General features: G+C 37.6%; 4 protein-coding genes, 1 non-coding gene and 1 pseudogene across 8 annotated transcripts; 4 read left to right on the top strand and 2 right to left on the bottom strand.

The window, feature by feature from the left end:
* The first annotated feature begins 11,300 nt into the window (after positions 1-11,300).
* CTBS (chitobiase) lies at positions 11,301-31,242 on the top strand. The gene is made up of 7 exons (XM_053919960.1): positions 11,301-11,532; positions 14,372-14,510; positions 15,025-15,233; positions 24,352-24,523; positions 26,305-26,402; positions 26,762-26,923; positions 30,575-31,242. The coding sequence occupies exons 1-7, from the start codon at positions 11,356-11,358 to the stop codon at positions 30,764-30,766; spliced, it is 1,149 nt and encodes a 382-aa protein (XP_053775935.1). The 5' UTR covers positions 11,301-11,355; the 3' UTR covers positions 30,767-31,242.
* Positions 21,767-21,870, top strand: LOC112309465 (U6 spliceosomal RNA). Its single transcript, XR_002975259.2, has one exon. It is a non-coding gene; the product is annotated as a U6 spliceosomal RNA (small nuclear RNA).
* Positions 24,156-85,432, bottom strand: SPATA1 (spermatogenesis associated 1). 4 transcript variants are annotated; one of them, XM_024565556.4, is made up of 14 exons: positions 85,162-85,432; positions 74,221-74,390; positions 71,447-71,553; positions 60,195-60,312; positions 57,376-57,429; positions 57,039-57,267; positions 53,460-53,574; positions 52,732-52,792; positions 45,747-45,858; positions 44,940-45,062; positions 41,214-41,392; positions 34,663-34,761; positions 32,407-32,494; positions 24,156-24,503 (listed from the first exon to the last, which is right to left on the bottom strand). In XM_024565556.4, the coding sequence occupies exons 2-14, from the start codon at positions 74,320-74,322 to the stop codon at positions 24,475-24,477; spliced, it is 1,416 nt and encodes a 471-aa protein (XP_024421324.3). In that variant the 5' UTR covers positions 74,323-74,390; positions 85,162-85,432; the 3' UTR covers positions 24,156-24,474. The 4 variants fall into 4 exon arrangements, with proteins under 4 accessions (XP_024421324.3, XP_045055534.2, XP_045055535.2 ...); XM_045199599.3 differs by having other exon boundaries at positions 85,273-85,432; XM_045199600.3 differs by having other exon boundaries at positions 85,325-85,411.
* LOC112309351 (elongin-B pseudogene) lies at positions 74,400-77,542 on the top strand (annotated as a pseudogene).
* Positions 85,432-93,233, top strand: GNG5 (G protein subunit gamma 5). Its single transcript, XM_024565555.3, has 3 exons — positions 85,432-85,719; positions 89,385-89,528; positions 93,010-93,233. The coding sequence occupies exons 1-2, from the start codon at positions 85,639-85,641 to the stop codon at positions 89,508-89,510; spliced, it is 207 nt and encodes a 68-aa protein (XP_024421323.2). The 5' UTR covers positions 85,432-85,638; the 3' UTR covers positions 89,511-89,528; positions 93,010-93,233.
* Positions 93,234-93,948: 715 nt separating this feature from the next.
* Positions 93,949-110,689, bottom strand: RPF1 (ribosome production factor 1 homolog). Its single transcript, XM_024565554.3, has 9 exons — positions 110,434-110,689; positions 108,972-109,028; positions 107,414-107,494; positions 97,581-97,676; positions 96,848-97,001; positions 95,615-95,697; positions 95,067-95,248; positions 94,762-94,888; positions 93,949-94,181 (listed from the first exon to the last, which is right to left on the bottom strand). The coding sequence occupies exons 1-9, from the start codon at positions 110,647-110,649 to the stop codon at positions 94,140-94,142; spliced, it is 1,038 nt and encodes a 345-aa protein (XP_024421322.2). The 5' UTR covers positions 110,650-110,689; the 3' UTR covers positions 93,949-94,139.
* Between the last annotated feature and the right edge of the window lie 8,513 nt (positions 110,690-119,202).

The following is a 119,202-nucleotide window of genomic DNA, read 5'->3' as shown; positions in this document are numbered from 1 at the left end:
CTGCCATCTTGCGTGGTCCGTTGCATTGTCCGTGTTCCCAGGACCTTGACCAAGAACACTGCAGTTGAACACTGCAGTTGATATAATGATCACAAATATTTTATTAGTAATTCAAAGTGTCAAACTTTCAAATCTGTATTAGGGAGGCTTTTGGTCATTTGGCTAGATTATGAATTTGAAATGTAGTTTGAACTTAGTGAGCTGGGTAGGTTTTCCTAAGCTTTTAGGTCTCTTTCTCTCCCTCTCTTAAAAAAAAAAATATCTTCTAAGGATATGCTTATTGATTTTAGAGAGAGGAGGAGGAGAGAAAGAGAAACATTGATGTGAGAAAAACATCGATCAATTGCCTCCAGTATACACCGACTGGGAATCAAACCCCCAACCTTTTTGGTGTAGTGGACAATGCTCAAAGCTACTGAGCCACCCAACCAAGGTTAGGCCTCTCTTGACTAGGATGTGGTTAGTTCCACAGATGAGACAGGAAGGAAGAAAAGTGGTAGTAACGGTATGTATCCCTCTCTTTCTTTTCCCTCCCTCCCTCTATCTTTCCCCCTTCCTTCCTCCTTCTTCCTCTCCCTCTCCCTCTCTTTCTCCCTCTCTCTCTCTCTCTTTCTCTCTCTCTGTTTTACTGATTATGCTATTACAGTTGTCCAGGTACTTTTTTCCCCTTACACTGGAAAGGAATATGAGGAAGAAAAAAAAGCTATGAACCAGAATTGGATAACTTACTATTTTACACACAATTTTCAAGTATTGAAATTGGTTTTGAAACCAAAACAGTATGTTATAGCCATGTAAACTATTTTTATTGCCTAGTAAAGGCAAACCATAAATTACAAATAACCTGTCTTCTAAAGGTTTGACATTATATCAGGTAAAAACTCAATTATTTTGAAGTGTGTCTTCATTGCAAATAAGACGTTACACTCTCAAAGCTTTAAAACCACCAGCCCCCTCCCCAGCTGCCAGAGAAATATTTGTAGACTGTTAGAGGTGGTCCCGTAAATTGTATACAAAGGTTTTTGTGTCCTTTTGTGTTTTGAAATTTATTCTGGTTGTTTGAGAATTCAAAAAGAAAAGATGCGGGGAGCAAAGTGATTGGTAAAAGCAGGAGTATCGGGAGCAGCCCCAGCAGCAGCAGCTACAGCGACACCCAGAGCTGGGACTCTGGCAGCAGCAGAAGCCACGCCCACAGCAGCCCCCAGGGCCTGAAAGGCGCGCCCTGCGCGGCAGCATAGGAAAAGCAGGTTCTTCCAGGGGCAGGAAAGTAGGCAAAGCTCAGGCCTTACCTTTGTCAACGTGTCTGCCAGTTTTTTAGAGCAAAAGACCATGCAGCAAAATCACGAGTTAAAAGATAGTTGGTCAAAGCAGGGGGGTCGCCGTGATTTTCAAATTTTATTTTTCAATCAGTGAAAGCATTTTATAATAGCCAATATATGTTAACATAATACAGACAAAATAGGGGATATTAGAATCCAAATTTTCTACTTGAACTTTTTTGCTTCTTTATTATAGAGTCCAATGTGCTGTTTGAGCATGAGAAAAATGGTCTCACTCTATGATTATGACACTGAACACTTTTTATTACGGAAAAACATGCAAGCTAATTCTTCTGTTACTATTACCATTAACATTATGATTACGTATTATCATTTTTATGGCTGTCTACTTATTAAAAATACATAATTATCTTTCTTTTTTGTCCTCTTTTAAAAATAAAGATCCAACATTCTTTTTAGATGACTGGAAAAGTCTGTATGTATGTGGAAAGTGATGATAAAAAAATTGGAATTCCAAATGCCCCATAGCTACGGAGCTAAAGGTGCAGTGAGCGTTGATCAGTCTTCATCGACTCCTGCAGAGTGAATGCAGAAATGTCTGCTGTATAATCTGAAATGCCAATTTCTTACCATCTTTTTACTTTTCATGAACCAAACAATATCGCTAGGACCAAACAGCGGTAAAGACACGAACCTGGGGCTAGAATCCAGGTCCTTGGATTTCATCCAGATGTTTTGGCCCACCCTGGACCTACTGAATCACAAATTCTAAGGGTGGCCGAGCAGTCTGTTTAACAAGTTCTGCAGGTGATTCTAACACATGCTGAAATTGAGAGAGTTCTTAATTCAGCATATCTGGACTGAGGTCTGGAATGTGCATTTCTGACTAGTTCCCAGGTGGTGCTGGTTGGATACCACACGTTGCCAACCACTGCTCTCCAGGCTCTGAGTGTCTTTGATGGGAAGGTGAGACTGACACACGGACACAATTATTGATCGCTGAGTCGCCAAAACTGTGTGGTGATACCTGAGTGCAGCAGAGGAGGAAGCAAAGATGACGGGAACTAGGGTGAGAACAGGAGGCTGACTGGAGAGGGTGTCCTGTAGCAAAGGCTCACAGGCAGGACAGAAGGTTGTCACCTGGCTGGACAGAAGGGCAGACATGGAGAAAACATTGGCTAATGCAGATTAGACCAGGTCATGGAGAAATTTGGTAGTCAGGCAGAAGAATACGGACTTGATGCAGGAGTTCCTGCTGCTCTGGAGCAGGAAAATGACAAGAAGGTGCAGGATATCGGAAAGGTTAGTCTGGGTGGACTTCAGGAGGAAGAGAGGAGAATGGCGGCTGCAGCTGGAAAGTTGGGAGGCAGCAGGACGTGGCACAAGAACTCGCTGCAATCGGATGGTGGCACAGCCAGGGATTGAATGCTGGCTTCGCTCTTTATAAGGAATGGGCTTCCTGGGCAAGTCAACCCATGTGCCTTAGTTATGTTATCTATGACATCTTGGGAAAGTCAACCTGTGTGCCTTAGCCTTAGTACCTGTAAAATGGAGCTGAGAATCACCTAAGATCTATGATTTAAGAACAAGGATTTGAATTGGTAGCAGCTAATAAAGAGGAAATGTTCCAAAATGGAAACAAACAAGCTCCTCCCAAAGTTCTGAAAGAATGAAAGAATGGTGGAAGCAAGAGTGACAAAGCAGACTTGAAGATGAGGAAAATAACCTGACTCCCTGTGAGAAACAATATTTCAAACTAAGCTTGACTCCAACCTATGAAAAGCAGAAACATATTAATTTATTTGTGTTTCTAGTTAAAAAGTATTGTCTTTTTCTGAGAGGACCAAAACAAGATCTTTATTTTGATAATATTTTAGTTCTGGAAAAAGAATTTACATTGTTTAAAATTTTATTGGTGTTTAGGGGGTTTAATATAAGTGTAACCTTGTGGAGGTCATGGTCAAAAAAAGTACAGCGTAGGTCACGTGTATTCGAGAGATACATACACGTATAATAACCAAACTGACAGCTTAAATGTTATGGCTTAACATTTGTCATGTACAAACATGTAGCTAGTCATGACCTTGAACCTATGTACCCAATATATGTTACAATATTTAACTCATATGCTGTAATTAGTATCTTAATTTTTATTTTTTCATGAGGCCTATAGTATTCAATTTCCATTATAGTCATCAAGAGAATTTCTAAAGACACAAATCACTTTGAAAACGTTCTTTTCTTCTAGAATCCACCGGTGTTGATGAGCAGCAGGATTTGGTGGAAACGGTCGATGCTCTCGCCGCACGTTCCTGTAATGCAATGCAGCGCTGCGTATGGAGCTGTAGTCCACAAGGTTAGACCATGGGACAACTCATCTTAGATTTATTTTTTACTGGGAGATCACCAATACTATTTAAGTGGATATTTGGTGATGTAAAAAAATATTATTCCATCTACTTTATGGTTTTTTAACAACTTGTTTTGAGACTTGGAAAAGAATGTCCTTAAGTGTATCATAGCCAATAAATTCTGATTTTTAAAAAGAAAATGTGACTGTATAGAAAGCAACGGACTTTTGTGTGGTGATTTTTGGATCCTACAACTTTACTGAATTTGTTTATAAGCTCTAACAGTTCTTTCGAACCCTCAGGGTTTTCTGTGGATGCAATCGTGTCCTCTGCTAACGGAGACAATTTTGCTTCTTCCTTTCTGATATGGATGCTCTTTATTTCTGTCTTTCGATTTACTTAGATGTTTTAACATTTCTTTCAATCATTTTTACACTTTTCTACCCAGAGGTCTTGCACCTTGCACATGTTTTCGTTCAATTGAATCCCAGAGGTTTGATGTTTTATGTTGCTACTGCAATTTTTCTTTGTGTTTTTGCTCTACGGCATGCTACTACGGGGTCTGCAATGCTGGAATTATGCATGGCTCTATTTGAATAAAATATTTCATTAGATTGAAGTTGCCAAAAATAAATTTAAATTTATTCTTTGTTCAAAAATGTTATAACGTGACAATCTGCACAAGAATGTTTATAGAAGCCTTGTTCATCATAGTTGCCAAGTTGAAAGCGATTAATTATGTCCCTCAGGAAGTGAGTGGATAAACTGTGGTACATCCAGACAATAAATGTTATTCTGTACTAAAAGCAAATGAGCTATCAAGCCATGAAAAGACACGGAGGAAATATAAATGCATATTACTGAGTGAAAAAAGCCAATCTGAACAGGCTGCGTACTATCGGGTTCCAAACATGCGGAATTCGGGAAGAGGCAACACTGTGGAGACATTGAAAAGATGAGTGGTTGGCAGCGGTGAGGGGGCTGGAGGGAGGGCTGGCAGAGCACAGAGCATTGTTAGGGCAGTGGGACTGTTCTGTCCGATATCACACTGGTGGGGACATGTCACTACACACCTGCTGAAGCCCAGGAAATGCACACACCAAGAATGACCCCAGTGAAAACCGAGGACGCTGGGTGACGGTGGCGCGCCCAGGCAGGTTCACGGTAGCACAGGCGCCGCCCCGGGGCGGGGCGCTGACGACAGCGCTGTGAACCCAAACTGCGGTAAAAAAGTTATAATCATTCATTATTTTGTATGTTGCCTATTCTAGAATAAAAATAACTTTTTGGAAACATAAACATTTTGTTTTACATTTACTTTAATCTACTTTTTAAAATGAAATGTATTAAAATTTCATGTTTTAAACACAACTAGCATTTAAAAATACAGCTAACTACACTTTACTTTTGAATCCTTAAGATGATTACTTTTAAGAGAATACAAATTGTGTGAAAATCTTGATTATTATAGTATAATTAGTGACTTTGTTGAATCAAAGACATGAAAAATAAATCTTTGGAATAAGTCAAACAAACGAACCATGAACATCTATGTAATAATAATTAAATGTTCTCATCTTAACAGTTCATTGCTTTCAGTCATAAAAACAATAGGTTTACAAAACACACACTCTCATATGTAGATTATTTATTTAGTCATTATAAACTATATTTTTCAAGGTAGAGGATAGTTTGTTGGCTTGGTCATAACTTGAAAATATTCAGTGTTCAGGTGTGTGAACTTCCCCGTGTGCCCTTGCCCTGGGCAGCACATGTTAAGGGCCACTCTAGTGATGCTGGGAAGGCCGGGCCGTTGGCAATCGTTTTTACTGTAAGGGGAAAGCCTGCCTGAGAATGGAGCCCATTCCGAGAAAAGCAGAGACGAGAAGTGGAGAATGAGACTGAGAACTGCGGATATTATTGGAGTCATCAGGTCCTGAAGATTTATACATAAACTTTTAATTTTTGAAACTAATAAATTCCCTCTTTTCCACTCAACCCAAATTGAGTTTTCTGTCATCTGTATTGGGCATCATAAGTTATATGGAATCCTGATTTTTGGTTCAGAAAATGTGATACTTTTACATGTTAGCAGCGGGAATGATAAGATAGCAGTGGGCAAGAAGAATGAGAAGGAGCCGAATCTCGGAAGTTTTGGAAAAATGGGGCATGAGTGAACTGTGGCTGTAAAGTAAATATTTTTTAAAAATATATTTTATTGGTCATGTGCCATTTCCCCCACTTTATTCCCCTCTGCCTCGCACACCTTCTCCCACCTGCATTCCCCCCGCCTTTAGTTCATGTCCATGGGTTGTACATATAAATTCTTTAGCGTTGACATTTCCTATACTATTCTTACCCTCCCTCTCTCTGTCTATTTTCTACCTACCATTTATCCTACTTATTCTCTGTACCTTTTCTCCCTCTCGCCCTCTCACAGTCCCCTGCTGATACCCTCCATGTGATCTCCATTTCTGTGGTTCTGTTGCTGTTCTGGTTGTTTGCTTAGGTTGCCTTTGTTCTTGTTTTAGGTGTGGTTGTTAATAACTGTGAGTTTGCTGTCATTCTTACTGTTCATATTTTTTATCTTCTTTTTCTTAGATAAGTCCCTTTAACATTTCCTCTAAGGGCTTGGCGATGATGAACTCCTTTAACTTGATCTTATCTGAGAAACACTTTATCTGCCCTTCCATTCTAAATGATAGCTTTGCTGGGTACAGTAATCTTGGATGTAGGTCCTTGCTTTTTATAACTTGGAATACTTCTTTCCAGCCTTCTTGCCTGTAAGGTCTCTTTTGAGAAATTAGCTGACAGTCTTATGGGAACTCCTTTGTAGGTAACTGTCTCCTTCCTCTTGCTGCTTTTAAGATTCTCTCCTTATCTTTAATATTGTGTAATGTGATTATGATGTGCTTTGGTGTGTGCTTCCTTGGGTCCCACTTCTTTGGGACTCTCTGAGCTTCCTGGACTTCCTGGAAGTCTATATCCTTTGCCAGACTGGGGAAGTTCTCCTTCATTATTTTTTCAAATAAGTTTTCAATTTCTTGCTCTTCCTTTTCTCTTTCTGGCACCCCTAAGATTCAGATGTTGGAATATTTAAAGTTGTTCTGGAGGTTCCTAAGCCTCTCCTCATTTTTTTGAATTCTTGTTTCTTCATTGTGTTTTGGTTAAATGTCTCTTTCTTCTTTCTGGTCCAAACCGTTGAGTCCTGGTTTCCTTTCTGTCACTGTTGGTTCCATGTTCATTTTCCTTTATTTCATTTTTCAACCAAATTAGAGGAAAAAATGAAGGCTTCACTCATAGCCTTCATTTTTCCCTCTAATTTGCAACCATATTCAACCAATTCTGTGAGCATCCTGATTACCAGTGTTTTGAACTCTGCATCTGATAGGTTGGCTATCTCTTTGTTGCTTAGTTGTATTTTTTCTGAAGCTTTGATCTGTTCTTTCATTTGGGTCTTTTTTTTTTTTTGTCCTGGCACGCCTGTTACATAGTAAGGGGTGGAGCCTTGGGTGTTCACCCATGGGCAGGGCAACCCACTCACTGCATTGTGACACTGTATGTGGGGAAGGGGTCTGGCAGGGAACAGTGCTGCTTGCTCAGCTCTTTGCCGGATTTCAGTCACTTCCCCCACTACGCACAAGCAAATTGGGCCCTTCTGGTGCTGATTCCTGAGTGGGTGGGCTTGTGTACACTCTAGGCCCCTGTGGGTCTCTCCAACAAACTCTCCTGTGAGGCTGGGAGTTTCTCCCACTGCTGCCTCAACCCCCACAGGTGTTTTCAGTCAGAGGTTTTGAGGCTTTATTTCCCTGGGCTGGAACCCTGGGTTGCGTGGTCTGTCTTGCTCCCCAGTTGTTCCTCCTGGTTTATCCCCATGCAAACGTGGGACCACCTGGTCTGCCAGCTGCCTTGCCATGGTCCTCTCCTCCCAGCTGCCCATCTCTGCCCCTCCTACCAGTCTGGATGAATGTTTCTTCTTTAACTCCTTGGTTGTCGGACTTCCATACAGTTCAATTTTCTGGCAGTTCTGGTTGTTTTTTGTTTTTAAATTTGTTGTTGTCCTTCTTTTGGTTGTGTGAGGAGGCACAGTGTGTGTACCTATGCCCTCATCTTGGCCTGAGCAATAAAATAAATATTATGAATGCCACTTGAGGGCTCTATCTGTGAATGATCACTTCTTAGCATTATACCTAAGATCAAGACCCTAGTAGTCCATAGAAGAACTTAAAGACTGCTTACAAAATTTGCATCAATATGTATATGCACTTTTCTAGAGAGAGTGGTCATAGCTATTTTTAGTTCCTCAGAAGGAATTGTGAACTACTGTACATTTAAGAAACTCTGCTGTACTAAATGAGGAAAGAGTTTTGAAAAGGTGGTAGGATGTAAAAAAGAAGAAAAACAAGCAAACAACAAACAAACACCCCCCCCCCCCCGTACTTTAGAAAGACTACGAAAGCATTAATTAGGGTGTCTCTCCACTTATGCACCACAACCGCCTGCAGGACCACTCCCTGGGGCTCTGGTTTCAAACTGATGTTCATGGTCCCATACAGACCCATTGAATCAGAATCTCTGGGGGGAGAGCCTAGGACTCTGCGTTTTGAGCCTTGTAGGTAATTATCATCAAGGCTAAGGTTTGAAAACCATAGAGTTATTGCTTGTATTAAAGGAGGGGAAGATTGGACTTCAGAAAAGTAGAAGATCACAATAAGCCACATGAAAAAATCTGAGTGTTCTCATCATCTGAATGTGTTACTTATTGGTAACGAGGCTACTTGCAGGTTTCAAAGCAATTTTATTGGAAATATTCAAGTCTTTGTTTTTTCACCGCATAGTGATTAAAAACTACAGAAAATACTGCTTGAGGCTTTGGATGTTAAACTTTGCTAGATGCACGTTCCACACAGACCTATACACGCCCTTGGAGGAGTTTTTTTTTACACTAAGAAACAGTTTGGGGCAAGTTGTGGGGTATTTTGTTGGGCTCACATCTACAGAAATAATAAAAATTTGATAAAGGTATGTAAAGTTATAGTTCTTTAAATATTGCTCTGATGATGTGTACCTATGAGTTTCAAAAGGACCAAGGGAGTAAACAGTGAGAAGCAAGTTTCCCTCATCCCATTTTCTCTCAGGTACAGTTTTCTCTCCTCAGAGACAAACACCGTACTAGCTCTTGTGCACCCACAGCATACACATGTCCTATGCATAGGCAAATATATAACGATTCCTCATTTGGGGAGTAAGTGGAAAAGAGAGTAACAGGCCTGCGAGTGCCACCCTCAGAAAGGCCTGTTTGCAAGGCTGGCCCTTCGCTGGCCTCAGGGAACTTGGATTTTGGTTGGTTTCTACCATTTCCTGAGTCTCTAATGAGTTTCCATGGTGGACAACATTTCACACATGTCACAATTTGATGCTGCAGTGACTAAGCCTGTCCTATGTGACTCCATGGGGAGTGAACTCTTACAAGCTTCTGCTTGGTTTCCTCCAGCCTGTGCCCCACGTGCCTTTTCCTGTTGCCAATTTTGCTTTGTATCCTTCTGCTGTAATAAATCTTACCTGCGAGTACAGCTTTTGCTGAGTCTTGTGAGTCCTTCTAGTGAATTACCGAACCTGGGAGAAGTCTTGGGAACCTCCAGCACAGGGAGATACACATTTTCTTCTGTATCACAGAGTAGTCTGACACTATAGGAATCAGAAGGCTCTTTCCTTGTTCGTTACAAGATAACTAGATTCAGTGACACCATTCCCTTAAGAATGTACAATTTTATTGAGTTTATCAATCAGTCTCATTCCTACACCATCATTATTGTATATCTCAGTAACAAAAAGATGTTTTCCTTGACTTTCATCTTGACTGTCTGTTTGCTCTGGAGAGAGGATGCCTACTGATAAGTGGCTCTACATGTCATTACAAATTCTCTAGCATGATTTAATCTGACCTTGATGTTCTGTGATGCTTAGCAGTTATGGGATTTACCATCTTTTGGGGGTGGGCGGGGGTTGGGTTATTTACATTTCTCTCCTGTTTCCTGTATCTCTTTTATTCCTCTTTCATTCTTTCTTTGTTTTGGTGAAACACATTCTCTAGTAGTTTCTTAAGAAAGCATGTATAATAGGTAACACTTTGAAAATTTGCATGACTTTCCACTTGACTGATATTTTGGCAGGAATTTATGTGGAATTATATTCTTTCAGAATTTCAAATACATTGCTTCATTGTCTTTGAGCTTCAGGTGTTGATGTTGAGAAAGCTGATGACATTCTGATTCTCCTACATGACTTTTTTTCTCTTAGGAAGCTTTTAGGATCTATTCTTTGCTCTTTCATTCTGAAAACTTGTGTCTTTCAGTCCTGAAAGTTATTCTTCAATTACTTAATTGACTTCTTCCTCTCTGGACTGCTCTTTCAATTTTCTTTTCTTTCTCATCGAAGAGTATTTTTGCTCTATTTTCCTCAAATTGTCTTCAATCCCCCCCTTTTTGCTATCTTCTTTCTAATTTCCAAGAACTCTATGTATCCACCCACTCCCATTTTTTGTTGTTGCATCCTATAGAGGCTACATTTTCTCTTAAAGTTTCCCAAAAGGGAGTATTTCTGAGAGGTTTTTAAAAGTGTTCGCCCTGCAGTGTCTTTCTTCCATATTCATTTTTTAATCGTTGTTGTTTAGGCCTCTTCCTTTTATATTATTGGATTTTCTTGTTTGCCATCTGTGACTTAAAAAAATAAGAAGTAAAAAGGGAGAAAGCTGCGAGTGGGCCAGGCTCTTGACCTCGAATTCCAGTACAGAGCAGTCTGGCGCAGTCTGTGGAGACCCCGATGTCGGTACCGGTGGTCAGGCACGAAGTCACCGAGCTCCCCTTTCAGGTGCAGTACCTGAGCACTTCAGAGATTTTACTCCCTCCAGAGAATTAAACCTCAGAACTTCAGCCTCGGTGGGAAAGGGGCAGCTGCCTAGAGACACAACACTGGAAGGAAAAAAATGTAGCGATCTAACTGCTTCTCAAGCAGCTTTCACTAATTCCCCCTTATTTTCAGAAATCCACTCCACCACTCTTAAATCCTATTTTCTCAGTCACTTCTTGCAGCTCCAGAACCTTTCCAGGTGTCTACTTTAAACTGAGCTCTCAGCTTTCCCCACTGTTGGAGCTGGGGCACTTACTGTACCTCTCATACTTGTGCTTTCCAGCTTCCAAAATATCGTAGCTGTCATCTCCTCCTCCCTGTGGGCTTGGGGTTCCCTGCCCCCCCCGCCCCCCTCCCGAGGAAGTGGAATTGGATGACCATATTCAATCAGCCATCTTAACTCAGAACGTTTGTCTCTACCTTAAAAAAATCTTTTGGCCATTCCAACTCTATCACTCTTCCTTCCTTTTCAAGGACACCTACTTCTCCACTTGGAGGCAACCCTGCACCTGCAGACTCCACAAGGAGTACACTGGCAGCCAAGAGCTGCAGAGTGTTTGGTGGGGATACGAAAGGTACAGATGATACTTGATGAGTCACCTGGTGGGCAGAGGCCCTGGCTCACAGCAGTCGCCTTTCAGAGAGTCCCTACTTCTCTATCCAACCCTGAGGCACCCAGGCTTGGCTAACGCCCAGCCCTTCCCCTTCTGAGCTCAAGAGCACCGCCCACGCCCGCCCCCTTCGGTAGAGCTGCAGGCTCCGCCCCTCCCAGCCTGGCGGGAGGAACCCACTCGGCCACTCGCTGACCCACCAGCATGCCCAGACTATCGCTCAGACTCCGACGCGTGCTACCGCAGCGTTGGAGCAGCACCCCTGGGATCGCTCCGCTGCTACTGCTGCTGCTGCTGCTGCTGCCGCTCCAGGCTGGGGCCAACTGCCCGTGCCAGGATCCAGCGCTGTGCCAGCCCATCCGCAACCGCCCCAATTTCGAGGTAAGCGCCTCTCGAGTGCCCCCGGCCCCCTCCCCCGCCCCGGTCTGGTCCTGCAAGCCCGAAGAGAAGTTGGAGTAGAACCTCTAGAAAACGGGGGTTGCAGCTGCTGAAACCCATTTGACCACTCCCCCGGGCTTTTCTATTTATAAATTTCCTTTATCTGGTAGATTAAGAAATTCTGGCTCGGAGAGGTTGAGTAACTCCTCCCACGTCTGACAACAAGTGATTGTCTGGAAGAGGCAGGCCAGTGTTCAAACCCAGATCTGACTCCAAACACAAGCTTCTCTCATTACACAGCAGTGTCTCTGCCGTTCGCTCCAGGCTTACAAGCAAGGGGCTAGGATGATGAGCCGTTCCCTGGACTGGAAGACCCACTGGTTTTGAAGGGAACGAGGATTCCATTTGAAAGAATCTCTGCGCTCCAGCAACGCACTGGAGGGCAGAATGTTTTGCTTTTCTATACTCACCACCCCTTTCCTTCAGGCACCTCAAAAATCATCCTCGAAGGTGGATAAAAATAGGTCAATAAATTTTCCTTCTACACCTAACAATTGGTAAGGTATTTGCAACTTTAATCAAACGGTTTTGGGGGCAACATGAAAACTAACTGACCGCTAGCTTTTGATGACTGCAGCAGGAATGGACCTCAGAGAGGTGTAAAGGCTTAGTCCAAAGAGTATTATTGTGTAATGTAGGGACACTTGCCAGTTCTTAATCTAGCAGATAAGTTTGATGCTGCCGCATTTCAATGCCAATAAAAACACATACACATTGTTTAGGAGAAAAAATAAAAGTGGTGAGGGGTTTATGATGGAGAACACTCAGCAGGTCAGACAGGGTCTGTGGGCATTTGGGAAGTGAGTTATGCAAACAAGCAAAACTGTTCGTTGTGTGTTCATGGTAAATGGTCTTTTTCCCTACTGACCGTTTCTGTATTTTTCAAACCCCATGACTAGACTACACAGCTTTTTTCTCTTGTATTTTCAATTAGTTCATCCAGCTATGTTTCAGGATTTCTATTATATCACAGACTCTCAGTAGTTTTTTTTTTTTTAACAAATTCAATTTTAATTATCAGAATTAAAATAGTGGTTAAGGTTTATGATGGAGATATGTGTCTAAAAACAATGAGCTGTTCAATCCCACATTTTGTACTTTTTATCATTTCAATGGAAAACTGCTTAGGAGAAAAATGAGTTATGCACAGTGAATTCTGAAAAGTGAAACAAAACATAAATCCAGAAACTAGAAAATTGGGAAATGTCGTTTAACTTTAATAGCCAGCTCTCCCCACCAACCTTCCCCATCTGTTCTGCTCACAGTGGACCAATAATCCCCCACCCCAACTTCTTTTATTTCTTAATGCAAATCTTAAGCTACACCCCTGCTTAAAATACTCTTAAAGACTTCTCATTGATCTCAGGATAAAATACCAAGTCCTCCCTGGCCTACAAAACCTTACTGATCTTGCCCTGACCTGCCTTACTAGTTTTACCTGATCCCATGTACTTACAGGGTTGTGTTCTAGCCACATGGACTTTCTTTTGGCTCCATAAAATCCGAAGTCTCTTGAGGGATTGAAACCTTTGCACTTTTTGTTCTCTTTGCTGAAAATGCCTTTTTTTTTTTTGGTTCACAGGTATGTCTCTTCCATTCTGTCCAGATTGTTCCCCAGATTTCAGTCCTTTCCTGAAAGTGTGTGGTCCACAGGGAAGTCTTCCTGCTCCACTAGGGAAGCAGCTCCCCTTCGCATGCTGTCATGGTCCCTGCGCTCCCACGCAGCCCTGAACATCACTGTCCTTGGACAATGGACCTGTTCTCTTTTTCACCTCTCTGCCACTGATGCCTAGCAACATCCTTTCCCTGTTCCTTGCTGGAGTTCAATAACTATTTGCTGAATTAATTAACACCTTACTTGGGATAAAAATAATAATGACCAGTGAGCCTTCTGTGCTTCTAGAATTATCTGTGTGGTAAAAATACTGGAAAAACATAACATCACCTGTTTTAGAATTTAACTTGAGTACTATTCTAAGAAGTCAGGTTCACCAAAATAATTCATAGAAATACAGTATCTATGGCTCTGTCTACAGCAGCCAGAAGGTGGATTATCAACTTCCTCTTCTTCTTTTGCCTTACTCATTCAAATAGTCACAATAGTCACAAACTTTGACTCCTTAGCATCTTTCAGATCTGTGTATTAATCTCACCTGTGTCTGCTGCTCCACAGCATCAGTTGAGGTCACCATCATCTTTTGTTAGGATTCTTCCAACAGCTTCCCTATTAGATATTCTACCTCCAGGTTTGGACTCAAGAGAGGCCATCTCTTGAATCCATTTCCACTTCAGCTGAAGGGATTGTTCTAAAATGCATACATAAATGCAGACCTAAAATGCCAATGTGTGAATTCTCCTTTAAAACCCTTTCCTTCAGGATAAAATATTACTAATTTCTCAAGAGGGCTCTCAAATCCTTTATGATTATGATTTATAATTCTCAAATCCTTAGTTGCTACTCTGGTTCTTCCCTGCTGTTGCAATCCAGTTCTAGGGGTGAGCCATTCTCAGAATCTAGTTACAACACCACCATGCTCTCTCTGCCTCCAGGCCTTGGCACTTGCCACTCTGTCTTCTTCGCTATCCTTTCCTACTTTCCAGGCTGGCTAATTTCCCCTGCCACCAATTACATTGGGACTCCTACCCCAATGTCTTATTCACTGTTATCCTCTCAGTACCCCCAGTACCTGACATATGTTTGGTATTTCATGTTATTTTGGGGCGGTCAGCATGATATTCTTCTTGGTTTAAGTGATGGTGTTTATCCCTGGTGTCCCGGCAGGTCTTTGTGTTTGATGTTGGTGGCAAAACTTGGAAATCTTATGACTGGTCACAGATTACAACCGTGGCCCTTTTTGGAAAGTATGACTCAGAACTTATGTGCTATGCCCATTCAAACGGAGCCAGAGTAGTGCTAAAAGGTGAGTACGGTTTTTACCAGATGTGTCCAGACAACTGGTAAGTTTACTCGCATCGTTTGCTATTGCTGTTTTCCAAATACTTCCCTTTTCATCTGGCATCTGGCATGTTCATCTGGCATATTTTTTAGCATTCTAAACTCAATCTTGATATTGTTTAGTTCATTTTACAAATGCAAATATTATTAAAGAATTAAACCATGGCACCATCTTGAGCCAAATGTGACTCCTAATTAGCATGATGACCTTTAGCTAGTCATAGTCCACCATTTCTGCTTCTACTTTGGGAATGATTTTACTAATTACTCGTAACAGTTATTTTGGAGGTGCATAAGTAATGACTTCTGATTATTTTAGTATATTATTTCTTCATTCGGAAGACAAAGTGGGAGCTTAGTATTCCAAAATAATGAGATGTTTAAAGGACATTTTGATTTCTTTGGAAGGGGTTTGTGAAGTAAATGTCATTAAACGGTGAAAAGCATATATGCACGAAAGATGTGTTTTTCTCTCACAGGAGACGTATCATTAAAGGATATCATTGACCCTAAATTCAGAACATCCTGGATAGCTCAACAAGTTAACTTGGCCAAAACACAATATATGGATGGAATTAATATAGACATAGAGCAAGAAGTTAATTGTTCAACACCTGAATATGACGCATTGACTGCTTTAGTCCAAGAAACTGCAGACGCTTTCCATCGTGAAATTGAAGGATCACAGGTAAAAAATTCCTTTGGTGTATTTAGGAACCCCTTAAATTTCCTTATCAAAATGTATTCTTGAATGTATAACTAATAGAATCTAGGATAAAAGTTCAGCACTTATATCTTAGAAAATATTTCTGGAACTCTGACAGTTTTATTAAATAAATTTTATAGACTTTTAAAAAAAGATTTTATTTATTTATTTTTAGAGAGTGGGGAAGGGAAGAAGAGGGGAGAAACATCAATGTGTGGTTGCCTCTTGCACGCCCCCTACTGGGGACCTGGCCCAGCAACCCAGGCGTGTGCACTAGACTGGGAATCCAACCAAGACCCTTTGGTTCACAAGCCTGTGCTCAATTCACTTAGCTACATCAGCCATAGCAAAATTTTATAGACTTTTAACATGCTAAATCTGATCTCTGTGGACATCAAGACACAACATGGATTCCCCCACCTTCTAGCCTTGCAACAGGACTAGAAATATGGATAGGCAAAGGGATCAGCAAGAATCGGGAACGGCTATGTTGTTCAGGCCCTGTTTTCACCAGTGAAGGACAGACAGCTCTTGCCTCAGAGTAGAGGCACTTCTCGGTGTCTCAGCTGCTCCACGGACTTTGAATAGTTGTAAAGCACCCAAGGCCCACTAAGGCTCTAAGAACTAACTCCATAGAACTAGTCAGAGCTATGACAAAAGGCAGTATGCTTCCCCACTGCCATACTGAGCGTGGTTAGAGCAGTAGATCAGATCACAAGGCTTCTTGTCAGGCAATGTATAGGTAACAAAGGACAACGTGGCCCCAGGATTAGTGATTCTGAAACCTGGTCATATATCAAGATAGCAAGACAGTCATAGAAAAAGTACACACACGCACTCACACTGGAACCCACTCCCAGGAATTATTATTCACATGCTTTAAGTGAGCCTAGAATCCATATATTTTTAAGAAAGTTTTATAGGTGATTATGGTTAAGTCGAGGAGATTCTGGACCAAATGGAGACACAGGAAACTCTTGAATTTCTCTCCTCACATGGACACACAGAATGTCCGGTTACAGATGGAACAATTTCCTCAGAGAGAAATGCAGAATCTAGCTACATATATGGCGACTGAGAAAATAACCACATCGAATTTGGTAGGGAAAGCTGAGACACTCTCTGCCATAAACCCCACTCCTAGCACCATGTAATAGGGAGGGAACCCTCAACTCCAGCTTCTGAGGAGTGAGGGGTTTGGAATGCACCTTTAGTGCCCCAGTTTTTAAGGCTCCTATGTGAAGGATGGGTCCCCCAAACACCTAGCTCTGAAAGCCAACAGAGCTTGCATTCCCCAGTCCCACAGGATCGTAGCAAACAAAGAGGAGTTTCCCAAGGCACTCAGGCACTTGCAATGGGTATTTCCCCTAGGGCTCAGCTCAGAAAGCAGGAAAAAAAAAATCCGTGTATTTTCCCAGGAAGGGTTTGACTGCATACATTACAAGTTGCTGCCTAAGAATCTGGCTTCTAATTAGCACAGATTTAGGTAGTGACTGCAGTCCTCCCCAGACCCCAAAGAAAATAACAAGATGAAACATTATAAAAAGATCTTAATGTAACAGAGCTAAGGGATTGACTTGATAGTAAATTCAAAATAATAGTCATAACGTGGCTCACTGAGATCAGGAGAACAAGGTCTGAACAAAATGAGAATTTCACAGAGAGACAGAAAATATTAAAAAGTACTAAACAGAAGTCATAGAAATGAAGAATAACAATAACAGAATTGAAAAATTCAAGAGGGGCTCGACAAAAGACTGAACCAAACAGAAGGATCAGTAAACTTAAAGGCAGAGAAAGTCATCTAGTCAGATCAGTAAAAAAAAAAAAAAAAAGAATGAAAAAGACTGAAGATAGCTTAAGGAACTTATGAAACACATCAAATAGACCTATATGTTGTAAATATTTATGCCCCCAGCATCAGAGCACCCAGATACATGAAGCAGATGCTAACGTATCTGAAGGAAGCAATAGACAGCAATACTGAAGTAATAGAGGAGGACTTCTCTTCTCCACTTTCAGGAGCGCATAGACTATCCAGAAAGATAATCAACAGAGAGACTTTGATAAGGAAGCACATATTAGAACAAAGTGACGTAACAGTCATACAACAGAACTGTCCATCCAATAACAGCAGAATACACATCTTCTCAAGTGCACATAAAACATTTTCCAGGAGAAAGCACATACTAAGCCACAAAATGATGTTTATGATGTCTAACATCAATAATCTTAATGATGTTTATGTCACTGGGGAGACCCGAGTCAGGGGCTGCTTCTCCTCAGTTCTTGTCTTGCTCACAAGAGAAGAATTCAGGCAAGAGACAACACTTACAGTGGAAATGAGACAGCAAGTTTATTTATGAAACACATACGAGCACAAACTGCAAGCAGGTACTGGGCTAGTCTGGATGCCCCATGTATAGAGGACATAAAGTTGTGAGTAAGTTTGTTGTATACTCTTGAGCACCTGGCTACAAGTGAGCACTGAGCTAATCTGAGTGCGCTGGCTCTCAGGAATCCAGGAGTTACATACTTTAGTCAGCTTCTAGGTTCCCCTTCCTCCTTCCCTTCTAGACCTTGGGATCAATACACAGTTTTAAAGATTTTCTTTCCCAGCCAGTGGAGACGAATTTCAAGGGCTCCCCTCCCCCTGAGTTATCATAGTTTTGGCTATTATAGTTTTGCTTGTGATATTCAAAACACCTGGCAATCTTATCGGACCAGGCTCAGGACTGCTGAGTTAATTGGTGAGACATGTCTCCCTTTTGATTCTAGCCTCACGTCTTAAGTTCTCTGTTAGATTGTCATGGCGAAGGCCCTGCTTTATTTCCCCTCTGGCTGCTCATGCCTAGCTGCTACCTAACATTTAGAAGACTAAAATTATATCAAGCACCTGTTCTGACTACAATGATATGAAACTAGAAATCAATTACAAATGGAAACTGGAAAACTCACAGACATATACAAAGTAGACAGTATGCTACTGAACAACCAGTGAGTGGGTCAAAGAAGAAATCAGAATTGAAATAAAGATATCTTGAGTCAAATGAAAACAGAAACACAATGTGCTGAAACATGGGATATGGCAAAAGCAACTCTAAAAGGGAAGTTTATGCTGATAATTGCCTACATTAAGAAGAACGTTCTAGTCCTGGCTGGTGTGACTCAGCGGACTGAATGCTAGCCTGAGAACTAAAAGGTCGCTAATCTGATTCCCAATCAGGGCACATGCCTGGGTTACGGGCCAGGGCCCCAGTTAGGGGAATGTGAGAGGCAACTGATCTATGTTTCTTTCCCACAATGATGTTTCTCTCCCTCCCCTCCCCTCTCTCTAAAAATAAATAAATAAAACCTTAAAAAAAAAAAAGACGAAAGCTCTCGAATACACAAACAAACTTACTTTACACTTCAAGGAAATTAGAAAAAGAACTAATGAAGCCCAAAGTTAGTAGAGGAAGGAAATAACAATGATCGGAGTGGAAACAGATGACTTCTGGCCAAGATGGAGGCATAAATACACTTTGCCTCCTCATATAACCAAAAGGACGACAACAAATTTAGAAACAAAAAATAACCAGAACTGCCAGAAAATCTAACTGTGTGGAAGTCTGACAGTAAGGAGTTAAAGAAGAAACATTCATTCAGACTAGTAGGAGGGGTAGAGACAGGCAGCTGCGGTGGAGAGGACACATGGCAAGGCAGTGGCTGGTATACAGGGCAGTCCCACATTTGTGTGCAGGTAAACCAGGAGGAACAACTGGGGAATGAGACAGACCATGCAACCCAGGGTTCCAGTGTGGGGAAATAAAGCCTCAAAACCTCTGGCTGTAAAAATATGTGGGTCTTGTGGTGGCAGGAGAAACTCCCAGCCTCACAGGAAGTTTGTGGGAGAGACCCACAGGGTTCTAGAATGTACACAAACCCACCCACCCCGGAATCAGCACCAGAAGGACCCATTTGCTTGTGGGTAGCAGGAGAAGTGACTGAAAGCTGGTTGAGAGCCAAGCAAGCAGCATTGTTCCCTCTTGGACCCCTCCCTCACATACAGTAACACACTGCAGCATGGGTCACCCTGCCTTGGTGAATACCTAAGGCTCCGCCCCTTATAACATAACAGGCACATGGAGACAAATATGGCCCAAATGAAAGAATAGATCAAAGCTCCAAAAATAGAACTAAGTCATGAAGAGATAGCCAACCTATCAGATGCACAGTTCAAAACATTAGTAATCAGAATGCTCACAGAAATGGTTGAGTATGGTTGCAAAATGGAAGAAAAAGCGAAGGCTATGCAAAGTGAAATGAAAAGAAATGTACAGGGAATCAACAGTGACGGGAAGGAAACCAGGTCTCAAATCAACGGTTTGGACGAGACGGAAGAAATAAATATTCAACCAGAACAGAACGAAGAAATAAGAATTCAAAAAAATGAGGAGAGGCTCAGGAACCTTCAGAACAACTTTAAATATTCCAACATCCAAATCATAGGGGTGCCAGAAGGAGAAGAGAAAGAGCAAGAAATTGAAAACTTATTTGAGAACTTCCCCAATCTGGCAAAGGAAATAGACTTTCAAGAAGTCCAGGAAGCTCAGAGAGTCCCAAAGAAGTTGGACCCAAGGAAGCACACACCAAGGCACATCATAATTATATTACACAAAATTAAAGATAAGGAGAGAACCTTAAAAGCAGCAAGAGGAAAGGAGACAGTTACCTACAAAGGAGTTCCCATAAGGCTATTAGCTGATTTCTCAAAAGGAACCTTACAGGTAAGCAGGGGCTGGGAAGAAGTATTCAAAGTCATGAAAGGCAACAACCTATATCCAAGATTACTCTGTCCAGCGAAGTTATCATTTAGAATGGAGGGACAGATAAAGTGCTTCCCAGATAAGGTCAAGTTAAGGGAGTTTATCACTACCCAGCCCTTATTATATGAAATGTTAAAGGGACCTATCTAAGAAAAAGGAGAAGATCAAAACTCTGAACAGTAAAATGACAACAAACTCACAACTACCAACAACAGAACCTAAAAAAAAAAACAAAACCAAAAACAAACTAAGCAAACAACAAGAACAGGAACAGAATCACAGAAATGTGGATCATGTGGAAGGTTATTGGGGGGAGGAGTGGGAGAAGAATGGGGGGAAAAGTACAGGGAATAAGAAACATAAATGATAGGTACAAAATAGACAGGGGCAGGTTAAGAATAGCATAGGAAATGGAGAAGCCGAAGAACTTATATGTGCAACCCATGGATATGAACTAAGGGGTGGAGGTGTTGGTGGGAGGAGGGGTGCAGGGCAGAGGGGAATAAATGGAGGAAAAAAATGGGATGACTACAATAGCATAATCAATAAAATATGTTGAAAATAAGAGTGGAAACAAATGAAATGGACTATAAAGACAACAGAAAAGATAAATGAAACAAAGCTGGGTTTTTTTGAAAGAGTTGACAAACTTTTAGCTATGAAAAAAGAAGACTCAAATAATGAAACTCGCTAATGAAAGAAGAGACATTACAACTGATAAAACAGACATCCTAAGGGTCATAAGAAACTAGTATGAACAATTATACACCAATAAATTAGATAACTTAGAAGAAATGGATAAGTTTCGATAAACATATGACCATGTTACTGTTGGTAGGAATGTAAACCGGTTTAACCACTCAGAAAAACAGTTCCTCAAGAAACTTAGAACTAATGTGTAATTCAGGAATCCCACGTCATATATCCAAAGAAAACCAAATCACTATCTCAAAGAGATATCTGTACTCCCATCTTCACTGCAGCATTATTCGTAAGAGCAAAGATCGAAAATAGCCTAAATGTCTGTGAACAGATCAATGGATAAGAAAATGTGATCACACACACACACACAATGGAATATTATCTGAATTTTAAAAAGAAGGAGAAAAGGAAGGAAATCCTGCCATTAATGACTACTCGAATAACCTGGACAGAATTATGCTCAAGGAAATATGCCAGGCAGATAAAGGCAGATACTGCACAGTATCACTTATGTGTGGAATCTAGAAAACAATTTGAACCATTAGAAACAGAGTAGGTGGTTGTCAGGGGCTGGGGGAAATGAGAGGCTAGTAAAAGCATATAAGCATTCAATTAGAAGATGACTAAAGTCTGAGGATTTACCATATAATGTGACTATAGTTGGTAATTCTGTATTGTATAAATGAAATTTGCTTATAAAGTAGAACTTATATGCTATCACCAAGAAAACAGTAAATATGCAATGTGATGGATACATTAATTAACTCGATGGGAATCCTTTCATAATATATATGCATATCAAATCATCACACTGCACACTTTAAATATATTTCAATTTTGTCAATCATAGTTCAATAAAACTAAAAACATAGATTTTAAGCCTAGACCATGACTTTTTTGAAGACAGGGACCAGCTCTTTTAAACATGTCTACACAATGTTTAAGAATTGTTTACTGAATGAATGAATGATAGCTGCCGTTCAAAAATTTAAAATCTAGTTAAGGGTGCTCCTTTCGGCAGCACGTATACTAAAGTTGGAACAACACAGAGAACGGCATGGTCCCTGTGCAAGAATTACATGTAAATTTGTTACGTGTCCCATATTTTTTTTAAAAAAGAAAATCTAGTTAACTAAAAAATTCATATATACATAAAATATATTTTATATTATGTATTATATAAGTAATAAGAACCAGTGATTCTAAACCTATCTAAGAATCTCTTGGCTGTACTTGTTAAAAATATGCCTAGTGATTGATTCAGCAGGTCTGGGATAGAGGCTAGGAACTGTATTTTTATCCAGTTGTGCTAGGTTACCCTGTCCTATTTGGTCAACATGAATTTGAGAATTGTTGACAAATTAATACATGATACAAGGATTTATCTGTGGCTTTATGCAGGCAGGGGAAGTTTGTCAGTGTGGAAATCAGCTTTGCAGATGAGTACAGTGTAGATCAAGAACAGCAAATATCTGGTATGCAGGCTGCCAATACTCTCCTCACATAGTTTGGTCTCAAAATCTCATTCTTTACATTGCTGTTGTTAATAAATTAGAATTGGTATGTGAAAAAGATAACCTATTTGCTAGTGCTTATTAAGCTACAGTGAAAGGCAAGGAGGATGAGATTGAGGAAACTGTTTCCATGTTTGAGGGGCAAGTAGAACAATTTGGGCTTCTATGTCAAGTTCATGTTAAGGAAATTAGTGGTAGGCACAGTTGCCCAGATAGGCCAGATTGTGGAAGATCAAGAATATCAGACTGAAGAGTATGCATTTTATTCTGTAACAGGTTATATGGATAGGAAGTGTTTGGAGAAGAATATTCTATAGCAGTATGTAAAATAGTCTAGAGGAGAAAGGGAGACCAGCAAGGACTAACCCAATGATACAATAATGAATAATGGGATTTATCACTTGGATTGGGATGATGGCATGACCCTAACACTCAGCCAGTGTTCAATAAGTATTTATTGAATTAATTAAATAATGGAAAGGAAGGGGAAGAACAATTATGAGAAGCCATCCAGAAGAAAATGTGAGATTAGTGATGGGGTATAGGAAAGAGGAGTCAGAAAAGGTTCTTAAACTAGTGACCAGGAGTAAAAATGACGGAAATAGAGTCTGGAAGGAGAAGTGTATTTTTGGGAAAAGATGGTAATTTAGGATTACAGAATCGTGGTTATAGAATTAAAGAGCCAGAAATGCTCCTGAAGTGTTCTTTCTACACCCTTGTTTTATAGTTAGGAACACAGATTTAGATATAGTTACACAGACCTAGTTATAACAGAGCCAAGACTAGAACCAAAGACTTTTGATTTGTCTAAAATATTAATGCTGCCTTCTCAAAAATATGAGATTTACTATGACATAAAATCCAGGTGAAAATATTCTTCATGCTCAGGTGAGAGATAAGGGCTTGCAAAATGGGTTTGAAATTTACCTGCTTGGAGGCAATCAGTTACTTTCTCCTTTTCAATAGTATAGCTCCTAGTTTGTAATATGAAGCAGTGATAAAACAGGGTCCAATAGGTAAAAATTGTACTTTATAACCTATAAGCTTTTTTTTTTTTTTTTTTTTTTTTTTTTTTTTTGGTAAAGCAGAGCTTCCTTTAGTGCTACCATTCAGAGAATTAAGAGAAAGAAGTTTGGGAAAGTTTAAAAAAGAGTAACTAGAATAAATTGGCCAAAATGTAAAAATTTTAAGTAAAGTATCTCAATTATTTGTAATAATTAATCAATGGGTTTACTGAGAGTCTAATTAAGAAAAGAACTTTTAATGAAACTTTAGATTATTTGCGCACATATAAAATAAGGCTAATGCCTATTCGGTTAAGAGACTCATGGAAGAGTCTTGTGGAAGAGACTTGTGGAAGACCGGCTTACCATTCAAAATGAAAGATAATTTATCACTCAACTTTTATTAAAATGTCCATAAAATTAGACCGTTGAAGTGACTTGTTCAACATTTCCAGCTGATTACTTGTACCTCTAGTTGTAAAACACCACTATTCTTTAACTGTAATGTTGGAATGAACCTACCATAATAAAGTAATTGTAAATCAGGAGCTCAGATTTCCAACACAGGCCGGTCAGCTTGTGCCAACATATGGCCGGTTTAGCCTGCACAATTTACAAGAAAAACTTTTGTTTTTGAAGTCCTTTAGTGTGCTGCTTTCATTTTCCAGTTGCTTAAAGGCCCCACCACGCCGTACTGTCATTACACCTGTTCCTTTCAATCTGTGAGTTTCCAGTGTAACCTCTGAAGACATTTGAGCTTAAAACTCCCCTTCTACACAGTTCTCTGCTCCTGGTCATCGTATACATCCAAATATGTCTGGGCCCAAATATATTGCCATTATCCAAATATAAATAAAAACACTGTCCAAATACATGTCTGAGTCAGTCCATGTAGGTAAAAAATATATTTCTTGGAACTGTTCTACTTCTACATGAGTTAAACCCAACATTCATATATGAAAGCAGTTCTGTCTTCTTGAGTTGTATCAGGCAGAGAATACGTAATACGTAATCAACAAAACATCTGATATAATATGCATATGTTCAACAAAATGGTATCATTTCTCCACAGGTAACCTTTGATGTAGCTTGGTCTCCAAAGTGCATAGACAGAAGGTGCTACAATTATACTGGAATTGCGGATGCTTGTGACTTTCTCTTTGTGATGTCTTATGATGAACGAAGTCAGGTCTGGTCAGAATGTACTGCGGCAGCCAATGCTCCCTATAATCAGACATTAACTGGTAAGATACACTGAATAATCATTTATTACTGATATTAATTCCATAATCTAAAATACATATTTTAATATTTCTAAGTCATCTGTGTACATTTTCCATCCACAAAACTTTCTTGAAACATTTAAAAAGCACTTAATTTGGAGAGCTTTGAAGTTTACAGTAAGTTTTAATGTTTTCACTTATTCTTCTAAAAATCTTGTGGGATAAGTATGTTATTTATTAACTGTCTAATACAGATGAGATGAAAAGTAAGTTATCTTGATTGCACAGCCATTAAGTGTTACGTAGTTGAAACTCAAGCAAATGTTTTAACTTCAAGTCAACGTACTTCCCTCAAAATCACATGAAGATAGTGGCTTATCTAGAATCTGACAATGTATTTTTGTTGAAATACCCGATGTTAATTTAATAGCGAAGATAGTTATGATGTGAATACTTTGTATACATGATTGATAGGGTTAGCTTTACCTTCTTTGACATTTGCTATTAGTACACATGCTGTACTACAAACTACCTGCATACCCAGGAGATATTGTGGGCTCCATCCTGGACACCGCAATAAAGCCAGTGTCACAGTAAAGCAAGTCGTAGTCATGTTGCAGGCGGACAGTCTGTCTTTAATTTGTAAAACAAGCAACATCTTCTCCATGCAGTAAAGAGGGTATGCCTGTATAGCATTAAAATTAAGAGTACTTCCTCTCATTCATATGATGTGGTCTTTGCTCCAAAGTTTGGATTAGTCTATATTCCATCAGCCAATTGAATAAAAGGTTGCTTGTTGTCTTATGGATTCAAGGGAAATTTTCTGAGGTAGTTGGCACTGATTAAATTGTTGTTTAGTAAATAAATTTAAAAAATCCTTTCTTTTTCATATAGAGGTAAAACCTTAGAACCTGGCCTCCTTTTATCATGTCCTAATTGTTTGGATAGGATAGTCTGATCACAAGCACATACTCTTAAAAATGATGTAACTCTGTTACAATTAGGAAGTAACTATTCTAGTGTTCCCAAACTGTGTTTCATAAAAAAGATAATTGTGTTCTGCCAATAAAAGGTTCACAATCAAATATATTTGGGAAATAATATATACCCCACCCCTCTCTTGGATATTTAATGGTACACAATAACTTCAAAGGCCCTGAAAAGTACCAAATTTACTTAACATTCTACATAGTCTTGAAACTTCTCTTGGCAGGAGAACATATTTTGTAGCATTGGGCATTTAGAAATTGGTAGTACTAGTAGTTTGTTTATTCTTCTTTTGTTTCTGTAACTACAGATCATCTAACACAGAGTAAGAGGGTGACATTTCTCAGCCCCAGCTGTAATTCACCCTTTTAGAATATTTATAAAACATGGACCACTTGTGCTTTCTCTAAGAAATTCTGAGACCTTCCTGGACAGAAATTTTAAGACTTACAGAGCTTTATCAAAACTTTAGAATCTAAAATATTAAATCTATATCTTAGCAGTTAATAGACACAATCAGCAGGCTTTCCTGAAACGTGTCATTCTTCCTAGAATTAAATTTTGTAATTTTTGCATCAATTTGAACTTAATTGTTCTGAATGTTTTTTTAATTCGAAAGAAAGGGTTTAGAAAATGATTTATAGTTTATAGTTCTTAAGGGATGACTTTCAGAATATTAGAGAAACACTGTACTAGTATTTTGCATAAATGTACCTGTTTTTATAAATTTAGATTCTGAGTGGCTGCATAGCTTGTATGAACATATTAATAGACATATGAAGAGAAAAAATACGTTTTTGTCCCTATTTGATTAGCATATGATGACTACATCAAGATGGGCATTAACCCCAAGAAACTCGTAATGGGTCTGCCCTGGTATGGTTATGATTACACCTGCCTGACTCTATCGGAGGTAAGAACAGCTCATTTCTTATGTAAGTTTTCATCTTTCTTTTGTATTATGTGTCTTGTATTCATATATATGTATATACTATACTCTATTTAGAATTTATAAACTATTCTATATAGAGAGTATGTAAACTTTAGAATTTCTGAAATGTTAGAGACCAAAAAGGAGAGTTTATTTTTGATTATTCAATCCCAGAGAAGTTTCTGAGTGTTTTATATCTTCACTTAATAATGAAATTTTATTTTCACACTGTATAGACAGGGTATCTATTTATAGTATGCATTTTTCTAATCGTTTTCTGACTTAGTTTTTAACATATGCTTAATTGACCATCTATAACATGAACATTTTTGTATTTTTAGGATCACGTTTGCACCATTGCAAAAGTCCCTTTCCGGGGAGCTCCTTGTAGTGATGCGGCAGGACATCAGGTGCCCTATAAAGTAATTATGAAGCAAGTAAACAGTTCTATTTCTGGAATCCTGTGGGATGAAAATCAAAAGTCTCCATATTATAACTATAAAGTAAGACTTTTCACAAGTTATGAACATTTATTTCTATTAGTTTTTGAAGTTGCATATTGCATATTTGATATGGAGAATTTTTATCAGTTTTCTTTTAAGATACCACATACTGACTGTTGTTTAAAGATTTTACTTATTTATTTAGAAGGGAAGGGAGAAAGAGAGGGAGAGAAACACTGATTGGTTGCCTCTGGTATACACCCCAGCCGGTTACTGAACCTGCAACCCAGGCATGTGCCCTGACCGGGAATTGAACTGGTGACTTTTTACTTTGTGGGATGGTGCCAGGGCCAGACTGATGCTTACAGTAGTGAACTTGTCTTTAAATATGTGTAAACATTAACTTTACTTCCCTGTGAGCAATTCAAGTTATGGGCATTGTGGCACTGCTCTGCACTGGACGCTTGTCATTGTGGGCGGTGTAATAAAAACATGCCTATCACAAGCGGATTACTGCCCTGCCCAGTGTGGCTCAGTTAGTTGAAGCACTGTCCTGTAACCAAAAGTCGGGGGTTCAATTCCAAGTTGGGGCACGTGCCTCGGTTGCAGGTTTGACCTCTAGTCCATACATGTATGGAAGGCAGCCAAAAGATACTTCTCTCTCACACTGATGTTTCTCTCTCTCCCTTCCTCTTTCTCTGAAAGCAGTGAGAAAATGTCCTCAGGGGAGGATTAAAAAAATAAGATTTCCTTAATAATTGACAAATACGTATAATGACTATGGCTTCTAATAAGCTTTGGTCCAAAACAGGTTGCTAGTTCTGAAAGCCTCCATTTCAAAGTAGATAAAGACACTGAGAAGGCTCCTATTCAGGAAGCCAATGAGGCTGAGAGCAAGAGATGCAGCATCATGGACTTTACAATAGAAAAGGGCATCATTTCAAATTAATTTCACAATTCAGTCAAACTATGTGATATTAGACAAATGAAAGACAATGTTAAAATTAGAGACTGAAAATACTACAAACAGACGAAGAAATGGAGTGGATGATTAGCAGTTCTGTCAGGTGGTGTTTGATGAATAGGAATTGCTAGGGAGGCAAAGAAGTTATATTTTTTGTAATTTACCTTTAGTATAATAAGAACTGTTCAAACCTTACAAATCTAAGTACAGACTATATTTGAATTCACTTTGGATTATGTTACTGTAAAAGGAGCCCTAAAATGATATGACTTAAGTTAATTCTAGTAAGAATATCTATTTTTTAAAAGATTTTATTTATTTATTTTTAGAGAGAGGGGAAGGGAGGGAGAAAGAGAGAGAGAAAGAAACATCTATCAGTTGGCTTTTGCACACACCCAACTGGGGGTCTGTTCCCGCAACCCAGGCAGGTACCCTAACTGGGAACCGAACCGGTGACCTTTTGGTTCGCAGGCCAGTGCTCAATCCACTCAGCCACACCAGCCAGGGCAGAATATTTTTAACAAATTGTTTGGTACTCTAATTAAAAACTGACTGCAAATATACATATTTAATAAATTACAATGGATTTAAATCATACATGCCTGTATATCAATTACATAGAAAGCTTTACTGTAAAGTTTTCTAAATTTTAGAATCTAATGTACATGCCTAGTAATTAAACTATGGCATCTTGTAACCTTGTCTTTGCCAAACAGTATTTGTAGAACTCTATTCTGGGAACTATTAATATCACACACACACACACACACACACACACACACCATGGCCAAATATATCTGGGAAACAGTGCACACTTTCGGTCCCTCTTGGAGATTTAAAATGTACAACATTATATTAAAGGATCTGAGAAGTGCTGCAGTACATAATCCACTGAATTGTTTAACATAGAGACTTGTTTCCCAGCGCTCTTAGAAACACGTAGGGGGAAGAGTGTTTCGTGGGAATCAGTTTTGTAAAGATTGTATGTAACTAATTATGCATAATTTAGAAATATGTAACATAGAATAACAGTTGACACTGTAATGTAGACTCTTTGAATTCCTGACCTATTTTTTTCCTTAGTGAATAAGACGACACATTCTTTAAGGTCTTAGAATTCAGGAAAGATTTTGAGGAGACTTGAAGGCCATTCATTCACAGGCACTTTAGACAACAATCTAGTTATGCCTCTTTTGTTCCTCTTTTTATTCATTGTAAAATTTGTAGCAGGCAAAATTAAGTTTCTGGTGTGAATGAAGAGAATCATTCTGCCTTCTTATGCTGTCTCAGCAATAGTAGCTTCATCTTGGTACTTAATATTCTTGAAGGCATTTATGCCTTAACCAAGCATATATCAATGTTATATATACTCCATTTTTCATCCTTTGATCATTCACTATTTTGAGGCATTTCAAATTTCTTAATGGTGTCAAAAACACTCAAAGTACTAGCTAGAATGATGGCAAATTCAAAGATATAGGTATTTGGGTTTGTTCCTAAATCTTCAAAAAGAAATATTTCTATATTTAGGTACAAGTTCTTCAAGTTGCCTTTAAACGGTGAATTACAATTGTTACTAGAACATACATGGCTTTTAAGTTCTAAATATTTGAAAGAAGAGGATATAAGATATAGTATAGGATATACTTGTATCTAATGAGTCTACTATACTTAAATATGCTATAGCTTATTTATTTACCAAATGACTATTGTCCTTCAGGGCAGTCATGTTGAGGAAACTATTCTAATTCCTGTGGTGCTATCATTAAAAAAAATGTTACTGGCCTTAGTGGAGAACTGCCTTTAAAAATTTTCCGCAGATGTATATAAAAATCAGTAAATTATTTTTAATTATAGGTTATTCTCTTTTTTTACTTCCTATTTTCCCCCTTTCTCTACCCTTTTGCCTAGATCTGCTCATTTCTACTTTCCTTTATCCTTTATCCAATTGATGATATACCTTCTAAAAGGTACTCTTTGTACTAGATGGAGTAACTGTTGGGGAGAAGGACTTTACAGGGTGGAAGGTGAGCATAACAGCATTTTCTAGTTCATGGTTCTTCATCAGCTGTGTGCATAAGGCATCCATGGAGTCCAGATCTGACAGGCTCTTCGATGAGTGCTGTAAGACCTAGAAAAGGAGTTACTTTCCTCATGTATTATCATTACCTCCTTTTGATTAGACTAATTCATCATAAACAAAAGCATCTGTTGAGGTTCTAACTAGAAACTGTAGGGAAATCAAAAAATAGTATAAGTTGGATTCAGAGAACCACAGCAGTGATCCTCCTTAGCCTTGGCTGCATATCCTACTGTTGAACCAGATTCTTAGCCTTGGCTGCATATCCTGCTAACCTAATGGAACATAAGACACAAAACAGACAAGTACCTATCAGAGCACTAGCCCTGGAAAGTTTTGGTTCAGTAGGTATCATGCGGTACAGGTCCCATGAATTTGTACTTTTTAATCATCAGATTAGAGCAAGGAAGGAATTTTAGGTAAGAAAAAGACCTTAAATATAGGACATTAGGAGACTTATTTGCATAGTCTCCATTGTTGTAAAAGTGCCACAAGCAACGATATCTACAAAGTCTCACATGAGAACCAGGGAGTCACAGAGCAGGAAAGTATGTGCCCTTAAATTTTTATTATTTATTGTATCCTTTTTGAATCCTTGAAATTAAGAATTGCTTTCCCTCTTACTGTACTGAATACTTAAAATTTACACTTTCATTTATTTGTACAGGACTCTGCTGGCCGTTTTCATCAAGTGTGGTATGATAACCCGAAGAGCATTTCTTTAAAGGCAACATATACACAAACCCGTGGCTTACGGGGCATTGGCATGTGGAATGCCAACTGCCTTGACTACTCTGGAGATGCTACAGCCAAACAACAAACTGAAGAAATGTGGAAAGTCTTAAAACCAAAGCTGTGACATACATGGACATCTTTTGTCACACTTAAGATTTAGAAAATGATCTAGGTAAACAGATCTGGTTTCTTGAAGAGACAAAAGAATTTATATGTTTTTGTCATGTGTCTATATATATGTTACTTAGCAGGATAATCAAAAACAGGCAAAGAATAAAGAGATACTTTGACTTTTGTATTTGAAAGATACATAGATATCTTAATTGTCCAGCAAAATAAAGGTAAGAAATAAGTCAACATGCTATATTAATTAGTCCTCTATAAGATGTTTTAATACTATAATTAGGAACTACTGCTTTCAAAATTTTATTATGCTAAGTTTTCCCCTTAATATTAACATTTATGCTTACAAATAAATGCTAATTTTTAAATATGTTCAATCGAAGTGAAAACATTTGCTTAGATTTTTTAAATCCTAGTCTTTGAGAAGCAGTTTACTTTGTACTTTTTTTTCAATAAATCTAAACTTAAACCCTGCAATTCAGTCTCCTCTTTACGTTCATCAAACTGCTGTAAATAATTTTCCTGACTCCATATGGTACTCATGTTCTTTGAGGCATTTGAATTAAACTCAAACCTCCAGAGGGGGAGGGGAAAGAATACAAAAGATTAAAATACAAAGTACAAGAAGATAATTTGGTAATATTTTAAATTAATAGGTTAGACCTACCTATTATTTTCCAACTAAATTTTTATATGTAGTTATAGATGACATTTTTTATATGTGGCTATATCTGATATTTTACAATAGGAAAAACTTGCTGTTGAACCTGATTCTACCCCTTGTCATGTACCCTTCATCTGTTATCATTTACCCTTCAAATTACTAATATTCCTTCACTTATGGACATCTACACTTTACTTCTTGGCTAGTTTTCTTTTCATGGTTAAATTTTTATTTTTATGTATCTGCATTTTACTTTAAATTATCTCAGATAGTGTTTTCTCAAGCAGTTTCTAAAAAAGGTATTTTGTACAAAGAACCTTTCTAAATGTTCTTTTTCTCAAGGCAATTAAGAAGAACATTGTGTTGCACTTATTAGTTCCTTTAAATACTTAGGTTAAAAGTCTGTATCCTTGAACTCTGGATTTACATAAATCCTGCATTCCCTGCACATTTCCCCCTCTAAACTGAAATAAATCATTCAGTCATCTGTTACGAGAATATTCCATTTCCTACTTACACAGTTATTATGGCAGAGTAAGAACAACTATTTTCCATACAATTTGCTGAATTTCTAATGTCTTTATATAAATTACTAAAAAATTTAAATTCTTAGATACTAAATTCTGTCATAGCTCTGAATGCTAGTTCAATATCCCTATTCTTTTGTATTTCCAGATTGCTTTCAATTAAAGTACAATGAATAAATTAAATGGTACCTATTTATATGTAAATATATTCCTACTTATTAAGAATATGATTTTAATCATATTTACAGTCATATTAGCTATTACATTTTAAGATTATTTAAAAATAACTAAATGGACAGCATTTTACTTTTATACATCTGTTTCCTGAAATCCTTTGTATTACCAAAGGATTTGGTGAAAAACATAAACCTTGTGATTTACATATAATATTGCCATGGAGAACAAAGGTCAGGCAAATCTGATCAAATAAATGTTTAATATTTTACATACCTAATTGAAGCTGTAAAGATGTATTAATTTTATTCTGGGTCAGTTCAGCTTTCAGTTTGCATACATCTGAAATTGCTTGTTTCCTCATCTATAAAATGAATTATCTTTCATAAATGAACTTCATTTTACCCATCTAAAATTACATAATTGTCATCTGAATGAAGGTTTTTTGTGACTGTTTTAACTGTCTTCCTTCATTTCCCTTTAATGCCTTCACTTGCACTGAATTACTAGGTTAAACTTATAGGTCAAAAGTCCTGCTTATTTACTGGTAGGTAACCTATCAAATAATTTTACTTAATAATATAGTCATAATAAAATTAAATTGTTCTAAAAACCTAAAGTGAAATAATTTTTTATCTTTTGCTAAAGCTTCAAAACTTGTTCTAAAGTGAAAAGAAATAGTTAAAAATAAACCCATAATTACAAAAAACCTTAATTCCAAGCCGTGAGAAACTAAACAGTTAAACATAATACAGTAATGTTATTCCACTCTTCTAAGAGAATTCATCTCTTTAATTCTACCAAAAATGTCATAGAGACAGATACTACTACTTATCCCCATTTTACAGTTGAGCAAACTGAGATGCCCAGAAGTGAAGTAACTCACTCCAGGTATAAAACTAGTAAGTGGCACAGCCAGGATTTAAACTCAAACCAATCTGGTGCCACAGCCCTTACTATTCCATGTGTTGTCTGTGGACCGAAGCATTCATATCACCTAGGAGCGTCTTAGGACTGAAGACTCTCAGGCTTCAGCTCAGAATTGTTAAGGCAGACCCAGGTGATTTCACATTAAACTTTGGGAGCACTGCTATACCAACTTGAATATGGTTGCAACAGACTCAGGCTAGGCTTTTTGCCCCTTAGTTCTGAATCCTATAGGTAAGTTTGAGGTAAATTATTCCAAATTCAATAATAAATAATAATGATGTTTACTATGTGCCAATTAGGCACTATGGTTAAATGTAGAATTTCCCCCCCAATCTGTAAGCTGAAAACTTGTTCTCTTTTTCTTATTAGTCTTTCCTCTTTTTTTTTGCTAGAAATTCTAATATGGGTTAAAACCATTTATACGTCCACAGACAATACATGGAATAGTAAGGGCTATGGCACCAGATTGGTTTGGGTTTAAATCCTGGCTGTGCCACTTACTAGTTTTATGCCTGGAGTGAATTATTTAACCTCTAGGCATCTCAGTTTGCTTATTTATAGTTTGATATTTATAAGGTTAAAATATACAAAGATGGTAAGATCTAAGGTGCATACTTTCCAAAAGAAAAGAACATTGAGACTCTTGAGTGAAGGCTCTGGAGGTATTTCTATTACTTTCTTTCACCCACCCAACTATCATTAAGTGCACAAGTTTCCACACTGGCTTTCTCTATTTTTTTGAATATACAAAGTTTCATTCATTGAACCAATTATTTTTTGAGTACATACTGTATAATAATGCTAAATATTCATGTTTACATAAAAATGCTCCTTTGCACTTTTCCTTTTCTTTATTTCAAGTTTTAAGCTTCTCAATGCTGAGCCAAGGATTAGCCTTGAGAATGCCAGTAGTGAAAAGAATCTAACACTGTGCTGTGCAGGGTAGCAGCCACTTGCCAAATGTAGCCATTTAAATTTAAATCTATTAAAATTAAATGAAATTTGAAACTCAGTTCCTCAGTCATCCAACAAGCTACATTTCAAGTACTCAATACCCTCGTGTGGCTAGAGGCTACCATACTGGACGGTGCGGGTACAGAACTGTCCCACGTCACAGGAAGTGCTCTCGGACAGTGCTGAATCTAGCGAGGGGTCCTTATTCTGTCATCAAGCTATTTCTGATGAAGAGGTGAAGTGAGAGCATTCATACAAGTCTATAAATGAAAACAACCGTCCAGAATGAGATAATTACCCAAGAGAAGGGGTAAATTAAATGAAAATTTAAAAATGTCAGACTTATTCATGAGTGACTCTAGCACATGAAAACTACTTCTTTTAAAATATTTTATTGAGCCTTTGTAGTGATTCACAGGGTCCTTTTCCTTTAATTCTTGTTGGAACTTTTACTAAATTTTACTTTGACCTTGATTAAACATGCATCTTTTCAGGATTTAGTGGTTATTCTTACATTTTTTTCATACGTGCTCTTTGTTAAGGTAACAATATTAAAACAGTCAATCCTTCCTACTTCTATGCTATTAACACCCAAAGTTAAAACACCAGGATAAGTGTTATCATTTTATCAGGAGAAATGCAAATTACCTTAGCTTCTATGATGAGCTTTATTTTCTCAATATCTGATTTTCTCTTAAGTTGGTCAATTGCATGCTGTACCTCAGTGATCTGAAGTATAAGGTTATTCTGTGTGAGATATATTAAGATGTCTTTATTAAGGATAACACCTATACATTTTAATTTTTAATTGCCTTGCTAACATAAACTACGATGTTATTAACAAAAACCAAAAGAGCAAATTGTGAAAAAAAATCATTCCATACAATAAACATCGCTTTGGAGTAAATTACTATTAACCTGTTGATTTTTTCAGTTTAGGGACGGCTTTCTCTTTTGTTCTTCTATCATCATTCATGTATTATAAAAATAAATAGGTATTTGCAAAAATTACCATGAAATTAGTGCCACAAATGCCAACTATTACTGCAAGAGGAATATGCTTGGAGTTCCGGCCAAGATGGAGGTGTAGGTAGAGACACTTCACTTCCTTGCACAACCAAACGGAGGATAACAACCAATCTGAAATCAATCAACAACCAAAAGTGCCAGAAAAATCAAGCTTCATGGAACTCTGACAGCACAGGAATTAAAGAAAAAAAAAATCAACCAGAACTATCAGACCAAGTAAGGCGTTGGACCAGGCAGGCCAACTCAGAAAAACCGCGGACACAGAGGACCTTGAGGGTGGGTCTGGCTGCCCAGCGCCGCTGACTGTGAGGGAGGGGCTGACTTAAGGGGACTCAGTGGTGGCTGTGGGCTACCGCTGTTGCGACGGTAGGAGAAGCTCCCAGTCTCCCAGGAGAGTCAGTTGAAAAGTGCGCTAGAGATGAGCAGGCGAGCTGCACTGTTCTCTCTCTGCCCCCTCCCCCACAGGCAGCACAGCTAGGAGGACTGCCCTGCCCAGGTGAATACCTAAGGCCCCGCCCCCTTACAACCTATCAGCTGCGCCAAGACCAAAGAAATATGGCCCAAATGAAAGAACAGAGCAAAGCCTCAGAAAGAGAGCTAAGCGAGGAGGAGATCGCCAACCTATCTGATGGAGAATTTAAAGCCCTGGTGATTAAAATGCTCACCGACCTGATTGAGCTTGGTCAAAAAATGAAAACAAATGAAGGATACCCAAGGTGAAATAAAGCAGAATGTTCAGGGAACCAACAGTGACAGGAAGGAAACCAGGACTCAATGCAACGATTTGGAGCAAAAGGAAAAAATAAACATCCATCCAGAACAAAATGAAGAAATAAGAATTTGAAAAAGTGAAGAGACTCATACAAACCTCTGGAACGTTCCAATATCCAAGTTATAGGGGTGCCAGAAGGAGAACAGCAGCAAGAAATTAAAAACTTATTTGAACAAATAATGAAGGAAAACTTCCCCAATCTGTCGAAGGAAATAGACTTCCATGAAGTCCAGGAAGCCCAAAGAGTCCCAAGGACGTTGGACCCAAAGAGGAACACACCAAGGCACATCATCATTATGTCACCCAAGATTAAATATAAAGAGAGAACCCTAAAAGAAGCAATAGGAAAGGAGACAGTTACCTACAAAGGAGTTCCCATTAGACTATCAGCTGATTTATCAAAAGAAACCTTATAGGCAAGAAGGGGCTGGAAAGAAGTATTTGAAGTCATGAAAGGCAAGGGCCTACATCCAAGATTACTGTATCCAGCAAAGCTATCACTTAGAATGCAAGGGAAGATAAAGTGCTTCTCAGATAAGGTCAAGTTAAAGGAGTTCATTATCACCAAGCCATTATTATATGAAATGTTAAAGGGACTTATCTAAGAAAAAGAAGAAGATCAAAACTCTGAACAGTAAAATGACAACAAACTCACAACTATCAACAAATGAACCTAAAAGAAAAGAAAAACAAAGGAAACAAAAACTGAGCAAACAACCAGAACAGTAACAGAATCAGAGAAATTGACATCATATGGAGGGATTTCAGTGGGGAGGGGAAGGGAGGAATATGGGGGAAAAGGTACAGGGAAGAAGAAGCATGGTTAGTAGGCATAAAATAGATGGGGAGAGATAAAAAATGGTGTGGGAAACAGAGGACTCAAATAACTTATATGTACAACCCATGGATGTGAACTAAGGGGAGGAATGCTGGATGGTTGGGGGACAGGGCAGATGGGGGACAGAGGGGGAAAATGGGAAAATTGTAATAGCATAATCAATGAAAAATATTTTTTTTAAAAAAGGAATATGCTTAATAAGATTAGCAAAGCTTTAGAAATTGGCATAATGCTTTATTAGCTGAATGAGATTAGAATTACCTTAAAATACTGAATAATAAAATGGTATATTTTATATAAGAAAACTTATTTAGTACAAGTAAACCTATTTAATATAAGAACACTTTTGGTTACTTTTGTTGGAAAAGTTTATGAAGTATATGGTCAACAAAGAAATTATTTAAAATTTTAAGCAGCCTTTATGAAAATAACTGTCATATATTGAATTTGATATAACAGCTAAATAAATACTACCAGGTATGCTAAAAAATTGTATCAGCTAATATGGACAAAGCATTACTGAAGCTTCTTTAGATTTTACATTTCATTTATCTAAAATGGTAAACATTTGCCCTGGCCAAGTGACTTGGTTGACTGGAGCGTCATTCTGTACACCAAAATGTTGCAGGTTCGATTCTTGGTCAGGGCACATACCTAGGTTACAGGTTGCTGGTTCAATCCCAGGTCAGGAGCCTACAGGAGGCAACCGATCAATGTTTCTATCTCACACTGATGACTCTCTCTCTCTCCCCACTCCTCCCTGCCCCCCGTTCCTCTCTTTCTAAAATCAATAAAAACATATCCTCAAGTGAGGATTAAATAATAAAATAAAATAGTCAACTTTTACTCATAGAAACAGAGAACGGATTGGTGGTTGCCAGGGGTGGGGCATTGGGGAATTAGGTGAAGGTGCCAAAAGGTACAAATTTCTAGTTATAAGTTAATTTAATTTCTGATGGTGTAATTATAGCATAATGACTATGGTTAACAATACTGTATTGTATATTTGAAAGTTGCTAAGCAAATAGGTCCTAAAAGCTCTCATTACAAGAAAAAAAATTGTAACTGTGAGGCAACAGATATTAAGTAGACTTATTGCAGTCATCATTTCACAGTATATATATATATCAAATCATTGTGTTGTGCACCTTAAATCAATACACTGTTGAAGTCAATTGTATCTCAATAATACGGGGAAAATATAAATGAGGAAATTTTTAATATTTGTATTATATTTTACTGATTATGCTATTATTGTTGTCCTGATTTTTCCCCTTTGATCCCCTCCAACCCAGCACCCCCACTCCCTCAGGCAATCTCCCCACCATTGTTCATGTCTATGGGTCATGCATATAAATTCTTTGGCTACTCCATTTCTTTGCATCCATCATAATTGGAACTTACTGCACTTCCTGAACTTGCATGTCTATTTCCTTCACCAAATTAGTAAGTTTTCTTTCACTATTTTTTGAGACAGATTTCCAATTTCTTGCTTTTTCTCTTCTTTTGGCACCCCTATGAGGCAAATGTTAGATCTCTTAAAGTTGTCCCAGAGGCTGTTTATAATATCCTCATTTTTTTGGATTCTTTTTTCTTCTTGTTCTGTGTTGTTGTTTTTTGGTTCTGTATGTTCCAAATCATTGATTTGATTATCAGCTTCATCCACTCTACTGTTGTTTCCCTGTAAATTGTTCTTAATTTCAATTAGTGTATCCTTTGTTTCTAACTGGATCTTTTTTATGCTGCTGATGTCCTCATTAAGTTCCTTGAGCATCCTTATAAAGTGTTTTGGACTCTGCATCTGATAGACTGTTTATCTCCATTTCCTTTAGCTCTTTTTCTGGAGTTTTTATCTGTTCTTTCATTCATACCATGTTTCTTTGTCTCCCCATTTTGGCAGCCTCCCTGTGTTTCTTTCTATGTGTTAGGTAGAGATGCTTTGACTCCGTATCTTGGTAGTGTGGTCTAATGTATTAGGTGTCCTTTAAGGTCCAGTGGCACAGCCTCCCCTATCACCCAGGCTGGGTACTCAAGGTGCACCCTTTGTGTGGGCTGGGTACACCCTCTTCTTGTAGTTGAGCCTTGGTTGCTGTTGGCAGATCAATGGAAGGGATTTGCCCAGGCCAGTCAGTGGCAAGGACTAGCTGTTGACCACTGACCACCTATCTCCACCCTCCATGAAGGATCAGCTGTGCAGGTTCAGAGTGATGGTGCTCTGATGTGGTCTGTAGATGTCCACTGGGTGTGTTGGTCCCGGGGTATCCTGGATTGTGCAGACCAAGGTCAGCCCCCACCTGTGTTTTGCCCTGGGCACCCTGCCTGAGCTGTAAAGCAATCTGAGATGGTTGCTACTTATGCTGGGCTTGGAGATTCCCAGGTGAAACCAAGCTGTGACTCTAATCTGGGTGCCACGAGGGCTCACTGAAGCCAGCTGTTGCTTGTTTGATAGGATTTAGGCGCTAAGACCAGACATTCTTATGGAAAAGCAGCTTGGGTGGGCCTGTAAATTAGGTGGGGAGGAGCCTCTGGATTTCCAAAGTAGGTCACACAGTGTTAGCTAGGTTGATGGAGTCTCAGATATGGCACCAGCCTACTGGCTCTGTGAGGGGTAGGCTCAGCAAAGGGACAAATGGCCTCTGCTGACCCTGATGCCAGACACTTCAGTCTCTCTCTGTGTACCACTGGTGCTCTTCAAGCTGCCATCCCAGTGCTGGAGGTCAGAGGGAGCGAGTCTGAGTATGTTAGTCTATGTGTGGGCTCTCCAAGAGGAAATGCTTGGGGCTCTAGCAGCGTCCTCCATCCACTCAATCCCTGCTGGTTTTCGGAGCCCTAGGTTGTGGGGACTTGTCTTCCTGGCACTGGAATCCTGGGCTGAGGGTCGTGGTATAGGTCTGGGACTCCTCACTCCAGAGATATCCCTCCGGAATTTTTATCTACATGGGTGTGGGGCCAGCCCATTCCATGTCTGAGCCCCTCCTATGAGTCTGGATGGATGTGGTTTAGTTGTCAGACTTCCATTCAGCTCCATTACTGACATTCCTGAGTAATTCCTGTTCTATATTTCATTTGTAATTTTGATGTGGTTGTGCAAAGAGGCAAGCCATGTCTGCCTACATCACCATCCTGACCAGAAGCTGAAATTTTTAATATTTCATCATGTCTACAGTTAACTCCATAATCTTAATCATGATTAACATATAAAAACTTTTTTGGGTAAGTGGAATCAAGCAACAAAAATTAAACAGATAAATGGCCCCTGGAATTTGTTTTTTAATTATATAGTAGAATTACTCGATTAAAAAAATAAACTTCATGTCTCTGATTTTTCAATACTCAAGACTATCTTAAGAAAAAATAAGTTGACAGAATTTGATATAATTTAATAATTTCTTTAGAAAATCAATAATTTGAGATTCCATGAATGTTATTAACCTCCCACAGATAAATAAAGAGGAACGTAATGAATAACTGGTTGTCCCCCACTGTATTTTATCATGTGTTCATCTCTTCCCCATAGAATCAGAGAAATGAACCCTGACCTCAGGGACAGAGTTGTTTGCAATTGGTCTAAGTCAGCACATGGCATTCCCTGGCAACTATTATTATTCCAGGGTAGGCCTGGTTGGTTCCCCACCAAGCAAAAGGAAAAGTTTTGTATATTCCATCTGTCTGGAAGAGGTTCTTTCTTGGTTTGGAGGCACATAACCGTACTTGCCTTTGGTAACTCTATTGTTACCATGAGGCAAAGGCATTTTGTAATCAAACCAACACTTGAAAATAATCAGGAAATATTGGGTTGGCCAAAAAGTCCATTATGTTTTTTTCCCATAATACAAAAGACACATTTTTTCATTATCACCAATATCTTTTTCGACTTGGATATTTTCAGTATGTTGGCTATCTCCTGCATGGTATAACATCGATTGTTCTCAATCAATATCTCAATTTGATTGCTATCAACTTCAACTGTTTTACCTGACTGTGTAGCATCATCTAGTAAGAAATCTCCAGCATGAAACTTCACAAACCATTTTTGACAGGCTCAGTCAGTCACAGCACCTTCTGCATACACTGCACAAGTCTTTTTTTTTTGCATTTCAATTGTGTTTTTACCTTTCTTGAAATAATAAAGCATAATATGTCAAGTGTTGCATATTTTCTTCCATCTTCAATATTAAAATGGCTACAGAAAAATCCACCAATTCTGATAAGTTTTAAAAAATGTACTCTGATATGACAGCTGTCATAATACATACAATCTAACAAAATTATTTTGAATGAAGCTAAGACAACTAAGTACTATGAGAGCCATTGTAGGGAAAAAAATCATACAAACACTTTGGCCAACCCAGTACCAGAAGCACCTAGATATTTAAAGACATCATTACACTGGTGATTGTATCTCCTCAGCATCATGAATTTTCGTATTGTTTAAGCCAGGTTAAGTCGAGGTTTATTTTATCTGTAGCCCAAAGCATCCTAAATATAATAACACTAACAATTTAAAGCAAATATTTTAAAGAGAATTTCTCTAATAGAAGTGAACACATTCAGTAGCACCTTAGAGTCTGTGAAGTTTGCCATATTCTTTGGTCTCATCTTGACCTCCCTGGCTTTAAGCTGCATGAGCAGTTTTTTATAGTAGAGTTCTAAATCTTCTTGGAATTTTGCTAAAACGTCCTCCAATGATGCTGTCACTTTCTTTGTTTCAAAGTATTTTTTCTTTGAACTATCACAGGCTATAAAAAAATAAAAAGCAAAGGTTATAGTTTGAGTTTGACTACAAGATTAAACTTTTAAATCTAAAAAGGACCCCAGAGTTAATTTAAACTCTTCTATTCCCTCCTCTCCCTCCCTTATATGCTGAGAAAATTAAAGCTAAGGGAGAAATGTTTCTTAAATAATAAAAGTATTTATCTACAAATATAGTGAAATGGTAATATATCCAAAATCCACAACCAAGTTTTTCTTTAAGCTTATAATTATTTCTGGAAAATATTTATTAAAAATATTATGTATAGCAAAATGCACATAATTTTTATTTTGATTACTATTCCATAATCTGATTTGATTATGGAAAACTTATTTATAATTATGAAAGAAAGTGGTGTAACATACTTTTTCTGATTTTTTCTTAATTTATTCAGCCCTCAAAATAACATGTTTTGTGATATCCAGTGATGCTGATTCATCTCTTATCAAGATTATTCCACCTATATCCCCAAAATTGTGTGGATCAGAATGTCTCAAACCTGAGACCCTTAATTAGAAATTCAACACTACCAGCTAGGGAACTGCTTTGGCACTGGTGAGATTCTAACTACAAACTGAACAGCAGCACCAACTGTATGCTAGCACACCAGATTATGTTCATGTTCATTTTTTTAGATTATCAAAAAAATATGTAAACCCCATATTTAAAAACTCTATATAGTGATTTAAAATTATACAACTACATGGAACTTAACTCAAAATTTTAACTATTGCCTTATATGTAATCTTCATACCATATAAAGTCAGCATTTCTTTCTTTTTTTAAAAAAAAAGATTTTATTTATTTATTTTTAGAGAGAGGGAAAGGAAGGAGAAAGAGAGGGAGAGAAACATCAATGTGTGGTTGCCTCTCCTACACCCCCCATTGGGGACCTGGCCTGCAACCAAGGCTTGTGCCCTGACTGGGAATCGAACTGGTGACCCTCTGGTTTGCAGGCAAGCACTCAGTCCACTTAGCTATACCAGCCAGGGCTGCTTTTTTTTTTTTTTTTTTAAAGATCTTTCTAACTGATCTCTCTGCTTCTGTTCTTGTCCCTCTACAGGCTACCACATAGCAGTCATTCTGAATATTCTAAAATATTTTAAAAATGTAAATCCCTAGCTTAAAAAATCCGCCAGTGGATTCCCACCTTACTTAGAATAAAATCCAACTTCCTAGTATTGGCCTATCTGTTCCTTGCTGGACTTTTATTTTTCAATACCACCTGAGGATATGTTTATTGATTTTTTTAGAGAGAGGCAGGGAGAGAGGGAAAGATTGATGTGAGAGAGAAACATTGACCAGTTGCCTCCCTATGTGCCCCAAGCACAGATTGAACCCACAACCTAGGTATATGCCCTGACCAGGAATCAAACCCACAACCTTTTGGTGTATGTGACAAACAAGCCACCCAGCCAGTGCTTCTTGCTGAACTTTTGATGTTATTTCCCTCTACATTCCTCCTTAGTTGTCCTATTCCAGCCACATTGGCCTTCTTTCAGGTCCTAAGACTGAAAACTCACTCCTATCTTCAGACCTTGACATTTAGTATTCCTTTTGTTCCTACTGTTTCCTCCCTATCTCTTTACATACTTGTCTCCTTAAAAATCAAATCTTAATGGTATTTCCATAGAAATGTTGTTCTTGGAAACCCTAGCTAAAGCATCTCTCTTGCCCATCACTCTTTACTACACTCTTTTCAATTGACTCCTCAGCTCTAATTAGTAGCTGATATTGTCTTATTCGTTAAGCAAGCTCCTTAGAGGAAGGGCCATGTTTGTTTTATTTACTGCTCTATCCTCAGCAGTTAAAAAAATGCTGGAGCCATGGCCAGTGCGGCTCAGTTGGCTGGGCATTGTCCAGCAGGGCATATGCCTGGGTTGCAGGTTCAGTCTCTGTTGGAGAGAGTCTGACATCGATGTTTCTCTCTCTCCCCTTTCCTCCATCTAAAATCAATAAGCATGTCCTCGGGTGAGAATAAAAAAAATTTGCTTTAAATCAATGCTGGAACCCTGGCTGGGTAGCTCAGTTGTTTAGAGCATCATCCTGATACTCCAAAGTTGCAAGTCCAATCCCTGGTCAGGGCACATACAAGAATCAACCAATGAATATTCTCTCTCCCTCCCCCATCCCCTCTCTCTCTAAAATCAATAAATAAAAATTAAAAAAAAAACCATGCTGGAATTGAAGCACATAATAGGCTCAATAAATATCTAGTGGCTAATGCATGCATTTAGTTTGAAATGTTCCTGTTAAAATGGAAAGTGACTGATCGTTCTCATTTTATAAATGGAAAGAGTGAGGCACAAAGAGGAGGAATAACTTGCCTAAGTAAAATATAGATCTGGTATTAGAATCAATCTTTCAATTTCTAGTCTATTCCTTGAATCTCTCTAATAAAATTGCTTGTTTAAAGTGCAACCAGGCTGAGTCACTGCCATCACTTTCAGATAATATTTTAATATTAGGATATAGAACATTCAAAAATATCTTCTGAAGTTGTCTATAACCTTCAGTCAATTCTAGTACTGAAGCAATAATTTTGCTGTAAATTGAGAATCCTAAAATCAGCTAATTCCATATGAACCTGTTACCCTTATAATTCTCAAGTACAACCCAAAACACAGGACTCTAAAATCATTTGACATCTCTCAAACCGTTAGCCTATACCTTCTTCACCCTGGCTCATTTTTTCCACTTCTACCAGTCCTAACAACAATGTTTCTATTTCTGTTTTAAGGAAACTACTTACTTCTCCTACCTAATTCCTATTCATTCGTTCATTCTTTCATTCATTCAGTTTAGCAAAGCAGACAGACACACATCAAAAAATTAAGCACCTTGAGGAGACGAAGGAAACCCAGGCTTCTAGAGTGAGATTTAAGCTGAGCCTGAACGGTTAGTGAGAAAATAACCAGTTGAAACGGGGAGAAGAGGATAAGAGGAGAAGGTAGGACAAGCAGATGTAGATTGCGGAGGGAAAAGCATGCCTGAAGCCTGAATCCAAGAGGAGGCACACTTCAGATGCTGGCACATCTTTTCCTGGATGTGTTTCTTATCTCTTCCATGTAATTTAGGTGTCCTTCCTCTCTATTCCTGCACAGAGTGCTGTAATTCCTTAATCAAAGTACTTATCAGGATGTATCATTACTGCTTCACTTGACTATCGTTTCCCCATTGGACTGTAAACTCCCCAGGGCAGGGACAAGACTGTGCCCACCTATTAGTATCAGCTGCTAGAACAGTGGCCGAATTCAGTAGGCACTTAACACTTATTTAGTAAATGAGTAGAAGAATGAATAAATGAATATTCCTTATGAAAAATATTTGAATTTTAATAAAAAACACTCTACATAAAGCACGTTGCATTTATTGTATTAAATAGAGTTGAACAATGATTTAATGTTTTCTGAATTGAACTCATATCAAGTATACCACTTAAACCATAACAGTAAAATAGTAAATAGTAAAAAGCATAAATTCTATAAAACTTAAGTTTTTTACAGTGATAAAAGATATGTAATAAACTTTACCATGATATTGTTTCAATGTGCTTTGTTCATGCTGCTTTTCAACTTTTATCAGCTCCTCTCTAATTCTTTGTAGATACCTTCTTTCTTCCTTTACTTGTTTCATGTGTTTGATAGCCTTCCTTCCTAAAATACAGCCCATAGTCATCAGAGTCTGAAAGCTAAAAGACAGTTCATTTCCTAAAATACAGTGTGCAGAACTTAAATGTAGTTTAAAATAAGTTCTACCCCAAATTCTATTTTTCTTCCTGCAATGTCGTATTTGCCACTACGGCAAACTCTGAGGAAACTCTTAGAAACCCTTTCTAAGAGTGATACATAAGGGGATTTACATATATGTGAAGAACACAGTATGTCCCATACATGTGTAAAACTAGGTAAAGTTAGGTAAAGTTCAAGTAGTTATATGTCTTGGTTTAATTCTTTTGGTAAATTTAGCTTGGACCCAAAGTTGTTGTACTTAAATCTTACATGAAAAATGTAAATTTTAGAGTGTATTTTTTAAAGCAGAAATCATATTAGTGACTAAACACATGCACTAATTAACATAAAATGTATATACTTTAAAATAATGTAACTTCTTTGTGGCAAAATATACATTAAAAATTATAATTTTAACCATTTTTAGTTCATAGGCATTAAGTTGCTTACAATGTTATGCACCCATCACCACTATCCCTCTTTGGAACCTTTTTTTAATTTCTCAAACTGAAACGCGTTACTCATTATACAATAATTCCCCATTAACATCAAACATCATTTAATTTTATCCCACAGAATCATATATACTTATGGTGTCATCATACTTACTATGAATCTGTAGTAAAGACATTTCAGTTAATCCCAGAAAAGCAGCAGGTTGACAAGGAAGTGAAGGAAAATCAGTAAGATCGGGTAAGGTGATATATTCTTTTTTACCTCTCTGAAAGAAAACACGAAAATCAGTAAGATTTGGTAGGGTGATACATTATTTTCCCCCCACCTGTAAGCATTTGATAATATATAACAGCAATACATTTTTTTTACTTATATGGTTTTTTCTTTTGGCTTATATGTATTTATACTTATAGACTCTTTCTTGTGCTCCAGCTTCTCCATTCCACTATTACTTGGAATGGCTTCAAACGTAAAATTTAAGAAAAAGAATCTATTATTGCTTTCTGAACATGATTTCCTTCTAAGGTTTCTGGTCTTAGTTACTTTTTACGGTAGGTAATGTTTAAATTCTTCTAAGCTGGCTATGATTTCTTTTTCATCTTAAGTCAATTTTGATCATTTAAATTTGCTTAGAAAACTGGATACTCTATCACATTTTCAAATTTTTGCACACACCTTGTTTTCATATATTTTATCTCTTCTATATTTGTTTTATAGCACCTTTATCTCTTCTGATATTTGTGTTTCTGCCTGTTTTTGATAAACCACTACAAGCCTTACCAATGTTGATATTTCTTGCTCTACCACTTTATAGATCTTCAATTGTTTCAATTCTGCTAGTCTTTTTTACTTCTGTAACTTATTAGTCTCTACTTTTTCTTAAGCTCTTACTACTACTTTGTTTTATTATTCTTTTTCAAGTTTATATTATTTTATTTTCTTAACTTATAAAATCAGGTTCTCACAGGATAATGGCAACCTCCTAAATTAAACCTCCGTGTATCCTCCCAACTACTATAAAAAGAAAGCAAATAAAAGCACCCATAATTTATACCTACAGCACAGCTAGGACACAGAATCCTTTAATTTACACATGCTTTAATCTTCATGTAAGTGGGGAACTAAACACACTGGACCAGCAGAGTGTGTTCAGGAGCCAACGACTGAGCAGAGTCATAAGTGACTATGCATTAGAGAGAAGTGTGTTGATCCTGAGAAAGAAGATAACTATGAAAAAGGGCTCCTAGTGGCTAACTGGGCTCAAATTCTACAAAGAGAGTCTAGCAGCCATTTCCATACAGGGGCCTCTTGCATACTGCACTTCACAGAGAAGCCTGCACTGAACTGCTTGCCTGCACTTTCTGAGCCAGCCCTTAGAAAGGAGTTCTTGGAATCCCATTTTAATCCTTAGGACTCATGCTTTCCCCATCCAATTGGAGCTGCTTAGCTGTATCCCCATCAGCATCCTCAGTGACCAATCAGAGAAGCTCTATTCTGACCAATCAGAAAAATGCCATTTGGACCAACCTGCAAGAGAATTTGTAGTCCTCATTTCATGAGAACAGACCAATCAGGACCAGGGGCGGGGACTTCTGTCTCTACAGGCCAGCTCCCCTCTGGATCAGGGAGCATACTTTCCCTTTCCACCGGAGACTGAAAGCTGTTTTTCTGGCTGAGCTGAAACACAGAAGATGTCTCACCAGAGCAGAGTAGAACGGACCAACAAAAGACAGAGCAGAGTGGCACAGAATGGAGCGGACCAGCGCAGTGCAAAGCAGATCATAATGGAACACAACAGAGCAGAGCAGACCATCGAGGAAGCAAAACACAGCTGTCTAGATGGAGAGGGGCCTGGTCCCACATCATAGCCCTGCTGCACCACAATTGAGCTGTTTTGCACTGAATAAAGTTTCTGTCTTCACCATAGACCAAATTGGAGATTTCTGTTGGTGCTGAATTGGTGCCAACAACCATGAATAGACAACTATGAACAGATGATACAGTAAACATCAACCATAGTTTTATCTGAAATAAGAGACCTTCCCATGCAGTGAAGAAATACTGAGAGTAAGAATAAGATCTGGTAAATCAGAGCACTTTCTATGAGGAATCTAAAAGAAAGGGGTTTGTAAAATGTAGGGGGCCAGAGGTAGTAATCATGGGAAGACATAACTTCTGAGAGGAAAATGCTTTGACAATAAGAGGTATTATTCCTTTGGGCCTAGATAGTAAGAGAGAAGAAGAAAGTGGCTAAGATAAGACCTCTGAAGAATTAAATTAGTAGGAAAAGTATCCAAGGAAAACAAACCCCTTCCCCGCCAAACCCCATTTATTTAAAAATAAATAGCTGCATTTTGTTGTACCAACAGAAGAGGGAGCTCCTAACCTAAGAAGCAGAAAAGCCATCAAAATACCGCTCTCTCTTCCTCTACAAGAACACCTGTTTCTTATTACTGATAAAGAAAAATCCAACACAAGTAAACATGAATAATATCTACAAAACAATACAGCATTCACAGTGAGCTTTTTAAAACCCTCAAAATTGAACTCACAAGCAAAATAGAGATAGACTCATAGATAGAAAGCAAGCTGACAGCTCTGAGCAGGGGAGCTGGGAGGGTGTAGGGATCAAACAAACAAAAAAAAAGAGAACTCATGGACAAGGAAACAGTGTGGTGATTGCAGGGGTAGGGGGTTGGATGGAGGTGGGAGAGGGTATGGGGGGATAAGTGGTGATGGACAAAATAAAATAAAAATAAAAAAATTAAAAAATACCCTAGAAAATAAGCAAGTTTTTTGCAGATATTAACAAACACTCTAAATAAAAAATTTAATAACTAAGAATAACAATGAAAACATAACAGGAACATGTGCAATAAAGTTGGCCGAACAGAAGAAATTAAGGAAAAAATAAAATTGGCTCAGAAATGAATAAATCAGCAATTATCCAAGGAAAAGACATGACCAAATATATAGTAAGGATAATGAAGAATATAAATAAAATGGGCAAAGAAAATGAAACATAAAGGTAATAGTAAAATAGATCAGAGAAAAAGTAAAAAATATAAAAGGTAAAGATAACACTAATTGTGGTCCCTGAAAAAGAAAAAAAAAGGGAATGGATCTGCTACTTAAAGAGTTTTCTAATTTTAGAAAATGTTCTTGAAACAAAAGAAGTCCTGATTTTCCTACTGAAGGAGCCCACTGTGTATCTAGTAAAACCTGACCTAGAATTCTCAACTGAGATACAGCCTGGTAAAATTATTACACACTAAAGAAATCCTCTGGCCTTCCAGGCTGAAATACCCAAGGCAGCTTACAAAGAAAAAAAAAAAAATCAGGGCTGTATCATACTTTTTAATAGAAACATATAAAACGAGATGTCAGTAGACCAACATTAAAAAAAAAAAAAAACCTCAAGGGGAAGAAAGTGTAAGCCAAGGATGGTAGAGCCAATCAAGCCATCTTCCAATATCAAGACCCCAGAGCAGGGATTGGCAAACTTCATTGATACAGGGCCACACAGTAATAATTTAGCCTTTGTGGGCCACATGTAATCTTTGTCATAATTCTTTTTTTTACAACTCTTTAAAAATGTAAGAAACAAAAAGCCATAGAGGACAAACCCACAGCTGACATAACACTCAACAGGGAAAAACTAAACCTGTTTCCCTGAAGATAAGGAACAAGACAGGGATGTCTACTTTCATCGCTCTTACTCAGCATGGTACTGGGAAGTCCCTGCCACAGCAATCAGACAAAAAGAAGAAATAAAAGGTATCCAAATTAAAAAGGAATAAATAGAAGTGTCATTATGTGCAAATGACATGATACTATGTATACAGAACCCTAAAGATTCCACCAAAAAACTACTAGAACTGATCAATAAACTCAGTAACGTAGCAGGGCACAAAAGAAATATTCAGAAATTGGTTGCATTTTTATACAACAATAATGAATTATAACAAAGGGAAACTAAGAAAACAAATCCACTTACAATAGCATCAAAAATATAAAATACATAGGAATAAATTTTACCAAGGAAATAAAAGACCTGTACTTGGATAATTATAAGATACTGAAGAAAAAATTAAATAAGATACAAATAAATGGAAGCATATACTATGCTCATACAGAGGGAGAATTAACATCATTAAAATATCCATACTATACAAAGCAATCTATAGATTCAATGTAATTCCTATCAAAATACCTGTGGCTTTTTTCACAGAACTAGAACAGCTAATCCAAAAATTTATATGGAACCACAAAAGACTCTGAATAGCCACCACTATCTTGAGAAAAAAGAACAGTGTCTGTGGTATTATGCTATCAAAGTATATGACAAGGCTACACAATCAAAACAGCATGGTACTGGCATAAAAACAGACTTATTGAACAATATAATAGAGGGGCAAGAAATAAACCCATGACTATATGGTCAACTTATAACTGACAAAGAAGGCAAAAACATACAATGGGGTAAAAACAGTCTATTTAAAAAATGGTGCTGGGAAAACTGGACAGATAAATGCAAAGAAATGAAACTAGACCACTTTCTTACCCCAAATGCAAGAATAAACTCAAAATGGACTAGACTTAAATGTAAGACTTAGAACCATAGAATCCTAGAAGAAAACCTAGGCAGTAAGATCTCTGACATTTCTCTTAGCAATATTTTTTCCTGATGTATCTCCTCAGGCAAGGGAAACAAAAGAAAAACTAAATACATGGGACTACATCAAACTAAATGTATTTGCACAACAAAGAAAAAAATAAACAAAACGAAAGACAACCTACTGACTGGATGAAGATACTAGCCAATGACATCTAATAAGGTATCGATATCCAAAATTTACAACTAAACACCAAAAATAAACAATCCAATTTAAAAATGAGCAGAAGAACTGAACAGACACTTCTCCAAAGAGGACACACAGATGACCAATAAACATAGGAAAAGATGCTCAACGTCACTAATCATCAGAGAGATGCAAATTAAACCCACAATGAGATATTACTACTTCGCACCTGTCAGGATGGCTATCATCAATAAATGAACAAGCAACAAGTGTTGGTGAGGATGTTGAGAAAAGGAATCCCTCGTGCACTGTTGGTAGAAATGCAGATTGGTGGCAGCCACTGTAGAAAACAGTATGGAGGTTCCTAAAAAATTAAAAATGGAACTGCCTATGACAGAGATTACACTTCTGGCTATATATTTGAAGAAACACAAAACACTAATTCAGAAGAATGTGTATGTACCCCTATGTTCATGGCAGCATCATATTACTTACAATAGCCAAGATATGGAAGCAACCCATGTCCATTAATAGACAAGTGGATAAAAAAGCTGCAGTGTGTATATATGTGTATATTTACATATGGTAAAATTTCACTTTTATGGCTGAGTAATATTCCACTGTGTGTGTCGTATATATGTGTGTGCACACATATATACATATATGTAGGGGAGCATATATATGTGTACCTATATATGTATACACACACACACACACACACACACAATGGAGTATTTCTCAGCCATAAAAGTGAAATTTTACCATTTATGAAAGCATGGATGGACCTAAAGGGTTTTATGCTAAATGAATGTCAGGCAGAGAAAGTCAAGTATTATACCATATGATTTTCCTTATATGTGGAATCTCAAGACCAATATAAATGAACAAACAAAATTGAAACAGACTCTTATACACAGGGAACAGACTGAGGTTGCTAGAGGGGAAGGGGGTTGGAGACTGGGTGGAGAGGGTGAAGGGATTCTGAAGTACAGATTGGTAGTTACAAAATAGCCACGGGGATGTACAGTACAGCATAGGGAATATAGTCAGTAACACTGTACTATGTATTGTGCCACACGGGTACTGGAAATACCAGGATGACGCATTGTAAAGTATATAATTGTCTAACCATTATGCTGTACACTGAAACTAATAAAAAATAACACTGAATATAAACTGTAATTGAAAAATTAAAATAATAAAAATATAAAAACATTCTTAAGTCATAGGCCTTACTAAAAGGCTGCAGGCTTAGTTTGCCTACCTCATCTCTAGGCAAAATTTTAAGTGTGGAAGCAGTAAGGGAATATTGTACCAAGGAGCTATTTCTATTATAAATTGAGACTAATCCGCATGATGATTGAAAAAACATAGAAAGAGAATTTGGAAAAAATAATACGTGGAATACTTAAACAATGTATTCAGCAAGGTACATTATAAGGCACAGAATAGAGGAAGACATTTGCAATATACATAAGCATCAGTTTTCAGAGTATATTAAAAATTCCCACTAATCAGCAATCTATGGCAGACAACCCAATAGAAATACTTGAAAAGCTACTTCCAAAAAAAGTTATCAAAATGGAGTCCACAAAATATAAAATCATGATCAATTTTAAGGGTATCCTGGGAAGTTAAAATTCCAACCTGAGTAAAATAGCATTAATCACCCACCAGACTGACAAAAATTTTAAAGCATGAGGATAGCATGCTTTATTAATATCCCAAAACAGCAGAACATTGTTTGTTGAAGATGGCACGCCTTTGCTCCAATACATATTTAACTGTAAATCTGTGGGGGCTCTGAGCTGTGATTCTCCTACCAGTGCTTGTCTCAGACCCCATTCAGTATTCCTTCCAATCCACGACACACGGAGCATCACTGGGTCAGCTGGACGATAAAACACAAGTGGCAGCTCTACTTGCAATACCTCTTGGATCTCCTAGTGAGGTGTCTTTTGCTTTGGGCCCACTCAAAGTTGGCAGTCCTTTAGATTACTTGATTGAAAAAAGAAGATTGGAGCAGCACATCCAAATGTGGTAAATCTCTCTCCAAATTCCAAAGAAGTCCATCAAGTGACTCATTCTTAGTGGTAGCTGGGGCAAGATAAAAACCTAGCTTTCCCTTTAAAGGGCATACCTCAACATGTCCCAGACCGTGGAACTTCCGGAAATTTCACTGAATTATCAGGTCCTGAATTATCTTGATGCCTATCTCCAATCTTCTAACCTCTAAGGCTAGACAATTTGGACATTTTAATCTGCAATTTTATTTTAGTTTCAGTATAAATATTAGGTTTCAATATCACACTTAAACAAACACCTTAAAATCATACCTGACTGTCATCTCTTTTAATGTTATTAACTCCATCACCTTCATTTTTCCAAAGAAACTGACTTAAAAGAAATAGGAGATTTGAAAGTCATGTTAAAAAATGATTCCATGTATATTAGCCTTTCATAGTTTCTTTCATCCTCTAAAACAGATATAACACTAAAATTTTTTAAAGTTAGCCTGAGATCATTATCATAATACCTTTCAATATCTTTAATGATCAATATAAACTATACTTAGTATTAGCAATAAAATTGTGTTTCATTATATTACAGCTAAATTCAAATCATAGCCCAATGTCTATTGCAAGGTAAAATAACTGGCAATTCTATAAACATATTTTGTTTGGAGTTCTTTTGTAAAATATAGTTTTATAAAATTCCTTATTTTTTATATAATTTAAATACTGTAATTTTTTAAGTACTGATTTGAATGAAATAATACCAATGTGAAACTCAAGCATACTGATTAGTTCACCCATAACCAAGAATCAAAGAGAGGCTGAAAAATTAGTTCTAAGAAATGCAAATGAAGACAGAAAGTGTTCTGTAATTAGGTTGGTCCTGATGACAAAAGGATTACAACAGAAATGAGTTGAATTTAAAATATCGCTCATTTAACTCCTGTCTTTGTTCTAGTTAGAAGTCCTTGTAACAGTACTCCGGATATCTCACTCTTCTTCTTACAGTTTAGATTATGAAATATGCACTGAATGTTTATACTAATTACCTCTTTTTGGTGCTAAAACAGTCATTATTTGAATCTTCCAATGATCCTGGCGATTCAGAATTTCTGAATTGATTTTTTGCAGTTTGGTTTTCTTTCGGAGTGTCTTTCCCCCCAGCTGATGTTAATGTTCATCCAGGGCAAACGGAGTTCATAACACATTAGAGTTCATAACATAACAAAGAAAATATTAAAATAAAATTTTGTTTTTATATGAACATACTATTATCTTGTCCTATGATTCAGAATATTCATGAAGTCTGCTATACATAATAAAAGGTAACAATTTCCAAAGTAAATCTTATGAGAGATTTCATGAAAGTGAAAGAATTCTTTGGTCAATTCAGTTCGGGAAAAATTGGATTAAGCAACTCTAACAGAAACACAACTGTGTACACACACTCCTACTGCAAGATTTCTCTGTTTTTATGTACAACATGAATGTTCAAGAGGGAGGTAAGTTGGGTTTTACTCAAACTTAATTGTCAAAGTGTCTTTTTTTTCATGTAGCATTCTGAAGACCCCTCTCTGGAAATTCCTGGTGTAAATATAGAGTATGTATTTTCATTTGTATTTCACATACATTTCCATTTATAACATCTCCCTTTATTTTAACACAATTATGAATCTGGCAGTGATAATGTATATTTTTCTCCTTTGGACAAATCAACTTTTCAATTTAGAAAAAATTAATGAGTCATATTAATATTTGAAAAGTCATTTTGTAAGGACTGTCACAATATTGTGCAACCTGAAAGCCTATTGGTTTAATTTTAGTCTGGCTGCTACCATTTATTTCCCAGCCGGCACTAGAATAATCATTTAAGGACAGCAAACAGACTTTTTCTAAAAAATATATTCAATGCAAAATGAACAAAAAGTGGGTATGACAGCTGTTTAAGAGCTACTGGTAAAATACCACCCACCCAATCCACCGCCCCCAAAAGAAACAATACAGAACTGATTTGATTCTGAGTGACATTTTGATTGGTGTGGGACATGCTCCTCTTATTACTAGTAGCAGTTTGGAGCATGACGCACTGCACTATTTTTAAAAATGGAGGGAGGTGATAACTGTGTTTTTGAACTGTGAAGTGTTTGCCCGGAAAAGAAAAGAGTGAAGAATTTAAGCAAAGAAAATAGCATTCACAGGATACAGAGTAGTAATGTATGTAGCATTTTTGGCAAACATGAAAAATTCTGTATGACTCTATCTAGCTCAACGTTACAAAGCATGGGCTTTAGTCAAACCCTAAGATTTCAAGTCCTGGCACTGTCATAGCAGGTGTGACCTGAGGTTAGTTATTACTGTAACTTCAGTTTTCTTATCTCTAAAATGACACAGTGCATGTAAAGCACCCAGCACAGCACACAATTCTTAGAAATCTCTTCAAGTTCTGATTTCTATTCCACCACATTTCCTAGTTCAGTTATTACCTTGGTCTGTTCTCCATATGGTTGCCTAAGTTGTTTTTCTGGAATTTAAATCCAATCATTCCACTCCTGTTAAAATTTCAGCATGCTTCCCACTGCTTACATAATTCCTTAGCTTTTTGTAAGCAAGGGTCTTAAGGTTCAAATCCCTACCTGCTTCTCCAGTTGTACTTCATGGTACTTGTTCCTCCTCTTCTTACCCTAAACTATAGCCGTAACAGCACTAATAACCATAATAGCTAAAAAACATTGAAAAATTATTGAACCAACTACCTTATTGAGAAAACCCTGAAAGCTCCATTCATATCATCACCTACATGAAGGAAAGGCTTCTGGAGTTGGGCAGTGAACAATCTGCACAGCCCAACGTTTGTAACCCTGGGTTTGCAGCCAGAGTATGAGGGTCCTCTATGCCACCTTAAGGAACTTGGGCTTGAAGTAGTAACCAAGGAATGTTTCAAAGGTTTTTAAGCGGGGAGACAGACAATCCAACTTGTAACAAGAAGAATGATTCTGAGAGGATCTAGAGGATAGACTGGAAAGGAAATTATAAGCAAGGTGGGTAGTTAAGATGGTTTTTAAGGTTCTTTTACCTCAGAATTATTCTGCAATAAAGAAAATTTCAAAGCTTAAAGTCTGAACAACTGGAAGTATGATGAAAGCAAAGAAAGAAGTCAAGAAAATATACTGGTTTGGGGTCAATGATGGAGTCAAGTATTGAACATGTTAAAGTTAAGTTATGTCAAAACTGAGACCTGGCTGGTGTGGCTCAGTGAATTGAGCACTGGCTGGCCTGCGAACCAAAGGGTCGCTAGTTAGATTCCCAGTCAGGGCACACGCCTGGGTTGCCAGCCAGGTCTCCAGTATGGGGTGCGCAAGAGGCAACCACACATTGATGCTTCTCTCCCTCTCTTCTTCCCTCCCTTCCTCTCTCTGAAATAAACAAAACCTTAAGAAAAAAAAAAACCCTTAAAAAATGAGAAGATGTAGTGCACAGACTCGCAGGAAAGAACAGAAGATAACTAATGTAAGGGCATACCCATTTCGATGTGTAAAAATGGGTAAAGCAATACCATACTCCTTTTTTCCTTTATTAAAGGACTTACAAAACATACTGTGCATGTTCTTATCTTATCAGCCATATTTGATAATATCACAATGTCAGGGCTCAGATATTTTGAATTCTCATGCACTACTAAAGGGAAATGTGGCAATTTTAAGAACTACACAACTATCATCAGTGAATGGTAGTATAAATATGGAAAAATACTAAGAAACCCTATGTCACATCACACATAAAAACTAATCCCTGGTAGACTAAGTAATAGTAAATCACATGACAACGGTAAATGTTAAATGTGCCTATGGTTAAAGAAGGTGCTAAATTTGGAAGGTCACTGGGTATAGTGTAAACTTAGAATATAAGAATTGCTTTAATTGCAGATAGAAAACAATGCAACTGTTTAAGATCAAGTGTGCTTGCAGCTGTAATGGCTATTGTTATTAGCCTTGGCTAGGGGGTTCATTTCGCTTATAAATGCTTATTATATTTACTTTTTCATCACCAACAGTTTATTTAGTGTATAAATTAAGGTAAAAAAAATAAAAGTGTAGTACCAACTTTATTTATATAAGTTTAACTTTGATTTTTTTAAAATTACCAGTTTTTAAGAACTGAATTATTAGTAAATTGATGGGTATAGTAAGATTAAAAGTTTAAAATTTTTAAAAATACAAATGTCTACCAAGATTAAAGTTGTTTTGCATTGGTTTAAAATACTGTTCTGCTAACTAAGAGCCTTCTGGATTTAAAATAATACCAAGGTTTTATGCAGTAATCACTTCCTTCTTTTCTCATTTAGCCTTAACTTTATCTGAAACTATAATATTATGAAAGAAGTAAAGGTGGTAGAGTTAATTTAAGCACAGTAAGTTTTTGATTTTGTTTCTATTTTAGCATAGTACTTAAATTGTTTTTTTTTCTTCCACCTGGTGAAACTATTTTAATATCCCCAAATTGAACTGGAGTTTTCCCTTTTATGGTGCCTATATTTGTAAGGCTAGATTGGCCCAGAATTTCCTTACAGACCTGAATGCTAAAATATACTATAATAACCTCTTTGTCTCTCCCATTGCAGTTGAAATCACCTTCTTCCTTATTTTTGTTAAGAGGCTTTTTCAAAGTATTTTCTAAAAAACTTGGATCTGTTCCAGGTTCTTCCTTTGACAGAGTTGCACTAACTGGTCTGTGAATTATTTCGACAGCCTCAGCGACACCATTGTTAGTCTGCCGCCCATCTAAAGAAATTGTTGATGCAGAGTAAGTATTTCCAAAATGATCCATTATAGGAAGCAAATATAATTCTGATTGAAGAGCCTAAAACACATAGGAAATATTAAATAATTAGAAACTTAAGAAACAGTAAGTTAAAAAATTAGCCAATAAGATAAAATTAGCATAGATTTAAAATGTCATGTTACATACATATGGAGGAACAAATGATTTGAGTTTCAGTTCTGATTCTTGTTTTGCCTTCACCTAGAAATAAATGAGAAAAATATTAATGCTTTTGTAAGATTTTTCAATTATTTTGCCTCTACTTTTTTTCCCCTTAAAGGCACATACCTATGCTATAGAAATCTAACCTGAAAGCTGGTAACTAAGGCTAGATTCTAGAAAATGTAGAATATAATCCTATTTCTATTTTCTGTACTAAACATAATAGAAATTCTTTGTTATTTAATAATAACTATGACCATCATTTGCATGAACTTACTGTGTGCCAGGCACTATTCTAAGTGTTTTTCATATATTATCTCAGTTAATACTCAAAATTTCAAGCAATAGGCACACATATTGTCTATAGTTCACAGGCAAGATCGAGGCAAAGAGAAATTAAGTAAATTCCCATGATTTTTAACTAGGAAGTTTCCAAGTTGGGATTCAAAACCAGGTAATCTGGCTCCATAGTCTAACATTGTACTCTTTACTTCGTAAATATTCATTCATCCTCCATTCATTCAACAAATATTGAGGGCATACTATGTTTCAGGCAGTGTTATATATAGTAGGGGTACAATGGTAAACAGGGCTGAGTTCTTGCTCTAATATAGCTTAACATTCTACTTTGGGAGAACAGATGTTAAGTAAACATGATTTAATATAAGGATTTGTGAAAATAAAATAGAATGGTGTAATGGAGTGTACCTTAGAGAAAGAATATCTAAAAACTAGGTGGTCAGAGAAGGCCATTTTAAAAAGATAATACTTGAGCTGAGACCTGAATCATGAATAGGCAAGCTATTAGAAAATCAGGGGTAAGTGATTTCTAGGCAAGTACAACTATATTATAAATCAGAAGTGAGTTTGCTGTTGGGGACCAAAGGAAGATTTTTGTGTCTGAAGTATAGAGCTAAGTAGAAAATAATAGTAGATGAAATCTGAAAATCAGCCCATTCTTTAAGACCTCCTTATTGCTTGCCTAACTTTTGTAAAAGTTTCCTGGTTACAATCCCTGCCTGTAGTCTCTTAAGGCTTTCATCATGGCATCTTTTGCTCAAAAACTCCAAAATTTCAGAAAAGAAATCTAAACTCATTAATCTGGCATTCAAGACATTCAACAAACTACTTTTACAACTTACCTACTATTCCCTTTCACACGATCAAAAATGAACCACTTACTCTTTCTTAGCTGTCTGCTTCTCCACTCTTGTGCTCATTCTATTTTCTCTGCTCAGAAAGCTTTTCCCACCCAACATCTTTGCAAAATCAGATATTTATGTTTCAAAATCCAAAATGAGTATCACTTCTCCCTTGAAGTTCTCCATCTCCCCTCTTCTCCTGCTGGAAGTACTCTCTTTTTCTTCTGAACATACAAAATATGCCATTTTATTTATTAATGTATTTTATCTTCACAACACTGAATATTCCTTAAGGGCAGAAACATTATCTAATTCTTTTTTTCTCACTTTATACACAGAAAAAAACATCAATAAATATTTGTTGAAAATAATAAAATATTAGAAGAATTTTAGACGTTGACTTAAATTATCTTTAAGATTCCTTCCAACCTAGGATTCTATGGTTAATATTTTGTAACTTTAATAGCATGAAAAAAAGTTATGAGAGTTCATTTTTTTTCTTCATTGAGGAAAACTAACCTAAAAATCAGTAATTTAATATCCTGGCAGATTAAATGCAACTGTGATGACAAAAAACATCAAATCTAGCTGCTGATTCTAAAAATTCCACATAGCAAATTCCTCTACAGTACTACTTTGGGGGAAAATGTTTAATGGAAAATGTTTTTTCCATTAAGAGTCATAACTTAATTTGTTCAATTAACATTTAAATGTCTCTTGTTAGGTACTGATTATAAATATAATAATGAATAAAATAAACTCCCTCCTCATAGGGAACTAGAGTCTAATGACAGAGTTAGATGTTAAATAAGTAATCACATAAATGAATATATAACAATGATACATTGTGTTAACTATAGTAGAATAGGAATATACTGAAAGTTTACATATGAAAAATCTTGACTAAACAAATAAACCTTATATACATATGAGAAACCAGAAAATTTGAGATCTGATGGATTCCTGGATTGAGAATTTCAGCTAGGAAGCTCTCTCCTTAGAAAATCCTGGCACTAAATCATAGAAATTACAAATAGGAGCGATCAATAGAAAAAAGCTGATACAAAAAAAGTATGTAGGAGTTACATCATTTCACACCAACCAAGGCTAGTGTGGCATAAGCAATGAGAACCCATTTTTCTTCAGAACACATGTACGTTTAAAAAGCTTTTAAACACTATCATTTAAATTTAAAGATATGGCCCTGACTGGTGTGACTCAGTGGGTTGGGCATAGTCCCACCAATCAAAAGGTCACCAGTTAGGTTCCTGCCTGGGTTGCAGGCCAGGTCCCTGGTTGGAGGAATGCAAAGTGCAACCTATTGATGTTTCTCTCCTTCTCTTTCTTTCCCTCGCTTTCTTCCTCCCTTCCACTCTCTCTAAAAATAAATAAATTAAAAAAGACATGTTACTTATATGATTACATTTTAAATTTGTCTTCATTTTCTTCCCAGGGAAATTCACACATAAAAAAAATACCCCCTTCAATTTAGTGCCTGATAATATGCCAGTAAGATCCATCTGTTCTTGATGATCTGCGTGTTTAGTGATACTTTCATTGTGATGGAGTAGTTGAGGAGCTGAGTTGATGAACATTTAAAAAACATTATTTGTTAAGATATACTTTTCTTTAATCAAAAGGAAACAAAATTTAAAAACTTACCACAGCTAGATTATTTCCAATGTATTTCAGAAATAAAAATTTTTCTGCAGCAGCGTCTTCACCAAGGAATTCACCAAGACACTCCCTCAGGGCTTGTAAAGTAAGGTGAGGAGACACTCTGAAATATCATGATATTGCCTTATAATGTAAAGCAAAGTAAGTTTCAGCTGTATTAAAGATTGATAACTTGCCCTGGCTGGGTGCTTCAGTTGGCTGGAGCATCATCTCATGCACCAAAAGGTTTCAGGTTGATTCCCAGTGAGGGCCCATACCTAGGTTGCAGGTTTGATCCCCAGTTGGGGCGCATGTACAGGAGGCAACTGATCAATGCTTCTCTCTCACTTCGATGTTTCTCTCTTTCTCTCCCCTCCTCTCTCTCTTAAAATCAATTTAAAAAAAATATCATCAGTTGAGAATTAAAAAAAAAGATTGGTAAATTTACTCAGCTATCTCAAACACAAACACCAATTAAATGTATCACATATATCTTACTATATTGTTTCTATGTTGCTTGGCACTTTGTAGGCCTTTTAAAATATTTTTTTTAATTTTATTTATTTATTTTTTGATAGAGAGTAATGGGGAGGGGATGAAGAGAGAGAGAGAGAGAGAGAGAGAGAGAGAGAGAGAGAGACACTGATTTACTGTATTCATTGATTGCTTCTTCTATGTGCCCTGACTAGAGATCGAACCCACAACCTTGGCATATCTGATGAACTGAACTAACCAACTATTTGGCCAGAGCTATAATATATATTTATAACATATAATAATATATATTACTATCATATTATTATAATTATATATTATAATATATAATATTTTGAAAATATATGCTTAAAAGTCAGCCTTTTAAAATTATGCAAATTAACACTTTATTAAAAACTTTTTAAAAATCCTCACCTAAAAATATGTTTTTTACTGATTTTAGAGAGAGGGAAAGGGGGGAGGAGGAGTAGGGGAGACAGCCCAAAACATCCATGTGAGAGAGAAACATCAATTGGTTGCCTCCCATCCACATCCCAAGCAGGGATTGAACCTGCAACCTTTTGGTGTACAGGAAGGCACTCCAACCAAGAGGACCACACTCCAATCAGCTGAGCCATCTGACCAGGGTAAAACCCTTTTTGTACTGAAAGAAAAATGCAGAGCAGAATATGGTGGTGAGGTAGGTGGGAGCTGAACCCACTTGCTCTTGCACCCAACTGGGACACCTAGCCAATCTTCCAAAGAACAGAGTGAACAGCCAACAGAATTCCAGCTGATATGAAGTTTGAAAGCCAAAGGTTACAAAGGACATTTAAAAACAGATGTGTGAGACAATAAGATGTGGAGCTGTGAGAAGACCAAAGACAGATCCAGAAAGAAGTCAGAAGGCTAACACCAACAGCTGAGACAAATTTCACTTTGCTAGCCTTCAGAATTTGTATTTTTTTTGTTTTTATTTTTTTTAAATTTCTCCTCTTTCCATTCAGGTTCTTTTTGTTTTGTTTTGTTTGTTTGTTTTACTCCATTGATTGGTTTTCTTTATTCTCCCTTTCATATTACACTTTAATTTTTCTTCTTTCACTTCACTTGTAATTCCAATAACACACTACTCTTGGTCTTTCACTTTTTATTCTTTTGATTCAGATTATATGTTCCTTATCATATTATTGTTATTCCAAATCCCACACAACACACTTCCCTGGTCTTAATCCATTTCGCCATCTTCCTGAGCTTTATTACTGTTGCAGTTAACTTTATTCTCTCACACACTACGCCAAGTTCCTATCCCATACTCTCACTCTATCTCACCATCTAACCTCACATAAGTGCTCTGCTTTCCAAAGCCAGCTCACATTTTTTCCCTTCTAATAAGAGTGTTATCTCTTTTTTACCTTTTACAAAAAGTGGCTAGTTGGGTGAAATATCATGGTTATTGCTGTACTTCTCCTATCTATTCTCTACTTGTTAGTACTTTAAGTCCCATAGAATATTCTCCTGCTGTCATACTCCATTTGCCTTATCCATGCCCCCAATCACATACAAGACAATGTGGGAGTTGTGAAGACCAGTAAACCTGCTGGAGGAGAGAACTCGCCAACAAGGGAGCCACCAACAGGTAAAGCCCAAGTACAACAAGAGAGCCCACACAAATGGAAGAAAGGGGAACTCTAGAGCATCAAGACAAGGAGAAAAAAGATAATGTACCACTGAATCCTACAGAATTCCTACCACAGAAGTTCACCCTATGAAGACAGCTGGCAAAGCAGAGCCTCGAGGATCACAGAAACAAACAAAAAGAGTCACCTAAAATGGGGAGACAAAGAAAGAACACAAAAGCAAAAGGGATGGAATACTCCCCACTAAAAGAGCTAAATGAAATGGAGGCAAGCAAACTATCAGATACAAAATTCAAAAGAATGGTTATAAGGATGCTCAAGGAACTCATACACAACTACAAGGAACTGAGTGGGAACTACAACAGTATGAAAAGGAAATAGAAACTATAAACAAGAACCAGGAAGAAATAAACAATACAATTTCTGAAATTAAAAAAAAAACACACTAGAAGGAATTACAAGCAGGCTGGATGAAGCAGAGGACCAATTTAATGAGCTGGAAGACAAGGCAGAAAGAAATACCCACATAGAGCAGCTGCACGAAAAAGACTCAAAAAGAATGAAGGGTTAAGGGAACTGCAGGACCACATGAAACACAACAACATTTGAATCATAGGAATACCAGAAGGAGAACAAAAGGAACAAGGGATAGAAACCCTGTTTGAAAAAAATAATGACAAAAAACTTCCCGAACCTGGAGAGGGAAAAAGCCATGCAAGTTCAGAAGCACAGAGGGTCCCAATCAAGACGAGCCCAAAGAGGCCCACTCCAAAACACATCATAATTAAAATGCAGGTTTTAAAGACAAAGAGAGATTCTTAAAAGCAGCAAGGGAGAAACAAGAAGTAACATACAAGGGAGCTCCGATAAGGCTAGCAGCTGATTTCTCAACAGAAATGCTCCAAGCCCGAAGGGAACGGCAAGAAATATTCTAAGTAATGAAAAGCAAAGGCCTGCAACCAAGACTACTCTATCCAGCAAGTCTCTCAATTAAAATGGAAGGCCAAATAAGGAGTTTCCCAGATAAAAGTAGACTGAAAAAATACAATACACTTCCATCAAACCAGCACTGCAAGATAAGTTAAAGGGATTGCTTTAAGAGGTGGGAGAAAAAGAGTGAGAGAGAGAGAGGAATACAGGTACAAAGGGGGAAAATGGCAATGAATAAGTACCTATCAATAATAATCTTAAATGTAAATGGATTAAATGCTCCAATCAAAAGACATAGGGTAGCTGAATGGATAAGAAAACATGGCCTGCACATATTCTGCCTACAGGAACCAACCTCAGAAAAAAAAGACCTACACAGACTGAAAGTAAAGGTCTGGAAAAAAATATCCCAAGCAAATGGGTGGGAAAAGAAAGCTGGTGTAGCAATACTTATATTGGAAAAAAGAGACTTCAAAACAAAGGCCATAAAAAGACACAGAAGGACACTTCATAATACTCAAGGGAAGAATTTACCAAGGACATATAAGCATTATAAACATATATGTACCCAACATAGGAACACCCAAATATATAAGGAAAATCTTGGAGGACTTCAAGAAAGATATAGACAGCAACACACTTATACTAGGGGATTTTAACACCCCACTGTCAAAAACAGAAGGATCTTCCAAACAAAATATCAACACCGATATTGTGGCACTGAACAATGCCCTAGATCAAATGGACTTAACTGATATAAATAGAACCTTTCATCCCAAAGAAACAAAATACAAATTATTTTCAAATGCACATGGAACATTTTCAAAGATAGACCACATATTAGGACACAAAACAAGCCTCAAAACATTAAAGAAAATTGAAATCATATCAAGCATTTTCTTGGACTACGAGGGCCTGAAACTAGAAACCAACCTCAAGGAAAAAACTCAAAAACACTCAAATTCATGGAGATTGAATAACATGCTATCAAATAATGAATTGATTAATAATGAGATCAAGGAAGAAATTAAAAACCTTCGGAAACAAATGAAAATAAACACATAAGAGTCTAAAACTTATGGGACACAGCAAAGGCAGTCAGGAGAAGAGTTCATAGTGATACAGGCCTACCTAAAAAAGATGGAAACATTTCAAATAAACAACCTAACCCTACATCTACAAGAAGTCGAGGAACAATAACAAACAAAGCTCAGAGCTAGTAGAAGAAAGGCAATATCAGAGCAGATCACAGCAAAGATCACAGCAAAGCAAGATCAGAGCAGAATTAAATGACACAGAGACTAAAAGAACAATTCAAAGGATCAATAAATCCAGGAGCTGGTTCTTTGAAAAGATAAAATTGACAAGCCTTTAAGCAGATTCATCAAGAAAAAAAGAGAGAGGACCAAATAAATAAAATCAGAAATGAAAGAGGAGAGATTACAACTGATACCACAGAAATATAAAGGATTGTAACAAATTGCTATGAACAACTATATGCCAAGAAATTTGAAAACCTGAGTGAAATGAACATATTTCTGGAAACATATAATATTCTAAAACTGAATCAAATAGAAGCAGAAAACCTGAACAGACCAATAACAGCTAGTAAAGTTGAAGCAGCAATCAAAAAACTCCCGGCACACAAAAGCCCTAGACTAGATAGCTTCACTGGAGAGTTTTACAAAACATTTCAGGAAGAGCTAACCCTTATCCTTCTCAGAGTATTCTAAAAAATCCAAGAAGAGGGAAGACTCCCAAACCCTTTTTATGATGCCAGCATCATCCTAATCCCAAAACCAGATAAAGACACAACAAAGAAAGAAAACTACAGGCCAGTATCACTGATGAACACACATGCTAAAATCCTCAACAAAATATTGGCAAACTGCATCCAGCAATACATTACAAAGATCGTACACCATGATCAAGTGGGATTCATCCCAGGGACTCAAGGATGATACACTGTTTGCAAATCAATAAATGTAAGACATCACATAAACAAGAGGAAAGACAAAAATCACACGATCATATCAATAGATAAGGAAAAAGCATTTTATAAGGTACAGCACCCATTTATGATAAAAAAAAAATTCAGCAAAGTGGGAGTAGAGGGAGCATACCTAAACATAATAAAGGCCATAAATGAGAAACCTACAGCCAACATCACACTCAACAGGCAAAAACTAAAAGCTTTCCCACTAAGATCAGGAACAAGACAAGGATACCTGCTTTCACTACTTCTATTCAACATAGTATTGGAAGTCCTGGCCACAGCGATCAGACAAGAAGAAGAAATAAAAGGCACCCAAATTGGAAAGGACGAAGTAAAACTGTCCCTCTTTGCAGATGACATGATAGTATATATAGAAAACCCTATAAACTCCACCAAAACCCTACTCAACTAATAAATCATTTTGGCAAAACAGTGGGATATGAAATCAATATTCAGAAATTGAAAGCATTTTTGTACACCAACAATGAAATATTAGAAACAGGAATCAGGAAAAAAATCCCATTTGCTATAGCAACAAGAAAAATAAATTACTTGGGAATAAACCTAACCAAGGAGATAAAAGACCTGTAGTACTCAGAAAACTACACAACTCTGAAGAAAGAAACTAAGGAAGACAGAAGTAAATGGAAGCATATACCATGTTCATGGACTGGAAGAATTAACATCACCAGAATGTCCATACTACCCAAAGCAGTTTATAGATTCAATGCAATCCCTATTAAAATACCAATGGCATTTTTCACAGATATAGAACAAACATTTCAAAAATTTACATGGTACCATAAATGACCCCAAATAGCCTCAGCAATTTTGAGAAAGAGGAACAATGTAGGAGGGATCATAATACCTGGTATCAAACTATATTACAAGTCCATGGTAATCAAAACAGTCTGGTACTGGCATAAGAACAGACACATAGACCAATGGAACAGAATAGAGAGCCCAGAAATAAACCCAAGTCTCTGTGGTCAATTAATATTTGACAAAGAGGGAAGAAGCATAAAATGGAGTAAAAATAGCCTCTTCAACAAATGGTGTTGGGAGATCTGGAAAGCAACATGAAAAAAAAAATGAAACTCGACCACCAACTTAACACCATACACAAAAATAAACTCAAGGTGGATAAAAGACTTAAATATAAGTCATGACACCATAAAAGTCCTAGAGGAGAGCATAGGCAGGAAAATCTTAGAAAGCCCACACAGCAATATTTTCATCCATATGTCCCCTAGAGCAAGGGACATAAATAAAAGAATAAACAAATGGGATTTCATCAAAATAAAAATTCTGCATGGCTAAAGAAATCATCAGCAAAATGAAAAGGGAACCAATAATATGGGAAAACATATTTGCAAATGATACCTTGGATAAGGGTTTGATCTCCAAAATATATAAAGAACTCACATGATTTCACTCCAGGAAGACAAACAATCCAATTAAAAAATGGGCAAAGGATCTGGACACTTCTCCAAGGAGGATACAGAGGTCCCAGAGACATGAAAGGATGCTCAGCATCACTAGCCATCAGAGAGATGCAAATTTAAATCACAATGAATTACCACTTCACACCAGTCAGAATGGCCATCATAACCAAATCAACAAACAACAAGTGCTGGTTAGGTTGTAGAGAAAAGGGAACCCTAACACACTGTTGGTGGGAATGTAGACTGGTGCAGTCACTGTGAAAAACAGTATGGAATTTTCTCTGAAAACTAAAAATGGAATTGCCTTTTGACCTAGCAATTCCACTGCTGGGATTATAGCCTAAGAACACTGAAACGGCATTTGAAAAGAACCTATGCACCCCAATGTTCATAGCAGCACAATTTACAATAGCCAAGTTATTGGCTATTAACTGGAAGCAACCTAAGTACCCATCAGTAAATGAATGGATCAAAAAACTATGGTACATTTACACAATGAAATACTACACAGCAGAAAGAAAGGAGCCCCTATCCTTCAAGAGAGCATGGATGGATCTAGAGAGCATTATGCTAAGAAAATAAGCTAGGTGGTAAAAGACAAATACCATATGATCTCACCTATAAGTGGAACATAATCAACAAAACAAACAAGCAAGCAAAATATAACCGGAGTCACTGAAATAAAGAACAAACTGACAGTAACCAGAGGGAAGGGAGGAGTGGGATAATGAGGGAAAATAGGGAAAGGGTCATCAAGGAACATCTATAAAGGACACATTGACAAAGCAAAAGCAGGCAGGATCGAGGATGGGAGGTGGGGATGAGTGGGGCAGTGGGGAGTGCTTGGGAGAAAATGGACACAACTGTACTTGAATAACAGTAAAAAAAGGAAAAATGCACAAGGTGGACTTCCGGCCAAGATGGAGGCATAGGTAGACACACTGCACCTCCTCGCACAACCGAAAGAAGGACAACAACATTTTAAAAACAAAAACAACCAGAACTGACAGAAAATCGAACTGTATGCAGGTCCGACAACCAAGGAGATAAAGAAGAAACATTCATCCAGACTGACAGGAGGGGCGGAGAGGACTCACAGCAGGGCAGTGGCTGGAGGATCCAGCAAGGTGGTGTGGAACGGGGCAGGCCAGGCTGCAGCTGGCAGACCCCACGGCCCCACATTCGCACATAGATAAACTGGCAGGAACGGCGGGGGAGGCAACCCAGGGCTCCAGCCCAGGGAAATAAAACCTCAAACCTCTGACTGAAATACCTGTGGGGGTTGAGGTGGCAGCAGGAGAAACTCCCAGCCTCACAGGAGAGGTTGTTGAAGACCCACAGGGGTCTAGAGCGTGCACAAGCCCACCCACTTGGGAATCAGCACCAGAGGGGCCCAATTTGATTGTGGGTAGCGGAGGGAGTGACTGAAGTCCAGCCACTTAGAGTGGAGCAAGCGCCATTGCTCCCTCTAGGCCCCTCCTCCATGTACAGCATCACAGCGCAGGGACCAGCGTTACCCCGCCCCAGTGAACACCTAAGGCTCCACCCCTTTATGTAACAGGAGTGCCAAAACAAAACCAAAAATATGGCCCAAATGAAAGAACAGATCAAAGCTCCAGAAAAAATACGACTAAGCAACAAAGAGATAGCCAACCTATCAGATGCATAGTTCAAAACACTGGTAATCAGGATGCTCATAGAATTGGTTGAATTTGGTCACAAACTAGATGAAAAAATGAAGGCTATGCTAAGAGAAACAAAGGAAAATGTACACGGAACCAATAGTGATGGGAAGGAAACTGGGACTCAGATCAGCAGTGTGGACCAGAAGGAAGAAAGAAACATCCAACCAGAAAAGAATGAAGAAACAAGAATTCAAAGAAATGAGGAGAGGCTTAGGAACCTCCAGGACATCTTGAAATGTTCCAACATCCGAATTATAGGGGTGCCAGAAGTAGAAGAGGAAGAACAAAAAATTGAAAACTTATTTGAACAAATAATGAAGGAGAACTCCTCTGATCTGGCAAAGGAAATAGACTTCCAGGAAGTCCAGGAAGCTCAGAGAATCCCAAAGAAGCTGGACCCAAGGAGGAACACACCAAGGCACATCATAATTACATTAGCCAAGATTACACAGAAGGAGAGAATCTTAGAAGCAGCAAGAGAAAAGGACACAGTTACCTACAAAGGAGTTCCCATAAGACTGTCAGCTGATTTCTCAAAAGAGACCTTACAGGCAAAAAGGGGCTTGCAAGAAGTATTCAAAGTCATGAAAGCCAAGGACCTACATCCAAGATTACTATATCCAGCAAAGCTATCCTTTAGAATGGAAGGGCAGATAAAGTGTTTCTCAGATAAGATCAAGTTAAAGGAGTTCATCATCAACAAGCCCTTATAGGAAATGTTAAAGGGATTTATCTAAGAAAAAGAAGATAAAAAATATGAACAGTAAAAATGACAGCAAACTCAGTTATTAACAACCACACCTAAAACAAGAACAAAAGCAACCTAAGCAAACAACTAGAACAGCAACAGAACCACAGAAATGGAGATCACATGGAGGGTTATCAACAGGGGAGTGGGAGGGAGAGAGGGGGGAAAAGTACAGAGATTAAGTAGCATAAATGGTAGGTAGAAAATAGGGGGAGGGTAAGAATAGTGTAGGAAGTGTAGAAGCCAAAGAACTTATAAGTATGACCCATGGACATGAACTATAGGGGGGGAATGTGGGAAGGAGGGGGTAGGCAGGATGGAGTGGAGTTAAGGGGGGGAAATGGGACAACTGTAATAGCATAATCAATAAATATATTTTTTTAAAAAAGGAAAAATGCCTGTGTACTTTTATTAACTACCTCCCAATTTTACTGTTAAGACAAAACTTTGCTATTTATATTTATTTAAGTTTTTAGAAAGAGGGTAAGTGGGGGAGACAGGGGAAAGAAACATACATTGGTTGTCTCTCACACACCTCCAACCAGGACCTGGCCAGCAATCCAGACATGTGTCCTGACTGGGAATCGAACGAGTATTCTTTTTTTTTTTTTTTTTTTTAAATTTTTATTGTTATTCAATTACAGTTGTCTGCATTTTCTCCCCATCCCTCCACCCCACCCCAGCCAAACCCACCTCCTTCCCCCACCTCCATCCTCCCCCTTGATTTTGTCCATGTGTCCTTTATAGTAGTTCCTGTAAACCCCTCTCCCCACTGTCCCCTCCCCACTCCCCTTTGGCTATTGTTAGATTGTTCTTAACTTCAATGTCTCTGGTTATATTTTGTTTGCTTTTTTCTTTTGTTGATTATGTTCCAGTTAAAGATGAGATCATATGGTATTTTTCCCTCACCGCCTGGCTTATCGAATCAGTATCCTTTTGGTTCATAGGGAGGCACTCAACCCACCGAGCTACATTAGCCAGGAGGAAACTTTGCTTTTTATGTCCTTTTATACATATATTAAAGAATGATTTAGCCAAAGATATTTATTTTGGAAGTTTGATAGGACTAGCTAGTGATTAAAAATTTCTTTGATGTTCAAATATTGTCAGGCTCCACACAGCTTTGCTTATTTAGGGAACTTCATTCCTCAACATCTAAAATATAAAGCCATCATTTATGCTATTTGTTTTAAGTTCTTATTATTTGGATTCTATTGGAAATATTATATAATTAATTCTTCAAACAACAAATATTTATTGAGCACAAACTAAGTGTTAGGCATTTTTCTAAGCAATAGGAATATGACAATCAACAAAACAGACAAAAATCTCTGTCCTTATAGACCTTACAATCTAGTGGTGGGACAGAAAAATTAACAACGTAAGAAAAAAATATAATTCATAAGACACTGCTAAGTACTATAGAGAAAAATAAAACAGGGAAGGCAATTTAAAATGCAGTGATCAGAAAAGATCTAAACAAAAGATAATACTTGAGGAAAGACCTGAAGGAGATGAGATAGCATATGTAAAGGGAGAAAGAACATTCTAGACAAAAGGAACAAGTACAAGGGTCCTGAGTCTCCAAGTCTTACGTGTTCCAGAACAGAAAGGAGGCTAGTGTACTCAAAAACAGTGGTGAGGTACACACAAGAGAAATAAGAACAGGCAGTCAGATCACATAATGTCATGTGTGTGTCTGTGAATGTGAAAGTACATATATATGTACATATAAGTGTACATACACATATAAATATACTGTTTCTATTTTTAAACACTGCAGTGAAGAGTCATTGTGGATATACTACCATATATTTCAGACTGTAAGATGCACTCCCCCCCAAGTTTGGGAGGAAAATGGGGGTGCGTCTTATAGTCTGAATGTAGCTTACCTGGCTTGCTGGGGGAGAGGGGGCGGCAGTGGAGTGGGTTTTTTTCCCTATTTTCCTCCTCTAAAACCTAGGCACATCTTATGGTCTGGTGCATCTTATAGTCCGAAAAATATGGTAGTTTAGCCACTGCTCATAGCTCTTCAAAGGGTTTCTGATTTCAGATAATTTCTCTCTTAATTATCTTTGTATATAACAATAGTAGTGCAGATTATACCCAGTTTTTTGGGTGGCAGAACTATGTCTACGTGACATCTGTTCCTGCAGCATTTTTTGATTTAACTGTTATATAGCACTACTTATTGATAGCATTCATTAAGTTAGGAACTGGATCCATCACATGGGCAAGATATTTTTCACTTACAATTTTAAATTTCCAGAAAGCATTTTTCTCTGTAGAAAAAGAAAGATTGCTTTCTCAGGAATGTTGTAACCTGACCACAAAAATACTTGCCTGAGAAATCCAGCTGAAATGAATTCGTCGACAACTTCTACTGAAATCGTATTTAACTTATAGTTCCAAGATCCTTCAGGGACATAAAACACATGAAGTTCCACAAACTAAATAAATTGAGGAGAACATCAATTAAAATATTTTTAAAGTGAGAAAACCTTAATTGATGTCCTCTAAATTTTAAATTTAATAAACATAATTGACATGAACATGGAATACATTCATCCTTCTGAATAAACACAAACTGAAGAGCCAAAAATTTGTTAAGTTGGCTACTTGGCACTTGGAACACATTTTCCTTTCGAAACAAGGTCACAGATGTGGTCCTAGATTACCCTAATCTCTCTGACATACAGTGTTCTTTCTGTGGCTTGCAGTAAGCATACTAGACTACCAAGGTCAGTTTTCTTATTACCAACATTCCCCACTTCCCCAGTCCCTAACTACTTAGTTCAATTGGGGTGACCTTGTGGATTCCTTATCATTTATGTATTGTCCTCCTAGCACAGTGTGGTTGGTGATTGCTGGTTCTCAGCACCTGCAAAAGGGTGGCTACTGTGGTTTAGGGGATATTTTGGTTTCCAAGAATTCCAGGAAGAATCTATTCCTGACCAGATGGAGAAAGGAATGGTTATCCTTAAATAGAGCATGACTATATAAGCTTAGCTTCTCCGTGATTATATATACTATCTTCTTTTCTATTAAAGTTATGTTATGACTTCAATTAAATCCATCTATTTAGAAGGATACTTAGCTTACTACATATTAAAAGTCAAAGCATTTAAACAATAGTACTCTACAATATTAAATATTTGAAAAAGCTAACATTTTGGAGTAGTAATGACACAAAATTAATATTAGTAATTTTTTGTTTATTCATTTTAGAGAGAGAGAGGAAGGTGGACATAGAGAGAAATATCGGTTTGTTGTTCCACTTACTTATGCATTCATTGGTTGATTCTTGTATGCGCCCTGACCAGAGATCGAACCGCAGTCTTGCCCAGGGTGACATTCTAACCAACTGACTACTTAGCCAGGGCCAATACTTTTTATTAAAGATAAAAATGGCTCTTGAACTGAATGTTTTTCTCAAGTTATTTTCATAGACCAAGTAATTTACTTCCATACTTTTTATGACAGAATATTAACCAAGAATTAAAGATGTCTCTAGAGCTCTGATAGTTAAGTATGCCTTATGCTACATGGTATTTTGAACACCAGAGTATTTAAATATTATTCCCACCTTGGCCAGGTGGATCAGTTGGTTGGAGCCTCATTCCTTACAATAAAACATTGTGGGTTCAATCGCTGGTCACGGCCCATCCCTAGGCTGAGGTTCGATCCCTGTTTGGGACACATACAGGAGGCAACTGATTGATGTTTGTCTCTCCCTCTCTCCCCCGCTTCCTCTCTCTCTAAAAGCAATAAATATGTACTTGAGTAAGGAATAAAAAAAAAAGATTATTCCCTAGCTATGCTCTATTGTTAGGAAGTGGTCTGACTTTGAACATAATATACAGCTAGAAGTCAATCCTTTAGAAGTGAAGTTTAGGAAAGGAATCAAGTATGACTCCAAGGCATTTGGCTTCAAATACTAAAAGGCTGGAATAGCCATCAGCTAAGACGGGGAAAGGGTTTGGGTAGCAGAGGTTTTGGGATGGGGCAAAGATCCATAGGTCAATTTCACAAATGTTAAGTTTGAGATGTCTACTGGTCATCCAAGTAGAGATGTAAATAGGCGATTGAAAATATAAACCTGGCATTTAGGAAAGAGGACTGGGGTGGGGATTTAATTTGGGAATCCTTAGCATAAAGTTGGTATTTAAGGTTATTAGGCTAGATGAGACAACCAAGGAACTAGTGCAGATAGAGAAGAGAACAGAGCTGACCCCTGAAATTCTCCTCTCTAAAGAGATCAGGAAGAAAAAGACAGTGAGCAAAAAAGACTGAGAATGCATAACAAATAAAGGTAGGAGGAAAAACAAGATAATGTGCATATTTAAAGTCAAAGGAAGGAATTATGTTGAGGAAGAGTGAGTGATCAACAGTGTCAACTGCTGTGCACAGACAGATCAAGTATGCACAGGATAAGAATTAAGCAATAGATTTCGTAATGTAGAGGTGAATTTAAAAACAGCAGTTTTGGTGGAGTATTGGAGTAAACGCGTGGAGTTGTTTTAAAGAGAAAATGGGGCACAGCTATGAAATAGTTGTCTAGAACAGTGAAAGACTGAATGAGTGACTGGAAGATAGTTTGGTTGACTGCTAGCAAAAGGTTCCAATGGAGATTCATAGTCATGAATTTAAAGTGAGAATAGTTCTTATGCTGGTATATTTTTATCCAGCCATGTTCTGCTATAGCCATAGGTGTAGAATTGGATTAACCAGGGTTTTTGTTTTGCCAAGGAGTAAAATGAAAAGAAAGAGGAGCAAGGAGTCAAAAGCATTGGCAAGAGAGTGATCAACCCCGTCCTATGGTATTTAAGTCAGCTAAGGAGGGCATCACAGGGTAGGAATAAAAACAAATAAACCACAACCCAAAACCAAAACAAAACAGGTGACTGGAGGTCTCAGTACAATAGAAGTGAGCTAGAGATCAGACAATAGAATACATGGAGTTGGGTTCAAAGTGAAGTCAATATCTAGTACTTTATGTAATCCATATTTTTGCTTTGTCAAACTTTTCAAAAACAATAATCCATATTTTTGGTTTATCAAAACTTTTCAAAAACAGGGTTTTCTTATATTTTAGTAGTATAAAAACATTTTCTTACCTCTGATGAGGAAGGCTGACTTGGATTGTGGGACAAATTTGCCAATATCTGAATCGGGTGATTATCAGCTGGAATTTTGTGAGTTTTTTTACCTTTCCTCATTTAAGTAGTATAAAGGTCATAACAGATTTTTGACTTGTTTAAGATAGTATTCCATTCATTTCTGGTCCCTGATTCATTCAAAAAGTGGAAAAAATACATAAAAGGCTTTAAAATAGAGTCAAAATGACAACTTTGGTATGTATACAATCTTATTCATATAGACATATTACTAATAAATAGGGCTAATAATTGCAATACAATTACTATACATCCTATATAACTAAGTAAAGTAGTAAATTATATTATAATAGACTTGTGACCAGAACACATTTTAAACAATTCATTTTCTGTTGGTCAAAAATGAAGACAAATACATATAGTATCTTCTATAAACTAGAAACATACTTTTGGAAGTGAGAAGACTAAATTTACACAAATTGCTGTAGGGTGATAAAAACTGTTTCACCATATGCATTTCTTTCTGGGCTGGTATATCTCAATAATAAATGTTAATGATCATTCCAGATGAAAATGCTACTCTTTAAGTATATCAGGCTACATTTTTGTATTATTTCCTGTGTTTTTTTCTCAGAGGATTCATGGTAGCTTATGAGAATACACAATAAAATCTAAAGTATATAGAATAAAAATTTAAAAATAAGGTAGCTAAGAAGTATTTATCAAAGTTGGAAATCCTTAAGAATATATACACTATCTTATATTTGTGCTCCCTTTGTCAAATATTGATTGACCAGAGAGATTTGGATTTATTTCTGGGCTCTCTATTCTGTTCCATTGATCTATGTGTCTGTTCTTATGCCAATACCAGACTGTTTTGATTACCATGGCACTTCAATGTTCATAGCAGCACAATTCACAATAGCCAGTGTGGGAAGCAACCTAAGTGCTCATCAGTAAATGAATAGATCAAAAAACTATGGTACATTTATACAATGGAATACTTTGCAGTAGAAAGAAAGGAGCTCCTACCCTTTGTGACAACATGGATGGATCTGGAGAGCATTATGCTATGTAAAATAAGCCAGGTGGTGAAAGACAAATACCATATGATCTCACCTATAGGTGGAACATAATCAACAAAACAAACAAGCAAGCAAAATACAACCGGAGTCACTGAAATAAACAAACTGACAGTAACCAGAGGGGATGGGGGAGACAGAAAATGAGGGAAAATAGAGGAAAGGGTCATCAAGGAACATGTATAAAGGACCCATGGACAAAACCAAAGTGGGGGGAAGGATTGAGGGTGGGAGGTGAAGGTTTGTGAGGCAGAAGAAAGTGATGGTGGGAAAATGGAGACAACTGTACTTGAACAACAATAAAAATAGATACATAAATAAATAAAAATAGAATTTGTCCCTTTTGGCACACACACACAAAAGAATGTACACACTATCATGGCAACAACAGAGAAGATTTTTCAAAATTTCAAAGCATTGTTCCACCTTGGTTTATGTTAAAATTGGGATATGAATCCAACAACACTTAAAATTCTTGTGATCTGGTACTGATTACTGCTCTGTAAAGTCCTGCCAAAAATGACTAATTGTTCCAATGGCACAAAAATTAAAAGATTACATCTTGGAACCCACAATCTTTTAAATCAAATTAGTTTCACATTGTACTTCCTATATGTTTCTTACAGTTAAAACCTAAAAATGTGCTTTGTGGTGGTCGCACCGGTGCGTTGAGCAGCAGAGGTAGCTGCTGCAATGCATGTGGTCCTCATGATCCAGTGCCACAAGACCACCATCTTCACAAACATCAAGGAGTCCAGCATGGTGTTCAATCTCATGCACATTGTCAAGGGCATCGTCAAGTGGCCGCCTCACAAGCAGCGGCTGGCTGTGCAAGGATGAACAACTTCTGGATGAAAGCAAGACACTGGTGAGTGTGGCTTTACCAGTCACAGCTTTGCCGCAGGCCCCAACCACTGTGGGGCTGGCCTTTCAGGCAGATGAGGCATTTGAGGCCCTGCCTATCAAGCCCTTTTCCAGCCTGCCAGAGCTGCCTGTTGTTTTGAAGGCACAGGACTCAGAAAGCAGTGCCAATGAACAAGCCCTTCAGAGAGAAGGCATGAGGCCTACAACCCTTACCCAGTGCACCATTCCTTCATCCAGTGTTCTATTCACCCCCACCCCCCAAAAGAGATTTGGGTGCAAAAAGAATGTGCTTTGTTTTAACCATCTCAAACACTATTTAAAATACATTAGTACTTTAAGAAAACAAGTAGATCTTTTCCATTTCTACATCTATCCAAAAGCTCTTTCTCCCATTGTACTAATATTAGTCTCTATTATAAAACTAAATGAACCACAACTCATACACATCTATAGCAACTTCCTTATTAGATAAGAATTAGTGGTAATAATCTATAATAATTACAGTACATTAACTGGTATGCGAATAGAGGACAAATTTTTAATTCCTGTGGGTACATTAAAAACTTGATATTTTTATTCAGGACAAATTTCTAATTAAGCAAACTCAAGAAAGATCAATCAAGGCCTGCTTTATTAGTGTCCTAAGGTAAACTGATCTACTATAATATGGAACAGCAAAGAAGCTATGTTTTGAACTATAATTCTCTTTACCATTTCTGATTGATCAACACTGAAGATCAAATCCTGGCTGGCCAGAGACAAATAAGATGGCCTGGCATGAAAAGATGAGCTCTTGGAAATTAAAATTGGAAGAACTCAAGATTCAAGTATGTAGTTAGTAGACAGTGAATCAAAAAGAACGGAGAAAGAGAAGTCATGAAGTAGTATCACAGCCATGATGTAAGTCTATGTTCTGAGAAACCAATAATTATTTGTAAACAAGGACAGAAAAAGAGATGAAGAATAAAGAGAATAACTAACTGGCAGTGAGGAGGAAACTGAGAAGATATGTAGGCAATTCATGTTTATAAGCACTAAAGAGTCAAAATTTTTGCTGTTGAGCTCTCTAGCCTTGCATCTACTCCCAGTTTGGCCTACCAGTGAAGGATTTGTTTTACGGATTTCCATGAGATAACTCTCTTCTCTACTGCTCTGTGTTGATCTTTACAATAATATCTTAATTGCTTGAGGTAACTGAAGTCTTTACTATCAAAACCAACACAGGCTTTGTTAGCCTCTTTAGGCATGCTTAGAATTTATAGTTGATCTGAATCAAATTACATTTCACTTACTCACTCCTAATCCATAATCTTTGGTATTTTCAAATTCCTTACCTATTATCTAACTAACAAAACAATGGCAACCCAAACAAAAGAAGATTGAGAGCTTCACAGCCAAATACAAAGTGACAATAGAGTTCTAGTCTAATCTCTCACTTACTGCATAGTTTTGCTTCATAACTAACCCCCTGCCAGAAATGAAAAATTGGCTTTATCTTGCATGATAAATCTCATCAACTGATAATTGGCATATTGGCTGCAGAAAAGTGAGACACTGAAAAGGACCTCAAAGCCACACCAGGCCTCAGTAGGAATATACAGAAATAGATTATCAACCATAGGATTAGGAGTGACTGTTGGTAGATACATCACGTATCTGAGTTTTCTGATTTACTCTCTACTTTAAAGACAATTTAGATTGTTCTGAACTTCAGGAACTACTTTAAAGGACACATGGACCAAATCAAGGCGGAGGGTGGAGGTGGGGGAGGGATGGGGAGAAAAGGCACACAACTGTAATTGAATAACAATAAAAAATTAAAAAAAAAAAAGACAATTTAGATATCATGCATTTCTGTACTTCTCCAAAATGATTTTGGGAGTCAGTAGCAGAGTTGAAAATCAAGCTTAAGAATTTCATATTTAGCCCTGTCCAGTATGGTTCGGTTGGTTGGAGTGCCATCCCATAACTAAAGGGTTACAGGTTTGATTCCTGGTCAGGGCACATACCTAGGTTGCAGGTTCGATCCCTGGTCCAGTCCAGGTGTGAATGGGAGGCAACCAATTGATGTTTCTGTCTCACATTTATGTTCTCTCCCTTCCTGTCTTTCTAAAAGCAATGAACGAAAATGTCCTAGGGCAAGGATTTTTTTAAAAAAGAATTTATTTTTTTACTTTTTTATTGTATTAGGGTGGCATTGGTTAATAAAATTATATAGTTTTTAGATGTATGATTCTACAATATATCATCTGTACACTGTATTACGTGTTCACCACCCCAAGTCAAGTCTCCTTCTATCACCATTTATCCCCCCTATATCCTCTTCTAACTCTTCCAACCCCTTTCCCTCTGGTAATCACCATACTATATTGTGTGTCTCTGAATTGTGTTTTTGTTTTTTTGTGGGTTTTTTTTTTTTTTTTTTTACTTAATCCCTTCATGTTTCTTACCCATTCCCAAAACCCTCTCCACTCTGACAGCTTTAAGTTTGTTCTGTCTAGGAATCTACTTTTTTAGTTTATTTTGATTTTGTTCATTAAATTCCACACGAGTGAAATCAATGATACTTGTCTTTCTCTAACTTATTTCACTTAGCATAATTCTAGGTCCATCCATGCTTTCACAAAGGGTAAGATTTCCTTGTTTTTGTGTTGAATAGTATTCCATTGTGTAGATGTACCACAGCTTTTTTATCTATCTACTCACGGACCCTTAGGCTATTTCCAAATGTTGGCTATTGTAAATAATGCTGCAATGAATATAGAGGTGCATATATTCTTTTGAATCAGTGTTTTGGGTTTCTTCAGATATATTGCCTAAGTGGAATCACTGGGTCATGAAGTAGTTCCATTTTTAATTTTTTGAGGTTAACTCCATACTGCTTTCCACAGTGGCTGCACCAATCTACATTCCCACCAACAGTGCACAAAGGTTCCCTTTTCTCCACATCCTCACCAACACTTGTTGATGTATTGATTGTAACCATTCTGACAAGTGTGAGGTTATATCCCATTGTGATTTCAATTTGCATTTCTCTGATGATTAGTGACATTAAGCATCTTTTCATGTCTACTGGACATCTGTATGTACTCTTTAGAGAAGTGTCTATCCAGATCCTTTGCCTATTTTTTAATTGGGTTGGGGTTTTTTTTTGTATTGAGTTGTATGAGTTCTTTATAAAGTTTGGATATTAACGACATATCAGATATATCATTGATAAATATGTTCTCTTATTCAGTGGATTGTCTATTCATTTTGTTGATAGTTTCCTTTGCTGTGCAAAAACATTTTAGTTTGGTGTAGTCCCATTTGTTTATTTATTTTGTTTGTTTCCCTTGCCTGAGGCGATATATTAGAAAAAATATTGCTACAAGAAATGTCAGAGATTTTACTACCTATGTTTTCTTCTAGGATTTTTATGTTTTTGAGTCTAACATTTAAGTCTTTAATCCATTTTGAATTTATTCTTGTGTATGTGTAAGAAAGTAGTGTGGTTTCATTTCTTTTGTATGTATCTGTCCAATTTTCCTAACCATTTATTGAATAGACTACCTTTACCCATTATATTTTGCCTCCTTTGTCTAATATTAATTGACCATAAAGGCAAATGGGTTTATTTCTAGGCTCTCCATTCTGTTCCATTGATCTACATGTCTGTTCTTATGTCAGTACCATGCTGTTTTGATTACTATGGCCTTGTAGTATAGTCTGATAAGGTAGCATGAGTTCTCAGCTTTGTTCTTCTTCCTCAAGATAGCTGTGACTATTTGGGGTCTTTTGTGGTTCCACATAAATTTTTGGAATATTTGTTGTAGTTCTGTGAAATACACTGCTGGTGTCTTGATAAGAATTGCATTGAATCTGTAGATTGTTTTGGGTAGTATGAATACTTTAATGATATTAATTCATCCTATCCATGAACATGGTAAATGTTTCCACTTATTTGTACCTTCTTCAAATGTTAACCATGGTGATTAAGTTAGTTGGGGTTGGGGTTATGGGCTCTTCTTCAATGTCTTATAATTTTATGAGTACAGGTCTTTCACATTCTTGATTAAATTTAATCCTACGTATTTTTTTTTTGATGCAATTGTAAATGGGATTGTTTTCTTAGTTTCCCTTTCTGATAGTTCTTTATTAGTCTACAAATATGCAACTGATTTCTGGATATTTTGTATCTTGCTACTTTAGTGAATTCATTTATCAGTTCTAGTAGTTTTTTGGTGGAATCTTTAAAGATACTTAAGAATTTCTTATTTTCTGTTCAGTGCCTAGAAATAAGGATTCTGATTATTTTTATTTGTCTGATTTGGTAATAGGGCATACAAAGAAATGTTCAAGGGACTTTAGAAAATTTGAAATAAATACTAAAATTAAAACCCAAAATGGGCTACATTTAAACATAATACACAATCTCATGAAAAGTAATTAAATTGACTGAGATTCAGAGAAGCAGGTTTCAAGTCCTATATAATCAATAAGACCATTCATTCATGTTATCAGACTAGAGGGATTCATTTGCCCGTGCACATCAAAACACAGTAAGATGTGAACAGGAGTTTGCAGCAAAGAACGTAAAGACTGGTTTAAGGAAATACACCAGACCCAGAGTCACAGGTGAGATATTGTTCTAAGACCTGGCTCCCTGATGGCCCAGACGGGAACAGATCGTATATGGGGGAAAAATGATTAACCATGGTGATTAAGGGAGTTGGGATTGTGAGCTCTATTGATTGGATGGGGTCAGGGTAGAGAGTATTAGATCATTGTATCAGGTCCTGACAGTCAGCTCATTCTGTCTGGCTTTGTGAGGGTGTGGCCAGTAGGGTCTCTTATCTAGACGATCACAGCCTTCAAAAGCCTCTTTTCAGACCCCTCCTTTTAAGATGTAACCACCCTAAAGAGAGCAAATAATCTTAACTAATCCTGTTACCCATTTCTGTCTTGCTTGTTCCCACCCTCATGTAATCTTCCTCAGGTTCCCTTAGTTTCAAATGTATAAAAGAAACTGCAAAATCATTCTTGGGAACATCTGAGATTTTGCACCTTGGTATATATCCTCAGTTTGGTTCAAATAAACTCATGCAAATTCTCTACTGGTTTGAAGTTGTTTTTTTTTTTACATTAACAGGATATATTGGGGGCATTTGAGGGTGGAGAAGATTCTCCCAGAGAGTAATAGAATGATAAAGAATTAGAATCTGTTTGAAAGGGAATTATATCTTTTCAAGCTCTTTTAAGCACATATAATTTTCATAATCATAAAACAACATTTACACAAATTTCTGCTCTGTTGAAAAATTACTTATTAGGTTTTTTTTCAAGATTTTATTTATTTATTCTTAGAGAGAGGGGAAGAAGAGAGGGAGAGAAACATTAACATGTGGTTGCCTCTTGCACAACCCCTGCTGGGGACCTGGCCTGCAACCCAGGCATGTGCCCTGACTGGGAATCTAACTAGCGACCCTTTGGTTCACAGGCCAGCACTCAATCCACTGAGCCACACAAGCCAGGGTGATATTTATTAGCTTTTAAAGAGATAAAGACATCTTCTTGCCCAGAATAATACTTGATGTCTGATGCACACTACAATGTTTCTCTTGGTAAATGGTATTTGAATGCCTGCTTACAGTATATCTCAAAGTTTATATTCCAAAAATAGAGAGTTCAAAATTGAAATGATTGAAATAATTGAGCCTAAAACGTATTTAAGAGTTGAACATAGAAAACCAAAACTTGTCTCATTTTTTCTGTCAGTAACAGTCAATATGGAAAGCACATTATGGGTTTATAAGAGGTAGAAAAAATACATCCCCTCCCTGTGCCCCCAATCTCATTCTGTGACAGCATAGGGACTTGGGTTCAGGAGTGGAAAATACTGGGTGGCCAGGAAGCCAAGTTAGAAATAGGTGGTCAGAAGGAGAGCTCAGGATAAGCTGACCACAAAAATGTCAACACCCCTCCACTACCTGCTCAAAAACTCTCAAGAGGTAGTTGATTTTATCTCCCTTCTGCCTGCTTAAGCTACTGACCCATAAGTGCAGTGGATCAAGATTTGACCACTACACAGGGTCAAATCTTGGTAGAGCAGTCCACCATCTTGCCCCCACAGGGCAGGTGTGAACATACCATCCAGGCAACTGCAATGTAAAAAGGAAGTCATGCAGCCCTAATGAAAAATTTCGCAAGCCTACTTTTCCAAAAAGCCCACTTTGTGCCCAGTTTATAAAAGCAGCCAAGCTAAGCCAGCCCCTGAGCTGGTTAAGAGAACTTTCCTTTCCTTTGTGCTGCCTTCCTTGTGCTTCTGCATAGGCTTAATTTCTGGAAATTTCTCTGAGGTTTCCTCTTGATTTCCATCTTGGGGAACCTAAGAACTCCAATGCCATTAATAATTCCTTCCTATGAAACAACAGTTTCTGAACTACACACATGTTCAGTGATGAGAAGAAAGGCTGTTCTTTCACTTCTGGGAAACTTTCCAAAATGGGACAAAGCACAGAGATAAATTGTTTCTTACATTTTGCTCTGACTTGTGTGGTTCAGTTGGTTGGGCATCATCCCTCAAAATGAAGGGTCGCTGGTTCAATTCCTGGTCTGAGCACATGCCTGGGTTGCGGGTTCAGTCCCCAGTCATGCGCAAATGAGAGGCAACCAATCAATGTTTCCCTCTCTCTAAAAGTAAATAAAATCTTTAAAAAATTGTTTCTGTCATTTTTTGGACCAGAATTATAACTACTGAGATGAAGTGTAACATGAAGTAACAGAAAAAGAAATAGAAAAATGTATATTTAAAAATTAAAGGGTATTTAATGATATCTCCACCCATCCATAGATATGGATTTAAAAACACAATAAAGTTGTATGATGCGTATACTGGGTACCTAAATTAAGTCTTTGTGTTTAACTAAATTTCTTTATAGTTCCATACCCAATGAAAACTAATTATTGCTCTGATATATGAGCAGCTCCATGTTAACAAATGTTACCTACATATAATAAGCAGGATAATAAGCAGGAGATCTAAGTTCTAGTCTTGTCTCTACCACAAACTAGCTTAATAACAGGGGGCACATCCCCCATACTTTCCAAACTCCAATTTCCTTGGTGACTACAGAAACAAAAAAATATAAAGTCACTCTTTGTGAAAGAAGTCAGAATTCTGACTTTCCCCTTCGAAAGAGATTCAACTTTTAGGTAGAGAGAGAAAGGTATGTTGAGATTCAGCTTTAAACTACATAGCAAGGCACTTGAAACTTAAAAGTATTTATTCAAATACTGAATCTAGACCCAATAAACTAAAGAACTTAGGGTACTAATTAAATAAGGCAAAGATTTCAGGTAAATTTAAACTGATTATGCTCTGCTGACAAAAAAACACACACAAAAATGACAGATTTCTTGGTTGTGTTTTCTTGCCATTGTTATAAGAATTCTCTGGATGGTCTTTGTTTTAAAATCACTGTGCTGGGTCAAAAACCATGGCTTGTTTAGGAGATACGGACAGTTCATAAACTGTATTTATTGCTAATCACTTCAGATGCAACTGAATTTAAAATGAAGTCAATTTTTTCTTCTTTCCTATCCTAAATTGAATCCTTTACAGATGGACCCTGCACAAATTTATATATCTTAACCTGAGACAGCAATCCAAACCCTGTGGTCGATTTGTGCAGTATATTTTTTTAAAACCTACAAAACTTTTTCTTGGATATTTAAGCTTAAAACAACATGAGCTTTGCTTATTTCTCAACACTCTTCCTCATAGTAGAGGACATTGAACTATGTATTTCCTCCTATCCCTTCTAGTACTAACATTTTCATGGTTCTTAGAATTTAGAGGCATATTCTACAACTACTGTGAAATGAAATAAAACATTCTTTGAGTAAAGGTATTTATTTTTAATATTCTAACTCTGTAAAGCATGAATGATACTAGCCAACATGCCACCCGAAGTGAAATAATTTAAAATGCTGCTGGGGAAGAGGGAGAAGTGACAATTATCAAGATATTTGTCATATTCTTTACATACACAGTTTCATTTCATTCTCAAAAACAACTCTGCGAAATAAGTTTTATTATTTCACTTTGAAATGAGAAAACAGAGTCTCAGCCAAGTTTAAGTAGCTTGACCAGGGAGACCAACGGCAAATAGAGCCAGAATTCAAACCCTGGTTTATAACCCTACTCATTACGTCCATTGTATGAATTAAGTACAATGCTAAAGTACACTGTACATTTTTGTGAAATGATTTAAAATGTTCAATAAATAAGTTAGGGCTTGTTGACATACAGCAAATTATATATGGAATTTTTCATTATCAAAAAAATTGAAATATATTAATAATGAAATTATTCATATTCATAGAAATCCCCAGTATATTCGTTGACGGGCTATCCCAACAGAATAGGAAACATCTGTCGAAAACGCTGTGACATACCACATGACTTTCCCACGGGTGAAACTGGGCCTATTTTGCTTGATAAGACACTACTATCTCTTCAGAAAACCCCCCTGGAGATCAATTTCAAGCAGCAGGTAATAATGTACAATTCAAACAAAAATGAACAAACTTTCCCGAAACATACACAAAAAATTAACTTTATTTTTTAAAGTAAAATCAGCACTAATGCCCCAAATGAAATGGGTAACAAGAGAAGACACGGGTAATCTACAACGAGTACCTGGGCTTTTTCACCACCTGTTCCAGAAAACCAAGAGGTAAGTAAGGGGCAACAGAAGCTAAACCTGGAGAGGAACCTCTTTTCTCTAGGTAACCCGCGCCCCCGCTCCCCGCCCCCGCGCCGCGCCGTCGGTGGGTCAGAGCGACCCCCGCGCCCGCTTTCGGAGTCAGGGCTCCGGCCGCGGGGAAGCGGGCTGCCGGATGAGTCGCCCACAGGACAAACGCGGGTCTCTTAGGGACGCGTCTCCGTGGAGATGGGCTGCCAGCGACGGGCCGGTGACTTCTAGTTCCCACGTCTCGGCAGGGCTCTCACCTTCCCGTCCCTCAACCTCAGCCGCCAACTCCGTCAGAAAACAGGAACCTCCTGGTCAACCCGCCACGTGGCCTTTTATATAACTCCCTCAAGCGTCTGACTTTCGCTCACCAGTCGTCTTCAGAGTCTCTCTCGAGCGTCCGCGGCCAAGGACGTTGCTTACCTCTCCCAAAGTGGCCTCCCGGGAGAGAGAGAGGCTGGGCGCCCCAACTGCGCTCGCGCACGGCGGCCGCCGCGTCCACCGTCCGCCCCGCCCCCTCTCGCGCCCCTCTCTGCCTCCCCCGGGTGGGCGCCCCGCAAGGGCGAGGAGTGAAACTGCTCGCGCTGGACGACGCGCATGCGCGCCGAGGGTGGAGCCGCTGAGCGAAGAACCGGAAACTTAGAGACAAAGTTCCGAGCCCCGCCCCTGGCCTCGCTCCCCCGCCGTCTGGCCCAGCGGACCCACTACCGACAAATCGGCCCAGCTCAGCGTGCACCATGTCTGGTTCCTCCAGTGTCACCGCTATGAAGAAGGTGGTTCAACAGCTCCGGCTGGAGGCCGGGCTCAACCGCGTGAAGGTGAGCGGGGGCGGGCGACCGAGGAGGAGGGGAACGTGGCGGCGGCGAGTAGGCATCGACGGCCCAGCAGGCTGGGGCGGGCGGGACTCTTTTCCCCTGGGGAGAAGTGCGCTGGGCGCGGGCGTCGGCCCGGGAGCGGCCGACTTTTAGAGTCTGAGCCGCGTGGGTCGGCCTGTGGTTTGGAGGCAGGTTAGTGCGCCCTTCCGCCCCAGAACTTTCCAAAGCGGGCCGGCCGCAGGCCAGAACTGCGGCTTTCCGCATTCCGACCCTCCTTCCCTCTCGCTCCCGGCGCCGCGACTCCGCGGCTGGCCCCGCCGGCAGCTGCCCCGCGCGCGGTCCGCACCCTTCCCGTCCCTCTCTCTCTACCAGCCTCCACCGTCTCTGGTCACCCGACGGGGTTTTATTCTACTTTTCATTGAGAATAGACGTACTTTTTCTTTTCGTGTTCGTGTCAAACCATTCCAAACCCACTCCCATCAGCAGATTTTTTTTTCACCCACCGAACACGTAATTGAGAACGAATTCTTGCATAACTTAAACTGTAGATTAAAGAAGCATGTTTGTTTTTGAAACGTTCGCGACGTATGAGGCCACCACTGGTGCCCTATATAACCAGCCTCATACAGCGCATGCAATTCATACCTATTTGGCACAGTTTGCCATGACCTGACTTTGGGGATATCTACAGGTCCGCATACCTCCAAAGTGATTAGTGTGGACTAGTTTTACTTATTTTGGTGTCTGGTTAGCATTGACCTTGTCTTTGTTAATGTACTTTGGAGAAAAAGCCTTTCAAATGTGTTGATGGTGACAACCTGACATTGAAGTGCTAGGTCAAGTTTCTCCTGGTTTAAAAAAAATTCCAAGTGGATTGGCTTCGTTCTGGTACTGGTCAGCTTACATGTGAAACTACAGGTAATTTTAAAAAAGAAACAAAAAAAGAAACGGGAGTAGAATATAAATCATTCATTCTGTTCAAAGCAGCAGCCATTTTCCAAGATGGTTTGATTCTTTGCTCATTAGTGTACTCTTGACTTCTCCCAGAAATGTTCTGTGGAGTAAGATGGTATCTCACTTACTTACTTCCTTAAGTGGAAATGTCAGGGACCTCAGGAGGACAGGGAAATTCCCATCAGTCTTGGTGTGGGACTCCCCTCCCTGTCCTGTAAGTTCTGTGGTCTCCATTTGCTGTTTGGAATTAATTTCTCTAATCTCCAGATACCTTATCCACTGGGATTTATGGTCAGTCTTGGTTGGATTTAACTTTGAAGTTCAACATACATTTCTTAACCGAGCATTACATTACCATTCAGGTGTGCCTTTATCATAGATTGGAGTGGCCCTGGAAAGAAAAAAATGCTGGTTGAAAGCTCTGTTAATTTAAGTAGAGGTACTTAGCTCTAGTCTGCAAAGAAAATGAGGTGAAGTACTCAGAATAAGGTACTTGAGGATTTTGTTACGGAAACCTTAGCCCTTCCAGTAACTCCTCAGCATGATGCCTGCGTCCTATACTTAATTCTGTAGGCTTCTGGTCGGGATCATTAAAGCCACCACAAGTGACTTGGTTTTAGAGTCCTCAGTTTGATGCTAGGGGTGGGGGAGGAGGGGCACATTCCACCTTGGGACTTCAAATGAGCTTTTCTTTAGATGAGTTGAAGAATGTGGTTAGTTCATTTTGTGCATCCTTTTTATCCCTGACCACTGGCTGAATGCTTTTTTTTTTCCCAATGATATTTTTAAGCTACCACAGGTTTACTGTTCGAACCTTTGATTGAGTACAGTTGATAGAAATTGTCACAAATGCTCGATAAATTCTCCCATATGGAGGATGACCATACAATTAGTTGCCATCCCAGGACACTTTCTGAGATTGAAAGAGGGCATTAATAATTATGCAAGATAATAAGGTTTTGGCCTCCTGGATGGTGATTATTACAGTGTCTTAGGGGCTAGCAGCTTGTTGAGTTTAGGAACTTTTGTCTCAGTTTTCCCCACTCCATGGGAATTCTCACTGATTAGTTTCATGTCCATGGTTACTTGGCTGGATTTCTGGGCGTTGAGATCTCAGTTTAAATGTCACCTCCTCAGAGACAACTTCCTGTAGGTCACATTCTAACAATCCACTTTAGAGCATTTTACCTGTCTTTTTCTCTTAACTGTCAGCTCGGTAACAGCAGGGGCTTTTACAAATTCTCAGTGCCGAGAAGTATATTTGTGAAAGGGAGTTAAGTTGGACCTTACTACACTTCAGGCAGAAAATTAAGATACTTCACTGTATTTTTGATGCTGATTAATGTGAATGAAATCAAGTTGTAAGATTGTGAAAAATGATACCACTTTAGCTTTATACCTACCTTCTTTTTGGAGGGAGCAGAGTGGCCATTTAGCATAGTACTTGGTACCAGGTATTTGAAAACTACTTTACACAATTTCTAAATAAACTTGTGGAACTCATTACCTGGACTTTTGTATAAGCCAAACATACAAATAGGTTCTGAGAGCAGTTTAGATTCCTGTTAGAATGATGGATCCTTTTGTCAGGTTAATGTCTGGGGTTCAGCTGTGGTCTGCCAGCTTTCTTGGTATAGAGACCATCTCTGATGCTCTTAACTTCCTTTTCAAAGGCCAAATACCCCAGATGGACTGGACACCTAACTACTCTCACCTTCCTCGAGGATAGTTAAAACTGAGAATAAATGATTACTTTCCTCCCAAACTTCCTGAACTTCAAGACTTAGGATATTTTATTCATTTGGAGCATCTCTTAGGCATCCATGTTTCACACCTGAGCCAGTCAGTTCACTGTTTTTCTACCCTGCATCATCCTACCAGAATATATACAAATAGTAGGTATTTAAATGATACAGTATACTGTAAAGCCATGGAAGCTCCTTAAGTCCTGTTTCAGTGGTATTGCACGTGGAAAATGTACACATCGGAAATAAACATAGGAAAATTACTAATCACATTTAAGGCAAATAGTTTCTTAAAGGCAGGCTGCGCAGACTGTTAAAATTAACTGAAGTTTGCTATCAGCTTTTTAGTCATCTCTCACTGAGGAGAAAGCTGTCACTTTCCAGTAACATTAAACAGCTGATGATATACATAATGCCAACACAAAGGACTGAATGGTTTAGATTTATATATTTTTAAATTATTTTATTGTTGTTCAAGTACAGTTGTCTGCATTCCCTCCCCCGCCACTACCCCTCACCCCAGCTGCATGGTTTAGATTTAGAACACTGTGTTCATTCACAGTAGTAGCATTTTTCCAGTAATACTGCTTTCAAGGTGAAGTAATAGTTTGCTAGAATTTTAATGCTTTTTGCTTTACCTATTCTATGTACTGCTTTTAATAAAAAGCAAGATGTTGCTTACCCTCAAAGTTGTACTTTTACAGCCTGCTTATTAATAAACTAGCAAAATGTGCTGTACTTTGCAGATAAACGGAATTGTACTGTATGTACTGAATCATTTGATGCTTCTAATAAGCAAAGGAAAATATAAACTATAGTTTATTTTATATTCAGTGCTTTAGGAGGTCAGTAGTGACCTTCAGTTAGGTTGTTTTGAGTTAAGAGAAATGTTTATTGCAGGTATTTTAAAAGAAAACTTTTCCTTAAAACATTATCACCTTCCACTCCTTCCCCCTTTGTTATGTATAGGTTTCCCAGGCAGCTGCAGATTTGAAACAATTCTGTCTGCAGAATGCTCAACATGACCCTCTGCTGACTGGAGTATCTTCAAGTACCAATCCCTTCAGACCCCAGAAAGTCTGTTCCTTTTTGTAGTGAAATGAATCTTGGAAGGTAAGTAAACCAACAAAACCCACAGAGCAGGAATAACTAGTTGTCTGGTGCACTTTTGTTTGGCACTGCAAGCTCTGTCTTGTTTATGAGGATTGATGAAATTTACTGATTTAGTAGTCATGAAGACTAATTGTTTCTATTTTATCATAAAGAGGGTTAAACAGATGATTTAATAGAGTATAGAAGAATAACTAGAAAATTACACCACTATAAGAAGGGACAGTTTGTAGCCTAATGGTGTATTTCGAGGCTCCTAGATGCTAATTTTTGTGTACGTAACAAATAGTTTTAAAAATCTGCACTGTTTATGGGGATTACTTTTAAAGTACTAACCAATTGATTTGGATTGATTCTGATGTTTTGATAGAATTAAGCTATAGGGCAGCATAGCAAAGAATGCAAGAGAGAGTTGAATAAGCTGATTTTTAAATTTTAATGTGTGCCTTCCAGATCAAATGTCAGTGTGTGCAAAAACATATTAGTCCAAAACAGATGTGACCAACACATGCTCTGGATAATTTAAAAGGGTGCTTTTTATAAACCTTCGTACTTTAGTCAGGGTGTATACTCACTAGTATTGACCTCTGAGAAGCAACCTTAAACGAATAGTGCTATTAAAAAAAAAAAAAAAGTATGGCACACACCCTTTACAAACATTCTAGCTCCTCAAAGTCCAGGAAGCTGCTTCCTAAAATACCATGTTACATAGTTGTGCCCTCCCTAATTACTCTTTGTAGACTTGGGAGTGTCCAGGAAGCTTGTATAAGTGCAACAGGTTTCCAGTAAATGCAATGATTAGTTAAGTAGGTTAAGATTTTTGAAACAGCGAGGGGGGGCACCTTTGAATAACAGGTTTCCATATGAAAGTAATTCTTTTTAACAGTCTATTTTCCTATTTAATAGTTCCTTGCTTCTGGCAGTATTAATTCTTCATGGCAGTTTTTGGAAATTACCTATTTTTATGGTACATGAAGGTCCTTTTGAAACTTCAGTTCTAGTTGTATTTGCTTTACAAAATGGCTTATTTTCATTTGACATAAAGTAATGTTAGGAAGCCTGGCTCTTAACTGGCTGTTAATAGTCTATATTTCTCAGCAGTCTACAGATAAGTGTTTAAATATGGCTGGGATAATAACCCAGGTTTAAAGTAAAATAATGGTTATTAATCCTGGCAGTATTTGTGGATATTAAGATTTGAGACACTTTGGGCTAGTTAAAAAAATATTCTGGTCTGAAAGCATTTCTTCACAAATTTGATGTATCTACAAATTATTTTGTTAAAATGCAAATTCTAAATCAGTGGCTCTGGAGTGAGGCCCTAAATCAACATTTTTTACAAGCTCCCAGCTTATACTAGTGCTGGTGGTCCTAGGACCACAATGAGTGGTAGTGGCATGGGTACAAAGAATCTGCAGGTGAATCTATACTCATAGCTTTTAAAAATATATGGCTTTTATAATTAAAAAAAAATCAGCATAGGCAATTTATCAATAGCCAGTATAAGAAATATGACAAATTACCATGATCAATATTCCTAGAAATAACTATTGCTAGCAGATATTTCCATTTAATAGGAAAAAAATTAAAAAATGAGGGTTGCACCAGCTGGGTGGCTCAGTTGGTTGGAGCATTGTCCTGTACACTTTTAGGTTGCAGGTTCAATCCCTCGTCAGGGCCAGGGCGCATAGAAGAGACAACTGATTAATGTTTTTCACGTTGGGTGTTCTTTCTTTTTCTCCCTTCCTCTCCCTCTGAAATCAATAAACATATCCTTGGGTGAGGATTTAAAAAATGAGGATTATAGTATGTAGGTTTTCATTCTTCTTTTTAAAAACACTTATGTATTTTATTTAAATGTTATTTGTAAATGAGATATTTGATGGTTGCACTATAACTTAAACTTTGTTGAATATTGAAGTTTCCAAATTTGAGGCTACACTAAAAGGAATGTTTTGACATTTAAATTTTATTAACACTAATCTTATGAAGCTTTGCTGTTCCACTAGGAGCTTGATGCTGGTCCCTTGCCAGCCTATTTGCTACCATTTTCTGCCTGTCTTTCTTTTCTTCCTTTTTCTTTATTGGGTTCGCCAAAAACGTCTGTATGGATTTTTCCATAAAATAAAAGATACATTTTTCATTTTCACCAATAACTTCATTGATTTTTAGTCTGTTGGCTACCTCTTGCGTTGTATAACGTCGATGGTTCTCAGTTAATGTCTTCATTTGATCACTATGTACTTCATCTGGTCTACCCAACTGTGGAGCATCATCCAGCGAGATATCTCCAACACAGAACATTGCAAAAGTCCACTTGTGACAGGTTTGATCAGTCATAGTACCTTCTCCATACACTGCACAAATCTTTTTTTGCATTTTTAACCTTTCTTGAAATAAAGCACAATATGCTGAAAATGTTGCATATTTTTTTCCATCTTCAACATTAAAATGGCTACATAAAAATTCACCAGTTCTGGTAAGTTTTTTTTTTAATGCATGCTGATAATGACAGATGTCACACAGTACAATCTAACAGAATTGTTTCAAATGAAGTTAAAGTCAACTAAGTGCTACTAGAGCCGTCTTATGGAAAAAATCAAATGACCTTTTGGGCCAACCCAGTAATTGGCACTGACTGCACACTTTTGTTATAGAATATCGTATACAGATGGATCTTGTCTCTACCATCCTGAATTAAATAGTTTTCCTCACCTCCCCAACCTATATACCTAAACCTAGTTTTCTTTTCTTATCCAGGATTGATTTGTTCAATAAATATACAAGATTAAACCCATTTTTAAAGAGTTTAATAAAAGATACACTTTTTCTACCTTTCCACAGATAGCATCTTAAATTTGGTGTAACCATGTTTTTATAAGACACATTTCTTGGTTTATCTCCATGTAGATTATTTAGTCATTTTAATGGCTGTGTATCTTTTTTATCTACTACCCTGTTGAGTTGCATTTAGGCTACTTCCAGTTCTTTGCTGTTAAAATATCACTATAGAGCCTATCATTGTACACATTTCCCTTTGTGTATAGATTTATCTAGGTAAACGGAAGTGTGATTGCATTTTCCACCTTACTAGATGTTATCACACTACTCTCTGCAATGCTATTGCTTATTTTGTAGGAGTGTCCAGATTTTTCTCAACTTTAACAGATTTTTGTATTAACTTTTTACAGATTAAGATCAGAGTTTATTCTGGAAGTGATCTTGGCAAGTTCATTTTAAGTCTTTATTTAAAAACCACAAATGGTATATACTTTAGAGTGGCTTTGAAATTAAGTGACATTATACTCATTTCCCATTCTATTTTTCATTTTTTTCCAGAAACTGTGATGTGTCTGATTGAAGTATTTTATAAGCTGCTATTTAGACAAATGCTGTAAAAGTAATACAAAATGTACTGCTGTTCAAAAAAACCCAACTATTGTTCTTTGACACTTTACCCTAATTCACCTTTTTTCCATTGCAGGTGTTCTAAACCACTTCTCATGAAAGAGTGAATATTCGAAGAGAGCTAAATTTGAAGCCTGTACAAAAAGCTTATCCCTGTAACACGTGCCACACTATACAAACTTCTGCTTTTGTCAGTCCTTAACATCTACCTCTCTGAATTTTCATGAATTTCTATTTCATAAGAATGATTATTTTATATACACTGGCGCAGCAGTCAAATAAATACTTAGTATAAAAGGGCTTTTGCTTAATTATTGGTAATATACTATATTAATTTGTTTTGAACACCTAAGATAAATGCCAATTTTCCCACTGTCGTTATGGGTTAAGTTGTTACTGTTTGTTCTACCAACTCCTCTCACATAACTCTATGCCGTACATTTCCAAGATTGCTATAGAAGTAAAGGTGGTTGCATACTTCTTTTAAGGGTCAGGGGAAGTTGCTAATACTAGTTTCTATTCATGAGTTATTTACAGTGTTAACTTTGTTTTAGTAGCAAGTATTTTTAATTAATTCCTTATAAGGGTATTATTACCATTACACATAAAAACTTCAGAACTTACAACCTGGAGTAACACAATACAATGAATGAGGTACAATGTAGTAAGAAAAACAGAACCAGAGATTGGCTTTAATAATTTGCAAGTTTGCTTTGAGTCCTTGGGAAACTGTTTTTTGCTTAAAAATGTTTACTTTTCTGACAGGCTTAAGGGAACGTTAAAACACTGTAGACACCTTGCCTCTTAATCATTCTGAAAACTGAGTTAAAAACTATGTGCCAGATCAAAGATTAGTCTTATATGAAAGCAGTGTGTTGGTTACCTAGTAATTTACCAAGCACCATTTTTCTCTGACCCACATGTTCCATGAAGGTGTGTAGGGGAATATTATATTGATTTTTGATTCCAACTTAATTATTCAGTTGCCAAAAATTTAAGAAACCTATATTGCAACTTCTTAATCTCTTACCAAAATGGCATTTATTTGTATTTCTTACAGAAACAGTAAGTGGTAGGTAATTCACGGCACTAAGTAATTTGTCCAGACACGAAAGGTGTTATCAGTAAATGCCCTTTTGAAGCGTCTTCTGTCACAGTCTCAGGATAGGCCTGCTCGGCAAAATCCAATACTATCCTTCAGTTACTTTATAAGTGGAATTTTCTTCTACTTGTATCCATTTCCCGGGGCTGAAAGTAAGGAGGTAAAAAGGTTAGTACACAATCTATGGGTAACAGTGCTTAAAAACTTGGGTCTCTGAAGTATGTCTTTGTGTCTAATATAAAAGGTGTTGGAAGTTAACGGTTCCAATAGATGTATATGTAAAATATATACAGTTTTAAAGTAAAAATCACATAATCTGATTACTGGTTACTAGATAGAAAAGAATGTTTTAAAATAATGAAGTTTTCATTTATGATTTATTATGATCTCCAAATGTCTACAAAATGTCTACAGTTCTCAAGCACGTACCAGAATGAGGGTAACACAGGCTTATAGATTGCTGGATCCAATCCAGTAGGTCAGTGGCCCAACAATTTACCTTAATAAGTTTAGAGTTAATGCTCCTGGTCCTACTTTGAGAACCACTCATCTTTAGGATACTTTAGTTGAATGTGGATTAATCACCAGAGCCAAATACCACGTCAGTGAGGGAAGACAGTCAGAAGCATAACTTAAGGTATAAAATCCAAAGCTTAAAAAGACATGGTTTCCTTCTCATGCCATGATTAAAATCATCTAAATGGCTTTTTAAGAGCAAGCACATACCTTATGGACCCATTCATATTCTCCATATTTAGAATCAAAGGTTCCTTTCTGAAGAGATCTTAATTTTAAGGTGAAACGTGGTCCTAGTTCCTGAATTCCCACTTTCTTTTCACTCTTGAATATGTATCTTCAAAGGTAAAGAAAAAAGTTGAGGAAATTAGTTTGCACAAACCTAACTTCTTTAACATCACGACAGGGTTCAAAAGACTATTTCTCATTTACAATAATTCAGTACATTAGAAAACTGGTTTATGTTGAAAATGTGATTAAAGTCAAAGTCCAATGACTTAAGGTACCTCCCTCACCTATGAAATCTGAAGAAGATATAATCTCGTTGGTTGTGGAATGTGGCAACCTGCCTTCCAGTGAACTGAGGATTATGGGGGAAGAGAGATGCAAACATCCGTCCAATAGAATGACCCAGCCGTGTTGTAAAATTATTCAGAATTATTTCAGGTATGTGTTCTGTGGGGTCCTTGCCTCTTCTCTGGAAAAATGGTGAAAAATCAATGAATTAGCAAAACTCTATCATTGAAATTTTAATTTTATAATTTAAACGACAAACATGAAAATTTATCTTAATGACAGACAACCACAGATGGCTTACCAAACTCATGAACTAAGAAATGTCAAAGTATTTTATATGCTGTGAATGCACCAATGTGTTCTAGAAGAGTAACATGTTTCATAGTACTGGAGGCTATTGGTCTTCCATAATCAGTCTCACAAGGAAACTCAGATAAAACTCTTATTTTAATCAGGAGAGCAAATGCCATCATTAAAATCAATCTGCTCTTTAGTTACAGCATCTACTTATGAGATCAATGCCAATCAAGCAATGCCTAAAGCTTACCTTAATTTCTTTACGCAGACGAACACTGCTCATTTTAAAATGAGCAGTTGGTCCATTTGGCAAGTGACTCAGAATTAATCCATCTGTTCAGAAAGCTAAGAACACACTGAACTTCAATATAAATCTTCCATTGTTTCTATGCCCAAAGGCTCCTAAAATCTGTAGCTAGGTGAACAGGCATGTGTTCCTCTGGGTTAACAGACTTTCCTATGAAACCTCAAGCTTAAAACATATTTTTAAGTCAGCATAAATCTTTCAGAAAAATGGATTAACCTGTTGTCCTACCTTTTCTATTTTCACAATATGAAAAATAGCTCATCATCACTTTCAACAGGGTATTTGAGCATTCAACTGAAGTCCACCACTCTTAACAGCAATGAGGAGACAGGAAGGGATTCTAGAATAATTGAGTTCACCTCCATGTAGACACTTTATAATCCTAAAAATGCACTTTTATGTTTGTAAAGTTAGGATATCCTGTCAGCTTTGACTGTCATCCCACAGAACCAGACTCCTAGGCTCCCTTCTTGATACCAAGGTTATTAGTGTGGCACTCACAACATGGCTCCGAACTGCCTTCCTAACCTGTCTCCCCATGGTGTTTCCTACCAGTAGGCAGTGATACAATCTCCTACACACCATACACATTAATCTTACCATGTTTGTCTGCTTTTTTTTACTTCATGTTATTTCAAATACCTGCAATAGTTTACTCATCCATTAAGTCCCACTTCAAATGCCACCTCTTTTTACATAGTCAAAATTAAGCTCTAAATCTGTTTTCACTGTTAACTTACTATAGTATTTGTCACTTATTTTAAGTTATAGTCATGTAAATGCCATTTTTTTCCAGCACTTGAAGGCTCTATTTGTGACAGATACTAGTGCCTACCAAATAGCAGGTTATCAGTAACTGAATATTTCTTTTCAAGATTCACCACAGGTTCAACTTCATGACACACAGTCAAAAGCATCTGTGTCATCTGCACACTGAAAAACTTAATCACATCTTAAGGGGGGTAAGAGAGGTAGCAGTCATTTCTTTAACCTAAATCGAGGTTTCAATCCTTTTGAAAACATTCCTACTAAATATGGTTTGTGTCGAAGCAAACTACAAAATCCAAACTTACTAATTCCTAAGTACTTGCACTGTATGAAAAGTTGATATTCCTGCTAATCTCTTTAACACAAACCATGCAAAACAGGAGCCCTCCCTTAAAAAACAAAGGATACTTGGGGTTTTACGATCTTCATTAATAACGATCAGATCTGTGAAATCTCTTGAGATGCACTGTGGAATAATTTTTTTCAGAGCCAGCCCTCTTCTGTAATAAACGTGAGAGTTTGGTATAACTGTGGAGAGCTGCTCACAGAGTCGTACTGTTCTCTGTAAAACAAAATTACAAAAATCTTCAAAAGTGAAAACAATAAAAATTTATTTATCAGCAAAGATACAATGCGTATTATAAAATGTTAATAGAGAGCAAGACCAGGAAAAGAATGAAATCTGAACAGTGTTTCATTCTTTACCAAAGACTGATTATCCCAAAGCAGTGACTTTTCATTGGTGGTGATTCTGTTCCACCAGGAGACCTTTGGCAATGTCTAAAAACATCACCATTTTTGGTGATTATGACTGGGGATAGGGGATGGCTGGTACTGGTGATGTCTAACAGATAAAAGTCCAGAGATGCTGCTAACCATCCTATAATGAGCAGGGCAACCCCCATAATGGAAAATTATACACCCCCAAATGTTAACAGTGCTGAGGTTTAGAAACCCCATCCTGAAGAATCATGCTTGATAAACCTACATTCCATCACCAGTGTTACATTTTATTTAGCTTATTCATAGGCATCATCTAAGGCAATCACTAATTAACTCTTCTGAACAGAGTTCCTTTAAATAGTCTAAGTAATAAAAACATTAGGAATTCAAAAACTACACAAATTAATGTATTTATTACCCCATGAGGTCTATCTGATGTTGTAATGAGAATCTTGGGAGAAGTTTGTCTGTTGAAGTAAGAAGCAAATTCATCTGTAGCTTCATCATAAGCAACCTAAGAACAGAAAAACAAGGTAATTTTACATCAAACACTTTCCTGGGCCAGAATTTTAATAGTAGTTCTAGAAGGATTCAATGACAGTGACTACCTAGCTGACAGGGGATTTAAATAAGGCCTAGAAGGGACTTACATTAATGGCAACATGAAGAAGTTGGGTGATTGCCTCTGGAAAAAAAATGTCAAAAACAATTTTAGGGCACAAACTGAAATGTGTTTATCCTTGAAAAATGGCTTCAGCCATAGCCAAGCGTATCAGGAATCTTCCCAGAGCTATCCTTTCCTCCAACAATGTTGTCAGTAAAAACAAGACTTCATCAACTTTAGGTCTGATGGTAGGCAAGAACCAGAAGTCTTGACTCCAGAGGTGGTGGGCCCAGTTCAGGGTGGGAGGATGTGTGTGCGAAAACCCTAGCTTTGCTAGTCCAACCTTACAGATCCACTTCAGGATAGCTGTGGAAACTTAAAGAAACCGTAAATTTAAAGGATAGCTTCGGAAGTGAAAGAGCCATAGAAAGGCTGACAATGCCCCCCACAGATCTCTGGCTGATGGCTTGACTATACATGGAAGATACTACACATGGAAGAAACCTGAGACTCTAGCACACATGACAAGCAAGGGAGACCTGAGAACTGGCGCAACTTTGAAACATCCCTCAACCCAGACACACCTTAGCTGGCAGAAGCTATGTATGTCATAGTGGATCAAGGTGTCTAAACTTCTGTCCAAATCATTGGCTGACCATTACGCCACACAAACAGGGAAATCCCTAGATTCAGTTTTCCCCAGAGTCAGTTTAAAAATAACAAAACTGGGTAGAGACAGTGCAACTGCCAGGCATAAACCACATTTTAGTTCTAGGCAAGACACTAAAACAATAACAAAAAATCCCAATAACCCTTAAGAAAGGAAACAATCCAGAGTTATTAAAATACGATATCCAGTTTTCAAGGAAAAAAAAAACCAACTAGATACAAAGAAACAGGAAAGTATGACCATGATCAAGGAAAAAAGCAGTCAATAAAAATGGACTCTGAGTGGGCACAGTGTTGAATTTGGCAAACATTTCAAAGCACCTATAATGGATATATTCAAGTAATTAATATGGATTTAATAGCAGATCTGAGATGACAGAAAAGTCAATGAACTAGAAAACATTAATAAATATCCAATCTGAAGAACACAAAAATCAATCACAGAAAAAGGTGCAAAGCAGGAGAAACTTGGAGGGCAATGTTAACCATTTCAACAATGTTAGAGTCCCAGAAAGAGAAGTGAGGTGGGCAGAAAAAAAATAATTAAAAGAAAGAATGGATGAAAACTCCCCAAATTTGATGAAAAACTAACTTGGCTTTCCAAATCAGAGAAAATTTTGAAGAGAAAAATTAATCATGTGCAGGGGGAATGATGGTTAATGGCTGATTTCTCATCAGAAATAATAAAGGTCAAAATACAATGACATATGTTCAAAGTAATAACAGGGAAAAAGGCAATCAAGAATTCTATATTCTAACTGTCTTTAAAAAACAAAGGTAAAATGATCACACTTTCAGATAAAAATGGAGGTAATTTGCTTTAGACTCGGGACATTTACACAATGGAATACTACTTGGCTGTAAAAAAGAAGAAAATTTTACCCTTTTCAACAGCATGGATGGACCTGGAGCAGTTTTTATTATGCTAAGTGAAATAAGCCAGTTGGAGAAAGATAAATACCATACAGCTTCACTCATAAGTGGAATCTAATGAACAAACTGAATTAAGCAAAATACAGACAGACTCAGAAAGAGCAGGATGACAACTATGGAGGGTGGGATTTGTGGGTGGAGGGATTGAGCAAAAAGAAAAAGGACTCATGGACATGGACCACAGTGTGGTGATTGCTGGGGGTAAGGGAATATAAGGGGGATAAATGGTAACAAAAATTCAATAAAAAAAGAAAAAGACAAGAAAATCCTATAAGATGAAAGAAAATGACACTAGATGGAAATGTGAAACATGAATCCATAGAAGGAAAGAAGAAATAATACATACGAAGGTAAACACACAGGAGAGAGTGTGCATGCCCGTGTGTGTGTACATGTGTGAGTGTTTATATACTCTTAATTTCTTTAAAAAATTGTTTAAAGCGGTAATCACAACACTGAATTTACAACATAAACAAAAGTAGTGTATATGACAATAATGGCACAAACAATAATGGAGAAAATGAAGCTATACTGGTGCAAATTTGCTATATTTTACCAGAATTGTACCAGTATATTGAATTAGAGTGTGATAAATTAAAGGTGCATGCTGTACTTCCTAAAGCACCCACTTAAAAAAAAAAAAAAGCTTAAAAGATCAGTAAAAATGAAAAGAGCGTACTAAAAATATATTTGTTTAATAAAAAAAAGGAAGCAGTAAGGAGGAAGAGATGAAAAATAAAGACATAAGATATGAAAAAAAGCAAAGTGGCAGACATAAATCTACATCAATAATTAACAAATATTAACTGTGAGACAGCAAGATCCAACCAAAGTGTCTGTGACATTTTAAATTCAAAGACACAAATTGGATGAAATATTAGAAAAGGGGATGAAAAATCTATCAAATAAATTTTAAAAATCAAGGTGTAGAAGGAAAAAAACAAATGGGAGATAAAGAATCAATTAAGAGAAACAAAGATAAAAGTAGTTTGAAAAGAGTAACAAAATAGATACATTTATGGTGAAAAGCCAAATGAATAATAATAGGAATTAAAAGGGGACAGTACTGCAGTCTCACTCATGTAGATGTACATTTCTAAGCAAAACATTGGCAGAAAAAATACATAATCTCAGTATTTTCAGAAAAAGTATCTGATAATATTCTATATGCCTTCTTGATAAAACAGAAAAATACAGCAAAAAAGAAAGGAATTTCCTTAATTTGTAATCAAAATATACCATTAACACTGATACATCAGAACAGAAAGAAGTATTCTTTTTTAAATCAGGATGCCACTAATGTTTTTTTCCATTTACTTGACATTATGCTGAAGGTTCCAGTCAGCAGAAGAATGAGGGGAAAAAAACTGTTAATGGATTCAAAGTAAAAAACTTATTTGCAGAAATGATTTATCTAAACATGAAATGAAAACAATATGCAGAAAAACTATTAGAAGTTAATTTGGGAAACTATTGGTTAAGATCACTATTAAAAATCAAGTGTATTTTTATAAATCAGCAAATAAAATAATGTTTCAGAGATATATCTTACACTAATAAAGATTTCTTAACACTAAGAAAAAACATAAGATAACCAGGAATAGCTCTAACAATACTTATGTGTAAATACTTATGTGTACATGAAGGAAATTAGGAAATTCACTGAAATACATTTTCAGTATTTAAAGAAGTCCGCCCCCTCCATGATCTGCTTTAGTGCAACTTAAAATTTTATATGGAAGCTCTGGCTGGGTGGCTCAGCTGGTTGGAGCATTGTCCCGTACACCAAAAGGTTGTGGGTTTGATTTTGATTCCTGGTCAGGGCACATATTTAAGTGGTGGGTTCAATCCTTGGTCAGAGCCTGTAAGGGAAGCAACTGATCAAAGTTTCTCACATCGATGTCTCTCTTTCCCTTTCTCTCTAAGATCAGGAAACATATCCTTGGGTGAAGATTGAAAAAAAAAAAGAAGACATTTTTATATGGAAGATCAAATGTCCAGAAAGAGAACACTACTGTGTACAGACTGGGATTTTAGGATAAGGGTGGGAAGGGGAGTCTTACCAGGAAATTAAACAATTGAGAAAGTAAAGAAGTGATTAACAGTGGCACCTCTGGTCAAGATGGTGGTGTAGGTAAAGGTGGTACTTGAACCTCCCACAACCACATCGAAATTACAATTACACTAAAGAAAACCATCATTCAGAACCATCTTAAATCGAGCTGAATGTATTTAAAGCCGCCACCACACTGAGACTGGGAGGGGGGTGGAGATGCAGGTCGGACTGGTCCCACACAACCATGTGTGGCAAACGATAATTGGGAAGGATATCACAGCTGCAGTAGTCCCCTGAGGAGAGAGGGGTCCCAGCCCCACATCACACCCCGCCCCCAGCCCAGTGCTAGGGAGAGAAGTCCCCATAACTTCCAGCTGTAAAAACCAGCAGGGATTGTGGCTCAGTGAGATGAAGGACTTCCAGAATCCCAGACCTTCCTTTTAAAGGACCCATATATGGATTTACTTGGACTCATTTCCTGAGCTCTGGCATTGGGGCAGCAGCTTGAAAGGAATCAGGGACATAGAGGAGGAAGTGAACTGTCTGGCATCAGGGCGAGAGCTGGAGGGGCAGCTTTCTGCCAGACAGAAGTCCTGGCAGAAGCCATTGTTCCTTTTCTGAGATTCTCCCCACTACACAGAACCAGCAGACAGTCACCACTTCTGAGTCTCCATCATCCTGGCTCACACTGTTGGCCCACCCTAGTGATTTCCTAATAGTATTAGGGAATAGTATTAGGCTAATACCATGCCCCACCCAACCTGTGGGCCCACCCAAGCTGTTTCCAGTGGCTTATCCATACAAATGACCTGTCTTGGCTCATGCTTCAGACTTTCCTAAAATCCCTCAAACAAACAGCATCTGGTCTCAGCCTGTCCCATACCTCTGGCTAGGTGACCTGAGGCATAGAACTAGCAACAGTTGGCCTTATTTGCAACTTCACCTCACCTGGACTTACCTCCAAGCCCAGCACAAGTAGCAGCCATCTGCTGATCGCTTTGTAGCTAATGCTGGGTGGTCCTGGGTCAGAACATAGGCAGTGGCTGACCTTGGTCTGCACCTCCCAGGAGGCCCCAGAGCCAGCACAGTACTTGGAGAGCTTCAGACCACATCCAAATATCACATCCCAAACACTGGCACAAGTGACACACTCAAGGGCTGGACTCTGGGCAACAGAGACCCTGCTGGGGTGAGCCCCTGCACAGCTAATCCTCCACGGTGGTCAGTGGTTGCAGCCAGTCCTCGCAGCCTAAAGGCCTAGCGTGATAAACCCCTCCCACTGAAGTGCCAACAGCAATCAATACTCATCTACAAGAGGAGGGTGTACACTGCTCACATGGGGCCAAGGGAGGCACACGTGGAGTGCCCAGCTTGGGTGATTGGGAAGGCTGTGTCATTGGACCCTATAGAACACCTACTACAAAAGGCCACTCCACCAAGCCTGGGACATGTAGCAGCTCTACCTAATACATAGAAACAAACATAGGGGGGGCTGCCAAAATGAGACAGAGAAACACGTCCCAAATGAAAGAACAGAACAAAACTCCAGGAAAAGAACTAAACAAAAGGGAGAGAATCAATCTACTAGATGCAGAGTTATAAACATTGGATATAAGGATGCTCATTGAACTTAGAACTTACAACGACAACAAAATACACACAAAACCACAGTGAGAAATGAAGGATACACAAACTGAAATGAAGAATAATTTACAAAGAATCAACAGTAGAGCAGACGAAGCCAAGAATCAAATCAGCAATTTGGAATACAAGGAAGCAAATAACATCCAATCAAAATAGCAAAAAGGAATAAAAAAAAAATGAGGATAGTGTAAGGCAAAGGTCCCCAACCTTTTTGGCACCAGGGACCCATTTTGTGGGAGACAAGAGGCAGACAGAGCTCAGGCAGTAATGTGAGTGAAGCTTCATTTGCTCACCGGCTGCTCACCTCCTGCTCACCTCCTGCTCTGCAGCCCAGGGTTTGGGTAGCCTGGTGTAAGGAGCCTCTGGGACAACTTCAAGCATACCAACATTCATATCATGGGGGTGCCAGAAGGAGAGAGAGCGAGTAAGACAATGAAAACCACTGTGCAAAAGCAATGTCAGAAAACTTCCCTCACCTGTTTAAGAAAATAGACATACACTTTGCGAAAGCTTAGAGTCCCAAACAAAATGAGCCCAAAGAGGCCTACACCAAGACACATCATAATTAAAATGCAAATGGTTAAAGACAAAGAATCTTAAAAGCAGCAAGAGAAAAGCAGTTACCTAAAAAGGAGCTCCCATGAAACTGTCAGCTGATTTCTCAACAGAAATTTTACAGACCAGAAGGGACAAGAAGTATTCAAAGTGATGAAAAGCAAGGACCTACAATCAAGATGACTCTACCCAGCAAACCTATCATTTAGAATTGAATGACAGATAAAGAACTTCCCAGACAAGAAAAAGCTAAAGGCGTTCATCACCACCAAATGAGTATTACGTGAAATGTTAAAAAGTCGTCTTTAAGAAGAAAATAAAAATAAAAGATCAAAAATATGAACAACAAAATGGCAATAAATACTTGCCTATCAATAAGCAAATCTAAAAGATAAAATAAATGAACAAGCAGAATCAAAAAATGGTCCCACAATAAATCCCTATTTAGGTTATCACATTATCATATTAAAAATAGCTTTATGATAAACTTTTAATTTTTTTATTTAAAAAAAAAAAAGAACTGATACAGTGACCAATTTTCCAAGCAAACTGAAAGCCCAGGAAAAAGGCCAAGCATACATGGATAGTGGACGTATGACAGCGTTACAATTCACTGTAGGGAAAGGTTGCAGCTACTCCCAAAATGGTGCTGGGAAACTGGTTACATATGTTAGGGAGAGGGCAGGGCAAGAAGGAAAGAAATTAGTTTCCTTTCTCACACCACAAAGAGAAATTAATTCCTGATGATCAAGTACACAAATGTGAAAGGCAACTCTTCAATTCTTCTAGGAAAAAAAAAAAGAGAACATATGACCCTAGGATAGAGAAAGATTTCTTAATTATGACAAAAAAGAATAAATATTAAAAAAAGTTAAATTCAACTATATTAAGGTCCTTTGTTTATCAAAAGACATCATAAAGAAGTAAAAAGAGAATCCACAAATTGGAAAACACTTGTAACACATAGAATCAGTATTCAAATTATAAACAGAAGTTCTGCAAATCAGTAATATACACTGTAGGACAGTAAATTGGGCAAAACACATAAGCTGGCACATCTCTACCAAAATCACAGTACATGCCCAAGAAGATGCTCAGTACATTAGAAATCAGGAAATTACGAACTCAAACCAAAATGAGCTAGTCCTTTATCACTAGTCTGACTATAACAAGCAGGAGCTGGAATGTGGATGACCAGGCACATTGCGCTTATACTATGGAAGTGCAAATTGACCGTCATTTTGCAAAACGTTTTGGCGCTATCATGTAAAGTTAAATATTTACACATCCCCATGACCCAATAAATTCTCCCTTAGGTACACATTTAGGGAAACTTACATATATATAGCCTTGATATGCCTATGATCCCCAATTTATCTCCAGCCAAAACCTCTTCTATTATCTTGACAATAATACCACCATCCTTCTAACCGCTCTGGCTAAAACCCCCATACCATTGTTGAATCCTCTTTCACAATGCATAAACAATCTTTCAAGAAATTCTAGTTCCTCTTATTTCAAAGTATACCCAGAAAAAAAAAAAACAACACCTCAGAATCAGAGCAATTCTCAATATTCAATTAACCACCAACGTCCAAGCCATCTTGTCATTGTCATCATCTCTTTGCTAGATTACTTTAGTAGCTAACTAGTGTTTACCACATTATATCCTCAGTACAGCAACCGGTCACTTTTAAAAATTAAGTCTGATCACATCATTCCTCTGTTCAGAGCCACCCAATGGCTCCGCATTTCACTAGGTGTAAAAGCCCAATCGCTCACAATACCCAACGAAGTCACTAATCGGGCTCTACATTTCCCCATGCTTTCCTGTCACCTCTTCTACAATTTTCCCCCATTGCTCACTGAATTTCAGCATGTTAGCTTCTTTGCTTTTCCTCAAAAACATGCTAAGCATGCTCCTACTTTAGAGCTTTTCCATGGGCTGTTTCCCCACTCTGGAGTATTTTCCCCCCAAAGATAGCTAATCTCTTCACATCCTTCAAGTCTTTGCTAAAGGCCATCTCCATGAAGCCTACGCTGTTCACTGTATATGAAATTGCAACCCGAACCAACAGAAAAATGATCAAGAAACATGAACAAATAATTGATTAAAAAGATGTTCAACTTCATTCATTACGAGAGCGCAGCAAATTAAAACTATGGTGAGATACAATTTCTCAACTATCAGACTGAAAAAATGATTTGTAATTACAAAAATCTTGAAAGTTTGAAGTGTAACATTTATTTACATAAACCTCAAAGTCCCCCCACCCCAAATACTTATTAATTACAAAGGGAAAAATTGTAGCTATAATGGAAGAAACCTGGCAGGCATTTTAATAAGTAATGAAAGTTAACCAGTAATGGGAAAATCAACAGTATGAATTCTGATTAAGAGGCACTGAAAAGAACATAACATCGTATCTGTAGTATACCTGTCAAAAGTACATACATTGAATATAATCACGAGCAAACCTGACTCATTTTTAGTGAAATTCTACAAGAACACCTGCTTTGTACTGTTCAAAAATGTCAATGTCATTAAAAGCAAAGGATGTGTGAAGAACTGTTCCAAATTTATGGAGGTTGAAGAGTCATTATAATGGAATGAAATGCATGATCTTGGGTTTTTGCTTTTGTTTTTTTTGCTAAAAATGGTGACATTGGGACAACTGGTAACATCTGAATAAGCTGTATAGATTACATAATATTGTATATCAATGTTAATTGTCTGATTTTGATAACTGTTCACTGTGCTTATTTTAAAAATACATTTGTTTACAGGTAAAAACAGACTAAAAGTATACAAAAGTAAAGAGGCTTCTTGTCTGCCATTACTCTCAACATTTCAGAAAGAACATAAATGAGAGCCAAGTGGGGTACAATTTAATATTTAGGAAATCTGGGTGAAGGATATATATATGAACTCCTATTTTTCGATTGTCTGAGATTATGTCAAAATAAGTAAAATGTATACATTCATACAAAGTCCTATATTCATACGTACTCCAAGTAGTCCTGAATCTCCTTTACCTACTTGTTAACTCTAGTAACCCATCATGTTAACATATGATAATTTTATTTTATTATATTTATTGTTGTTTCTCCTCCTGCCATGTAAGCTCTGGGTGGACAATAATTTTGTGTGTATGTGTGTGACAGTGTTTTGTGTACTGATGGATCTCTAATACCAAAACCAAATTCCAATACACAGGAGGCAATCAACAAACGTTTGGTGGACGACTGGCTGACTGAATGGATGATTGTATTGGGAGATATGTGAAAACACTTTTTATAAAATGCATGGCTTGAAAGCAAACAACATAACAAAACCAAGTTTCCCCTATAAAGATTTAAAAAATATATTCAATGTTTTAAAAACCTTGATTCTCTCACTGTATTGTTGTAAACTACTTAAAGGTAAAATGTGAAAAGTAGAAGATTATTTTGAAATGAAGAATTTTATGAGGACACAAAAAATAACATCAAATATTATTCCTAAGTATCAAAATGTATAACAGGTACTACAAAATTCTACAGTATGAGAAATACTTTTCAAATGTATAAAAAAGTATTAATGACAAGAAGTTTACATAGGCAACTTCGTAAATAAAACACATTTCTGGAAAATAAATCACTGCCTTTTTCTATAGCATTATTGGGAAATGTAATTATTAAAAAATCTATAGCAAGTCAGATAATATGCCAACAGTAAAGCTGTCAGTCCATTATAGAAATCCACCAGCAAGTACTCTAAACAACATACGAACAGATAATTTTTCATTACCTCTTCATCAGCAGGGTCTACTGTGGTTTCATCATATACTCGCTGGTTGTCAATGGTCTTGGGTATAGGTTTTGGTGGAGCCTAAATAAAAGAAAAAAGACTAAGTTGTAGTAAGAAACATTTTACATAAGTAATTTTGCATTACAGTGGGAAGAATAACAGAAATTTGCAACAATCCAAAAACTCAATCTGTTCCTCATTTCAACACACTGCTAAATCAATCCTAACAACTCTTGAGTAAAAAAAGCTTTTTAACTCTCTGAGCAGACACACACATACTAAAAGAATTGCCAACATTGGATCAAATGACTTAAAACCAGACAAAAGTTGCAGAGAAAAAAGTGAGAGCAAAATAACTGTCCATTAAGAATGGAGATATCAAACAAAATGGAAAAAATTACAAAAGTACATATACATGTAGCTTTGTCCCAAGACTTCCAAAAAGCTGTCCAGAAATATGTAACAAAAGCTACAAAATCTATTTCCATCTGCTGAACTAGTAATTCCAGTTTGGGGAATTTATGGTAAGGAATAAAAGAGGGGAGCACTTTACATAAAGAAAGATATAGGATCACTATTGTTAATAGAAATGAACAGCAAATAGGGCAAATGTCCAACACCAGGATGACTATAGTACTTCAACATAATGGAATATTGTCACAATCAGCAATCATGCATACTCAGCTTAGACCAAAAACTGGGCAAATGAAATGGTAAGGAGTAGGCAACAGAATTGTAAGTATACACTAACCGAAACAGATTTAAAATGTATGTACAATAGCAGAGATATGAATATGAGTTGATGGTATTTAGGATTTTATTTTTTATTACTCTATAAAACAAATATTAGGTTTTAAATAGTTTTTTGAAGGAGGTAATTCTAGGAAGTCATCCTTCAATACCAAAAAAACCCCAGAATGATAGTATTCTCAAATGGAGACCAGCATATTAAGTTATTGTAACTGACTGATTATTGAGAGCTAAAAAGAGACTTAAACATTGCTAGATAGAATTTTGCAGGTCAAAATAGTCTAATACTGGCAATTTCGTGTCATTTAACCTAATACTATTAAGAAAATGCATGAAAAAGCAGTGTTTTATTTCTATACTGTCTATAATTTTCCTTTCTTCAAAAACACTTATCTTTACTTGGTACCTCACCTTAAGAAATGGGAGGGGGGAAAGAATTATATGTTCTTTTTCTTAAAGATTGTATTTATTGATTTTTAGAGAGGGGAAGGAGAGAGAAAGAGAGGGTGAGAAAAATCAAGGTGTGGTTGCCTCTCATGTGCCCCCCACCAGGGACCTGGCCCGCAACCAAGGCATGTACCCTGACTGGAAATCGAACCAGCAACCCTTCCGGTCCAAGGCCAGCACTCCATCCACTGAGCCACACCAGCCAGGCCTAATGCATTATATCTTAAGCTGGGTAAAGAGTAGAAAGGGGTTTGTTATGTTATTATTACACATCTGAAACACTTCATATGTCATTCAACATAAGTATCATTGAGCATTCCTTAATATAAGATAGAAAGCGGATGGCTAAAAACTTTATTACCTTATCACCAAGAGCCTCTCTCTCTTTTTTAAGTTTTTTCTTAGCTGCCAACTTTTCCTAAAGGGTTTGAAAAAAGAACAATATTGAGAAAGCATTAGTTATATCATAAACATGCACTGAAACTACAAATTACTAATGCTACAAATACTTACACTGAGTTATCTTTGTAATGTATTAAATTAAAATGTTGACACAGATTTTCATAAGTTATTGTAAAACAAATGAGCTGGCCCATCAATAAGATTTCTGTAACAAAACGGCTGCTTCTTCATCAAAAAAAAATCTAAATTGGCCAATTTTGAATATTTAAAATTTCACTAACTTTATCTTTTACTGTAAAATCTCAAATTAAGTGAAAATGCACAATGTATATCTCTAAAAACTTCTGTTTTTTTCCTGCATTCCTAAAAAGTTGCATCCTAAAGAATGCCATGGCTATGCTGGTTGTTTCTCTGGGAAAGGACTAAAAATAAATGGGAATGGGAAATTCATTCTCATGTTGCTTCCAATAACAGCATCACTAGCATTCCATGTATTTCAAAATCAAAATGTGATTTTAAAAGTATTAAGAACTTAAAAAGTGAGTTAAGATTGTACTGTAATTGTGTATCTTCTGGACATTTCTGAACAGAATGCTTGACACACAACAGAAAATACTTTTCCCCCCTCCCCCCAACACCGGTGTTATTAACCCTCCATCTGTCAGGTCGCAAGAAGTCTTCTAGGACACCCTTCCCCCATACTCGCACACCAGAATGGGTCAGATGCTCCTTCAACGTACTCCTTACTTAGCAATCATGCCGAGTAAGACTCAGTCCAGGGCTTCAAACAGTCTAGTTAAGAGGAGGCAGGCAAATAAAAAGAGTATTATGTGTATGAACTTTTATAACGTGCAATAAGAAGCAAGTTTTGCTTTTAACTGCAGTTTAACCACAAATGAGCACTGTCAGCTTGGGCGTTATCTCCCCCTACTTGATCACCTCCCGGAAGAGTATGAGGACACCGCTGTAAAGAGTAAATACAGTGACTAGAAACGTTACAGCACTAATTTCGGTAAGAGTTGCATTAGAGAAACATCACTTTGAATTTATGTATTGCCTGCGTTAGATTCTGTGAATTAACCAACCGGAGGTGGAAGGGACCAGGGAGAGGGAGACGTTTGCCTCCTAGATCAAGAGGAAGTAATTTTCTCTCCTGGGAGAGCAGTACTTCTTGCTTTCGTTCTCACCCGAAGTCCCCCTAGCAAGAAGCTGGTAAGAAAAGGAATCACGGACGCTCAGACAGAAAGCAGGACGAGGGGAACAGACTACCAGGCCCGGCAGGCGTAATCCTTCGGATTAGTCACCACAGCTCCGGACCCCAGGCAGGGGAGGCCACGCAAATTCAACAACCCCACCCACGTCCCCACCACCCGCGCGCAGACGACACCGCGCGTGCGCCGTGCCGCCTCCGCCCCTCGTACCTTCCGCTGCTGCTGTTTCCACCGCGTGAACATTAAGTGTCGTCGCTGTTTGTTTTTGATCTCGGAAATGCTGAAGCCTGGAGGAAAGGCAGACGCTTTGGGGGACTGGACCCCGCTTTCTGTCGCCCCATCCTTAACGAGTGCCGCCTCTTGAGGTTCTTCGGGAGAGCCTTTGCGCTTCAGGGCTTTCTTTCGGCTGCTGCTGGTCTTCTCCATAGTGTCCGTTCCTTGGCGTCTGTACGGAAACGGAAATAGTTTCCTCCTCTGGCCCACCTACTTAGGCTTCTATTTCCGGGGAAGGGAGGTTCTTAGTGAAAACTAGAAGTTCGCGTGAGCTTTAGCCATTTAAAAAGATTCTGAAATTTAGGTCTGAGGATAGTTAAGTGGGTTGCCCAGCTGTATGGACAGTGAAATGATGAATTAGTGGAATTCTATTTTGAGCGTTTTCTATATGCCCAGCCCTCAAAACATTGGAACAAAATCTTTGCTGCAGGGAGTTTACATTCTACTACAGAGGGCTCACAAATAGTGTGATGAGTTATAAAGTAATGCTAGGTATGAAAAACAAATAGAACAGGGTAAAAGAAGATGACAGAGTAGAAGGGCATGTTGTAACTTAAAAAGGAAATCATACGTGCCCCTGCCGGGTAACCTGGTTCGAGCCTCCTCCAGATGCATCAGAGTTGCTGTTATGTCCCTGGTCAAGGCACATGCAAGAGTCAATCAGTGAATGCACAGATGCGTGGGACAACAAATCTGTGTCTTTCTGTCCCCTTCTTTCTAAAATCAATACATAAAAAATAGACAGGAAATCGTATAGGCTTTGTTGAAAAAGTTACATTGAGCAGAGATTTGAAGTAGACGATGGGGTAGAACTGCTAATCTGAGAAAAGCTCTCCAGGCAAAGGGAACACAGCTCCAAGGTGCATAGGCAGTAGCAAGCCTGGCATGTTTGGGAAACAGGATGGAGGCCGGGAGTCAAATGCGAAAGGAGAGTAAGGGGAGGAAGTTGTTAGGAATGACAAATTGTGTAGGATTTTGTAAGGACTTTGGTTTTTATTTTATGTGAGATGCATATCTCTTGGAGGATTTGAAAAAAAATAACAACCTGACTTGCATTTTAAAGGCATCACTCAGACTCTTCTTTTGAGAATAGACCTCAGGGGAGAGAGAGTGAAAGGAGGGGAGAAATGATAGTGTCTTGAACCAGTGTGGTTCTAATGGAGGTGGTGAGACGTGATCAGATTCTTTTGAAAGTACTTGGTGGTTAGAATGAAGGACATGAGAGAAAAAGAAGAGTCAAGGACGACTCTAAGACTTTGGAACTGAGCAACTGGAAGGATGGAGTTAAATCAGCTGCGATGGGAGAGACTTCTGGTGGAGCAAATTTGAAGGGTAAGATCAAGATTTCAGTTCTCCAGATGTTCAGTTTGAGACACTAGTCATGAATGTTGTTTTCAAGTTGTCACTTGGGATGTAAGATTCTGCAGCAGGAGAGGCGTAGGCTAGAGATCAAAAATTGGGAGTCGTCAGCATATAGGGAGTATTTCAAACCATTATAGTGAGTGTAGCTAGAGAACTGAAAAACAAGAGTATGAAGGAATTAACCCTGGAGAGGCCCCACATGAAGAGCTGGAGAGGAAAGGAGGATCCAGTACAGAAGAACAAGAAGGGAAAATCAAAGGAGTAGAGTGCCATGGAACCAAGTGAAGAAAGTGATTCCCAGTGGTTAAATTTTGTTTTATTCCTCATTTCAATGTTATGAAAATTCCCTTCAAACAGAGAAAAAAAAGACTTCTTTTTGGTTGCCTATTAGTAATTAATTTTCCAGAAATTGCCTGAATTTCAAATTATATGTTTCAATAATGACACTGTTTTGATCATTTAATATTTTGGTGTCCATACTACATTTCTCACTTGTTCATGTTCTTTTTCTTAAAAAAAAGATTTTATTTATTTATTTTTAGAGAGGGGAAGGGAGGGAGAAAAAAAAGGGAGAAAAACATCAATGTGGTTGCCTCTCATGCACACCCCACCAGGGACCTGGAACACAACCCAGCCATGTACCCGGACTAGGAATCAAACCAGTGACCCTTTGGTTTGCAGACTGGCACTCAATCCACTGCGCCACACCAGCCAAGGCTCAAGTTCTTTTAAACAGGATATGAAAAACATCAATACTATGTCTTCCAGAATAAAGCCCTATCAAAACTTGCTTTGAAGCCATAAATCCAAAATTGAGATTAGAAAACAACCCATTATGTTTAGATCCCAAGGAGTTGCTGCTACTACTGGACCTGGGGTCATGCTGAGGCCAGATGCTGCTTGTTTGAAAGATTTTGAGAAAGTTTGAAGCATGAGTCAAGACGGGCCATTCATATGGATAAGCCCCTGGAAGCTGTTCGTGGTGTGGGGTTTCAGGGAATCACCAGGCAGGGTGAACTGTGTGAGCCAAGTTGATGGAGACTCAGATATGGTGCCCACCTTTCTGGCAGATGGGCTCTGAAAAGGAACAATGGCCTCTGCCAGCACTTTGGTCTGGCAGAAAATCGTCCCCACCCTCAGCTCTCAACCTAATGCTGGAAAATTTAAGTCCTCCTTGTATGTCCTTGGTGGTTTTCAAGCTTCGGCCCCAGTGCTGGAGCTCAAAGGGAGCGAGTCCAAGTAAGTCAGTGCTTGGGCCCTTTAAGAGGAACGTCTGGGACTCCAGAAGCCCTTCATCTTACTGATCCTAAATCTCTGTTGGTTTTTGCAGCCAGAAGTTATGGGGGCTTCTCTTCCTGGCACTAGAATCCTGGCGAGGGGTCTGGAGTGGGGCCAGGACCCCTCACTTCTCAGGATAGGCAAGATATCTCTCCCAATTTTTATTCCACCACATGTGGGTGTGAGACCAGCCCATTCCACATCTCTGCCCCTCCTACCAGCTTCAATGTGGCTTCTTTAAATCCCTAGTTGTAAAACTTCCATTCAGCTAGATTTCAGGCAGTTGTGAGTGATTTTTTTGTAGTTTAGTTATAGTTTTGATGCCTGAAAGGATTTCTATGATTAGAATAAAATCCTTATTCTGAACTCACAAAAGCATTGAACAATTTAGCAAATGTGTATTTAATGCTACTCAATAAATTACTATGGTGAATGAATTCAGCAAACAATAGGCTCTACGTTCATATCTGTGTTCAGGTCTTGACTCAGTCCCTTAGATGCTATAAGATCTCAGATCACATTATCTCTGAGCCTCAGTTTCTTCATCTGTAAACTGAGGCTACTTATGCTGCCACTTAAGTTGTTGAGATTACATATATTGAATAAACACACATAGTAAATGCTAACTAGCTATTTTTATTAATTATATGTATAAGAAACTATGCTAAACATTGTGGATAAAATGAAGACATCATGTTTGCTCCCAAGAAGCTTACAGTTTAGAAGATGAAACACAATTCTAGAGTGAGTATTGAATAGTGGTCAATGTTGATTCCTCCTGAACTGGAGATCCATTTCATCCATCTACTGTTTCTCACTAAGCATTCATTGTCCATTATTTTCAGGGCCCATTCACAATAGAGTGTATATTATTTTAAAACGCACTTATTTTTAATATTTAATAAATATTTTTTGCTTATTTGTTTTAGTTCTGACATTTCAGAGTCCCTGTAATACAACTCTGGGACACCAGATGAGTTCAATGAACCAACAAATGTATGACCAAGATTCTGTTCAGAAAACTTGATTTACTGTTTTACAGTATGATTTAAGCTCTTTACACCAGAGAACTCATTCCAAAGGCACAAAATATTAATCCACTGCATGAGAATAAGGGATACCAGTTTCGGGGTTAGAAGTTTTTTTATTTACAGTGTGATATAAATACTTGATGAACACAGAGCAAATTAATGCTTCCTGAACTTGAATTATGTTGTACATTTAGAACAGGTAAGAACAGTTAAAGAAAAACCAAAATGGAGGCCACAGCTCGAATATACACTTAGACCAAGCCTCACAGTCATGTAACCAAAACTTAAACTGCCCTGATTTCCCCGAATGCCCACTCTGACCTGAAACAAAACTTAAGCCTTCTTCATATTAGTGTGACCTTCTCGCTTCCTAGCTAATCAGCTACATACCCACAATTAAGCTTACACAGTGCTACTACCTTTAAAAGATTTTAAGTTTCTAGTAACCAATCACAATAACAAAAATTTTGTATTCCCTCATTGTAGGCTGATCTATAGCTGCTAAAAGTGGACCTTCTAGCCTCTTTCAACTTTAAGTCTCCCTATTTGTGAGTATTTTGTTTCTTGCTCAATAAAAGATTCATATCAAATACAGCTCTGAATTTTCTCTCTTTTTTTTTAAAGATTTTTAAAATGTACTTTTAGAGAGAGGGAAAGGATGGGGGGTGGGGGAGAAAGAGAGGGAGAGAAATAGCAATGTGCCAGAGATACATCAATCAGTTGCCTCTCACACATCCCCATCCGGGCCCACAACCCCGGCATGTGCCCTGACTGGGAATCAAACCAGCGACCCCTCAGCTTGCAGGCCAGCACTCAAGCCACTGAGCCACACCAGGTAGGGCTGAATTTTCTTTTGACAGAACTTTACATAACTAGCCTCTCATCTGTGGATATTTCATTGGTATCAAAGAGATGTTTTTGGCACTTAAACTACTATCTCAAGGAACTTTGAAAGTTCTTTTTTTTGTTTATTCTATACCCTAAGTTATCTTAGTGATGGATGAGGTTTGTTCCCAGACTTTACTGACTCAGGAGACTGGTTGCAAAGTTGTTACAGGGATTTGTAATGCCGATAGAACTTGCGCAATGTCGACTCTCCTTCAAAAGAACTTGAAATCAATAAGAATAGAATTAATACAAGTTTGTGAAGAGATATTAGAGTTACACACCTTCCTACCCAAAACTGAATTAGAGTGACTGAACTATGAAGACTGTTCAGATGTCAAAAACCTGGAGAGTAATTATGTGGTGAGTACCATCATCTCTATATAATCCACACTATGAAGTAAACATGATGCATGTGACGGCCTTCCCAGAAACCAGGCGTATTAGAAAAACAGAAGTTTATTTTTTCAGAAATAGGTCTTCATGTTGTGTCTTTGGAATAATTTCTAATAATTTCCTTGAGGCATTTAACTTTTTTCAACACTAATCTTGGCCATGACGGTATAGGATGCAAGGACAACTTCACTCTATTTTCCAAATAGCTTGACCCCAAGCAGTAGGGTGAACTGTTTGGATAAGCGTGATGTTTTCTGCCTGTTACTGTTTCCAGAAAGCGCCACAGTTCCACATGTGTATTTTCTGGTGATACACATTTCTAATCCTTACCTGACCAGGGAATGTGATATCACAATCAGTGTAGTTTCACTAAAATATCATCTCCTGAAAGGATTTCTAGGCATTTGAATTCATCAAAGGATCTTTTGGTTATATCTTTGGAAGGTGTATAATGCCTCAGGCTATGACTAGTCAGTTTCTGACTATGGAGGAACATAAATATATTTAAATATCACTCTGGAATGACTTGTGTGTGTCCAAGTATTTATTTTGTTGATTGATTCATTCAACAAATATTTATTAAGTCATAGTTTGTGCCAGATCCTCTGGCTCTAGCAGTCGAAAAGAAACCACTCTGTGTCCCCAGAGAACTCCAGTGGAACAAGATTAACAAGTATGGAAGCAAATCCAAAAATTGTGAGAGGTTCTATGACTACTACCTTGTTGTGTAATCAAGTCCAAATTTAGAATTACACCTTCTCTTGTCTTTTCCAAAGAGCCAGAATAGGTATATTTGTAAGGCACCTGTTGATAGCTGAGAATGTATCTTCCAAAGAAAGTAACTCATGTGTAGTGATTATATCACTCAGGCCAGAGACACAAATATTTATTCATTTGTTTGTTTTTAGCCAATACTGTTTAGTTTTTCCCTATATTTATGTATCAGTTTTCCAAAATCATAGAATTACCATATGAAATAAAATATATTCTATGATAACATTTAATAAACAAAATATAGCAAATATTCTGTACAATTATCAAAGACACATATTTAAAATAAAAGGTAATGAAACATAGACTTTAGCTTAGACTAATAATTCTCAAACTTTCCTCAAAACTCCATACGCTCTTAAAAATCACTGAGAACCCCAAACAGATTTTGTTTCGGTAATTATACCTATCAATACTTACCATGTGTAAGTTAAAACTGACAACAAATATGTATGTATTTATTTAAAATTAATAACAATAAACCCATTATATAAGAAACATACTTTATGAAAATGACTGTATTTTGTTTAATTTTTTAATTTATTAATTTTAGAAAGAAAGAGGAGGTAGGGGGAGAAAGACACACACACACACATCATTTGTTGTATTACTTATTAATGTATTCATTGATTGATTCTTGTATGTGCCCTGACTGGGGATCAAACCTGCAACCTTGGTGAAAATGACTATATTTTTCAAAACAAAAAATTAAGAAGTGGCATTATTTTATATGCTTTGCAAATCTCCTCATGTCTGGAGTAAGAGAGGTTAGCTGGTTTTGTATCTACTTCTGCGTTTAACCCGTCATGACATACCCTTTTGGTTGAAGTACGTGAAGAAATCTGGCCTCAGACAGGCATGTAGTTGGAAAAAGGAGGAGTATTTAATAGCTTTTTAAAATAAGTATGGATATTCTTTCTTGATATTACACCAAAATTTGAGAAGTTGTAAGTTTCTCAAAGGTTAGTTATAATATGTAATGTGAAATTATACCAATGAGCTCTTCTTACTCCATGACATTAAAATCTATTGGTCTATCTTGGATTTTGAATGGATCTTTTACCACCAGATCATTTTGTAACATCATGCATTCATTGGCAATTGGAAAATATTGATTCACTGAGTTATGCATATCTTCCAAAAATTAACACATTTCATTATATATCAAAAGATCACATTTGTTAAAATCACTACTAATTTCATCAGAAAAATGGTCAAGTCAAATTTACTGCTGGATACAAGTTTTCTGAAATTCTGATTTTCAGTTTTAAAAGATGGCCATTCTCATAATGCAATGCCGGGGGTGGGGTAAGAAGTTTAAGAGAGTGAGGAGTTATGGGTGATGCGGCCTTCTTGTTGATGAACATGATCCAGTGCTATTTCTTAGGCTAAACCACCTCCCTGCTAGCTTTTATCTGTGGACCCCTGAAGATTGGCTTACTTTTCCGTTGCCACCATCATTATCAAGAGCAACCTTATTGTAAAACCTGAATGTATTCTGGGAGTCTGATCCTAAGGCAGCAACTTGGGGAGCCAAAGTTATACTATTTATTAAGGTTTTTCTTCTTTTTCCAACCCACTGTAGAAAAGAATGCATTCTCATAGCCTCTCCTCGTCTCCTTGAGGCAATCAAAACACTTTAAAATTTTTCTGGTTTCTTTTTCCCTCTATAGCAACCAGATTAAATGGAGATAAAAGATTCTTTATAGTTTATTTCTGTATAGTCTAATAAGGATTATAAATTCTATAATGTTGGTCCTTGGCTCCACAAAAAAAATGAAATAAAGCTAAGCTTTTTTTAGGGGGAATAACAAAAGTCAGTAGCTTTCCTGGAATTTCCATGACAGGAGCCAGGAGAGTTACTGGGAGAGAGAGGTAAGAAGATGGAAGAGAAATTTGAAGAACGGAAGATGTGTTTATCAGATAGATATTAACAGTGGTGATGGGGCAGAAACTGCAGAATTGGATTACACTCTTATCTTCTATCTTCTGTGTTCTTTTCTCTTACTTTCTAGATTGACACTAGGGTAAAGAAGTTGAGAGTAGAGAGAAAATACTCAGTAAGTAATCAGGTTTGAAAGTTTCCACCATGTTCCATTAGACTGCAGGGATATTTTGTGGATTTAGGTTCCCGACAGTTATTCCTTTGTATTCTAAAACCAAGAGCTCAGGATACAGATTAGTATATTCCAGAATTGGCCTTAGATAAAGGCTCTGTTTCTATGACAGAGACAGGCTAGGAAGTTCCTGTGTTCTCCAGGGATCACTAGAAGCTAAAACAACTTGTACTTGCTAAAACTTCACAAAAGGCCTATAGAGCTACTTGAAGTATGATTGATGGGCCAGCAACAATGGCATCCTGCAATTCTGATAGAAATTCAGGATCTTCAGGTTCACTCCCAGACCAACGGAAATATCCCCGGGTGATTCATAAACATATTGAAGTGTGAGAAACACTTCTGAAGAAGATATATACTGTATCTCTTAGCCCTGTTAATAACTATAGATAAACAGAGGCCTTGTTTCAGGCCAAACATTATGGTTGGTTTATAAGAAAATTTTACTATAGTTAAAACTAATATTTTACTATTTTAGAAATGATTGCACTACTTTAAGGGAAGACAGACTAGTGAGCACTATTGTGGAAAATGAATACATTTGTTTTCTTAGTCCTTGCACAGGCTTGGAATGATATTTAATAGATCCCTTATCTGACTAGTAGGCAACATATCAATCCAGGGACCTTTGATTGTACCTCCTCAGAACAAAATGGCCTTTCTTTCCTTTCAAGCAACTATCAACAAAAGTGATTCTCAAAGTGCAGTACCAGGACCACATCACCTGGGAACTAGTTACAACTACAGATATGATTCAGAGGGTCTGAATCAGAGGCTCTGGGGATGGGACTCAGAAATGTGTGTGTATGTTTATTTTTAGAGCGAGGGGAAAGGAAGGAGAAATTGAGGGAGAAAAACATTGATGT

The sequence above is a fragment of the Desmodus rotundus genome, chromosome 3, assembly GCF_022682495.2.
Source record: "Desmodus rotundus isolate HL8 chromosome 3, HLdesRot8A.1, whole genome shotgun sequence".
NCBI lineage: Eukaryota > Metazoa > Chordata > Mammalia > Chiroptera > Phyllostomidae > Desmodus > Desmodus rotundus.
This window is presented reverse-complemented; position numbering and strand designations above follow the sequence as displayed.

Bases quoted from the DNA above. Each gene is read 5' to 3' on its own strand.
- CTBS (XM_053919960.1), top strand. From the start codon at position 11,356: ATGCCCAGACTATCGCTCAGACTCCGACGCGTGCTACCGCAGCGTTGG. The intron at 14,511-15,024 runs GTGAGTACGGTT...TTTCTCTCACAG, and splicing joins AGCCAGAGTAGTGCTAAAAG to GAGACGTATCATTAAAGGAT. The intron at 15,234-24,351 runs GTAAAAAATTCC...ATTTCTCCACAG, and splicing joins GTGAAATTGAAGGATCACAG to GTAACCTTTGATGTAGCTTG.
- SPATA1 (XM_024565556.4), bottom strand. From the start codon at position 74,322: ATGAGGAAAGGTAAAAAAACTCACAAAATTCCAGCTGATAATCACCCG. The intron at 52,793-53,459 runs GTAATTAGTATA...ATTTCTTTTAAG, and splicing joins TGTTTTAGCACCAAAAAGAG to TCAGTTTCTTTGGAAAAATG. The intron at 34,762-41,213 runs GTGCTACTGAAT...TATCTCACACAG, and splicing joins CAAACTTCACAGACTCTAAG to AATAACCTTATACTTCAGAT.
- GNG5 (XM_024565555.3), top strand. From the start codon at position 85,639: ATGTCTGGTTCCTCCAGTGTCACCGCTATGAAGAAGGTGGTTCAACAG. The intron at 85,720-89,384 runs GTGAGCGGGGGC...TGTTATGTATAG, and splicing joins CCGGGCTCAACCGCGTGAAG to GTTTCCCAGGCAGCTGCAGA.
- RPF1 (XM_024565554.3), bottom strand. From the start codon at position 110,649: ATGGAGAAGACCAGCAGCAGCCGAAAGAAAGCCCTGAAGCGCAAAGGC. The intron at 107,495-108,971 runs GTAATAAAGTTT...TCTTTTATTTAG, and splicing joins GAGAGGCTCTTGGTGATAAG to GCTCCACCAAAACCTATACC. The intron at 97,002-97,580 runs GTAATAAATACA...TTTGTTTTACAG, and splicing joins CATCAGATAGACCTCATGGG to AGAACAGTACGACTCTGTGA.